At 43.8% G+C, this 107,720-nt stretch overlaps 7 protein-coding genes across 7 annotated transcripts; 2 read left to right on the top strand and 5 right to left on the bottom strand.

Annotated features, from left to right (window-relative positions):
* Positions 1-26,947: 26,947 nt before the first annotated feature.
* On the bottom strand, positions 26,948-27,868 carry LOC128719389 (antigen 5 like allergen Cul n 1-like). Its single transcript, XM_053813014.1, has 3 exons — positions 27,575-27,868; positions 27,264-27,508; positions 26,948-27,191 (listed from the first exon to the last, which is right to left on the bottom strand). The coding sequence occupies exons 1-3, from the start codon at positions 27,866-27,868 to the stop codon at positions 26,948-26,950; spliced, it is 783 nt and encodes a 260-aa protein (XP_053668989.1).
* A 1,781-nt stretch (positions 27,869-29,649) lies between these two features.
* Positions 29,650-30,596, bottom strand: LOC128709956 (antigen 5 like allergen Cul n 1-like). The gene is made up of 3 exons (XM_053804991.1): positions 30,303-30,596; positions 29,971-30,215; positions 29,650-29,893 (listed from the first exon to the last, which is right to left on the bottom strand). The coding sequence occupies exons 1-3, from the start codon at positions 30,594-30,596 to the stop codon at positions 29,650-29,652; spliced, it is 783 nt and encodes a 260-aa protein (XP_053660966.1).
* A 3,870-nt stretch (positions 30,597-34,466) lies between these two features.
* LOC128708807 (uncharacterized) lies at positions 34,467-34,920 on the top strand. Its single transcript, XM_053803787.1, has 2 exons — positions 34,467-34,669; positions 34,737-34,920. Exons 1-2 carry the CDS (start codon positions 34,467-34,469, stop codon positions 34,918-34,920), a joined length of 387 nt encoding a protein of 128 aa, XP_053659762.1.
* Positions 34,921-37,448: 2,528 nt separating this feature from the next.
* Positions 37,449-63,075, top strand: LOC128710268 (band 7 protein AGAP004871-like). Its single transcript, XM_053805313.1, has 3 exons — positions 37,449-37,704; positions 62,085-62,601; positions 62,688-63,075. The coding sequence occupies exons 1-3, from the start codon at positions 37,449-37,451 to the stop codon at positions 63,073-63,075; spliced, it is 1,161 nt and encodes a 386-aa protein (XP_053661288.1).
* Positions 63,076-64,778: 1,703 nt separating this feature from the next.
* On the bottom strand, positions 64,779-66,863 carry LOC128708656 (uncharacterized). Its single transcript, XM_053803635.1, has one exon. The coding sequence runs from the start codon at positions 66,861-66,863 to the stop codon at positions 64,779-64,781; it is 2,085 nt and encodes a 694-aa protein (XP_053659610.1).
* A 1,540-nt stretch (positions 66,864-68,403) lies between these two features.
* Positions 68,404-71,223, bottom strand: LOC128710061 (phosphoenolpyruvate carboxykinase [GTP]). The gene is made up of 3 exons (XM_053805100.1): positions 71,195-71,223; positions 69,815-70,418; positions 68,404-69,723 (listed from the first exon to the last, which is right to left on the bottom strand). Exons 1-3 carry the CDS (start codon positions 71,221-71,223, stop codon positions 68,404-68,406), a joined length of 1,953 nt encoding a protein of 650 aa, XP_053661075.1.
* A 10,936-nt stretch (positions 71,224-82,159) lies between these two features.
* Positions 82,160-83,460, bottom strand: LOC128710045 (protein scribble homolog). The gene is made up of 2 exons (XM_053805085.1): positions 83,432-83,460; positions 82,160-83,369 (listed from the first exon to the last, which is right to left on the bottom strand). The coding sequence occupies exons 1-2, from the start codon at positions 83,458-83,460 to the stop codon at positions 82,160-82,162; spliced, it is 1,239 nt and encodes a 412-aa protein (XP_053661060.1).
* Between the last annotated feature and the right edge of the window lie 24,260 nt (positions 83,461-107,720).

The raw sequence follows: 107,720 nt of genomic DNA, 5'->3' as shown, positions 1-107,720 counted from the left end.
TTCCGAAATAGGAAAAATGCCGCCTTCCAAGATAACCTTTCTTGCACTCATCCATGGAAAACAGTAACTGCTTTCCATAGGCGCACGGATAAGCAGCAGAGTGTACAAATGGTGAAGGTTGTATCAAAACTTGCCTCATAACACTAAGCTGCTCGCAGTAGAAGTTTGCCGGAAACAGGAAACATGCCAAGGCATGTTGGGCTTTTGCCGGGACAAAAGTCCAAAAGTTTGCATTACATTAATATGAAACTAGCGATGGGATTTAATTTATCAGTTAATATTAGAAAGCACCCCATTATTAGGTTTCTATCTAATGCGGTTTTTGGATATGAGCCTATTCGACGTTTTAGAGAATTGAAGTGTTGGATGGTAACGTATAATTTGGCAGAGAGTTTCAGGTTGAAACTCAAGATAATAGTGTTTCATATCACTGGAGAAAATGTAAAAAAATTATAATCTAGTTAGAAAATAGATTAAAATTCCTTGCAATGGTTTGTTAATAGAAATTTTATAAATTTAGATAACTCTTAAACTAAAGAAACAAACTAGAACATCAAGCATTTTGATACCCAGCGGGAATTCCCTGTAAACTTCCCCAAATAACATTTTTAACCGCACCGCCAGCTGTTAAATTTCCAACACTTTGACATGCCCGACACAACTCAAGGTAATAATGTTTACATTTCAAACAATTTTATCCCAACATTTGTTCGAAGCTGCCCACTGTGCCAGGCGGGCAATTCATTTTGGTGGGACGACCAATTTTTGAATCTACCGAATTGAACGAAAATGCCATGCTCCATGGAAATGCAATTCGTTCGATTGGGTTGTTTGTGTGGATGATTAAATCACAATCTACCACCCGGTTGGATGAATCCAAATTTGCAATGTTGGTTCTTTTCTTTCACATCCAAAAGGTCAAAATCTTTGAATACCCGCACACGTCGTGTAAAGTGTACTTTAAAAATGATGTATGTTTCTCACTCTCCACTATCTGTATCATGGTATCAAATCACAGCAAAGTCAAAATCGATCACTGCCACCCATAAAATCACAGCATAACGTTTATCGCCCACACTATCGTGCTGGTTGTTCCACCTGCTTGTAGAAATAATTTACTCCCGAACACCGAAGAAATCAGTCCGAAAGCCCCCGCAGGGCACAAAGGATACCATGCAGGGGACTCATGTCTTATAAATATTGCTTACCGTAGTTAGTACGCCTACCGACCTTCACCGACCTTACCGACCGGGCGTCGGTTCCGGTTTCCTTGGCAGTGTGCCGCGGGCGTAAAATAGGACCAGACGACGCCTACCTAATTTTCACATCCTTAAGATCGGTGGCAGTTTGGCACCTACTTACATTTTCACGCCGCTACCCTTCGTAATGGGGTGTTGAGAAAATATGCGAAAAACTTGCCCCTTCCTAGGGCAACGTCCCGAGAGGGACCGTACACGCACCAGCACCTGCTGCAGCAGGGAGCATTGGTTGGTTACTGAAAGTCTCGCCCGCGTTATATACGTTCTTTTTTCTTATTTGCCTTTCTACATTTCTCGCTTTTCCTGCTGCTGCTGCTCGGAACACATCAAGCGCGTTACACCGGTGGACGAGCGTGGGGAATGTTTCGCCAGTGAGTGGCAGTTTTTTGCCGTCGTACAAATGTGTCACTATGCCGCTTTGCTTCAATGAACCGGAACAAGTTGGGAGCTACCGAGTCGCGTAGTACTTGAATGGTAAAAATATCCATGTTTTTCCCGTTTTCGTTAGCCTTCTTTTCTACGTTTTGGGGAAGGTTTTTAGGTAAACTTTCCACACGCTTGTTTGCTGAATTTCGCACCGCCGACGGTTTTGTCGGGAGTGTTTGAAGAGCCTTTTTTGCTGTGTGCCCGCGAATGCCACGAAAGGATTGGTTAACGTGCCACCTTCGGTTACACAGCTTGCATTGGAATTTCACGGAAGTATGTACCGTTTGTATATTTGCACGAAACCAGAGCACGATTCCTAGACCAATGTGCTATTTAAATTACTAAAACATGCCCACCAGACAGAATCATTTGGTGATGGAGCAAAAAGCAAGCAGCAAAATCACAAGCTCACACACAAATTCGGCACCAGATCGGTTTGCCAAACGGTTTTAATGCTCGCTATGCAGATCAGTTTGTTCTAGTAAAAAAAAACCCATTCCACTCTTTTCGCATTTATTTTTCGTTCTAGTCCCATTACTTCTGCTGAGATCATCCCCTGAGAATGTGTACTTGGGCTCGCTTCACCAATGATCTAATGGACCATGTTCACCGTACAGATGTTCGTGGCTAGCCTGTTTGGTAAGCTGGTGACCAAGCCATCGGACCAAGCTCCAATGGATGAAAGAGAGGTTGATAGCGTAAACAAAAAGCAGAAAACCATTCCCAAAGAGCTGGAACCGAGGCACGAAAACTGGCGGTGGAAATGGATTATTCATGTAAGGCATTACACGCTCGTAGCCGTAAGCCGCCATGTGAATAATTGCAACAGGATAAGCAGAGGCGAGGATAATTTATCGAACCACAGTCAACGTCAGTGTCTCACGATGTTTTAAAGTCAATTGCTCTGAAAAGTGCTACTGTAGGACCAGAGTGCCTGAAAAAGCTGATAACATAAACGCTTTAATTCGTGAATTGCTCAGAAGCTATTTATACTTGATTTACACTGGAGACGTGGTTTTAGTGTTTCGTGGAGAAAATCTAACAGTTGAGAAATGTATGAGTGGTTTTGGAGTTCAAACTGGAAAATAGGTACGCATAAATAACGATATGATTATTGATTAAAATATCAAGAAGTAATTTTCAAGTTGACCAGTGAAGTAAATTAAAAAAATATATATTTCCAAGACTCGGACAACAACCAACGTAAGTCTTGAAATATATCTGATGGAGCAAATCGTCTCACGACGACCATGTTGCCTGTGTTGGTGGTTTTCCAATGCTAACCACGTATCGTATGTACAACGATTCTATAAACCATCAACCAACTCAGTACCGATCGACAGTGACGATGTCCGTTAATCGACTGAATCATGTTTGGTACATAAGCAACCACAACATCGACCACCGGATGAACTCGACCCGCAATAAACCACCAACCGACAACGGTGCTTAGAATGTAGAATTACTCACGATTCATTCATTTTGCACAGTCCGTTGCGTTGTGTGAGAGGACTCTGATGGAAAGACGTCCTGTCCCGCCAGCACGCACCCATCCCATTCCACCCCGAAGATGTCTGATCGGTGGTTTGTGGTAATGCGTTTTATGATTTATGCGCGTTTAGCTTCCACGTAGGACGCATGATGACTGTTTTCTTCTTCTTTCTCACTTACCACCCCTCCAATGGGTGTGTAAAAGCGTGAGTAAACGCTATCGACTTGCAGCGTTAAACGGGGGAACTCTTTGCACGTGTGCCCAGAATGGCAATCCAGTTATCTTCGGTACGGCGCCACAACGACACCCTCTAATCACACACGCACACACACCTCTCGTACCCTTCGGGCGAACGACCTCGAAAAACAATTATTATCTTCTTGAGCAATAAATTGTACCACCCACAACAGCCCCGAGAGCCCTGCGCACCTATTGTCTTAGGGGTCGTTCAATCGTTTGGTTGCTCTCACTTTTCTTTTACGAGGCAATGGTGTGCCAGTTAGCCTAGACATTCACAGCACCTGCTTCCAGCAATCGTTTCTGCTCGATGACTCTCTGGCATTCTTACGTTCGGGGACAGTGCAAGGGGTTGGGAAATATGAAAAGAAAACGGAAATGAAAGATATCGAGACCATGTCCACCTGAAATCAATGAAGCTGTAGGAGCGGACGGAGAGTGTGTGCAGCCTGAATGATTTATCAAATATACAAATTCCATGTTGCTCGAATCGAATCATATGTATCGACAGTTCAGTTCATCCAGTGTAACATCCCCCACTAGCAATACTCGTTCGGCAAAACTACAATCAAAAGGTAAAGTTCTTCGATATGCTACTTCCATACATCACAGAGTCCGGTCTTGCCTTCTGCTTACCAAATAAAGCGAAGTGCCATAAAAATGATTCAAGGCAATACTAAAATTTAAACGATGATTATCAGACAATAAGCTACAACTTTCCTTCCCTTCAGCTTACGGGTCGAGTTGATCGTGTGGCTCACCGGTAAATACACGCAAAAGCCAACATTCGGAATGGCCCCCCGTAATGGTACTGCTTTCATTAATGTTTGATATCGCTTATGAGTAATGGTCCCGAAACCACGCATCGCCAGTTGAGAAAAAGGAATGGCGTATATGTTTCTCTTTTCTGTGAGGAAATTATTTTCACTCCGCATATAACATCATTTGCTTAGGTGCATCGGACGAACATTGAGCTCACCATTTTGCGATCGGTATAACGACTCGCTGCTGGCTCTGCATCATGTACCACGTAAGTACCAAGTCGGTTCGAGATAATGTAAATGGCGATAAATTCAAGTGTTCGTTTGAGTAGCTACAGGCAATTTGAAGAATTTATGCAACTCGTATACGACGAGCGGCTGGGCCATTTCGGTAAGAACGGCGAATGTAAAAAAAACAACATTCTTCATTTAACGCTTTAGTAGAATGATGCTTAATTTAGCTAAGTATGATTGTGAAATGGTTGAACAAATTGCCTCCGTCACGCTTAACCCAAAATGCGTAACCTACCTTTGAATAAGCCCCACGGTAGCAGCTCATTCATTAACATGTTCTCCGAATCTCCGAATGGCTAAGCACAGCACACGCGGGCACAAGTACTGTTGAAATATCCTGGTTACGTTTTTGAGCACGCCTTAGAGCCGTGGAAAATCATTTACCAGCAGACAAAGCCAACACACACACACACACACACACACACAACGACCATAAACATATTTCACGCGTTCCAAAACAATTGCCTATGCAAAGGGCGTCCAACAACGGGGCAAGCTACTAAGAGACACCGAAACCCATGCTCGTTAAGCATTTGCAAAGTGCTACTGCCATCGTAAGCACACCGTGGGCGGCTGATGGCAACGTGAAAAGCCTTCACACATTCTGAAAACCACCACCTTCAGCTTCCCAACACGCAACCCACCCATAAAGCACTACAAACGCATCGGAATTATGATGGCCACATTCCATTCCGAAGGATGTTTGTCATATTTCAAAACCCACCTGACCATTGCTTCCATCCATCGGTACGCCCAACCCTAGCTAACACACACGCTCTCGCATTCCTGCCCATCACCCGGTTTTGAGGTCGTGGCGAAGGCGTTCGTGGCACGGGAAGCCGAAAATGTGGCCCACTGCATCATGAATAACGTCACGTGAAAGTATGTGATTGCTTTCGTGTCGGCGATTATTTCTCGCCCAGCGCAAGATAAAGGTTCGCTGCCATACAACAATCGATCGCCATGATATCCGGTTTTATGAGCTTGTCTTGCGAAAGTAATTGCCGAGCGTTAGGAATTTTGCGTGACGGAGTGTTGAATTGCGACGTGAACAAACACATCGTAAAATCCTGGCCCACAACAAACACATTTCTTGGGGACCATGCAAGGGTTTTTTTTTTTTTGGTGATACTTGAAGAATTCAGGCCAGGCCATCATATTTTGCAAATGTGATGTAACTTTCAGCTTCGACCATCTTCAATCCACGTTGAGCTTTCTTACACTTACAAGTGTCTATGGAATCGGGAAGCAACGGTGAGATGTCCAATATCCATTCCATATCGTATTCAAAAGTGAGATGTCTTTCTTTTCGCTAACCCCCAGCCCATCATGATCTCAAAATCAAACAATCCTTCAGACGGTGTTTGGACGGTGGCAAAACGGTTGCTTCCTAATCGGTTCCGTTGTCAGTTGGATTGATTGATTACGAAACGGATTTTGGTCCGCTCAGGAAGCACAAAACGGCGCACGCTACACGACGATCGAACGGAGCAGTTCACGTTTTACGCACGGATAACTCGTCTATCGATTTCTTCCCGCCAGCCTTGCGCCCCGAATGGTGGTCTTTGATGCCTGCCACCGGGCGGTACGGTACGGTACGTTCGCTGGATAAATACTTTCCGATGAAAGGACACGTTTCGTCCAAACCATACCGCCCCCCACCGATGCCAAACACCTTGCGCAATGCCTGCAAACACTCTCTAAACAAAAAGCACACCACCCAATGGAAAAAAACACACATTTTATTACTCGTGCACAATGAAATTTCACGTGTGCGTGTGCATAGAGGGTGCCGTTGAAACGATGAAAATAACGCACACAAATCAACCCCTTCATGGTCACGTCGTACGTGGCCGTGTGCAACCGGGGATCACGGATCACGACCGTCACGTCAGTCACGGACCACTCGACAAATGTCAACCGATGCGTATAAATCATATTTTCAATCAATAAGCGTGATAAATTGGGTGTGTTTTATTGAATACTGCAATCGTGTCCATCGGTGCTTGATCAGAGTCGCGGCCACCTGGTGGCAAATGGAGAGGGCAAGGCGAGGCGCTGTACCCCCATTAACACCAAGATCATGTAATGGAATAAGTTTTGATGCATGATGTGTAGCTTGCCGTGCAACATACGACAGTAATCGGTACGTGAAGCGTTATGATGAGAAACAAGGACACGAACAACCAGCGAATATCGCAAATCAAAACATCATTCATATCATTTGATTTGCCAAACATTTTCTCTAAGTAATCCCACGTAATACTTCTCTTGCCCGCAACCCAATAGAGCAGGTTGAATAGAGTGATGATTTCCTAGTCGAGTGCGTTCAGAGAAATCTTTCATCCTTACGTTATTCGAAGCTGTTTCCCATCTTTTAGCAAAACAAATCAAAAACTGATACCTACATACCTTCCGGCACATAAATCTCCCTAAAAGCGTACACTACCACTACAAAGGACGGCATAGGCAAAGCTCGAAAAACAACAACCCCCCATCGCACGAATCGGTGGGTTTATTGAATAATTCCAGCTGGTAGGTCAGCAAGCAAGAAACGTTTGACCAGTTCAGCATTATTTTCCTGCCCTGTTTTCGATCCCAAACTAGGGTCTTGTCGGGGGGTCCTCTTTTTTTGCCTCTAGTTCCGACTGATCAAAAATTCACCCTCCAGAGAGAGAGTTCTGACGCCGCTACATAACATTGCCATATTTTATATGTATTCCCTTTTTTTTTTTTGCTTCTCGCTTCCCGCTTCTCGCAAAGTATGAATGATGGTGCGAACTGCGGTATGCTCCATCGCACTGTGTCGATGGAAATGTTGGGAGACAGCCACTGAGCTAAACCACATTTGACACGGAAATGAGATACATTCCCGGGATCGATATCTTTGACCCGGGAGATTGATGATATCTATTTGTTACATCGGTGGGATGCCGACCGGGGGTTGAGACCGGGTTTTGCAGTAATGAAATGAGCATAAATATTCCACCAAGTAGCATTATTTGTGTGTGTAACTAAACGAGTGAATGTGAGTTTTCATTTGTTTGTAAGCGTTATTAAACAAATGTATTAGTTTTATGCGAAAGAATCTTCCACTCTCCTTAGGGAAGTCCTTCATTCTCACAAACTAACTCCAGGTTAAATTATATTTCAGTAGACATTTTATGTACTCCATATAAATCCGTCACTCTGCGGTAGAATTTAATACATCTGTCCCAAACAGTAAATATTGTTATTATGATTGCTGAATTGTGGCGAAACTTCTCACACCCTTCCGGGAAGGCGTCGCAACATTCGGTGGACTTAAAATAACTTGTCTCTCCCCCCACCACATAAAAAAAAATGATAATCCAAGATGGAAACTCACCCCCAAAAGCTAATGACACGCAATCATCGGCGTAGAAAAACTTGTACCCCACCATAATCTTCATCTGACTTTAAGAGGAGGCGGTTTTGAGGGACCAAGAGACGACGGAGTGGACGGTTTTTTGCTATCATCTTCCTATGGGGAGCAAAAGTTTTCCCGCAAAAGAATAGCCATACTATTAACAATAGCCCTGTATCGCCTACATTACATCGCGTTCGTGTATTCCGCCCGGCCAATGTCTATCACTGTGGACGAAAGTTTGGCCACAAATTTATTTTTTTCCCGTTCCCGATCCCCTGAGGATATATAACGGTAGAGGAAAAAAAAACAGCATTTCCAACACTACCCGGGCAGGACTTTCTTCGTGCTGCAGAAGACGAAGACGAAAAAAGACAACAGCAAGCTAAATAAATAAAATCCTGTCACGCTAACCTTGACGTGTAGGGTCGCTTACGCTTATCCATTTTTTATGATTGGGCAATCGATCATAGCCCTTCAGCATCCATCTGTTTTAAAATATTTACATTCTCGCTCAAGGAAAACAAAACCATTTCTATTTGGAAATCGGTCTCTGCTGTTCAACGATAGGCGGAACATTCGAAAAGCAAAATGTAAAACCAATAATTTAAATTGCCATTAAACACTGCCCACGGTCGTAAGACGGTATGACTATCGCTTTAATACTGAATATCGGATGCCATCTGACTCATGTCAAACAAACGGCTGACAAACGTCAAGGTCGCCATTCATAAATTGCTGGATTCCCGAAGCTGTCAGACCGAAAGTAAACAGCAATACCTCCAACACTGCAGACATTCATAGCCCTGCATCACGGGACAGGAAAATGTCAAGTAAGGCCATAACCATACACAGCTTACCGTCTATTCACATCATGATTCATCATGAAATTATCAAACAACGTATTATCATCAAAGCTCTATTACCTCAATTGCTAAAATTCCAATGGAGAAAGAACATACAGAGCGCTCTTGAGGCCTTTTCCAATGGTGGAAAAGTGAAAATTATCCCGCTTCCTGTATTCAATTAAGAAATTATTACATCAAACATAGCTCCCATAACCTCCGTGCGGGTGTTTTCAAGAGGGACGATCTATCCCAGCGTCTCGTCGGTTATTTTGCTGTGATGAGCATAATGTTGCTTGCAGCATTCCACACAACGCACGGTTCATCTTCGTGCAGTAGTGCCACTGCCAGCAGGCACTTTCTTCTATTTCTGAAGAATGCCTTGAAAGATTAATCCAACAGGATACGCTTTCATCCACCGCAACCCCATTTGCTGTACACCTCGCCGCCACTTTTACGTGTAGCTGCCTGTTTCAACTTACACCATTTGAGGCGTTTCTTTTGGATAACTCTAACCTCCATAGCCCTCGCCCCAGCCATACCCGTGTTGTGAATTATGCCTTTCCCATTGACACACCTACACTTATGCAGTTTGTACGGTAATTAAAATCTCTTGAACTCTGACCTAAGCAATGTTCTGTCAGTACCGTAGCTCCGGTAACCGTAACGACCGGGTGATGAAAAGATGAAAGCGAAAAATGGCAACCAGACTGTGACTAATTGCAGCTACTGTGGGTAAGCAAGCGAAGATGCTGTCTGCTACAAGTTATGAGCTACATTTTCTGTGGCCCTTAAAAGCCTCCTCAGATACAACTAAGCGATAATTCGTTCCTTTATTTGGTATTTTAATTTAGGTAATTGATATTAAATGCTTTCGTACGCGCCGTCACCTTCACCTACCACTTGGTGAGCTAATAGCATCGAGACACAAATAGACCAAATGCTCGTTTTTTAAGCTACCTCTACCACTGAAGCAGTTGAAGAAAAGCCTCACTAACGGGTGCAATCAAATGATGTCAGGTAAATGAAGATGAGTAATTTATGCATTCTCTGCTAAAACAATTCAATTTCTCACTAACTGTCGCCCGTAAAATAAACTTCACCCAAGCCACCGAGCACTTCAATCCGCCACAATCGTGACTGAGCACCGCTACGGATGGCTGCCCTTCCACCAGCCGGATGGAGGGATCAAAACCGATTAAGACAACGGTAAGCGCTGTGTGGCACTCTAGCGCTGCAATTGCCCAAATGGGTCGGTATGCAAATGCATCGCGACCGATAACATTCGCCACAGCGCGTTATGTACCGGGTGGCACTCGGCACTTTCAGCCAGAATCGTCCCATTACTAGCGAATGCACTTGCGAAGAATTTACGCAACCGAACAATGAGACAGGGACCCATCCAGCGGACTAGAGTGACGCTCCAAATGCAATGAACGCGAAGGAAATTAATTGAAGTACTCACCGGAACCCATTGCTACCCATTAATTTCCTTTCCTGCATCCTATCGCCTCTGGCCGAGAACCGGCGTTTATCCAAACACACCGGAGCCTCAAGAAAAAGACGATGGCAAGTCTGAGATTTTCACCGCCCTCTCCAGACACACCTCACCGCGCGGAAACTTTCCGAGCGAAGGAAAAGATGGTGCAAAATAAATAACTCACTTCCACAAAACCAAAACAACAGACGCCCTGTACCGTGGTGTCTGGCGCCTTCCTTCGACCGGTTCCTCTACACCACACCTTGGACCGGTCGGTCTCCTCGGCCAAAGAATGACGATATTTGTCTGAAGTTTTGCTCGAAAGTTCTCCCGCTCTCTCTCTCCCTATCTCTGTCTCTCTCCCTCTCTCTCTCTCTCTCTCTCTTTGGTTTGCTTTTTTAACGACAGTTTCAGATTGAGTTAATCTTTCGCGGTGTCCCGGTGACCCTTTGGGTTTGAGGATCTCCCGGCAAGCCGGGAAGGCGCAGGACGAACCTCGCGTGGATGGATGGATAGCAATGTTTTGGATGATTTTATTATAATGTGTTCTGTTTAGTGCACGGGACGAACCGAAATGGGACACCCCTGCGTGGTAATAATAATGCCGGGACGGACGGTTGTGTGTGTGTGTGTGTGTGTGTGTGTGTCGTGTTGCAAACACAGTGCGTGCCGTTGACCGTAACGGAACGGTGTAAACTTGAATCAATTTGCGAGCAGCAAAACTTTTGCAGTTGGCGTTTTGTGTTGCTTTTTTGTGCGCGTGTTTTCTGCGAATCCAATTTTCAACGCAACCCGGTTTGGCGAAAGGCGGTGAGAAGTTTCCGCCACGATTTACTATTGCGATGGGGCTGGAGGGCTTCACGCTCTTCGCAGCGGGCGGTACACTTGGGTTAGCAATTTTGGATGAGATGAAAGTGTTTAAACTTTTCTTCTCTCCCCCCAGCGTGATTTAGTGGAACGATAGCAATAAAACTACAAAAATATGTTTCCTTCTTGGGTATTTTCGTTTTATTTGCCTTCTCATTGATGCTATTGCCACACGGAAAGTGACGGACGATATTTTAATTCGATGTCGATAACAATGCACTTGATACGGATGTTTTTTTTTTATAACTTACTTACAGGCAGTAAAATCAACATCAAATTTGTTTGCTTATTTGTCCCTGACTCCATAAATCTCTATTGCATCCATCCCTAAGTTCTACGGCTGTCTTACTGCCATCCATCGAGCAAACTTTTGCCTCACGACTATTATGTCAAGAATATTCATTTTCCCCGGGTAACGAGTTTGAAAATTAAAGTATTTTCAACACACTTACAGCGCTATACCAGGAACGCAAGGAACATTGGAAAAATTCTCTCAACTCCATCGGGGGAACAACTTCCAACCAGGTCAAAAGTACACACAAACTTATTTCCGACGAGATTGTTTTTCTTTCCTCCCGACGGATAACATTCGTCATCTACGTTATGCATCCGGGTGAAGATATTCCTCCACCGCATGTACTTCACGATAATCGAAACAAAATATTTGCCAACGCAAAACACACCCGAAAGTGGGTACGTGAAAATTATCGATGACTAACATTGCCCCAATCGTACTTTATCAGGAATTGAAACGATGCAAGATCTTGCACAGAATACACAAAATGCCAAAGGTATGCCACCGTTACGACGCAACAGTACGGTGCGCCAGATGACGGCGAAAAAAAAACGGCTGCAGGTTTGTCCAAAAGTTTTTAATTAACAAACTTCACCATTATAGTCGCAACCGCCACGGTGAGGACAATTCCACGCTCGCAGCTCGGTTAATGGCGGGAAAAACAAGGTAAATTTTCAATGCCAAACGTGCCCAATTTCGGGCGGTGCGGCGAATTTTCCCTTTTCGCACATCGGCACGTCAAGCACTGGCAGCGGCGGTACGATGGTACGTTTTTTTAATTAAGCGTTCCGGCGGAGCCAACGCACCCACGGTTCCCGGAGCACATTATCTTCCCCAAAAAAAAAAAAAAAACTGGCGAGGAAGACAGTAAGAATTCAACCCGCAATGTCTCACCGTTTTCCCGCACAACCCAACGCACAACGCAACCCAAAAAAGGGTTCGTTGCCAAGAAGTTTTGTACCGGCCGGCCGAAAGAGCACGGAAGGGTTCGATGCCGCAAGCAGTGTAGCGCAAATGGGGAGAGAAACTGTTCCAAATGGAGCACATTGAGTGTTCCAAATTTCACCGGGAGGCAAGGGCGACATCGCCTTCACAACGTCGTCGCCCACGAAAGGCACCAGCGGATGCTATTTCTTTGAAATCAATGTTTAACAATTAATTACAGCTTTCTAACTTTTGGCACCGTGGGAAATGGGCGAACGGCGTGAAGCACCGATCGATTCGCATGTAGTAATATCTTAAGTCTGTCCTATGAACTTCAAATTACCTGCTACTTTGCTAAATTGAACAGCGATTACGGGATGACATCCGACAAACATTGAAAGAGTAATGGGAATGGGGATGTGTTGTCGTCCTTTTGCTGGGCTGAAGATTTATCAGAGTGTCCACCATCAACAACGTATCACATGTTTGTGTAACATAGTTGTAAATTCTCTTCAATCTCGCTTCAAGGGCTGGTAAGGATAAAGTTTTCCTTCCCTCTACCCACTGCACCCAAGTTGGAAGAAGTCTTCAAAGTTTTTAATCTAATTGACCACCCCCCAAAATGTGTCATGCATTACCAAACGGGAGTCACCCGAGAGACGGTGAGCCGTAGTAAAAGTTGTCATCCGTAACCGTTCGATTCATTTGTTTTTTTCTTTTTTTAGTTACCAACAGACCCACCAAACTTTGTTACAAATCAAACCGAACAAATTCCAGCGATTGTGCAGCGATTCTCCACGTAGGAACTCTTTAGCCCAAGCCATGGGACTCCATCCAATCATGGGCTAGATTCAATTGTGCGATCGATGTAATGCTGGCGCATGGTAATGAATTCTTAATCGATGGCAACGTGCAGATGTATCCGGATACCCATCGGATGCTCACTGAACCGACGAGAAGGTTCATTGAAAATGTAATTTTGATAATTACACTGCCGCTAATCTAATGGATCCGCCGCGCACTGCTCGGAGGGTGTCAACAGATGGATCGACGGACGGCAAACCGTTCGAACGGGAGACCTGTTGGGATGTAATCAAATCATAGTATCCTAAAAATAAGACATTGTTCCAAGAGTTGGTTTCAGGGGGTGTCGTGTTGCACCTGTCTGGAAAGTATAATTGTATTTTCTTCCAAGAAAATATCTCGTAACGAGCGTACCACCTCCTGCCGGCAGATAAAAGTTAAGTAAGAAATTAAAACCATTTTTAATGGCGAAACTTTAAAACTTTCTTCCAAGCGTAAGATTATTTGCCTTCAAATGTTGTAGCTTGCTGTCTCTGCCACAGTCACATACACATCGCAACACGTATGCAAATTGCGCTCGTTAAACAGCGACATAAAAATCAATGAAGCACCAAACATGGCCCGCATGTTTGCTAAACGGTATTTTCTTTCCCCTTCCGTTGCATGGACGGGACCATTTTCCCCAAGCAACAATCAGATCCCATTATGTTCCATTATTCATACAACAAAATTACCCTTTTCCGAGCACCCGAAAAGATCACGCACGAAGGAAAAATCCTTCGCTTTCGTCCCATTCATCCGAAGCTGTTCAGCTGCAGCTCATCATGATTTTTCTTCTGCAAAGCATCCAAGCAAGCTGGGATTGTCGGTGTTCACTGCAGCCTGCTGCCAACACCTCAATCAGAGTACACTGTGTGACGGTCTCGAAAACGGCCCATTACATCATTACATTCATTCTAATGCTCCTGTCGCTTGGTCATATCAACCCGACTCAAACACCCCCTTCACTGGAACGGTGCCCCGATGCGCCACAGCTTTGCGGGGTAGCTCGTTAGGAGCGGACCAGCACCCACTGGCACCGCTCCGTAGGAAAACTGAATGCTGGCAGGCGCTTTATCTTATGAATGTTGCCGTCTCTAACTGTCTGCTTCTGGCCATTAACATTCATACAAGTGTCTTCCTTCTGCTCACTGATGCTGCGCGAAGTCTTCCAATGTCTTTGACCCCTTTCGCCCATTGTCAACGGGCTGCCCGTACGGTTCCAATCCACTGTGCTGGATATGAATAATGCAAATTTATCGGAATTCTTTTCAGGACGACAATCGGGATCTACGGACCAGTACGGATGCATGTGAATACGGGATATGATAGACTCGGGATGGAGAGTAAGGAGAAGACTTAAGAGATGAGAATGAGAATGAGACCAGGGGTTTGCTTTATTTCAAGGCGATGTGCAGAAGAACGCTGTAGAAAAAGTCATTGCAGAAGATTAAGCACAATTTCAATAAGAGCATTTTCCGAACAGTGCAAGTAATACCAATGGGATCGGGTTTCCATTATGTCTGAAGAAAAGTTGTCGTTTAATGGAATTGATTTTTAATTCGAAAAATAATCTGAGCATGAGCATGGATTAAATATTACCTTAAAAATAGCATCAGGTAAGCGCAAATATTCAAGAGGAGCTGTTTTTCTAGTATCCGTAAAGGTAAGATATTGTGCAGCTTGCTTCGCCTACAGTTCTGTTCAACACTATAAAGTCATCCCATTTTTCAAAGTTTTTCAAATTTTTTAAAAGGAACAGAATCATGCATCTTGAGTATACTATAAAATGGCCATTTTGTATATGTTTTAAATATAGAGCCCAAGACCCTTTACGGTACCAACGTATGTTAACGTGATGTCTATCCGCGGAAAATGTGCAATAAGTCGTCGATAATTAAGTGATTCAGTAATGCTATTCAAATTAAATATATATTCTTAAATGCAATGTCACATTATGATTTTAAGCATAATAATGTTACAATAGATTCAGAAAAAGAAGTCATATCAGAAGATCCTGAGCGCATTAAAAAGAATTGATCAATTTGTAATCGATCCTCTAGTGTGCAGCTCATACTAGATAAAAAATTAACAATAAAGCAGATACTACTAATACCATATTGAACATATTCTTATTCTTTCGTCGGGAAGAAAAATGGTTAACCATTCGATAAAGCAGCGGAGCAGAACGTTGTGATAAAAAACAGGTTATAAGCTACTCTGACACGTCATAAAACACTCACCATATCAGAATAACCCCCAAAAAAAAGCCTAGGTGGTCCTACAGTGCTGAAAACAACTGTAATTCTCACAAACTCATTTGGCCATTTTCGTTCTCTCCAACAGTACGTAAAAACAACATAAAACTCGACATGTGCTACAGTTCTCAGTCCGTGTCGCCTCTCGGTGATGACAAAGTTAGCCAAGTCGTTTCATTTTTTTTCGTTTTTTTTGCTTTCTTATGAACGATAGTAGCAAATGCAATGAATCTTCACCGAGCTTGATGAACTTTTCCCCGGAGAAGATGGTGATGATCATGATGATGTGAATAGTGCGGTTTCCTCCACTGTCGGCGATCAACGATCATCATCGAACAAGAGCATTCCGTTTCTCATCAGCTCCTGAGATCAGCTTTTACGTCCGCTTTACCAATATGGGTGCACGGGTGCGATTCGTTTTCTAATCAAGATTGTGCTTGAAATTTTCTCACACGCACTCGAAAACACCCCGGAGCGGTGAACAGAAATGAAAAACTAAAACGATGGTGGTTTTGCAAACAATAGCAAAGCGCGCGCACACACACACAATGCGATGGTGTGAACAAATGGATCTCGCCAATTCGGTCCGTAAGCGCACTGGCTGGTCGTCTTACCTTGGCATTAGTATTCCATTGCCGTACCGCACGTTGCATGAATGCGTTTTACGAATTCGATATGAAGCTTCCCGCAATCGCCCCGAACCCACACTGATGGAAATTGGTTAGTTTGAGATTTGTAGCTTTTGCATCAAGTAACATCCCGGCAGCAAGAGTTGATACTTTCGCTTGGAAGTAACAAATTATATTTCTTTGTGCACCATTTAAACGACCGGGTGTCAAACGAGAGAAATAAGATTTAATCCGTCCCAGACACCGTAAAGTGCGCTAAGTAAAGTTTCGATAAAATGCTCGACGAAAATACAATTTGTGCAAACGGATCCGTGCACGATGCGGTGCACAACGGTCCGTGGTGATCGTACGGTAATGTTGCAACGCAAAACGACAAAGAGTCTTCGGTGCCGATCTTACATAAATCATCCTTACACAGTGATTTAGTTTCGTGATATGCTGTGTGTTACGTCGTGTGCTTCATTCAATTTCGTCCGGTTTGATGCTTCGTCGTCGTGATTTTTCGTCGTCGTTGGTCGTTGGTGGCAGGCAGACAGACAGGCTGCAAACCTTGTGCACGTTTGGGTAGAAAGGAATTTTTCCAACCCCAACGTGTGATTGAAGGGTAGCTTCAGCTGTCGAAGCCCGTGGTTTGGAAGCAGGCAACCCCGGCAAAACGGGAACCTTCTCGCAACCGAGCGCAGAAAGATCGCTTAAGATGGGCACACTGTGTTGCCCATCCGGTTTAGCTCAGGACGCGCTTTTCTTGCGATACAAACGCTTTGTCGAAGGAAACCATTTATCATGCCATTCAGTGTCTGTACCCGTGTGTCGTCACTTCTACCGAAGAAACTTTCCCACATAAAGCCCACACAACATCGTTACGTTTTCTCCTTTTTTTTGCAGGGGATGGTTCTTTGTTGTGTTTTGTTCGCGTGAGCCGTATGTTCTTCGCGATCATCATCAACGCCGCGCCCCGTTGCTTACTTCCTTTTCCCCACTCGTGCTCCGTGCGTGTGTGTGTGTGTGTGTGTGGTCAAACTTTCAAGTCAAAGCTTTGCAAAAGTAAATTTCGTGACGCTAACCGTTCGGGCACGGTGATGAGCAGACGCCAAATGCCGGCCCCGGTGGTGGTAATTTATGGCTTCCACTATTTAGCAGCACGATGCTGGCGCTACAAGCACGTCAAGTGCCGACAATTTCCATGTAAACAGTGAAGCAGTTCGGGTCAAGTAGCTGCTTCCGGAAGGGAACCTTTCGCTGGACACGGCAACAACACAGAAGAAAGAAAGTCCGGTCCGGAACCTGGCAAAACAAAAGGCGTAAACTACCAGAAACTACCAACCGGGAGGGGTTTGATTCGTCCGTGGAGCCACAGGCAAACGCCAACCATGTTTTGATACGACGAAGTGATGCTGAAAAACGACCTGCAACTTTGGGTTTTTGTTGCTGTGCGTGGCATCATGAAAAGGTTACATCTTAAACGGTGGTTCGGTGCTTAAGCAAACCGTCTTGTTAACTTCACTGCTATCCTTTTGCGTGCTCTTGGCTGTAGTGTGTGCTTAGCTACGTATCAACTATATGTTTTGTAATTTATTTCGCTATTAACATTTTATTGCAAAAGTTTTGTTGAGAAATCTCATTTTTCATACGTTTTCTTTAAATAATAATTCTAAAATGTTTGTGGTTTTGTTTTCATAGTAAACTTGAGCAAAAACAAGGTCTCGCTCTAAGCTCTAAACTTCTGCACGTCTGCTCAACTCCTTGGGAAACAGTACGATAAACCTGACCCAAATAAAGACAAGTACAAGCGCGAAAACTTTACCAATTTCGTTATCAATCAATCTTAACTTTTGGCTCGAACATTCCCGCAACGGATGACCGATGATTCGGAAGCCAAAGATACTGTGTTCATTAAAACGAGCATGAATCACAGCGCACATCACCGTCCCCCCAAAACCTGGTCCGGGCAACTTCACGACAAAGTGCCGACCCAAAAAAAAAATGGATTGTGGAATTTTTGTTTTCTTTAATTAAGGGAACGAAGATTGGTTGCATCGCAACCGGAAGGAGTTTTTTTCCATCAACAATCAACTCCTTCTCACCGGTAAGTTATTAAACTTAAAACGTCTGTTGACAAGTGCCCGCAAAATTAATTTTATTCCCTTCCAATACACTGATGCATATCTTCACACTTTGTACCTTGCAGTTGCTGCTGGCATGATGGCGTTGCTCAAAACCGCGGTTAACGATCAAACTGTAAGCCTCGGACGTGCCTGGGCGAGCATATTTACTGCACGATCGTCCGAACCTCCACTACTTAACCAATCTTGACCCCATTATCCTTTAAAGGGTGTTACCTTCCCTTCTGTCGGCAAATGAAAGGGCAAACATTCCCCCTCGGGCTCGGCGATGTCGGGACACGCAAACATTTTGTAATGGAGGAGAGCGAGTGAAGGGTCCCCGGGATTGGAATTGCAATGAAATGCTTTTATCGAGCCCAACCGACTACCGGATATTCAAACCGAAAACCCACCGCAAAACCTAACGGACAATCGCCCCCGTTTCCACGTACGGTAACCACCACCCAGCGCCGGAGTTTCGGTGCTCCGTGGCATTTGGCATTTGCATTTTATGCTACGGCTTTTTCGGAAAAGGTTCACCACCGGCTTCCTTCTGTTCGTTCTTCTAGGTGGCGCACTCGGTGTATGTGTGTGTGTGATGTTTCAGGTGTGGTTGATATTTTATAGAAATTTATCTACGGCCCAGTGACAACTGTGCAATTCAATCCCTTCTCGTTTCTCGTGGCTTTTCCACCCAAAGCCCACACATAAAATCGATAAACTAAATGCTCGTTAGAGTTTGGTGAGTGCTTTGGGAGGGGAAGTCCTTGTTGGAACTGTATGTTTGAATGTGTATGCGTTTTCCATTAGATGCCATTAGATTGTCATTATAGGTTATCATTCGGTAAATAGTCGTCGCACCGCTTTGTACCTCACAGTAAAGCCCCATACGGAAGGTTGACTGAGCTTTTCTTTGCATAGAAAACATTTCCCTCCCAAGATCTTTACATAGACCTTTCACAGTAATTGTCACGACAACGTGTTGCGTGTGTCGTTATGTCGAATGGAATGCAATTGAAGGCCTGGTCCGCTAAGACGAAATCACACATTTATTGCGGTCTGGTGATTTAAACCGATATTTTAAGATTTATGCCTACGTATTTTACTACGTTTGCTGAGATTTGAGTGAGAAATGTTGAATTTATATACTTTAAGCCCGAATAGCCATACAGCAAAGGAAATCGATTACTGTTCCACTGGTTAATTTTGGGGTGCACGATGAAATAAATCTTACGTGAACTTACAAAATGCCCTTAAAAGTGCCGGTTCTCTTTAAAGTGCTTTGCTGGTAAATCAATACCATTTTGCGCATAATTATTTGTTCTGCTCGAATGAAAACTTGCTCAAAGGCCACAAAACCCTCCGGTCGGACTGGCTCAGGCACCTACACACACACATACATTTCACTTATTATTATCGTCCTCCCCCACACTCTTTGCACACTTACCGAGCCTTCAATCAAGGTCCTGGCGATGCCACTTCCTCCGGCGCCTCGTTACCTCGAGTGGTTCCAATTGACCTTAAATTCCTTTCCAGCTCAAAAGCCGGCGGTAAACAAGGTCCTCCAAACAATCTCACGCATTCCGGCCACGTCGAGCAGAGACGTCCCTCGGTATGTGTGGTCATGGCATACTGGTACACCACTTACTGCCGCACCGTTCTCCTGCAGCCTCCGCGCATCCAGCAATTTGAGATACTTTACGGCGTTGGCCGTCCGGGGGCACCCCCGAACCGTAGCGTACAAATTTATCTCGAGTGTTTTTCACCGTTCCGCACCGCACCGAAATGGTTGTTTTTGAAAATAGTCCCCCAGTCCCTTCCCGGGGGGCAAACTAAATCGTGGGAAGCTAAAAAAAAAATATGTCTAAGCGAGGTGGAAAATGTACAACTCAGTCGCCAACACCAGGGAGAGATTTTTTCTTCCACTTGGCTTGTTTCGAAGTTTGGACAGCGGGAACAAAACGGTTTCGGGTGTGCAATCGTCGTTGTAAGTGGTCGCTTACGTGTTTTATGATACATCAATTTTGACTTCGTCTGATATTGGACATGGGGGGTTTATAATATTTGAAGGTGAAAAGTGTGCCGTTTTACAGGGAAGATGAAAATTAGCGTGCTCTAAAAGAAGGACATAGCAATGATGTAAAGATCTAAATGCTTCTGTCATAAATGCAGCGTAGACATAAAAAATCGCTAGCTAGAACACGTGAAATTCGTCATTAAACAAGATGACCTATGTATACAGGCAAATCAATCAGACTCGACATTATATCGAACCAAACTCGCAGAATGTTGTTTAGGAAACACTAGACATTCTTCAATGTATAAGAAATTCAAAACTAAGCTGGTTGAATATAGCAGGCTTAGAAAGTTGTCTGTCCAGTTCAGTCATGTCTATAACAATACCTTTATGTTCTCGTTGATGTCTACCTTTGAATTCGACTACTCCTCAAATTATGTCCAGGAAATGAAACAAGAGATGCTGTAATAATATTCATGAATCGTGCTACTTTGCAACCCACTACCAGAGTCTATTTGGGACAGAACTTCACCTCAGGGTATATTTGTGTAGTATCTTTAGATAATAACCACATAATATGTTCTAAACATCAGATATTGATGGGTCATATCTTGTGCAACAAATGAAACTCATCCTTCGATCTTCAACAAATTTGCTTAGCATACCTCCGAACTGACGTTAACGCCACGTGATTGGCACTTACTACGATCTTCTTCTTCTAGTAACTACTAATTGTGCCTTTCCTACCATCACTGGCATTCTACGGTCAATATTACCACGAATCTTTATGATTCGAGAAAGATAATTCCTTTCACTTCAGTCATAAGAATGAGTAAGCGCTGGGAGCTATCAACATTGTAAATCGTGTTTTGTTACCATACATAAAAAAGCGCATCAAAGATAATGTTGAATGACTGGTTCGAGCCGATCCTGTTGGTTTTACAGTAGGTATGAAATTGAGCCACTGTTACCACTAACAGGACCACCCTCCAGCGCTTATGAAAATGGCAATCGATACGCACATTTTGCCCAATCAGACAGTTAACCAAATCGCTACCAAAAAGGACACCCGGGAACTGCAATTCAATCTCGTGTGCGAAAGCAAATGTTTGGCCGAAATTAATATCAAACCAGGTGAATAAAACATGAGCTTGTTTGTTTGAAATGTACGCAATGTTTCGTTGACTTTCAATCTCACCAGCCACTTTCCTGCCACTCCCACCAGAACGCTCACAACTGTAGGTAGACAAATTTCGCTTTACGAAGCGTATATCAGCAGCCACGAGCGGCAACAATCAAACACTGGCGCAAAAGATGAAACACAGCGCGCGGTTTGTTTAGAGAAATTATGCGTTTGGCAGCCATTTTCATGTTTACATTCTAGCGAAATGTTTCCACCGGGATGCTTCCCGGTTCGCTTGCCGCTGGCCGTTCGTTGCTTAGATCTTTCACTTCATTTGCTACAGCGCGCGATACGTACACCCAATTCCGTCAACACGGCAGCCGCCAACGGGGAGACTTCTCGGTACAGATAAAATCGCTCGCTTCCGCCAGAGAGAGAGAGAGAGAGAGAAAAAAAACCTTGAAAAGACCAAAATACGGTGAAATGATTTCAAAAATGACGCAACTCTTTAGATTCACAAGCAAAGCACGTGTAAAGTAATAATATTTGAAGCTCACCGATTACAGCCCACTTGTTGTAACATAATGAAGTAACTGACGCTACCCGTCTTTTTGGCCAGGAAGCCTAATTCCAAGAAGAGCAAGTAAATATTTTCATCGAAAACGGCTTCCGGAGCATCCTAAGCGAATATTTACAAGCAAGGATTTGAGGAACACTGGTTTCAAAGGTTACTACACTTGAAGTCATTGCCGTACCTCCTACATTCTATTTCAATTCAAAAGAGAAGATGAACCGGATTGCAAACGGCATTAAGTTCTGTAAAAAAAGAAAAAAAGACAGTACGGTGTACTCCACAAAAGTAAACAGTTCCTACATAAAATATACGCAACTGAAAGGAAATTAATCAAATAATTCCTGCATCAGTTAGCTGTACATGCGTATAATCTGGTTTGAAAAAAAAGGAACCTCACGCAGTATTGATTATCTTAGAGAAAGAAAGAAAGTCCACTACCAGGTCCGTTCACTGTACCTTCACTTACACAGTGCACTCAATATCAGTTTGGAGCGATGGCCCCAAATGGGTACGACCATAACTTTTACATCCCAACGTTCAATCCTCTTTTGTTTAAGGTTTTGAAAACGAAAATAATATTTTGTTATCGTACACGCAGGCTCGGGATTTTTGTTTTGTTTCCTTACCACTCGTAGCGTAGACTGGTGAAAACCTTCCGAATATCGAATAACATAACCAGCACCAGGCAAGTAAACACCGCCATCCTACTTCCGATGCATTTGAACATTGCCGGATATTCAGGGAAATTGTTGGAAAACAAACCGTCAAAAACCCTGCTTTGGGCTAGTGTTGTGGGGCCGGTTCCGGTGGTTCCATTCGGAATCGTGCCCTCGGTAACACAAAGTGGGAAGCCAAGGGAATACACTCACAACAGAGCAACAACAAAAAAAAACCTGCCCAAAGATGGAAGAGATTATGAAAGATATCAGAGCGTCTGGGACGGTTGTTTTGTTTCCTGTCGAGCAAACTCGTGGGCATCAGGGTAGGCTACGATTTAATTTTTTCTTCACACAAAAGTTGAAGCTTTTCATCGTGACATAGCCGTTAAGCTTCAGACGCCGGCGGAGTATTGATGGAAGACGTGCGACTACGGCTTGCCTTTTACTGTATTGTAGGCTTAGGGAGTTAAATTAGAATGAGGAATTCGTGAGAACCTTTTCCGGATAAGGTTTAGTTTGCTTTTGTACTAACTGTGCCGTTATTGATATTAGGAAGCATTCGTACAGCACATTCGCAGACATTCTAAAGAAAAACGTCCTGGTAGCCAGGAAGAGAAGTTCGGAATGTTAAATATAATTTGGAGTTTGACAGTTTGAAAAGCAGTCAGTGTCATCCAACTTTAAATTATAGTAACATCGAATATCCCAACGGTTACTCAATCAAAACGTATCGAAATATATCCATTCAGCACTAACAATTGAGTTGCATGTTACGCATTCTTTTTTTATTTTACAAAACACCAGAAAGAACAGTGAGTTCACTTTAATTGGGAAAAAAGATATTGTTTTAAATTGGAAAATGGTTATTGTTTATTTTCGTTGGAACAAATCCAACGATCCGAAACAGCACCTCATTCATCGAAAAAAAATTGAACAATGAAATGTAAATTTCCCTTGCCAAACACTTTTTTGTTGAGTGACATTTAACCTACCTTCCGCGGTAGTCTTTGAAAATGGTCCATAAAAGCATGGAACGAATACAATCAATGTACGAAGTATCATAAAACAACGGAACGTTCATTGTAAAGGAACCAACAACTGCACAGGTGAGTGAGTGAGTTTCTGAAAATAAAACATTTATTTTGTTAAGAGTGGAATGTCTGTAATTAAATGAAACTTTCACCGTATCAACGTTTATACACACACGCATTCAGTTGGGCCGAATTTATAATGAAATTGTTACCAATCTGCAGTACAATACCTCCATAACGTTCCATTATTGCATGTTCGATGAGTGCGCTTCGTTCCTGTTTTTTTTTTTTTTTACTTGCGCAGTTCCAACTCGTTGCTGAACTGTGAAACACCATCTCGTTAAATTTTTGTCCGACTGCGACATATAGGACAACATGGTACACCGACATCCTCTGTGGTCACCGATAGAGCCCGATCCCAATCGGTTGACCGGAAGCTGTTTAAGCATAAACATGCCCCCATGTGCGAATAACTTTTCCCGTGTTTCTCCAGCGATTCGCCACCCAAAGCACTCCGCTAGGACGAAACAACCCACAACACCGAACCAGGGATTATGGATTTAATTTAACAGATCACCGATTTGTGCACCACTACGGTGTTGGGTTGGACCGGTTGGGCTGGACGAACCATCACCGAAATTTGCAATCTGTTTCTTATCGGCAAACATCTTGTCATGGTTGCCAGTGCAAAGAGAGAGTGAGAGAGAGAGAGCCGAACGCACGGCTAAGGTTTGCCGAAAGATTAAGGAAAACTTTACTCTAACTTCCCTCCACATGCTGATGGAATAGGGGACAAACGTACGCTGCGTCTGACAAGGGAAACTAGTAGAAGAATTTAATTAACAGTGTATCAGACGATGCCCGTACGGGTGCGCAGGAGGCGTTTGCTTAAACGGGGCAAAGTTTTGCTACCAATGGACTAAAGCGGTTTCAACAAGGAACGAAACTCCAACCAAGAGCCGGGGTGGAGAGCGAAGGATGGTTCTTTTTTTTATCATGCGTTGTTTCCGTTCCATCTTATCGGGCGGAAATATTCGATGCACTCGTAAATGTTAACGATAGCGCTCTGCAATTTCGATTGCCATCCTAAATTGCCCCTCAGCTTGATCGTCGATTTTATTAAGTCATTCGGTGCCACGAGTGAATGAGCCCTCGGTAAACATGGAAGTGTTAATTTGTAATCGCTAATCAAAAAGTATTTGCCAACCACTTCACATCATTTGGGTTCTCGTTACTGTTTTAGTACGCCAGTAATATCTCCTGTTGCATAGCATTAACGGCCAACACATAATGTTCGCCAATGCGATATAATTTCATTCCTGTTACATAACCTTTTGCTTTGTGAAGAAAAGTTCCCCAAAGAAAGAACGATACCACCGATAAGATAAAACTTGCCAATTGCCCCATTATCTATTCACACCGGAAGTGCATCGTCGTGTACTAAACTTTTATGCTTACCGTATCGTATCCGAGGGAAACAGTTTCACAAACGCAACGAAACCCCACGGCACTGCAGCACTTGCATTTCCAGCAGCAGTCTCGGTTTTCGTTAGAACTTTCTCACATTCCGGATGCTTCTATCATTAGCCTCGGAGGAATCCGGCAGCGAAGATTTTCTTCCCCGTCCTTCCGTTTCCGGCACTCGTTAAGGTGCCAGCACTGCTGTCCAACAACATACTCCGCCAAGTGTCGTTGTGCGCAGGCAAGCACACCCGTCCTGTCCGTGGTACCCACATGATCCTTGGAGAGCGTATCCCATCACTTACCTTCGAATGCGAGGTGCGTTCGCGATGTGTTCGCTCGCTAAGTTCATATGCCCGTGGTTTGTCTCGTGAATCGCCAACGGGGAGTATCACACCCGGGTTTGCATCTGCACGTCAAAGCTGTCCTGCGTCAATCGCACAGTAAGGCAGGTGTAATGTGCAGTAACACTTTTGCCGGGGGGTGGAAGCTGTACAGGGATTCGGTGTCACTGATTTCTTTTCCTTTGTGGGATCTTTCGAATATGTTCCGTGTTGCGGGAACTTTTTACTGGTTATCATTTATTTTTAGTTTCGTTCTTTCCGACGTCTATCGTTTTCTACCCTCCCGAGATGCCATTAGCGGTGGAGAGAAACCGTAAAGAGTTTTTTTCTGCTTTTCTAACTGAATTGTGCTTCCTTTACAATACTGACAGTGTGTGTATGTGTATTTCTTTTTTTTGTCAAAGAAAGACACGTTCTGCAGAAATATTCTTCGTACCCTTTTTTTGCACATACCTGAGTAAACTTTAGTCCTGTTGAAGAATGGTTTAAAATGGTAGTTTAATTTGTCTCCATTTTAAACAGCTGCTGAAAACTCTTCGTAAAATGAGCATAACACCCTTCAAAATGAGCATTGCACAGCAATTTACTCTTTATAGCCCATTGTCAACTCCATAAACGGAAAGTTGCATAAACTTTGCATAGAAGATCTTAAACCAACTGTCTGTATACCAAGCCTATTTCATCTAAAGTCGAATTCTTAACCTGAATGAGAATGCAATGATGTGCGAAACTAGCAAACCTCACACATCGAACATCACTGCGTCCAACAACGCAAATACCACAGTGTTTTAAATGATGGCTGTTTATCACAGACAAATACACAGCAAACTGCATTTCATGCTCCAATATCCCGCCCTGTCCCAATCAAAAACGCACCCCAGCACTATCAGCTGATGAAAAAGCACCGGCTACACACCATTGTTCTAATTAAATTTTACTCACCGGTGGTTTTGTGCGTGCTGTGCAGGGAACGAAAATAAAAAAAACGGCACTACAATAGGGCCACACTGCAAGCCGGGGGGTTGAAAATTAATTTAACAATTACCAATGGCAAACGTAAACTTTGGCTCGTAAATTTACCCTCAACCAACATGCTTTGGATGATGAGGTGGCAATGGCACTGCTGAGGTTACACTTTACACTCACAATCATCTGCCAAATGGTAAAATAAACATATCGTTGACTGTACCGGGTGGTGGACACTGGGGCGCAATGGAGGAACCATGGAGGACAGAGGTGTTCTAATTAAACGTTCAATAATTCAATTGCTTCCAGACCTAACCTACCGGTTTCGGGTAAATCCGCTTATAACTAAAGCGGCCAGTAATTTGGAAGCCTTATAGAAATCCTAGTTGATTGCCTCAACTTTCAAACAGTTAGCAAGTAATTAGCGGAAATAGAACGCTGAGAATAGCTTCTGAAAAGTCCTTATTTATAACTCAGCAAATGTAATGTTTCGTTTCATAGTTGAAATGATGTTAAGGTTTTGTTTCTTGCTACATGGTGTTTTTTTATTCGTGCACTGTTCGCGCACTACAGAACTTGAATTGAAGAACTACTCTCGAGAAATGACATCATAGAAGAAAATCTTTGTTCTAAGCAAAATCTGACTCTTTCATCACACAATTCGTCGAATCGTTATTAGAACGGCACAGACACCGGCTCATCCGGATTACACAGACCCTCGTAAGCGGTATTGCAACCGGTCGTACAGCCGGTACACGGATCTCCGGCAGCATACATCGGCAGACCGACGAAATCGGTGAAGGAATAGTTGCACACCAGGTACAGGAACGGGTCACCATTGTCGGACCACTGTGACATGGCGCACCCGATCTTGTTCGATTTGTCCGCCGCCATTACAGCGAAGTGGAAGATCATGGTGCTTTGAAAAAAAAGCGTGAAAGTAACATAAATAACGTGTGGCGTAACGTGAATGCATACGATTGACACTTACTGTTTGCCCGGATCGTACATGCTGTTGACCATGCGCGAGTTCACATCGAGACGCTCGTCCCACCAGGACGAGATGAGATCCTTGATCACCTGCGGGATGTTGTCGATCGATGGAGCCGTCGTTTTGATGTGGTTCAAATTCTGACCCGAGTAACGGATGCTGGCAGTGTTGTGACAGGCATCGTGCTTCTGCACACACCGGTTGGCATTCAACTGTGCCATCTTTGCCAACTCATCATCCCATGTCTAGAAGAAACCGCATTGTTGTAACTAATAACCAATGTTAAACGGCACAAACAACCAATAACTCACCATCGTAGTCATCTGCTTGGCCTTCGGAAGCCATTTTACTCCACCAGTTGCAATAGTGCTGCGATACTTGTTGTGCTCGTCCAGCATGATCTTCTTATACTCCTCAGTAACTTCAATCACCTGAGCACCTTCCGGACAGTTGCTGGTGAAGCCTCCCGGGTTGTTACACCCAATATGAGCGTCTCCGGGATCACACAGCTCCGGATCGCAATAATCCTGAGCCACAGTCGTCTTCAGCGCAGCTGCAACAAGCACTGCCAGCAGCAACACCATCTTGCCCTTTCCACACGACATCCTGAGAAATGTCTGCTCTCGTTTAGCACTGAACACAAATTGACGGCTCGAGCTTGCTTGCTACTCTCCTCAACGGACACTGACATTAAACAATTCGTTGGCAAGGAAATTTATACTAAAGCCTGCGCTAAGATACATTTTTTAACCCATCTAATAGCAGTTTGTTGCAGCCTTCGGTGATAATTTCTTACCTCATCATAGCGCTCAGATAAGCTTAATATATTTCTCTTCCACGAATGAGAGCAGCTGTTTCGAGATCTCCTTCAATAGATAAATCGCCTCGTTCAGATCGATCTAATCAAGCTATCTGAGTGGAACGCTCCCACGAGGTTGCTATTGCACTTTTGTTTTATGTTTATGACATGTTAATGAATCAAGAATTAAACTTTTGGCACCACAAGATATTGGAATAACTTCAAGGGAATTTGAACAGTATGAAAAGATCATCAAATTCTAGCAAAATAATCAACTGTATTTGCATCCTACATTGTGATGCTGAACAAGCTAGCCTTTTCCGCTCATATACAAAGCAAATGTCGTTCCCTATGAATAAAAAACGAAACCACATCAAGGTGATAATTGCTTCACGTATGATCTATGACGTCAATGGCAATCCGTATTGCATCGAGCGCTTTTGCTTATCCCACGGAACTCATCAGACATCAACGAATCGAGTTTTGTATTACACGTGATTGTTTTTAACGAGCGTAGCACTTCATCGTAAACTACTTCCATTGAATTGTTAATTTGATCTGATTATTATTTATAATTCCGATAGCAAAGGATCATACATAATTATTTTGATAATAAAATTTTGCAAGCTTTCAATATTATCTTTACTAGTCAAGGTTATTTCTTCAAATTACATTGGAACTGTGAAGACCTTATAACGAATCATGATAATTCTTGCAATTTAATAGGTTCATTTCATTTAATTACTTACTCACTTGTTTTCTTCCATCGAACGAAGTTATAGTGAATGTTTGAAGAATTGTTGATCAATAACCTTTGAAGGAGATAATTGTAACTTACATTTTCAAGTTTATATTACTCTAGTTAAACGATAATCCGAAAAAATATTTTGTGAGATAAAATTTAAATTCATGCGAAACTGCTTTCCAAACGGAACGGACCATTTATTAAAAAATAACATAACGATCCAGATTACATACTTTACAAAAAACCTAAGGATCCGATTTATCAAAGTTAGTTTAAAGAGATTCACACCGATTTGATTCGACCGAGTGCGATTTGATTAAATCAGTCGTTGCTGGCATACAAAACAGTTGCAATCAGCCAGACTCAGTAGCATGAAGGAAACAGTCGATAAAGCACAAGAACAATTTGCTATAATATATTTAGTTAGCCATTATTTCAAAACTTAGCCAATGGGTTTAGCGTGAACTTTATTGGTAATGCAACAGCGAAATAGTCTTCAGAAAGATCAGATTCAAACGTTGTCCTCATTGTAAGAGCCACCTAACTTATTCAGTAGACATGATATTGCAAGTAATTTCTCTCTCTAGTAAGGACGCCAAATATATTTCATTTACAGATAAACTCCTAAAAAGAATTAAAAATTGATGATTGAAAACAAATCATCATTTTCTACCTTATTACCATAACGAAAATTGTTAAACAAATCAAATAATGCTGATGAAAACTTTTGTTTTTATTGAACTGCGTCAAAAACATAATGCGGACACCGGATCGATTGTCCCCTAGGACACTCGTATCCCAATCCTCAAAAGTGGTCCTTTATCATGTACGAAGAAATTCACTTAATATGGAACGGAAACGGGTTCGTCGGGATTGCAGAGACCTTCGTAAGCGGAGTTACAACCCTTCGTACATCCAGAGCACGGCTCACCCTGGGCATACATTGGCAGACCAACAATGTCCGTGAAAGAATAGTTGCACACCAGATACATGTAGGGGTTTCCATTTTCTGGCCACTGGCTGATGGCGCACCCGATCTTGTTTGCCTTATCCGCAGCCATTACAGCGAAGTGGAAGATCATGGTGCTAGAAAAACATTAGTAGATCGTTAGAATGATGCACGTACTCGTCTCTGAATATTCATTGAGAAGCTAAACACTTACTGTCTGCCCGGATCGTACATCGCCTTAACCATGCGCGAGTTCACATCGAGACGCTCGTCCCACCAGGACGAGATGAGATCCTTGATCACCTGCGGGATGTTGTCGATCGATGGAGCCGTCGTCATGATGTGGTTCAAATTCTGACCCGAGTAACGATGTTTGGCAGTGTTGTGGCAATCGTCGTGCTTCTGCACACACCGGTTAGCATTCAGCTTGGCCAGCTTAGCCAGCTCATCATCCCAAGTCTGGAATTCAATGGGAAAACCTTGTATTGTTTGTCTCCAAAACCCCTTTGCAGCAATTCAACGCCAGCAATGTACACCGAATCTTACCATCGTAGTCATCTGCTTGGCCTTCGGAAGCCATTTAAGACCTCCAGTGGCTACGGTGCTACGGTACTTGTTGTGCTCGTCCAGGATGATCTTCTTCAGCTCGTCAGTCATCTTAACCACCTTGGCGCCGGCCGGACAGTTGCTGGTGAAGCCTCCCGGGTTGTTACACCCAATGTGATCATTGCCGGGATCACACAAATCCGGTTTACAATAATCCTGAGCCACAGTTGTCTTGAGAGCAGCTGCAACAAAGACTGCCAGCAGCAGCACCATCTTGCCCTTTCCACTCGACATCTCTTCAATACCCTTTGACACCGCGAATGAAGTATCCGATCGACTTCTAGCACCGTTCAGTGCCTTCTAAACACTGCTATGTTTGAGGGAAACTCCAAGAAAATTTATACTCTATTCGTTTTCCCATATAGATTACCGACACAATTTTATCAAAACAGAAGCATCAGATTCGATAGAATACCCTTCCACCGTTCTCTCACAGATGTTTTGCTGGGCGTAAAAAAACGATCGAGCTCAACAAATCACTAGCAAGATTCAAGCAACACGATAACCACCAGTGCAGTTGCACAATTAGGGCTTCGTAATAGATTAAAACCGATTAGCTTACCGATTATCTCAACGCGTATGGCATATCGTAAATTGCAAAAATGCAAATGTAATATTTTACACACAGATTACATTCGCTGATAAGATTTGAAAGACATTATGTAATTGTGCTGATAACAACCAGGTGTAGAAAAAATATCATATAGCGCCAATTAAATTGCAATCATGCAGCTGATGTCGGTTGATAGAAGCTTAGCTTCACGTGTGCACAATGGATTCAATTCGCACAGTGACGTAAATTAAACGCACCTTCGCACGTGTCCCTGGAACAAACGCATCGTTCTTCGTTTTGTTTTGATTTTGCATATCCCGCGTAGAAAAAAAATGTTTCAACTTTCAATAGCTTTTAAGTGAGCAGAGTTTACTAATATAAGCAATGATCTATAGATTAAGAGATCTGATCTTCTCGCGTGAGGTACCTTTACTTCAAACAGTTTTAAATCTATTTTATCAATAATATGCCTTCCAATATAATATCTTTGTCTAACGATGATTTTAAATTAAGTTTTCCTAAAGTTTTTTTCAGTCTATGTCCTTGCGTTTACTTCTAAACCCTTAAACTAACTTAAGAGTACGAACACTTAACTGACTGCATGAAGCAAGTGTACTCGGATAACAAAAGAGAAAATAAAATTAACAAATAGAAAGTAACAAAAGAAATTAGAAATCATTTGAAGGTTTTACGGAACCTTCACAGAATAATGTGGAGATTAACTCGTTGGACAAGTGATTCCAAAATTTACATCATGTCCAAAATGACACTAAATGTACTTTGGTCCCTTACGTTGGATTTTTATCCCTCTCAAAGCAGCATTAATTAATATGATGAAACCAAGTCCGCTTGACATTTTTACTCCTAATCACACTGTGATAAGCTCTCAACAATTCGTTACCATCGATTTTGTATTGATTGCTGTACAGAAGAGTTGCTCTCTGGAGGAGTGATGCGTCCTTTCAAAGATGTGTGAAAATATTTTCTTCAAATTTGATATTCTATGTATGTCGTATGTATGATAGAACGAAGTCCATCGAGTTCATCAGCGATACTTAACGCTCGAGTAAACAATGAAAATAAAAAAAAAACATAAAATGCACTTAGATGACGATTAAATTTTCCATAAAATTCGATTAAGTGCACTATTCCATGTGATTGCATACATTCAAGCGCTCAATGATTTGAATTATTCCCGGGAAGAGAAACACGCTGCTGGAGAAGAATAATATAAAAAAAAACCTTTGAAACATTTAGCGTGGTAAATAGTTCACATCCATCATCTATCAACTCCCGATGGATACGAATACTTTCCACACACACATCGGTAAAAGCGCATTCGTGCTGATTGATCGAAGCCGAAGGGTTTAGAGGTAGAAGTTATTCCACCGCACATCAGCTTTGCTAATTAAATCCATTTTCCATGCCCGATTAGCATCGCACCTCGTGGCTCTCCCGTTGATACTTAATCCACCACGCACACATACAATTCGCATCGCACTGGAAGGAAGCCAGAAAGGTGGTGAAATTGATTAACGTCAGCTCGGTGCGAATATGATTGAGTTGAATGATGGCACTGAAAGATCGGCATTATTACCGATGTTGATTGGTTTCCTATTACCTAGCACAAAACTATAGCTCTGAGGCGTACAGTGACCTCGGTTGACCCTGTTGGTGGAGAGTCCCTTGTACTTGTTGATCTGAAATAAAAACTCATAATAATTTTCAATCTATTGCTCCGGTTATGGTGCATTCAATGGGACATGTTCGACCTAATCACTTAAATCGGTATATTCTCCTTTGAAAATTGATCCGAGGATCAGGCATCAGCAATAGAGAATGATGATTGTTTTAAATTCGTTCCGCCACCGTGTTGGATATTAATTATTTCATTCGCTTTAATCTGGCCCGTGGTAAGCCCGAGCACATAAATTTAATTTAACCGACGCTGTTACTCACATTCTTCTCAGGACCTCTCGATCGACACATCACACTCTAGTATCACTTGCGTATGTTTGAGTATCACTTGGTGGGAGGAACTGTTTTGTTACTGCATTTTTTTCCAATTTTTTTTTCATCGCATTCCTACTCGACACACATGTTGCTCCTGGTAATGAAATGTTATGGGTGCGCATGCTACTGGGTTGAGCGACACCTTCATTACGGATAATCAATTTCAATGTGGTTATTAATTATTTCTCCTCAACGAACCATGGTGTCTGCCATGCTGGTGGTGGTGCATCAGCTGCGTTGCGTGTTTTTACCACAAACATTATCAATTCACTGCTGTTAAAGATTATTTTCATAATTTAAATCGCATCATGGCACAGAATAGAGGACACAGGATGAATAAAATGCAACTTAACTTCATTGCGCAACCAATTGGCAGAAGGTTAAATAATTGATGAATGAGCATTTTTTCCATCGTTTTTTGATGATTTTTTCATTGCGACACTCACGTGATATAGTTACATTCTTTCAACGTATCTGAACATTGGGTATGTAAATTCGTGTAGCGGTTGTTTTTTCTGACGCTGCAACTGCTGTGAGTTTTGTCTGTAGTTGCAGCATAACTGGCAATATGGAAATCTTCAATCGTATCGTAATATTACCAAAATAATTTATTAAGTTCTGCTTTGTCTTTTACTCTGTTTGAACTGGATAGTACAAGTAGAGGAAAACCTGTCGAAGGTTGGATGATGGATTGGTCTTCAGACGGGGGCGAAGACAAGTAGCATTGGACCGACTTTTATGGAAACGGGCTGTTTACCTGGCCACGTTAGTAAGACATGAGTTCATTTGTAACTAGATCAGAAAACAAGAAAAGACACTGACTCTTTTCGAAATAATAAATAAAACATTAGCAAATTCCGGTTAGTGGACATCTTAATTTCTTCTTCTAACGTTTGTTTTCAAATAATAAACTGTACATTTCACATCTAGATGGCGCTTTGCAGTATGCCTTGTGGAAACGGCGATAGCTGCGTTCGTACACTGCGCGAAATCGATTTCATAAGGGCAAGTTTTGATCAAATATTAAATTGTGCATAACTCCCGGCATAACTGAAAACGGAAGAAAAACTAAAACAGTAAAGTTACAAAAATTTAATAAATTTTGATGTTAAGCCTAATGTATCCTTTTCTAAGACAATACGCTCTGGGACGAATTAGGTAGGAACTAACAAAAAGTTAATAAAATCAACTTTTCCATGGATTTCGTGTCTGACAATAACCCCAAAACGTATTAAAAAGGACTGTAGTAATACATCAGACAATTTCATATTTTTCAAATTAACCACTTAAATCAATACGCACCTCACAGCATCTATGCATCATTCTTCATGAATGTTTCAACATTTTTACTTTATAACCACCCTATACTCCCAACATGTGAAAATGTTGAATAATTATGACAGCTACAACGTCCATAGTGCGTTTTTGACAGCTACAATTTTGGTAAACAAACAGTATACCAATAACAACAACTCTGCCGCTAATCGAACGAAAAACACAAAATAACAGCATAGATTCTAAATTCGGTCAATTTCACCATGTCCGAGGACGATAACTGGTCGGTAAATTGTTTCGATGCAAGCGACTGGATGCCATCGCCGGAAGAACTGGAAACGGCGTACTGTGCTCTGGAAAAGGGAACTTACACACTGGAACTGAACTGGAAAAACCCTGGACGCCGAGCACCTTCTCCGGCGAAAAAGGATGAACCAAAGGTTACCGAAATAGTTGATAAAGAAGCGTAAGTACCATTGCTTCTCCAAAAAAAAAACCATGTGCTTATACTTTTATCATCCGTTTCGTTCTAGTGCGGCTAAAAACAAAGAGTTCGATTTCATGGATGACGTCGCACTGCCACAAATGCGCGTCCGCGTCCAAACTTCCGGCCCGAAAGGATCCGCCAAAAAGAAGACAACCAACTTTGCCGGTGTGCTGGATCACATGAAGAAGCACGGCCGGTTAACACAGTCCAAGGATAGTTCGGGCACGTAACCGGGTGGGGTTGTGAACCGGAGGGGGTTGTGTTAATGTTTTACACTCTCGCCCCGCTGAACCTGCCCTGCCATACCCTGGTGTTTGGTGTTGGTCGGGCTGATATTTTTAAGTAACGTGCAGCGAGTTAACGCGGCAAATGGGAAATATTCGCGACCATGTGGTCACAACCCGTTGAACCACGTCAATCATGTAGCCGATGCCAGCGTAGTGAAAGGTGGCCGGTCAATGCGCGGTGTGGAGAAGGTCAGCAAAGGGACAAATTAATAGATCGATCGACCGTTAAACGACAGTAAACAGTTTATAAATAAAATTTACGATGAAGGTTTTACGCTTTGCTGCCAAACGTTGGTGGCAGGAAGAGCGAACAGACCCATAGCTGCTCTCGTCGTATATAGCAGGTGTTGCAATAATTCATCCAACACTATAGTATTTTTAATAAGCACATAATTTAATATATTTCATGTACGAGGAAGCATAATAATATTAATCCTTTTATTTTCATGCGATGCCGTGACTATACGCGGTTGACAAAAACGATCCGAAACATTGTAAATAATATTCTCAGGTCGTAAAGAGCACAGTAACGAAACACCTATTGCAAGGTATCATCTCACCGTAGCGTAAAGGCAATGTTTGTGTATGCGGCACCTTGGACACAGGGTCCACAGGGTGAATCTGTTATATGCAGGTCCGACTGGCAAAGGTCCAACAATCATTAGGCGAAATTCCTTTCGAATCGTTGCGCGTCATGTTTTCTGGTCAGGAAATGTGTTTCAAAGTTTTCGCGCACCGGATCAATGGTGACATTTTTATAACTCGGTTCTGCATTCGATTCGGGTCACGAACTCCCTTTTTATGTTCCCAACTTTGTACCCACAAGAAACCTGAAGATGATGCCCAAATTACTAGCATTTCAAGAACTCTTGCAATAATTCCAACCTTCCCCATAGTCCATCGGTACGGCCGAGCCATATGTGGTTTGTTCGGTGGCAACTGAGCAACGGTGCGGAACACTCGTGCCGTTTTCTTCAACAAATCCCCAACAATATTTCACATTCCCGGCGCGGTACAATGGATTAACCTGCCGTAATGCAGCAGTGAGTGGGCACGGCGGTCGGTGGTGTTGTGTGGAAGCTGCACAAATTCAAACCGCTAAACGCATCAAAAATGTAAACATTCTACCGACGGTACACGCCATTGCCCGGCCGGACTCGGACCGATTGAAAACCGATCGACCACCGGGTTAAAAGTAAACTGACTTTTCCTAAGGTGTTAAGGAAATCTAGACGCTAGACGCTACGATGTGTTTCCCTTTATCCACAATCGGGGTGGTATTTTTTTCCCCCGCATGAGTGTAGTTCATTTGTTAAACTAGTGAGTTACAAGAATAGAATTCAATGAAAATGGATGGAATTTCCAAATCAAATCAATTCCCGGACGGAACCCAATCAACGTGTGGAAGACAATCGAGCACAGAATTTTCCACGAAAAAAGCCCCCCCTCAGACTATTGTGGTGCGTTCAATGTATACTCGATGTACGTCCAAATCAACCGCGACTGGCCGCGACCAACTAAAAGTTCCGGCGTGAGAGTGAGGAAAATTATTATACCAATATTTACACTTACTAAAACTGGACCATTTTATGTACACAACCGGCTTGACCGGTGGAGCTGATTTCACTTTCAAGTAGACGGTAAAGGTAGTACGAAAGCGGAGAAACTCGCACTCGCCGTCCTGTTTCCACCATTCCAGTCCATCCGGTGGATAGGAAGATTGAAATCTGTAAGATCTTGCCCCACGGTGTTTGAATAAACAGTGTCCAGTCCAGTGAATCGCAGCTGTTTTGGGACCACAGAATCCAACCCCCGTATCATTTCCAGGTGGGACTCCCACTAGACACTGCTGTGATCTTTACAACGCGCAGTGACCGGGCCGCAAGCTGCTACGTATCTTCGTGGCGTGTAATCTCCGGACCAAACAGGATCACAGTGAAAGTATGCTTCAAAGCGCACATGTTTGAGTCATCTGTTCGAGACCCGCGCCGCTTTTGGAAGGGTTCGTTCTGCGTAGGGGAGTCCCCCGGTAGTCCCGCCGGACCGGATTTAGCAGGAAGGAAACACAGTGTCGGTGACGCGTCGTGCGCCGTGCTTCGCCTCCGTCCGCCTTGCTCCGTTTTGGTTTTCTGGTGCGTTCGTGCCAGCTGCGCCACCGTTTCGCGCATCAGTACATCATAACGCTTCGGTACGGGTGGACTGTTCGCTGTTCGCGATTAAACCGTCCGTCGGTTCGGGTGGGCGCGTATTCCGTACTCTCGTGCTGGTGCGTGCATAAAGTGTGCTATCAGGTAACGGTGCGCTCGCATCCAATATCTTCACTGTGGATCAAATGCACTGCGAATAAGAGATTAAAGTGTGCTCAGCATCAGAAAGAATGATGCGGTAGAACTGTCAACACCTGACGCTGATAACGAACTGACAGTTGTGCCGATTGTGAAGCGAGTGTACTGATAACTTAGCGCAACAAGATGGATTGGGGTGAAAGAACGATCGTGGAAGATCAGCAAAGTGTTGATGGATTGCGGGCGGATACGCGACATGAGCCACCGGCACATCAGCAGCAGCATCTGCTCCAGCAGCCACTGCAACAGCCGCTGCTCCAACCGGTCCAGCAGATCCATACGTATATGCCGCAATCTACAACGCCTTCCCTTCAGCCTCCACCTCATCATAGTCCACTATCACTGGCAATTCCGATTTCTGACGCACTGCGACATCGCACTGGTAAGCACCAACTACAGTTTGTTACAACGGTTTTTTTTTCACAAAGCACAAATATGTACCCTAAAAACTGTCTAAATAGATGTGTCCCTATCGTATACTTCAAAAACCCAACTCCCAGTAAATCAACCCTGTGCAAGAGTTAAGCAAAAAGAGCTCAAAATCCTTAAAGGAAGTTAGGCAATAAAGCAATGCCTAGCATTATCTAGCAAGTAAGTTTAGCCGAAGGTCAACCAATACCTCCAATCCCCAGTTTGCTATCGATACTCGCAGATACCATTAGCCGGTCCGCAGTCCGTTTCCGATCGGTACGGGGTTTGGGTATGGTTTATTTTTATTTTGTTAACCGATCGATTAATGTAAAAATAAACACAAATCGCAAAAAAAAACTCACACACACACGCCCAGAACTCCTTCTGACCCCAAAACGTATTAACCGCCGTGTGCGTGTAGTACATGGGTCGCAAGCACGTGCCAACGATGCGGGAAGTGTGTCCGTGCTGAGGTGTTGATTATTATGATTTTTCTTCCTGTACACTTCGACCAGCCAGAAGGAATGTTTTCTTGTTTTACTTTCTTTTCTTTTTTTGCACTCCTTTTGGCCGATGGTGAGTAGGATGTGAATGTTCACTCTTGTTGGTTGGGAGTGTCGGATCGGTGCGGATCCATTACGAACTGCCCATCCATTCGGAACACGGCACCGGTACGTTTAAGTGATATTTGTTTTAAATAGTAAGCGGCAGATTTTTGGTCTAAAATAGAGCAAAAGACATTAATTTCGTAATTTAAAGTTGCAATACGTTTTTGACGTTCTTGATAATTCGCTTTGATTACATAAAAACGGGACAGGAACTTGAAACCAAATAAAATAAAGAACATAAGCAATCAAATGTTAATGAAATCTAATAGCGAAACGATGTTACTAAATCATGTTTTCCAATTTGCATCTGACACTAGACACGCGGTTAGATGCTTTACCGAAAGCCAAAGCGATAGGAAGTGTTCGTTACGGCACGCATTCCGATCGTGCTCGTGGTAGTCAAAATAAAATCTGGACATCAACATGCTATTCCCAATTCCACACAACCGCTTCTGCCGCCGCTTGGCGACCGTGCACGCATGTTATTCTTGCACAGGGAAGTTTAAACCGATCGTGACGTGACAACGCACGTTTGCGCATAACAGGATGTCCTGCTGGGTGTGCTCATAAATCAAGCAACCACGGCAAGGAACGATTCACAGCCACCGATAGTTTATTTTTGTTTTCTTCGGGCCGGCCGGCTGACCAACAAAAGCACAGCGGCACATTGTTGGTACCGCTCCGAATGTCGAATCAATTTGGAGGCAAAATAAAAATATTTATGTTTGTGCTCTTTCGTGGTGCGAAAGGGGTTTTGATGAGGTGAGTTCGATCGGACCAATGTTTGCATTACGATCGGAAAAACATGCTCGCAATTGAGCTTCTCCGTGTATGAATGGGGTGATCGTGTTTGTGATCTGTCGAAATTCGTAATAACTCGATGTTTTTAAAATTTATACAGTTCTCAAACTTCACGATGGATCACCTTCCGAGTGGCGTTTATTTGGTGGATCCAAGCGTTTAATGGTGTGTTCATCTCATTCATTATCCGAGCTCACGCCCACCCCAGGGGCTGAGAATGTATTTACTACCCTATCAACTTACACGACATCCCCGAGTCCCCGGTGTGACAATCGACCCGCCAACAGTTTTCCACCGTCCGTTTGGGTTCTGTTTCCCTCCACCCCTCGCCTCCCGTGCGTGTCCGGGCAATGGAATCATTCACAGATAATTTATAGGCACGCACGCACGTGAAGAATTATAAGGCAAATATTTTTAGATTTTACCGCCTCACACACTCGCTCTCTCCCTCTTTTTCTCTCGAGGCACTTTCTTCCATCATGGCGCGAACGCTTGGAGTTGGAAAATCCACTACTGTAACACGTGGTTACAACAGCTAATCACTGCACACCGGCACACGGGGAATTATGTTCCCGCTTTGGCAACACTTAGGACATGCTGACGCTGCCGGGAGATGGTGCTTGGATGGTGCTTCAACGGTGGAAGGCTCAAGAGATCAAGTGGCTATTTACCATCTTGAAGGCAGCAAAAACACTTGAGAGCTCCTTCTGTCCCTGTCCTGCTCACTCTCACTCCCACCTCCGTGTTTGTGTGCGTTGCACTACTAAAAATCCATAAATTAAGTCGACTAATTAGCCGACGGTAAGGAAACTGGCCTGGAAATACAAGCAAAACACAGCCATTCCCCCCCTATCGCACACACACACAGGGGTGGATAAGTTTGCACGTTTTGTTCAGATAGATAATAAACATAAACGTTTGGCAATAAATACTTCACTTGCGCTAACCATGCCAGACATTAGCACGCTCCGAAGGTGAGCTAAAGAAAACAATTACCCAAAAGCCGGAAAGAAGAGCCGTACAGACTTGCTCCAGACTTCCATGTCCCTCTCCGATCCGCATCCCCCGGGTCCATGAACTTTATTCATGAAAATAACTGGGTCCCGACTCTGACTCATCCACAACACCGCAAGGGGTTGCGCATAGCAAACATTCACCCGAAACCCGGCACCGCGTGAAAACTGGAAAATCTCACTCATTAACTGGAACTCCTGGTGGAAAGTTTTCCTTTTTTCTATTGTATGCACAACGATAAGCTAAAAGGTACTGGGCGTCTCCATTCATTGCGAAATGCATCTCACTCTACCCGAATTAATATATCCTTTTCTCACACTTTCTCACTTTCTTCTCATTTGCTTCTTTATTTGCCGTCTCATTGTTTGCATCATTTTTCTTGCTTCTTTGTGTGTGTGTGTTTGTGTATGAAATGCGATGAAAGGAATGGTTTATTCTTCTGCTCCAGAAATCACGGACAGTTTTTCCGGTGTGGTTTTTGCTTTCATTTTGCTCTCTCCTTCTCGCTCGCAGTCCCGACGGAAATGATTGTCCAAACCCTGACCTCTCGATCTGCCCGAATTGGGTGTTCTTTCTTCGGGTCCCCTCCAGGGGCCGGACGTTTGTTTCGCACCGCTTGTTTTCTCACTTACTTGGCGTGAAAGAAAAGCGAAAAAAAAATGGCACACCACCGTTGGACGACAAGAATCCCAATAATTGATAGCCGTTCGAAGCGGCCCCCGGTAATCGAACTGATGGGAGTGAAGATCAGCGAATTTCCGGTACCTTATCCTTGTCGTCTGGTCGAAGCGTGTGATGGGAGTTTTCTCCTTGCGTCTTCTAGCTGATTCAAAGCGAAGAAAGCGAACCGGGCGAAGCGTGGAACGATAAACGTCCAGCGTACAGTGTGTCTGGCGGCACTTTGTCTGGAATGCCGGATGGTGTTCAATTTGCTTTCCTGATCTTTTACCCCGAGGAGGTGGACTGCGTTTGGTAGACTCAAAACGGTCCAAACGATATGACATTGTTTCATTTTCACTTCAGCGTGATTTTTCGATCTACTTCGCCCGCCATTTAACGGGCTCATTTGCCGTGAATGAAAGCCCAGCCCAATGCCCCCGACACAAACGATTGGTGACGAACAAAAGTGAATGTTGGCGGTGGCCATTGGAGCGTTCAACCATCAACCGAAGGAAGAAAAACTGGGAGGAAATAGTTTCAGTTCCTGGCGGGTGGCGTCGGATCAACTTCCGACATTGTTTATGCCTTTGCTGGCAGTACTTTACTGCCGCTGCTAGCATGTCGGTGCATAAAACAGGGTTTAATCTTCCAATGCTTTCCATTCGCACGCCTCTATTCGCCAAAGTAAGCCTCCACAATCGAACTGTTTGTGGAGATGTTTTCTTTTCTCGCGCTCGATAGATAGAACCGTTTCCACTACTTTCCCCAAACCAAATAGATTGAATTCGATCTGAAGGAGGGCATTTTCGATTTCATTCACCCTGGCAGTGTGGCACAAGCTTACAGCAAAAAAAAACACACACACACACACATACATTCTTGCTGTGCACAAATAATCCACCCCGGAACTGATAGGAAAATTATGCATGCAAATGGTTCCCTTTTTCATGTTTTATCCAATCGTCGAGGACAAACAAGCTCGTAATGTTCGTTCCGGAGTGCACAAACAGTCATTGAGTACGGCTGGAAAAATAGTCCTCCGATATTGTTTTGACTCAATCGAATCGTTTTTAATTAATCCAACAGTAGTACAGTTCGGTAGTGGGACAGAACTTTTTTTTCGGAACAGAACGGTAGTGGGACAGAACAATTGTTTTTTCATGCGTTTGGGGTGTATATTACATAATAGAAAAAAGCTTCATTTATTGTGTTTAAATGATTCATTTCGCTTTTCATTTCAATAATACCATTTTTCCTAAAGAATTTTTGCCCAAATAGTGTAACCCATCGAACACACTGTCTACGGCTAGTGTTTTGTCGCTCTTTTTTGCAGCGTAAGCTTTCCACAGCATAATTTAGCACCGGATATGCTAAGTGAACAAGCGTGAAGGATAATATAATATACATAAACTCCTTCGGAAAAATACCACACACTGATTTGTCCCTTACAATGCAACCGAGCAGGGCAACGGCATCACCGTGCGCCATACGGCGGGGTTAAGCGCTCCTAGTGCCGTTGGCCAACTTTTGCGCGCTGTGATACTAATCGAAGAGAACAATGGAGGAAGAAGTGCATCTAACGACTACGGCATAAGCAGGGTGTTTGGGGAGGATTATTTGGAAACTGTTTCTTTGCCTGTTGGTCGATTCTGTTTTGCTTTGCAGCAAATGTAGCGACTTGGCGTTGGTTAATGCTTAATACTAATTTAGTCGTTATCTGCCATGATTCAACTGGTCTAGCCTTTTAACCCGATGGGACTTTAAAGGCCTTTCTCCACAACATAACTCCAGAATTTGCAGAGTAATCTCTTTTTTTGTTTCCTTATTATTGATTTATTACTCTTTATTTAGTTTATTTCAGTTGAAAAGCTTTTATTCTTTCTTAACCTTCAATAAAACATAAACATTATGTTTGCCAAAGAAATAAGTTTATCTTAAAAGTTAAGTTATCTGCAAAAATAATTGCAATTTCATCTAACGCCAGCGAAACATGTGTTTGTGTGTGTGTGTGTGTGCTCGCGAAAGAGTACGACTTAATTATCCCTTGGCTGTAATTTGCTGCTCTCCACAAAAAGCGTCATTATACACGAGCATCAAAACTGCAAGTGCTGTTTCGGTTTTCCTTCTTTTCCGCATTTCTTTATGCTCACAATGAGTGCACTCGAAAAAGAAAAGCCAATATCCCCACAGGAGAAAAAAAACCCTCGCCGCAGATGAAACTGGGTGGAAAATATCCGTTATGACGTGACAAGATGTGTCTCACAGTGCTGAAAGCAAACGACACCAACGATTTTCCGTTCTCGTCTCTATTTTTTGTTTTTTTGCTTTCGTTACTGCTGCATCCATTCATTCTCTTTTCGGACGCACCGGTCGCCGGTTGGATGCGTCGTTACATCGATGCGGCTCATTGGATAGCGACGGTGGCAGGTTCAGGTTTTTTTTTTGCTTTGTGTTTGGCTCTCGCTCTCTGTCTGCTCGAGAATGTTTTGACTGTGGAAAATCCATTCGAATGCTGATTTAATGGAAATGTGTGTCGACGACTTCGGATGGACATCTTAGACATCATTGGGATTGTGCTGATGTTCAACAGAGGACGCGCTCGACTATTCGATTTGGGAATGTTTTTACAAAAAAAAAACAACTGTTATTATGGTTTTCCTACACTCCCCTCCCTTCGCCATTGATGTGGCAACCGTTTAATGGGAGCTTTGATCTGAACTTCCCTTTAATGTGGTATGAGTTGTAGCTGGCTTAACTGGCCAATAAAATTTCTACAGCGAATGGCATTCAAGTACTCTCTCATACGATGGTTTAATCAAATAAACAGACACTGAGACAGTCGCGTTTGTGAGTGCAAGAGATTTCGTTCCAACTAATCCGTTGTAGTAAAAATGGCTACAAAGATTATTAAATATTAACGTTTACTGTGTATTTTATGCGACACAAGATTAAACACAGGACTAAGTCAATTAATCTAATGTCAAACTTGAATTCTTCACTGTCGATTTCAATGTTCGCTTCCTAAAGTCTTAATTCTTGTTCATGTGCTGTGTCCACCGAGAAAGGTTTACGCTAGACCCATTTCGGAGCATTACTTTATAAATTCTTAAACAACCATGTAAATCTATATAAATCTGTCCCTAACCCTACTTACAATTTACAGGGGTTATACCAAATATCGAACAAAAAAAAACACAAGGACTACGGACGTTACGTGACCCCAAAACCCAATGCGTGCCCAATTGAAAAAGCCGCACGATCGAACCGAAGGGAAGAAGCCGTTAAAATGAAGGTGTGCCATAAGTTACCCAAAAGTCACCAAATGTTGGCCGCACGGTTGACACAATACGGTGCCAGAAGCGAATGCTGCAAACAATCGTACACCGTATCGTCAGAGGGCACCGAATCTTCGAAGTCTATCGAATGTTATGGTTTAACATAAATCTGTCGAGGGAAAATCGAGGGAAAAAAAACATTTGTTTTATTTGTCACTCTGGTGGTTAAACGGGAAATTCGTGAGTATGTGAAGCACTGTGAATTTTTTTCATTGCATTCCGTTCGATAACGATTTGCATCGCACATTGTTTGGACACATGTTTGACCACTTGTTTCGAAACAGTTGTCAGTGAGATATTCTTTTTTATGTGTTTTTTTTTCTAACACACCACAGAGTGTGTCTATAAACAACAAATCGGAGTGTGCAAGTGACAAACCACATAAAACGATCCCTTCTCTCGCTTTATCGCTCAATTTGCTCCGAACCATTCGCATCGTTTGCCCGATCGCAGTACAATGAAATGAATCAATATTTGTAATGGTCAGGATGTATAGAAAAAAAAACAAGCCCTACACTCACGCATGTAGCGTCCATTTATCATTCCATATTGCTCGTTTGCATCCAATCCGAAACGATTGCATCACAATCGCTTCTCCATTCTTTCTTCACTCCCCGGTCAATGTTTGTTCTTGGAGACAACGGAATTCTATTTCTATGTGTCGGCTAAGTATACTGTTTCTCCTGTAAGAGGCTGACTCATCTGCCACAGCTGTCAGACACAATGGTGGTGTGTATGGCCAACGCAATATATGTTCCCTTCACCCACAACATGGACAAAAAGTGATCTAATATGTAATTCATGGGTCAACTAGGATGCTCTAGGGAGACTTTGCATTTTACAGTGATGAATAAAATGGTCGATCGGGTGGAAAGTATCAAATCTTCAGCTTGTAACGATTCCTTAAAGTGGAAGCAGTTATAACAAGAGAGAAAACAAGAATAGACTGCAAACAATCTATAAGATTAATAAGGAGGACTTCTGTCTCATGCGAAGAGCGCTAAGTGATTGAAGCATCAGATAAGTAAATGAAGTGTGAAAAAGGGTTTTTTAGTTATTTTTTAGAAATTTAGAAAACAGATTCAAGTTATTATTCTGAAATATTTGTCTTAGTTCCCAACATAATATTTTTTTAAATCAAATTCCAACGATCATAAATATTTACATCTACATCATGAATGTTCTATTCTGAGTTATAGATTTATAATTTTTGTTTTATCTTTGCAAACTTCCAACACTTTTGTGCGTTCGTCACTGTAAAGTTTGTCCATTGGGAAGAATGCGCGTATATGTTTCAGGTATATGATTGGGAGTTTTGTCTCTTCGCACAGTCTCCCGACAGTGCACACACAATGTTTGCTTGATACTGTCCACCGACGGGAGCTTCCCCTCAAGGTCTGTCAGACGCGCGAGACCTCACGCCCGAACCGGTTGGAGTATCAGCGAGTGAGCTGAAACGTACTCTGTTCCTGCACCACCCAGGACAGGGGAATTCCTAAAAAAACCTTCCAAAAATAAAGAAGAAAAAACAGCAGTCAAGTGTTGGCTGCTAGTAGGGTGGGCGCCCCGAATACGAAACACAAAAGAATCTCGCACACGAAAATGTATCAGACAAACGAGCGCATCGTGAAAGTGATGCCACCCACCAACCCCCAGTGCACGAACGTACGAGAGAGTCACGCGTGCTCTCAGGATTGTTGCCCGGCTGTTGACGATGAAATACCGCCGAAGCTGATTCGGCCGTATCCCGACTCCGACGGGAACACTCCACGTACAGTGCTGGTCTTGGGAGAATGTGTGCCAATTGGAAGGATCTCTTACGATGGAGGGAATTTCCTAAACGATTGTTATAATCGCCAAATAAATCTCCTATCCAGCTCATTTAGTTTAAGACTTACCCTTCCACAAATCATGCTCACAGTTCACACGTGAATTCGCCCACCCATTGCTGCAGGTCGTAATCATATAGCCACCACTGTGTGAGTGCCGTAATGCCCGTGGTTTGATGCTGGCAGATTTCTCGAGAGTTTTCTTCCTTGAGAGTCTTCTCGAACATCTCGAGACACCGGGACAACGAATGCGCGATGGCGCGAAACCGATGACAATGCGAAGCGCCGCGTTTTTGGCTGCCGACCATGGTTCTCGTGCGTAACGTGGCCTATCAGACAGTCCTGTCAACGAAGTCACCGGTGAAAGATAACGAAACGTGCACGCTACGAAACGGCACGCGTGAATTGATCGTTCGTGCTTAAGATTTCCTACAGTCGTGTGTTTGATATTGTTGTTTCCTTGATAGCTTGCACAGTACACATCCATACTTGTGTGTCACACGGGGTGGTTGGTAGAGAAAGAGAAATATAAAGTGAACCAAGAATTTAAAAAAAAACCACACACGCACATTGCCCGTAAGTTATTACCATCATGATCGTTTGGTGCAATTTTCAAAAGTGATCTTCATGCAAAACAAGACTTTGTCTATTAATATTTGCTAACGAGGGTGTTTCCGAATGGTTAATAGACTTTAGATCACTGCTGAACGAATGTGTTTCAAAACGCCCTACATATGTGAATGATCGCGTCGACTTACTTTTCGATCCACTTCCGGCCCACATGTCGTGTGATAAATTAAGTGTTCCAAATCTCTTCTGAAACTTGCGAGAATAATTAAACATTCCTCCGAAAACTTAAAACAGATAGCGAAGAGTACGGAAAGCTACGACCCAAACTATGTACCACGCGCAACATTTGCAAACACAGCAACTGCAACCGCCAAACCAGCAGCACACCCAGCAGCAACAGCAAGATCAAGTGCGGTGGAAAGTTAAAAGTACGTTGCGCCCATCATTAAGTTATTATTCCTTTACATTTTACGCAATTAATCAACTTTCTCTGAGTTATGCTAATGCATGGTTAAATACTAACACTAAACTACTACAAGACGTAGTGGCCGTAAAACGTTTCTACATCACAGACACTATCGTTAGTTTTTTGCTGCGTGGGTACCAACCTTTGGAAGTGGCAACCTGTTCCTATTCATATTGCCGTTAATGTTCAACGCCCCACCCAGCCGTCGATGTATATACGTACACAAACTGTCCCACCGGTGTGCTTTGCTCACGCATCATCCCTTCGATGAGCCGAGATGACCATTGTTTATTTCTTCCCATACGCGCCATCGCCATCTCCACACGGCCCTGAAGAAAACTCATAAAGCAATACAAAAAACTCGAACCAGCCAGCGCTTGGATGAATTTCGGTTGAGAATTCGACTCGTTTAATGAGAGTTCTGCCTCTGATGGGGCCACCAACGCAACGGCAACCGATCTGTGCGCCAGCTCACACACGATCGAGCGGGGCATGCTTTACCACCCATCCGATCATGGTAGGCAGGGCAACGGCAAAACCAATGCGTTTATGTTTACGCGAGCAGCATTCTGCTTTGCATTGGTTTGGATTTTATAAATAATCTGCAAACAGGTTTGCCTACTGTTACTCTTGCTCTTGCTTCTATTTTGTGCGTCACTTCGGTGGTTCTCGGTGGTTGCACTTTCTGGTTACTCTATTTTCGTTAGGTACGTGACACACGTTAGGTACGTTCGTATCGTGACAATCAACAAAAACTGAGCTTAATTTGCGAAAGAAACCCACCAAAAAGAGAATGGAGAGGATGTTTTCTATCTCATAAAAGCGAAACAAAACAAATCGTTATCCTCATTCGCGTGCGGTGATTTATTGTTAACTCTTCTTCGCCAAGACACCAAGATAAATTGTGGGACAAGCGAGCAATTGTCATCATCGCCTACTATGCCCTAACTTTGCAGCGACGTGAGTGCATGATAAAGGAAGTTTACATAGTTTTGTGATGACATAATTTTTAAAACCTAACCGCTGGTTGTATGTTTTTGCCATAATTAATTACTACTAAGTGCATTTGAACTGGCTGCAGTTGGTTCCGCAATGGAAAGAACCAGCTGCCAATGCTGCACAGTTTTTAATCATCTTAATGTAGCTGTACCATCGCTACCGGTATTAATTTCGCACCATCAAGCAACAGAGCTGTTTGCTCCCCTAACTCACTAACCGTTTTTTTTTTGCAATGGTGAAAAAAGCAGAAGAAAAGCACCATCTGCAAAAAAAAAAGGAACAGGAAGGCATATCAATTGTTTTGCACATTGCACCGTGTGGCTTACCGAAATGCGCCCAATGCCTCACATTGAATGTAACGTAATACGCTGATACTAATGCAGCACACGAACCGTTCGCAGCTCCGATGCACTCTCCGCAAAGTACTTCCGAAGCGTCACGCAAGCAACCCTATCCGCGGCCACAATACTACGGTAAGTTGTTGTCTGTCTAGTGTGTCTGTGTGTTTGTGTCTTGCCAACGAGAAGCCAACGCGCATGTAAACAAGCAATGCAAGTGTTGATGCACACGCTTTTGGTGTTGTTTCACTGACGATAGTAAACCGGCCCTGATAGCGTCATCCACTTGAGTTGCGGGCTACGAAACGTTACCACGAAGTTGTGTCACGCGGGACTGATGATTCATGAATGAACTATCTCCATTCAAGCAGGAAACTGATTGTGATTAGTTAGGTTGGCAAGTTTCAGTGTTTATTTTTTAAACTCACACTAGTTAGCGCACGATGTAAATATATGCTTATCACGCATGCATGGTTCCGTGTCATTGTTTTTTGGGTGCGCAAGCAAGTTTCCAGCGTTTTTTCTTCAATATATTCGACACTTTTGTGAACAATTGTTACATAGTTTTTATACCAAAGATTTTCTATCAGAGACTTTACATTTTTTATGTTCATTCATGGATTTTACACCAAAAAATAAGGTTTCGTATTTCGGTTTCAGCACGAATTGCGCTAATTTGTGATTCCCTTAATTAAAAACATCGCTCTACATCGATCGAAGCAAATGTTTTCTTAGAGTACTTGAAGTTTTGCTGGAAGAGTAAGAATCTTATATCCTCTATCCTCCAAACAGTCGACCTCTAACCGAAGCTTTTGACTCGAGACTAACAGATTAAGTTATGTTCGATACATTACTGCATTGATGTTTTGACAACGCAGAAAGCAGTCCGGAATGATCCCATTCTGAGCCCACCATAGTTAGAACAAGGTTTTCCGTAAGTGAACTATTCTATTTGTTATTGATTGAGCATGATCTGCATGAATTCTGACAATACATTTCCTGGAATAAAAGACAGATCTTAAATGAGATTTTCTTTGTAATATAGAATAGAATTAACACATACAGCAGTTGTCGTTTTTAAGCTGACTACTTTAAATTGTTTCTCCAAAAAGTATAGCCCAAGTATATTACTAACCGATGTCCAACGAATAAGCATCAAACGATCTGCGATCTGAACATTCCTGCCCAAAATGTACGGATGGCACCAACTTTTGTAATACGATGGAAACTTTCTTGTAGACCCAATAACTGAGTGAATAGATTGATGTCAGTTTGCATTTTTCAAGTTTCTCAAGATCATTGTAAATATATTATTAATATGTTATTTTAATCGACTATTTGTTTAAAATTCAATCACAAATATACTGCAGCAGCAGGTAGATTGATTACATTAAAACCGCAAAATCTTGTCCGACATTCCGATCCGTTCGGTGTCTGCAGCATTATTACCTCACGCATGTATCAACAAAACCCAGAGCGGACCGAAAAATTCCATCACTACCATGTTTTCTATCCCGTGCCGTAATTAATTATGTTCGGGAAGGGAGAAAATATTTACGACCCAACCGTCAGGGTTAATACAGCAAGACAAGAAGCACAATAGTAACGAAGGAAAAAATAAACCTCATCCTTCCCACTATAAATAGAGTTCCGATCGGATTGTTTTACGATCCTGTATGATAGTAAAACGAAGAGATTTGTATTCTATCTCTCTCTCTCTCTCCTTCTAGCTCTACTACGTTACGAGAAGACATTTTAGACGTAACTCTTTTTTTGTTATTGTGTGCTTTACAAGTCGTCTCCACCGTGCACAATATCGCACAATTGGACATATTTATGCGAATGTATGGATTACGGTGGCGTGCTTTATTTGTGCTGGATTAAGGAACAATAGTGCGTAAAAATTAATCCTCAAATTATTTTATTGAGATTCCCGCTACTGCTTAACGTTACAGTGTGTGTTACGTCGTCAAAACGATGGACGGTCTTATCGCACCGCGAAGCCGACAGCGTAACTAGTCTCGGGAACGTTTACTGTTTGCGACTGTTGTGTTTGTACACTTTTTGCCGGCCATGGTTGTGATCGCCTGTTTGTCATTAGCCAGAGACTTCGATAAACGGAAAGCCGGTCATACACGGTAACGTTAGTATTCGTTGACGATTCCATCGAACCGGATCGTTCGGCACGTTCGTCTCCGTATTGTTTACGATCGTACGGGGCGGGTGTTGCAGCCCGTGTTTTAGTTGTTTCGGTGTGTTGGTGAACGAGAAACCAGTTTACCTGTTTGGGGGTGTGTAGTGCACTGAGGGCGCATTGAATATGACCGGTGTAACGAGGGAAGCAACACCGTCGACATCAACGCAAGCGGTGTTGATAAACGACGAACAACGGCGCACTAGTGGTGAGTTTGTCTATTGATAACGTTCACATTTGTCGAACGGAAATGCAGATTGAAATTACGATATTTCGAAACAACAAAAGATAGGAGATTATGTGTAACAAACAACAGCATTCTTATCGCCCGATTGCTTCACCGATGATGCGTTCATCTTCGAAAATCTTCCACTAGAAAGGGGTAGATTTTATACCTTTATAAAAAAAACAAGTGCAAATGTTTATATTACATTCAAATGCAACCCTTAAGCGTACTCCAATCACGTAGATATTAAGCTAGATGGATCATCAAAACATAATCACTGGGATGAAGATATCCGTCATCGAAACGTTGTTTATTAACCTCTCTGAGTGTGGCGATTACCTAAGGGCTTAAGACCTAAGAAATCGCGATCATTCTTCTCTGTTCCCTTTCCCGGCTGAACTGCCTGCAATAATAAATAAACGAACCGTTCCAAAGCAGCATGCAGAGTAGCATGTGAACCATGTGAGTTGCCTTCGAATGGAAAACACATCCCATCCGGCATTCAATATTATTCTGTTTCGTGTTTCATGTCCAACCGTTAAAAGATCCCACTTCCGCTGTTGATCTTCGGCGATCAGCAATATTTTGATCGGTTTTGCCATAAACATGTGGGAGTCGTATTAGAGGTTAACGTCTTTTGTTATAACTTATATTATTTGCTTTCCATCGATACCACCGATAGTTTGTATTATGTCGCGAGTTCCTTTACTTGCCAAGGACGTCACACTCATCAAACCTGCTATATATTCTACTAGCTATTAGCTCATGGAAATTGCTCACCAATCAATCATCAACATCACATATAATGATGTAAGGGTAGTACATGATAATGCGTATTCATTGCGGCCGCATTCCGACCTTGCTGAGCTGTCGGGGCGCTTTTGCTGATGATGAGGCAAATTGTTTATTCTTGCAAGATTTCCACGTAATCTCGTAACTCGTTTGTTTCGTGTTGCTTGAGCGGAGTGCTCAGATGTAGTACGATTTGCCACTGTCCGGATTGGGCACCCCCCTCCCCACCCCTACATAAATGGCAATAAATGTAAGACTCACATATGGTTCGTCATCTTTTGCTGGTACGTTTTTCCTCGTTTCGCGTACTTCACCGCATGGTTTTTACCCAAAGTTCTCCTCTAATGGTGTCTTTCATTCCACCTCGCCCTTCGAAGCACGCACACTCTAAAGCCATGGTGCATTAATCATCGAAGCGAGTGTGTCCAATGAGCGGGTGGAGTCCATTTGCATATTTCCGCCATTCGATGATTACGCCTCATCCCCGCGTACGTGTGTGGCTGCCACGCACGTTTCGTAGTCATCCGCTTAAACCCGGTACAGATTGCCGCAATCAATGCTAGAGACTTACAACGAGAACAACTACACAGCACAAGAAAAAAGTGTAGTGTAATCCTGAAGTAACCCTTCGGTAGGCGCACCCTTTCAGCTGGGCCGAATGTTCCATCCCGTTGGTGCAACTGACGTGGATGAAAGCGCTTCACTCAAGCATCTGTTACCCTTGTAACCCTCCACCGCCACCGACCCACCGCCCATTGGATGGGAGGCCATTTTTTCTCTCCTCCATTTGCGAACAAAAACGAATAGCCCTTGATAGCCAGTCACATTCCATTACGCGAAATCCTGCACTCACTCCTGCGAACGGTACGGTGGGGCAGACTGTCCAGCCAAAAATTGTGCGCCATTTTTTTGTGCTGATTTTCCCACACACACACACACACACTGCGCGTCCGATTGCGTACAGCTGTATCATTTTGGGTTGCACAGGTTGAAACAATATTCTACGAAACTACCCCCAAACTGCCCAACGCTGAAGGAGCTGGAACCGGAACCTAGGACGACCCCATTCGGCTAATGGGCCCTCGGTGGAAAACTAATTTGGAAAATGTGCTGCGTTTGGAGAAACAACAAAAAAGCACGGCGATCGGCACAGTGAAATGGAAAACCCTTTTATTCCACCCGGGGCCCCAACCTTTAATTCCAGTTCGCTCCACACGCGTATCGACGCACTGGGCGGAAGTGAATTTATTTTATTTGCTCCCTCCCCCCCCCCCCCCCTCCCAAAAAGGATGCCGCAGCCGAAAAGATGTTCCGTAAGTCATTAGGCTTAAGGGGTGAAGTCGGAGTTCACAGAACCCCCCACCGTGATGCTACCCACACCATCATTGATTGAGTGGTGGCCGGTGACAAATGGAACCTTCATAAATCTTGATTTAAATTGCCCACTTTATTCAAGTGTGGAGAATAAAACGGTTACAGCAGTGAACACTTAAATGAATGGGAAATGTCTTCCGATCTACGCAGGAGGGGTCACCATTGTGCGACCGTTTGCAGTCCGTTATTAGCGCATAAGACAAATTGTTCGACATGGAAGAAAGCGATGAATTTTCACACATTTTAAACTATCTGCCTTAACCCTACCACCATCGTTCATCATCGGTCCATGCGATGCGTGGCGACATGGAGGCGCCCAGTACGGCTTCCTTTTCTTGCACCTTCGACCACCGACCATGCTCATTTATCATCCCATTAATGACCCACTGCCACCACCGGGACAGGGTGACGATGAACGTGAAAATCGTCATTCCCTTACCACTTGTTGAGCATGGACAGGGCAAAAGATTCAAGCATACACACACACACACACGACCCCCCTTTTTCACACAAAGTTTTCACGGCTCAATCGCGTCATTAACCTGGCGGGGCAGAAGAAAAGCCACGAGCTGTCTTGCGTTCCGTTGAACGATAAGTAATTCTTCAAAGAAATTGTAACACCCAGAAAAAAAACTTACGCGATCGAACGTGACCTCGGGGTAGCTAACGGATTCATTCTTCGCACCTCGCAACGGTTCCTTTTTGGGCGAGATAGTTCATTTTCCGGATCGTTTTTAAACCCGTTCAATCGTTTCGAACGTGTCCAAACCCTCGTTTTGACGATGATGTACAGCTGTCCCACCCGGCATGGCGTGGGAGAGCATGTTTCGTCTCATAAATTGTTTGCATTTTGATGGCCGGGCGGGATTTTATGTTTGCCGGCCGAATGTTCACACTCGAATCTACCCCTCCCGGCCGCCGCACACAGCGTTCGGCTTTGACAGTTGATGTTTCAGGTCACGTTCCGTTAATCTCATCAAAAATTCTTTCAGTAGTTTGGGTTGTGGTGTTTTTCTGTTTTCAAACCCGTCCCACCAAACACAGCCGACAGAACTCGTGTCCGTAGAACATCGGTTCGAGTTTGATCCCTTTCGATTTCTCGCTATCTTTTTATCACTGTGCTAGCAACAGGGCGAAAGTATTATCTTATGCATGAGCATTTGGAAAACTATTAGGCAAATGGAAATGGACAGAAATTCATTGTTTATTTAAATCCGCTTCGATCGCGTTTATTGCGTCGTTTAGCGTTGTTGATTTATTTTCTTTTTCTTTGCGATCCCCAAGTCTACACGCTTTCGAAACGATCATTTGTTTAAAATCTAAACAAGCCTGTTGGTCGTTTGATTGATTGTAAATTATTTATTATCTTTTGACCCGAAGATGGCAGGAAGGTCAACTCATGCGTAAATCGATTGTTTACAGGTTCTTCATTCAAATCAGGCCACATAAATTGGTATTCAGTCATTAAATAGTAAACAATGTCGTGTGTGATTGGGTCAACAAGCAATAGGAACGACTGAATCTTTCAACAAAATTGGAATAGACTTGCGAATATACTTTGCGAAAAAATAGACAGAAAAATGTGCCTAAATTTTCAAGAGTTTTATCTCTATCTTCTATTAAGCCACTCAATACAAAACTCAGAGCTCGATCTGTACAACTTATTTCCCGATGAGGCGGTCTTTCGTAACAGAACTGCTGTTGAATGTCTTCAATATCTGTCGACCCACAATATATTTGTACGCTTATTATACTTTGTATGAAATTACACAGCCATTGAAGGTTTTTATATACTTTTTTGAGAGTATTTTGCCAAAAATAAGCACCAAATATGATGTCCAAAGTATCGCAAAATCCTATCCACAAGACAAGAGAACTTCTTGCGAAAACTGCGTGTTGGGATGTATTCTGGTCGGCTAATAAATTCATTGGTAAGATAACGCTTAATTCAATCAATTAAGGTTACTCATTGATCATCATTGAACTCATTGAATAGTGGCTCATTGATGCCTCATTGTGATTCTCTTTAATTTCAATCTTTTTGCCTTCTTATTTATGATCAATTTTAAATTCTTGTTCATTTTCGGATAAATACTTTTCGGCCCGCCAAACTTTGCAAAAACAAAGTCATCCTATTGTAAAATTTAGAATTTTTGTTTAAGTATGGTCTTCAAAGATGTGGTAGAATTTAAGGCCAAATTATCTGCAAAAAAAAACCCGGCTTGTGTACTTTCACATTGTTTTTAGTAAATTTTGCATGTTTGTAAAAAGGCCCCTCGTTCTTTCTCTTGTTTACTTCAAACAACCAGAATTTACAATAAAAAAACACCTTCGCAGCCAGCATAGAGATGTAAAAAAGTGAAGGAGATACTATACAAATTTACGAAGGGGCTATAAATAGTGATGGGAGTGTATTATGGCCTTAATTCAACAATGTTCTACTACTTATTGCTACATTTTCCCGATCATGAATCCCTACTAATCTCGCCCAATTTCATCCTCACACTAAGACAAGATTAGTTGTCTATGCGATACATTCCGAATGGCTTAGCAAAAGCCTGTTCCATGTCAACTTGTAACCGATAGGATCAATGTAATAAAGCAGGCTACCACCACTAATCGGACTCAAGATCAAATTCTCGAATATAGAGAGCTCTTCCTCCCTCTCGCTTTCCCGCCATTAAACCCTTTGGATCTGTCCGGTCGAGCTGGTGCATTTCAACGCCCGCGTTCAATATTTGGACAACAGCAAACGGCCCTACGGTCAGAGCGCCGCCTTGCCATCGTTGTCGACCACCACCACCACTGGCCCATTTAGTCGACGATTTATAAATATAATTAACACCCTTCTTTAACCCGCTTCCTGTCGATCTCCGTTGGACGACTTATTGGACGGATGATCATGTTGTTGCATTTTAAAAAAACACATACACACACACACACACGTGTGGTAAAATTGACTTTTTGACATTTCCCGCGCTTTAGACGTGAAACGATTGAAAAAGAAATTCCGTCGAGTTTAGTCAGACTTTTAGCAAACTAGCGGTAAACGGGCCCGGCCACGCCACTGTGAAAAGAGTGTCGTCAGCAAACGCGTGACAGCGGGTAGACAGCAGGAGCGGTCAACCCATTTCAGTCGTCGCCGGCAGTCGCGGCTAGTTTGGGTCATCAAAGTGTAATCTTCCCGGTTGCATCTGCCGCCCCGAAACCGTCTGCTTAAGCTCATCAGACTGTTGGGACACATTTTCGTCGTCGGGTTTTTGCTATCTGCGATCGTTCTTCCGCATATTTTCCGACTGGCGTTTCAGTGGAACAGTGTGCGGTAGTCGAACCGTAACATTAAACGGACATCGAAGAAAAACCCCAAGAAGTCCAAAACGCACCCATCCGAGCGACTGTCCGAACTTAATTTGGCAAATAAACAGGGCTTATCTGTGACTTGGTATGAAAATAAATCGAGTCTTTTGTGCGCTCTTGCTTGTCTACGTCTCGAAATGTTTGGCAGCAGAACAGAGATGAAGTTGTGGCAGAGATCCGAAGGAGGAAAAAATTATAGTTTTGTAGCAACTTTCGCTTTCCCTTTTTGGGCCGCTGGTTAAGTGACACGTTCATTACCAATAAAAGGCAAAAAAAGGTTGTCAAAACATCACCAGAGAGCCCATTTTCAAAGACTTGTCATAGGGGATATGTTTACAATCAATTAAGACAATCCAAGGCTCACGTTCCCAACGAACTTCAGCTGTAAATTAGCAACACTCCGCTAATCTGACATAGTTCGTCTAGGATTTATATCCTTCGATAAGACCTTCATGTTTTTCCACGAACGTTTTTCAAACCGATTTAAGCCCAACATTTGTCTCAACCTCCGAGAACCCATTAAATTCGTATTGTGTCAATCTGTTGGTGCTCTTTAATTTCTACTACAATTTCCCTCACCGGCCGGGTTTTGCTTATTCATTCGCCCAACAGCCAATGCACACGTACGGTCGCAGCATGATCGTTTAATTTTATTACCATTGCTTGTATCGCCCATCAACGGCCAGATTTTTGATTCCTCTTTCCCAACCAAGCAATCAGAATCGGGGGAGTGAAATGGGATACGGCATCACAGTGGATGCCGGCACGATGTGTTGCACGGCGTTATTGCGGTCTCATTGTGAGGTTTTAATCTACACATTTTATCTCCTCCCGTCCCACGTTGGGCGAGCAATCGATGTGAAAGAATGTCAAAACGAAAGACGAGAAGTGATAAACGGAGACACTGCAATTTAAAGGAAAAAACGGCACAACATCCCCAAGAAACATGTCACGAGAATGTGTCCCATGACTGCTTCCGTGCGGAGATGGATTGTTCTCAATAGACGGGCGGGATTCTTGGCAGAATAGATTTAGAACACCATACATGCTCACTAGTGAGGAATTCTCACCATCCTCACTGTAAGGAAGCGAGATTTAACTGATTCGTTTTATTGCTTTCAGCTTGTTTATACACTGTCAAACGATTTTTCCCTTTATAGCTCTCAGATAAATCACAACATGATCTTATTTCCAAAATTGTCTACTTTTAATGAGCGTAATCTGACCCCATGCATCTGCTAACGTGTAAACGTGATTAATCACATCAAATGTTTGCTATACCTCTTTGGGTTAGTGCATCGGAGATCGTCGATCCTATCTCATGGGGAATTGCACTAACTCGTATCTGATGACGGAGTTAAAGAAAAAAAGGTCTAGCAACCCAATATATAACAGAAATTATCAAGTTCGAGAGAAAAAAAACCTTCCAAATACAGTTCTTCAAAAGATAAGATAACCGACAACGAAAACAATGCGTTAATCAATAGGACTGATTACACAAGTCGACAATCTTTTTGCCCCTATTGTGCTGTGTTACAGATTGTTTATTTATTGCCTTTACTGGACTACTTGGAGGAACGATTGCATTCAACACTAGATTGACCGGACCAGTCATTTTGACTGGTACGTTTCATTTTCATTAAATCAATTTTAGGATTAAATATGTCTTCCGCTGGTGATGTGTCATTTACATTTCTATACTACAGTACAAACTCCTAAAAATATTTAGACAAACTCCACGTCTTTAAAATTGTTCACAAAGAAAGAATCCTTGAAAAACGCTTGGTCGTTCTAGTGTAGAAAGCGGAAAATGTACAAAAATTATTGAAAAGCCTTGTAAAAAAAGTATTGATTTGACTGAGTAAGAATAACTAAAAGTAATTACGTAAGTAATGATAACAAACATAAAAAAAAACAGATAAATGCTCAATTCTGTTTAATAGAATAAATAATAATTACCGAAGACTTTGTAATATAAGGATCACAAAATTCATAAACGAATAAGAATGAACATAAAAACAAACGAAAACAAAAGAGTCTACACACCGACAACCGTAGGAACTGAACGTTCCGTTGGAAAACATCGTTCAATGTAATCTTCAGGTTAGTTAATGTCGTGTCAAAAGGTTCCTTCTCATCAACACCCAAAACATTCCAAAACTCCGACAAAATCGTTGCACCGCTCTTCACTGTACTAGCGACATTCATTGGTGAACATGAAGCACTGGAAATAGAGGAGTGCCAGAAGTGGCCACGATTTACCGAATTCGAATTCGATTTACGCTCACGGTCATCGTGTTACGAATTGGATGTCGTTTCTCTTCCCGCTGACCGCAGCGTAATGTAAAGAGCAGATTTCCGTGTTTTTCTTACCGAGAATCATCATTACCGACACCATCCCCCGTTGCCATCTGCTTTCGGTTTCCTTCCCTCTCACTCTCACGAATTTCTTCATGTTGGAATTGCGTGCCAAGATGTTGGGAGTATGTGTGCGCTTTTTTTTTCTTCCTAAATTTTATAGCTTCAAATTTAAACTCACGAAGATTTGCACGAAAAGAGCACTCGGCATGCTGTATGTATGTTTTTTGTTTCGAGGAGGTAATTCTAGGTGGGGTGAAGATGGAGATTCCACCACACTATTGGACTATTGGTTTTGCGGTGAGTCTAACAGTTCGAATTCGATTTACTTCGGGTGCCTTCGTGGGTGTGAGCGCGCTGCTGGGAGCATCACTACCTTGTCGGTCGCTCACTCGCCAGGTCACCATCGCACCGGCCTGTGGGTGGTTGACCGCCCCAAACACACCAACGGTGTGAAAAGTGTCACTTTGTACAACACGAACGCGCGCGTTAAGAAAAAAACAGTCGCATCGATCAACTACACAGTCGTCTGGTTGGTTTGTCCCTCGTGTACAGTTGTCGGACACATCGGAGGCGGAAGGTGCAGAAGCGGAGAGATAAATTATGTTTTCGGACCTTCGCGCCATGGAACGACCTCTTGGACGACGGCTTGTCCACACGACCGTCACCGATGCGTGAAAACCAAGCCGCACCGTCCGTCCTGCGTCCGCGCGTCATGGACACCGATTGTCTCAGCACCGAGTCCGGCGGTTGCGAGTGTTACGTTGACGTCCGTAGGTATCTTTTGTGCGGATCAGAAACCAATGTCGCCCCTGTGTCCTCTGAGAGCTCGCTAGGGCAAGTCTTTCGTCTACTGTTCGCTTGGCTAAGCAGGTGTAGCAATGGAGCCGCCTGGTGGCGCGATCGAGTGTCAAACGTTTCAGCTCTCGTGACCGTGTATCGGCCGGCATCAACATCTTCGTACGGTCGTGTGGTCGTTGGTTCGTGTTTGCCATCGCACCGATGATCCTCTCGGGCGATGCGAGTTAGTCTGCAGCTGCTCGCCGTAAGTGGCAGAGCTATCAGCGTGTGGCCACACATTTCAAACTCTCCTCACACGAACGCGGAAGTGTAACCGGACGAATTATCCTCCTGTAAAAAAGAGAAAAAAAAACGCTATTCAGTGAAAAAAGCAAGTTAGTTTAGTTACAAGTGCATTTGTTATAAACTCCGGTTATGCTCCAAACGCCAAGTTCGAATGAAAGCGCGTTTTACATTAAGCAAGTAATCACATTTAATACACATTTGACGTTTGGATCTGCTTTTTGTTTCGCCTGCTACTTGGCAAACCCATCCAGATCGACCCGGGTGATCAGTGCTTCGGCAAACGGCAATCGCTACCGTTCGATTAATTAATATCCAATTTCCAATTCGACGATCGGCTTCCGACGGTTAAAAATGGTCCCATTAATTATGCTTCATCTGGTAGCGGATTGAGTCAAGCCACTTCTTCCCCGGGAGGATGCAATGAGAGCAGCTGAGATTGAACAGAGCGCAAATTGTGTGCGCCCGACGAGCCCCTTCGGGAATCGCATATCGCCATAAACAAGATAATTTATAACGCTCGATTTGAGATAAATGCGTGAACGACGAAAGAAAGATAAAAAAAAACAACGTTAAACGCGTCGGATACTTAAATCTTCACCGCTACCAGCCAACAGGATAAAGAGCGATATTTATATATAAATTGCTCTTCGTTAGGCACCGCACGCTACGCACGGGAACTCATCTCCATTTGGTTCCATTATTCAGCGTTAAACCGCAGTTGAAAATACTTCACGGCAAGGAGCATCTTCTTAATGGATTAAAAAAACACGCTTACCCACACACACACACTCAGCCACCAGTGTTTGTGCCCTTAGGCGCGTTCACGATCGTGAGATGCACGCGTGACTGGAGGAAGAAAACTCGAGGTCAGACATGGAACGCGCCTAGCAAGTGTTCGACCAAATGCGAGCACACACACACACACACTCGTGAGGTGGTTAACGAACATAAACAAACCATTTCCCACATAGGAGGAAAACAACTCCAGCGCCAGCACAAAAACCACCCACCATAAAGAGAAAAAAAAACCGTTCGAGTATATCCTGCGCCGCGTGTCTTGCCGTCGATGTAAATGGGTGTTTCTGCAGCTTCTTGGTTGCGTGTGTCTGCTGCTTTTGCATTTTCCCGAAACGATTTGTACTAATTGGTCTCTCCAACCACCCACTCGGTGTGTACTCGGTTTCGCAGCGGCCATTGAGGGCGAAGCAACACCACGAGAAGATCCAAACAAAACGGGAACTATACTGTGCTCTGGGTGTGTGTGTCTGTTTGCGTATGTCTATAGCGAGTTCTAAAGCCCATCGATCAAAACACGATCGACATATCTTGGAAGTGTAGTGTCGATGCATAGCGCACGCACTTTATTATTCCATCGCCACCCATTCCGGGTTTCGCCCGTCCGCTACTAATCCGTCCCACACCGTCCGATGAGTGAGTGAGTGAATGAAGGTGGTTTGGAAAACATCCGGCGGCAATATACTGCAAGTTAAGTTGCATTCTTTCACCATGTGCCAGTGAAGCGTGTGCATTTGTTTGTTAGTTCTCTGCAGCGCTGTGCGCGATAACTGTCAGTCGGGGCCGAACGCCGATGGTCTGTGATGTTAAAGTGTGAGGATTTATGCGCGTCGAGGAACATACAAGTGTTTAAAAGTTTGCACATCGCAAGGAACAATGAACAACCGCGTCATAATTGAAACCACATCTCTGTCAACGAGCACAAAGCCACATTCAGCTGCAGATAAACTCCCTTTTGATTTCCCAGAAATAACAGGGAACAGAGGCGAGGGACGCCTTTTTGTTCTTTGATGAGTTACACACTTGGTTTAGCAGGCGTGTCAATCAATTCGCGTGTGCATCACAACACAAAAAAAAGCCATTTCGTTCAACGAACCAAGCAGTCCTGTGTGGTTGCTAAACCACGCGCACGAATTCGACTCATCCGGGAGGGTTTTCATTAGTTGCCTGAGTTCAGCTGTGGCGTAGTGAGTCCTTTCATCCTTGCACCTCCATTGTTAGAAAGCTTTGTGCGATACGAAGACTATTGCACTTGCAGCTAAACAATTTGCGAACCTGTGAACACCACCGGTGAAGGGCCAATATTAGGTGCCGTTTCGTTCACATTGCATGAAGTTGGTTGATTAGTTTTGAGTTGCTGAAGTCCTTTCATCTCTTCAACGGCAAGTTGAAGTCTGACTTATTCCATGTGAGCCAAAGGAATTCCACCAAACTGTGTTGAATGTGGTCTTTAAGTTGCACTAGTATCCGCACTCATTAGACAATGCTTTTAACCTTCAAAGACAGCTGTGTTAATTATTGTCTACGTGCTTCCTTTTTCCACCAACAGCCGAAGCCGATTCGATAGGATGCGTGGAAGTGCTGGCCACCGTGTGCTCGATCGTGCTGATGGTCCTGACCCTGCCGATCTCGCTGTTTCTCTGCTTCAAGGTAGTGCAGGAGTACGAGCGTGCCGTCATCTTTCGACTCGGTCGATTACGTTCCGGTGGGGCGCGCGGTCCGGGCGTCTTCTTCGTCCTGCCCTGTATCGACAACTACTGCAAGGTTGATCTACGTACCGTGTCGTTCGATGTCCCACCGCAGGAGGTACTGACGCGCGACTCCGTCACCGTGTCCGTCGATGCCGTCGTGTACTATCGCATTCGGGATCCGCTTAATGCCGTAGTGCAGGTAGCCAACTACAGCCATTCGACGCGGCTACTGGCGGCCACAACGCTTCGGAACGTGCTCGGTACGAGGAATCTTTCCGAGTTGCTGACGGAAAGAGAAGCCATCTCGCACTCGATGCAGGTCACGCTGGACGAGGCTACCGATCCGTGGGGTGTTCAGGTAGAACGTGTTGAGATGTAAGTTAGACACAAATGTCTGCAAAATATAAACATTTCGATTAGTGATTGTTCATGTTTCCTCTATCGCTACACTTACCTTACAGTAAGGACGTTTCACTGCCGGATTCGCTGCAACGCTCGATGGCAGCAGAGGCGGAAGCGGCACGCGAAGCCCGTGCCAAGGTGATCGCCGCCGAAGGTGAGATGAAATCGTCCCGCGCACTGAAGGAAGCATCCGACATCATGTGCGAAAGTCCGGCCGCACTACAGCTGCGCTACCTGCAAACGCTCAGCAGCATTGCCGGCGAGAAGAACTCCACGATCGTGTTTCCGCTGCCGATCGAACTGATCGGACCGCTGATGAACTTTACGTCCTCGCTGGGGGTGCAGCGCACCACGGCACCGATGCCGGCACCGTGTGGACCGTCCACGACGACCAGCACATCGTCACCGTTGGACGGCCATCCCGGGCATCAACCGCCACTCGAGTAGCAGCAACTTCCGCGCGTACACTTGCAACGACGCCACCATCACCAGCATCGGCGGCATCATCACCAGCAGCGGCCAGGCCACCGACACCGCGAACCGGGTCCATCCGGTGACCGTAAGATCGTCGGACCGAGCGTCATTGGATCCGCTTCATCTTACTCCCTATCCTCGGCGGAAGATTCGGCCCTCTGTTCTCCCACCAACCGTTTGGCACGATTTATTCTAGATCTGTAGGGCGTGGGAAGATCTCGTGCGGCACTATTTTGTGGTCAACTCGAACCACACAAACGGAACGGTTGGAGAGCAAAGAGGGAATGAACTAATAGCATAAACAACATGAAAAGCGAAACAATACATAATATTGACCGTGCGCCATCCACGGTCGAACGAGCCACACAATCAAACGATATACTAGTTGTTGATGTTTAACAGTGTTATCATTTGTCATTATTCTCTTTTGAATGTGTTTTAACGTAACGAACATGATTGTAAATAAAGCCGTATTCGTACTAAACAAAATTGCTTGCATGAGACTATTAATTCTGGCTTTACAGCAGATGATACGGAACCAGGCGGACAAACCAAAAGAACGATTCTTCTAGGAGAGTTTAAAAAAAGCTGCTTAAGCAGCTCAATCATTGTCCAATATCCAAGATATAGATCCTTTCCCAATGTGTCCCAAAATAGAGACATGAGAACCTGCATTATCCACTGAATTGCCATCGGCAGCAAATTTATACACACGAACAGAAAAGGATATACAAATACCCTTTAAGAACGCGCACCCGTAACAAATGTACCTGTCGCCAGACAAAAAAGATTAAACCCTGAACCAATCCGCTTAATACACCCTTTTCGCCATCCTTTTGCAGAGCCCTGGCATTGGTGTGGCTGTTGCGTACCTAGATGTCTTCAATGTCGTTCCGCTACCGTTTTGATACTTACAGCGCAACTACATTACATACATCAACCGTATTACATCGCAATTCAATTGGCCACGTTCTAGCCGAAAATGGCACACATCATCAATCTAATACAGTTCCTCTTCCGCTTCGCAGGTTTGTCGCTTATCACGCCATTCAATGATCTCCCCGCCGAACGAATTCACACAACACACAAAAGTTGACAATGAGTAATGGAATGAACCAATTTGCATACAAAATGTACCATAACTACAAGAAAGAAAATCAATTTAAAACCAACAGTGTGATATGTCTCTTCCTTTTACACGTATAACTCGAGATGGAATAGCTTTGTTTTACATGCTTTATATAAGTAACATTGTTTTGAGTAATAATAAAACAAGGATTACAATTAAGAAAAGTGCCATAAAAGGAGCAAACGCCAAACGTGTCGCAAAAAAAAACACCACCCTTACCCTAGGCAATACTATAAATTACAATAATTTAAGTAAAAAAAAAACATATTTTGGTGCAGTTGAATGGTATGATTATGAGTGACAAAAATAGGAACAAACCGCATTCCGACATGTGGTGGAAATTTGTTTGAATTTTAATGGGAAAACCCGTTGAGATACAACAAAATTACTTGTAAACTCTTTCCATTACAAGCCTAACTCTCTACTTTGGTTTTACAGTGTCCAAAAGAGACACTGAACTGAAATTCGAACTGGGTCTAACAGTGCAATTGTGATAAAATGGTACGATCTTCTCCTATAAGCCTCTTCCTCTCAGTCTTTCAGCGTTTTAAATCAAAGCACCAACATGCTGGCCGTGGTGATGGTCACCGTCCAAATCGCCAGACTGCTTACGAAACACCGACTTCATCATCTGCTTCCGGATGTCTTTCGTTGAACGACGCAGACTGCTGCGGAGCGTTCCACCAGCGCCACCACCGGTTCCGGTGGCAGCAGCAATCGGTTTGTACTGCTCCAGCGACGGTTGACGGAATACCGCACGTGGTTGCTCAGCAATAATGGACATTTCCAATGGCGATTGTTGTTCCTCCGCTTCCGTCCCGTTGGTATCTTGCTCGCCCGGTTTAGCCCGATTCGTCTGACGTCGTCTTAAGCTGTGCCGAATGGTAGAGATCAATCCATGCCCTTCTACACCACCAGTGCCGTGTTGGGATTGCTTCTCTTCCACAGGCCCTTTCGGGTCGTTCGAGCCCGTCTGACTGCGGGGAATCAATCTACGGAAGCTACGACGAATTACGTCACGTACTTTGTGCGATTTTATCGGTGCATTTGTGCGTGAATCCACCGCCATCTTTGATGCACCGGTCAATGGACGTTTGAACTCGTCCGATTCAATCTCTTCCGCGAGTTTTTCCGTGAGCGGTTCTTTCTTGCGGTACGCCCGCTGAAACGGTGCCGGATTGTTCAGCAGCTCCACGTCCTGTTCTTCATCTTCGAAATCTTCCACCTCCTCGAACTGGACGTCCGGGTTGGAGACGTCGATGCGGATCTCTTCCCGCACCGTCGTTTCTTTGGTGATGGTAAACGTCATTTGGTTGCAGTGTGCTGGTTGTGCGACCTCACTGTTGTTGACCGTCTTTTCGCCATACTCTGTTTCATTTCCATCCTTCTTAGCGGTCGTCCCCTCTAAGGCCAGTGTTGGCTGTTTGTTTTCTTTGTCCTCTTCCTCACTATCCGGGACCTTCTCGTCGTCTTCCAGCTTGGTAAAGTCGTTCTCCTCGTCTTCAAGCTCATGCAGTCGCTGGGAAAGATTGCTAATGTGTTTCATGTCGATCAAGCTGCGTCTTACCGATCTACGACGATGGCCTGTTCCGCTAAATGTAAACGGAGTCGTTTCACCATTGCCCGTCCGTTGCTTTCTTGCCTTCGCCTCATTGATGCTGTTTTCCAGTTCCAGCTGGTAGCAGTCCAGCTTTTCGCCGATGTCCGATTCTTCGCTGATAACCGAAAGGGAACGTCTTTTGCCCAGCGTCACAGTCGCATTCTTGGACTGTAATTCAGCGCCACTGCCACCAGCCAACCCCGTAGCCATCTTCGCTGGGTCCGGGCTACAAACCACCATGTTGGCCAACATCTGACACGGTGTCAAAGCGTTCGGAGCGATCTCTTGGAAGTTGATACGATGCTTCAGAGACGGAGTAAACGGTACGGCAATTGCGTACGTTGGCATTTCAAGAGCAGGATTCTCAATACCAGCCAGTTCCGGCACAGGCAATCCACGGCTCGACGATTCTGAGGCTGATCCCTCCTTAGGGCGCACAATTTCGAAAGGATTGAATCGTTCGGTACTTTCTGCTCCACGGATGTTTAAAGCATTGTTCACAAAGCAGCGACTCAGATCTTCCGCTTCTTGGCGTTTGCATTCGTCTCCATCGCGCGGAACCTCGAATGGGTTTACCGGTTGCTTATCGGCCGCTGCCAGATTCAAGCCCGGGTTCTCAAAGCAACTCTCTTCCAGCGAAACCGAACCACCAGCACCCGAATGCATCTGTTTCTTCTTTTTCTTCGGTGGTTTGCGTACCACTTCAAATGGGTTGGCATCGCACGCCATGCCCTTCGGACGCTTCGATGCCCCACCAGCAAGATCCGCAATTGATTTCACCTCCATGCAGGAGTCAGAGAACAGGTTGTAGTTTTCCTTGTTAGAAACCCGGAACGAAGGATTCTCAAACGCACTGCCATCGATCTGTCGATTATGGATCGGAGTGGATGAAGGAATGCTGAACGTTTGATCGGTAAAGTTTAGGAACGGATTCGTTTCCGCGTTTCTTTTGCGCTTTTTCCCCGGTGTTTCCATCATTGGTTGGTCAAAGAAGCCACTTTCCAAACCAGCGGAAGCAGCAGCAAGGGGCATCGTGGGAATTTTCTTTCACTGGACCCGCAGATGTTTTCCACCGACGGCTGACCTTGGGCAGATGGACGCAAGCACGTAGAATAATTTCACACCGGCGCCCGTATACTGCTGTTTTCTTCAGAATAACTAATTCACGGTCAAAAATAACTCAACATGTAACAAATATTCCTTAACAACTAAAACTGCTACTCGTGAAACACATAACTACGTCCGCCACATGCGAGACGTTTGTTGTCGATTTCGAATCAATTTTGTTTTTAACCGCTTTTTAACGGCGTCTCCATAGCACAGCTGTCATCTCGCAGGACATATCGCATGACATTTGGGAGAAAGAATTGAGGAAATATGGCTTCTCGTTTGACATTGCTGAATATTACCCGGACGCAAAAATGCGATTCTTTTATTGTTTCAGGTGTATTTAAAAAGAATTTAATGTAATTTGGATGCAATAATCGATATATCTGGTGTAAATAGCAATTGTAAATTAAAATCGTCTAGAACTCAACAGCATCGATATAAACCAGCGTTTTCCATTGACCCAACCTGCAAACCCAACAGGCAGAATTTGTTCGAGCTCGAAAAGCAGCTCGAATCATGGCCCAAGGATGTTATTTCTTCTTTTTCTGCTATATTCTTATCACAATTTACTCTAAAATAATGGTTTGTAACTGTAGAAAAACAACTCTCCATAGATTTCCTTTTTTCTAATCATGTGTAGATTCATTTGAAGATCAATTATTATCTAGCAAGACGGCCTGAACGTTTTGCTTGTGCAAAAAAGGCTTATCTGAATTGGAGTCTCAAGATGTGTTACGAATGAGTTCAGATTTCCGTTTGTTCATGTGAAAATACACGCAGTTCATGCTAGGTATACTAAAAAAATCTAGTGTCTTAGTAAGAATAGCCATGGAACACACCCTGTTGAACAATAGAAATTATAAAAAACGCTACCTTTGAAACTACCTCATGGAATAGTTTGGCCCTTTCTCCTTGACACAATTCAATTCTTTATTATCTAGAGGCTGTTGATTATTTAGTCGAAGCGCGCCATTGACCGTGGGACTGATGGTAAACAACAACAGGAATTAATAATCAGCCACATAAGCAATGCTGGATGTTTTGCAGCGAATACCGTTTCCTATAAGCACAGCTCATGTAAGTGAGAAGAAGAAAAAACGTTGTGTTTTATAAATTATTGTTATTTTTTTATTGTTGAATCTCATAGTTTTCGTACATTATTGTTTTGCTCCAGGTTAGCAGATTGGCGGGCCAGTGTTTTCGTAAAACCATGCCCGCTCCAGTTTCTCTTCTTACTCCGTCTATCACAATACTTACTATAGGGGTAGTTACAATATTGCCTTACATTGTTTAATACAAAATATCTACACTTAAAGACTCTTGACTTGCTGCTCGGTCCCTGTCGTACTGCTTGCACGGCCGCGGTCAATAAACCCGGCCAGCGCAGCAGTCTGCCGTAATCTCGTTGTTTCGCTTAAATAGTAGTGGTTGTCTTGGCTTTGTCATTTCATCAGTGCATGGTTTACATCTTCTCAATGCGACTCTTCAGCTGCTCCAGCTCGGTGGCGATCTCCGCCGGTAGGTCCTGAGGTAGCTGGTTGTCGTAGTACTGCTTAACCTCTTCGACTTCCTTCAGCCAGAAGTCCTTCGGAATGGAGAACAGTTCCCGCTCGTTGATCGGACTGCCGAGTCCATCCAGGTTGAGCGAGCCTTCCGTCGGCACACGACCGATCGGTGTATCCCGATAGCAGTCGGCATCGTCAATACGGTGAAGGATCCATTCGAGCACACGGCTGTTCTCGCCGAATCCGGGCCACAGGAACTTGCCGTTGGCATCCTTGCGGAACCAGTTGACGTGGAAAATCTTTGGTGCATGACCTCCGGCAGCGCTGGCACGCTTCTCCATGCTCAGCCAATGTTTCAGGTAGTCTCCAAAGTTGTAGCCGAAGAATGGGCGCATCGCGAACGGATCGTTCATGATGACCTTGGCCTTGTGTTCAGCGGCCGCCGTGCTTTCGCTGCGCATAGACGAGCCGACGAAGACACCGTGCGCCCACGAGTTGGCCTCATACACCAGCGGAACTCCCTGCGGGCGACGTCCACCGAAAAGGATGGCCGAGATCGGGACACCCTCCGAATCTTCCCATGCCGGATCGATGATCGGACACTGGCCGGCAGGAGCACAGAAGCGGGAGTTGGGATGCGCGGCCGGGGTTTTCGATTCACCCAGCTTCCAGGGATTGCCCAACCAGTCGGTGATCTCGACGTCCGGTGACACTTCCTTCTCCATACCTTCCCAGAAGACGCCACCATCGGACGTGGAAGCGACATTCGTGAAGATTGTGTTCTTGTAGATCGTGTCCATGGCGTTGGGGTTCGTTTCGTTCGAGGTACCGGGGGCAACGCCGAAGAATCCGTTCTCCGGATTGATTGCCCGCAGCTGACCCTTGGAGTCAAACTTCATCCAGGCGATGTCATCACCGACGCACTCGATTTTATAGCCGGGCAGGGTCGGGTTCATCATGGCGAGATTCGTTTTGCCACAGGCGGACGGGAACGCGGCCGCAATGTATTTCTTCACACCGTTCGGATCGGTGATGCCAAGGATCAGCATATGCTCCGCCAGCCATCCTTCCCGCTGGGCGATGGTGCTACCGATGCGAAGAGCGAAGCACTTCTTGCCGAGCAGCGAGTTGCCACCGTAACCGGAACCGTACGAGACGATCTCGTTGTTGGCGGGTTTGTGCAGAATGATGGTACGTTCGGGATCGCACGGCCACGATGGCACTGCGGTCTTACCGCTGGCGGGCGTACCAACCGAATGCAAACACCGGATGAAATCCTGGAGTGAGAAAAAGTGGAACGAAAGCCACCGTAAGTACGCTGGAAGATGCCACACTCAGGTGTATAGAGACTGGGAACGCGAAACTTACCGAGTTGTCAGACAGCTTGTCCAGCACCTCCGAACCCATGCGGGTCATGATGCGCATCGAGCAAACGACGTACGCCGAATCGGTGATTTCGATTCCAATCTTGGACAGCGGTGACGAGATCGGACCCATCGAGAAGGGCACCACGAACATCGTGCGTCCCTTCATGCAGCCCGGGAAACGGTTCATGACCGCACGCTCGTAGTCAGCGGGCGAGATCCAGTTGCCCAGACTACCGTTGACGCCCTGTTTCGGCGTTGGGATCGCCTGCTCCTGGCGCTCCGTACAGATGAACGTCTTCGATTCGACACGGGCCACATCGGCCGGGTTGGTCCGGGCCAGCCAGCAGTTGTCGTACTTCGGCAGCGGCTTGATCGTGCCCTGGCTGTGCAGGGTCTTCAGCAGCGTGCTGCATTCACTCTCACTGCCATCCACGATGTGGATCCGTTCCGGCTGGCACATGGCGGCCGATTCCTCCACGAAACGGCGCACCTTGTCCGAGAGCAGCGACACCTCACCATTGACGACCGGGAAGCCACGCAGGTGGTTGTACAGGTTCTTCGGCAGCGTCTTCAGCTTCGGGCTGCATCCCAGGGTGGTCGGGAGCCTGAGCAGGGCGAATAGTTTAACCATCGCGAGGTAGCAAAGTTAAAGCACAGGGGGCAAACGAAAAAAAAAACAACGCGTTAGCGCACACTGTTGCGAGACGTTGGGTAATGTTTCCAGCAGAACAATGCACTGGAACACACTATGCTCATTGGAAGATGCGAGTTGAGGTAGCGGATTTACTGAGAGAGTGCACAGCACTGATGTGATCGAGTAGAAAAGGGCTCGGCTCACAGCTGTAAACGGTTACTGAGCCAGTGCTGGCATCGTGCACCGCTTATATACATATGCTTTCCAGCAGTTATCAGCAGCAGTTGGTACCCTGCCAGCTTACGTAGGCAGAAAAGCAACATCTCACCCTGACGTAGATCGTTAACGGAGCCGATTATCAGCCAGATGAGCGCTGCGTCAAGGATCCTGCGACGGTGACAGAAACAAATGCCGATGGATGTGGAATGTCAAAGTGCAAAGGTTTTTTTTCCTTCCTTCCTTCCTTCCAGATCTAAAGGGCTCGGTCGTATCGCAATACGTTCGATAAGATCGTTCAGCACCCAGAGTACGGAGTTCACAGTCTGAACACTGATAGCTTTATCAGCCGTCTTCCGAGGGCACACCCCCAAACCGTCCAAACAGGCAAGGGATGCAACGGATTCTCGTAAATCCCTTCGGCTCGGGATGACGCTTTTAATTTCGGGGAATGGTTCCACTGAGCATACGAATGTGTTCCAGGGCTGCGTTAGCTAGCGATAGGAAGGCAATCAGTTGGTGGATACTTACGGCGTGTACTGTTCGATGAGCTGAGGCATTTTGTTGATAATTTAGATGTGAAGGTTAACTTCGGGAATGACGATTTTAAAAATTAGGGCTTTAACACACACACACACACAAACACTGGTCAATTGCACACAATTCGATGTTGACTGGCCTGGTTTCAGGGGTAGTACAACGCGTCGGAGTCGTGTGAAAAGGTGCGAAGTAGCTTCGTTTAAACTGGGATTTAGTTGGAAGACCGCACGAAAATGTTGCTTTCGCTTAGTGAAGCGTTGGATTTTAGAAGAATTTTTGTTATTTTTTTTGTTTAAAGATGCACTTCGGCAACTAGAGTGTAAGCACGAGAGTTGGAAAACTAGCTTGTTTTCATCTTCTGTATTGGATTGGTTCTGGTGAACTGATGCTGCTACCTATGGAACCGGACCTTTTTATATTCGCACCATCCGCACAGTCGCTGCCGGTCGGGGTTCGGTCGGAGACGCAACCGGGTAATTTCGGTGGAGGGGTAGATAGCAATCCCACGCGCGCGGGAAAGAGATGCCGGTGAGCGAAAATAGAACCTGCTGCCCCCGGCACCACCTGCCACCTTCCTCGCTGTGCACGGTCTGCACGGCACCCGGCACTTCTCAAGACCTGCGATAAGGGTGCCACGACGCGACGGCACAGTTGTTGGGCCCAAAACTTACCCACCGCATCGGTACGGGTGTGAGCGAGAGCGACCGAGATTGGCTGCAGCTGATTGGCAGAGGGTGGGCCCATACCATGTTCCGTGCACACATACACACACACACCGATGGGTAGGTTGAGCCGAGGATGACGTATGCTGCGCCTGTCCAACCGACCACCCCAACGCCCAGTTCCGGGGCTGATCGACCTGTTGCGCTTGTTTTGATGGGTGACGTCACACACACGCACACACACACACATACGCGCTCTTTTGGGCGAGTGGGGTGGTTATGCTGTCGCCGACTGTCCGCAGCAGGCGGTTGCGTGACACCGTGCTTCGCTTCCCGCGGAAAGTTGCGTTGCGATCTTTCTCCTCTCGAAGCTTCTGCTCTTTGGCCTGCTTGGACTCGTTGCTTCCGCGATGGCGATGGCCTTATCGACTCCAGAACACTCCTCGAGCACGCTGTTTCCATCTGATTGAATCGATGCCTAATGCCGGGTGGGTGAAAGTATCGCATCCGTTGGCGTTTGTCTACAGTTGGCTTCCGAAGAGCCTTCCCAGTCCCGCCGGTATGCCGGCACCGAATGAAAACGTTTTATTGCCTCGTTCAAGGGCAAAGGAAGCGGCATTCGGCAAAAGGGCCAGAATGGAAGGGTCGGACGAAAGAGACCCAGTCCTTGCCCTTCCTTCGATGGAAACCAGCACAATCTTATCCGTAGGAGCGATTGTTGTTGTTTTTCCGTTTCACACGTCTCCCTATTCACTCTAGACACAGTTAGTTTCGCATCACATCCATCCCCTGGAACCGTTTCACAGTGCGATATTTTGGGTGGCGTTGTGAATCAAGTGCCGTTTTGTGGCTGGGTTTAACCGGTTCAATCCACTCCAGAAGGGTGTGTATTCCTATGCTACACTGCCCGTTGACTTCGACGACGGTTCCTCACCGGCTTCTACACTTGATCCTCCAATCGCACTTGGCAATCAAATAACCGGAGGTCTAAAGTCCCGCTAGGGTGTACTGCGTTTTGGCCGGACCGGATTGCTGACAGGCGCACATTTTCCGGCCATACAGTGCGCCTTCTTGGCCTTCCGAGGAGTTCAGGGCTGGAGCCGATTGTTTGGTCTATCGGATGAGTGTTGGTGCTGGGGATTTGCTGTGGAGCGTTCCGTGGGCGTATATTATGATGCAATTCGCGACCAGACGATTTGTTATTGATTTTGAATGTTATGGAACATAGTTTAAGGTGCTTTACTTCACCGATCTGTGGGGAAGCACTTCGCCAACGGGTTGGAGAAAAGGTAATCACGATTCCGTATTAAATAATCATGCAGTTCCATAATCGCATGCATTGTTGTCTGTGGAACGTTGGAAAGGAATATCTCCTTCTTATACTTTGATTCTCGACTTCCAGTGTCGATATTTGTGTGGGTTGTCTGGGACTGGCTGGGATGACTCGTGGGAATATCTGCGATTAGAATTACCAATAGCTGAAGGATCCATTTTATGTATGGGAGGAACAGTTTATCGCAGATTTCTCTAAGTATTTCAGCCTTATGAACTGTATCAGAACATGCTTTAACAATCTTAATGATTACCTCTGCGTGTTCGTAAAATATTAAGTCATTCCTTTGCTTTAAATTGTCATTACAGATGTTTACCCCAAGGTAAAATACCCATAGAAATAGCACAGGTACGGTTTTAACCCGGTTTTAAGTTCCAGCAGTGCGTACCTAAACTCGAACTTAACAAGTCTGATTTCGGTAGCCATTACGCACGGGCACAGTACTTTTCCATTTCTAATGCTATTTAAGAGACCTGCGGTTGGCTGCGACATTTCTAGGCCATCCTCAACAGTGCTACAACTGACACTGATTTTACCGCCATTTCTGAGATGCCACCGGAATGAACAAAGCACAGAACAGGATGGCACGAGACCAAAGGCAACTGTGCAGTACACTCTACGGGTAGGGACAGAAAAAGATGCAGCAATGGACCATGCCGAAGAGTGGAAATTTCCATCCATCATTCTCCTAGATGGCTCGTTCCAGAGGAATAGTTCTTGATGAACGCTGATGTTGTACCTCAATGAAGGTTTAAATGGCTAAAGCATCACGGCTCTACCGCAATCGTGCCGTACTAGTAATGGCTAGTTCGAACCTCTTTTCGGGAGCTCGCTGCCGTTTGTCCATGAAGATTGGTTGAACCTAGTACTGCACCCTTGAAGGAGGTAGTATTATTCAGATGAAACATCATCCAGTGTTGCCTTGATATCAAAATAGATCTATCGCTAAGGTATTTTATATAGCTAATTGAAAAGTAGGTCATTGCTTCCAACGTAGTTTGATTGGAATATTCCGTATAATATACGTATGACAGCTACTCATTAAACAGTTGTAGAGAATTGAAGATCCGTACGATCGTTGTTACCATGTTACCAGTTATATCATGCAATTTTGATTGGATTCTACAACCGTCTTTTCCCGAAAAAAAAGTCTTCCACCATAAACTGAAGCAACCATATTCCATAGCAACACCGATCTACAGACCGAACCAAAACAAAGCTTACCCCCATTGCCCCCGTCGATCGACGGCTAATCGGCGGCTCAACCTCTCGCAGTGGCCCCGAGAAGCGTTGTTGATATCAACAACGGTTTTTGCCGTGCGGTTATCAACCGCCCCGCTACAGGGAAGTTCTGCGCTGGTACGGCGAAGAACTAGGTCTCTCAAAGCAAGGTCTAATTGGGGTTCCCGGTCACCGGCAGGCAGGTTCTTCTTTTCCTGCAACGCGCTTACCCTTCAGCTGGCGGCAGCAGTTTTGGGGAAAAGGAGCAAGTCATTTTGGCGGCTGACCGACTTGACGATAAGGCACCTACGGGATGCGAGAGAAGGTTAGGAACAGTACGGTTCAATCAAAACAAACCCCGCCGACTCCGGCCCAACTTCTTCAACGCACCCCGTACTGATAATAACACCGAGTTCAACAGACCTTTTTGCCGGAACCTTCGGATTTACTGTCCATCCGAAAGAGCTCCCAATTACATTACACCGGGGAGACCCCGGACGAGCCCTCGCGTGGAATGATTTCGCTGTCAGATAGTACGCTTATCGTAAGCCGGACCGTTTCACCATTGCCTGGAACAGGACCTCGGAAACACAAACAACGCTGTGCGTTGGCCTTACTGGGGTTGGAGCAGTGCGATAGTATTTGCAAAAAATAAGACACCGAAGAGGCGCTGTCTTTCGGTTCGGTTAGCAACAGAGTCAAAACAGTCCGGTGCGTTGTTTTGGTTTTTGCTCGCCAACGGACGAACGGCTTCAAAACAAAAATGACATTGACCAGGGAAATGAAACAGGTTCCGGAACTTGTTCTTCGCTGCAGGTTTTTTTGTTTTGTTTTGCGAACGCATCGCCAAGCAGAAGAGTGGTTTCGTCCACAATATTTTGGGAAGAAATTTTTAACGTATCGTGTGCGGCGTAGAGTGAATCACGCCACTCGCCGATTGGTCCATTTGGAACGGAAGATATTTGACGCATTGCGTATTTTTAGGACGAGTTTGTTATGCTATCTGAAGAACCCAATTTTAAGATTCCAATGATCACAATGCGCTTTGGTCAATATTACGATCGATACCACCATCGATCTTGATCGTACTACACGCACCTTGTTCTTCAAGTACTGCACTCTATTAAAACTTGATCCATTTAAAAACCCTTTTTCGTCGCTGTTGTGGTACGGCATAGCAATCATCGTAACTCGTTTTTCGAGTTGCAGTAAACACGGCCAAGCCCAACCTGGCGAACTTCAACATCAACCCACAGTTTGTGGATGTTGGGGGAGAAACAGACCTTGAATATTGGTACCCACCATTGGCATTTGTTACGAATGTTTAAGCAACGATATGTGTCAGAAATAAGGCATCTCAATTACATCGGAAATTGCACACAACTCTAAGCTATGTACCGATCGTCAGTGATCGACTTTCGCTCTTGCGCTCGTTCCGATTTTCATTTTCTTCAAACAAGAGCAACACTGCACAGCTGGTCAATGAAAGGAATAGTGTTGCCGCGTTGTAGAATCGATGGTCCCTATTTGTACCAGATTCTAGCAGTACCGGTTGGACGGGAATCTGTTCCGGATCTAACTGGTTGTAGGCGAACAGGCAAACCCAGCGAGCGAGCGGAACACGGTGTCGATCTGAACTAGGCTTCCCCGAAGCGAACCAACGCTAGCAACTCCGAAGTCGAACTTTGATCCGTCACGGTTACTCTCCATGAAAGAGCGAACGCATTCATAATACGGCCAGCTAGAGCTGGTCTGCCGTGGTGCTGCAACAGTGTGTTAGCAGTGGTTGGATGAAATCTTCCAAGGCCTTGACTTGATCGACAACTCTGGTCAGCGCCGTCCCGTCGTAGCCTCAGATAGATGCAAGTCACAAGCCGTCAACAATGTGTTTACCCCAATCCATTGGAAAGATCGTTCGGGAGGAAGTTGTGGAAGAAGCGACAAAGAACTCCGCACGAACACGGTGGGAAGGAAGGCAGCGTTCGCTTATCATGCACACACCGAGTAATAACAGAGAAGCGTGTCAAGTGCCGAACAACTGTCAGCCGGGGACAGGCCCCTCGTGAAAACCGCGCCCCGTTGCACGATCGGCAGCTGCCAACAGATCACACGACGACCTGCTTAGTCGGGGTGGCGCGTTGTGTACGCACACCAGGCCCGTCAGCTCGCGTTGTTGGCGATGAGGGAGCGCTAGGTGATAAGGGAAGCGCTGATGCTCAGCGACGGTGAAGCAAAACAACGGATCGATTCGCTCACTGTTGCCAGGCGCGCTAAATTGATGCTCGAAATCGCAAAAGGCCAGGCGCGACGATTGTGCGAGTCGTTCGTACGGTTGTCGGTGTGCCGGTGGTTGATTGGTTCGCGAACCAGCTGATAGGGGTTCGCGCAAGTATGTGGCAGCGTTAAAGGGGTGGAAGTCTGGTGGGGACATGGGTTGGAGGAGGACTTGAAAAACATAAAATACTGAACGTTCTGTGCGCTTGGCGTTGGAGGCTTGTCTCGCTGGCAACGACACGTGATTGGTCCATTTGGTCAGGGTCGAATCTTTCCCTTGGCTGACGCAAGCTACCGGTTGTGTTCGTCAGCTTCCAAATGTGGTCCGCTCTTCGTCGAGACCACCCCCCCTCCACCCTTGCAAAACCCCCTGTTCGATGGGGCCACTCCGTTCGCTGACAAAAATACGAACGCTTTAAGCGTTTGCGTTCGTCGATCTTTCCGCCGTACCGGCGGCAAAACAGACAAGGCAGGGTGTTGTTGAACGGAATGCCGGTTTGTTATTGTTTTGGTACAATTTTGCTTAATGATGAGAAATGAATGGGACCGAGCCAATGGGAAGGAGAAAATAAAAACACATAGAATCTTCTATCAAGCCGTGTTGCGTGTTGTAGATTGGATCGGAATCACATGACAACTGTGGTATGGTTAGCTCATTTGTACGACAACATGTTGACTATGTGCGAATGTTGTTGTTCGTGCGTTTCCTCGGTTTATTAGTGCGTTCGAGCTGAAGATACGGACGTCAACGGTTGAGCCTGGGCTGCATATGATGCTTACATTACGCGATACTTTTGTTACGCGCGGTAAACTTTAAGAAACAAAAACATTTCCTATTGTTTCTATGATTTCTGAGCAGGAAAAAAGAGTACGGATTTTATTGATATTGTGATCGAGACCAAGAAGTATCCGTATTATGGTGATTGAGACCAAGAAGTATCCCTAGTATTGATGATTTCTCACCAATCATACTTGAAGGGAAATGGCAATTTCTAGCATTAATTCCATATTTTTTAGTTCGTATTGCGTTCAGCAAGTCAAATTGAGAAAAACAAAAATGAAATAACCTGTTTACCTCGACTTGTGTCATCGAGGAGTTCCCACAAACCCAAGGCACAGAAACCCTGCCAACTGCAAGTTGTTGTCGCGTGCGAAACGAAAACATTGCTGCCCCCAACGCTTCCACAACCAACGGGTAAAATGGGTTTTGTTTGAAAAAAAGGGGGATCGCCGATTATTTCGAAAGCAGATCACCCGGCAGCAGTAAACAACGTACGTCTAGATCGTGCAACTATCGGGTTATCGACAACAGTTTGTTTACCAGCAGTTAGCCAGGCCGGAGTGCCTCCATTAGTGTGTTGTTTTCCGATCATTTAATGATGTTATCATTCTTCAATTTTGTTTTTGAAGCAAAAAAGAAGATGCCCCCCCCCACTTGCATACCGTTTGGCTTCTCGTTTCACAATTACAGTTCCTTCGAGTTAGTTCCAATGTGATCCCTGCACTTGATCCCGGAATTTACCCTCCGGCGTATAGTAGGACAGGGTGGGGCCTGCGATGAGTTTGTTTACTGCAATCGGCCCTTTATCGGTAGGCATGGAATGCATAATACAGCGCGTGGAAGCACCAGTTGTGTATTTAAAGGTTTAACTTAGGCTAGAAACTGTGCACACTTCAGACACGCTCGGAGGAAACCCCTTCAACAAATATACGGGCAAGGGTACGTCAACGACTTAAGTAGCAATTGAACCTGTTGTATTACGAATCGATTTACCGGCATGATAATATGTAACACTTCAAAGGTAATTCGTGATGCTAACGGAAGATCCGGGCAGGTCATCTGGAGTGTGTGCACATTGAGTCACACGATTTATATTTACTATATTCTTACAAACAGCTGTTGGCACTTACACCGCAAGCTTGAGAGAGCAGGACACTCCTTTGCGTGGAATGCAATATGGAATGGAATGATCCAAACTAGACTAGAAATAACAATTGTGATTCAAATCAAGATGATGGAACAGATTAAATGTTGGAGTCCAGAAATACGAGTACGGAGTACGAGCATTGTAAGGAGCTCAGTGCTACATTGAGATCGTGTGAAAGATAAGAGTTGTTTCGCTTTTAAAAAATGACTAATTCTATAGTGTTTAAGCTTATTATCCTTATAATTTCAGTATTGCCGTAACCAACAAAATACTTAGATACTTAAATTACGGATCTTTTAAACGCTCGGCTCCAAAATAGCTATAATGAGCTTTTATTAGTTATAATTATATTATTAGTTATATTAGTACCCATTGAGAAATATATTTAAGCTACATTAATTTTTATTTTATCTCATATTTTTACTTATTTTTTTAATATCAACTATAAAAGCTATACTCTATCCTTTGGATTTGGAAGGAGGCAGTAGGATTGAACGCGTCGTTGAGACCGTCCAGATGGGAATTAAACGCAGGAAGGGCTCATTATTAAGTCATACGTTATGGTTTTACTACGGCATCGCGGCTCCTAGATGGCAATCTATGAGCATCTATATTTAGAAACAAAATACAATCAATAATCAATACCCGATCGTCGGATTTTCCGTACCACTTGATCCAGCCTCTGAAAACCGTTCAGAAGCATGTGTTTGCTTCAATCGCACACTGGTGGTACGGTAACAAGTACAGCCTAGTGAAGCTGCTACGGTTTGCGTCATAAACGATGGAGGATTCGCCTTCCGGTTACTTTCCCTTTCGCATGGAAACGATTGATCAAGAAAAAAAATGAATGCTGTCCAGCAACATCGTACCATCGACGTCATTTGGTGCAGTCAACGCCGTCACCGCAAACTAAATGCTAGATTATGTCCCCTGACGTATGAAGCATTGCGCATTTGTAATGATAAAGAAGGTTGATTGTAAAAATACAAGTGTTTAGCTGTACGCAAATTATGCTCGTATCAGCACAATGACGTTCGTCAAGTATGCTTCGCTAGGCCCTCATGGCCTGCTGGGTTCATGGACTTTGGGCAAAAACCAAATAAAAGTTGAAGACAAAACACCGAATGAATAGGAGCTTGGTATTGTTATTTTTACCAAAAATTTACGTGTGCAAATCATTAATTCCGTAGTGTTGTAGAGCAAGAGTCGTCATAGCAAGAGTCGTTGGTTCTATCAATAGCCCGGAAGCGATGGTACTGATGAGACTACGACTAACCCAAAGTCCAAAAATAAAACTTTGATCCTTATACCACTTGACCAGTTTACAGCCTCTAGTCGAACACCCCACAACAACAAATTCATTGAATAGGTACAATCGAGCCTGTGTATTTATGAGGAACTTCGTACATGCGCGTATAGTAAAGCAATAGATAAATACAAAGTGTACCATTGGCTAAGATCTGCTTCGTGTGCCTGCTTATCGCGATTACTGGAGCAAATTGTTTTCCGGCCGGCAATAAGGCTTATCGTTTTTTTTATCACCATTCAATTGCATTCTTGTTTTGCTTCGGCTTGCAATTTACCTGTTTTTTCCACCATCGCGATTGTGCGGTTGGCAGGATGCGATAGTGTCACCCAGAGCAGAGTGGGTGTGTGCTAGGCAAGCGTATACGGACGTCCATCACGAAAAGAAATCGAAGATGTCGTCATCCATGATCGGTAGGGCCGATAGGAGGGTGATATTGGTGAAGATATTTCGCAATGCCTGTCTTTTGATAGCGACACGGGCAACTTTTACAACACGACGAAATGCAGGAAACAAGTTGATAAGTAATTTCGGTCACAATTGTTTACGTTCATGTTAGATTGAATTACTTTCGGAAAAATAAAATTAAAAAAACAAATGTGTTTCCTTTCTAAAAGAACGGCAAATTTAATAACTTCATTCTTTCCAATATTCTGCAATCCCTTGCAAAACATCCACGCGAAGAGTGGGTAGCAATAAATGGACAGGATTTCATACCGTTCAAAACAATTTCCACCAGGCCCGGCATGCATGCTGATTGATTAGTTTCGTTCCACTTGAATAGGTGTCCTTGCGCCCACGCCACCCTGGGGCAAAACCGTTGGCCATTTGTTTTGTTTCTATCACGTGAAATGTGGAACGCCGTTTTTACTCGCAGATAAAATCGCCACACCACGGTTCCACCGCGATCGGCGAACCATCCGATCGATAACTGCACCGTTCATGACATTTTTGTGAAGCTGTACAAAATCGATAAAAAAGCGGGATGTGTATGTGTGGTATCGGTGACAAAGATTAAAAATCGCTGCTTTCCACCGAACCAACCGAGTTCGAAACAATGGTGGTGCTTGGGTGTATTTATTTTCCTTTTCTTCCCACAGCTATTTGCCGGTCATCACCCATCCGAAGGGGAACAAGTCGCATTGCAATGGACCGCATTGGTGTGTCCGTTTCGAGGACAACGGTGCTCGTTAGCGGACAATCTAGGGCCGGGGACGTACCGTACCGTGCAGGAGATGGATGGATTGTCAAATGACGTGGCGCTTATATCGTGGAAAACCATTAAACCTTAATGATACTCGCTACCGCAGCTGGGCTCGTGCTTACGAGGTTAAGAGTAGTTGCAGATGATTGGTGAACTTTATTGAAAAGCATCCGCGGTTACCAGTTTTTGACCCAATCGAAAATGAATATCATATTTTGTGTGATACTTTCCACACGTTCGTGTGCGCCGAGCAAGATGAACTTCGTTCCGTCGGTGGCAATATTTTACTCTGCTGGCCGATTGTGTGCCAATTGACCTGTATATCATGGATGATAATTTGCCCATTGCTGATAGGAGATGCTTCAAACTGCACTGGCCACAATTAGAAGGCAATTAAGGAGCGAACAACGGTCAGGAAGGAACGGGCGGTTTTTGAGATTCAGAAAAATTTCATTTGTTTATGTATTTTTTTATATTAACTTTTCCTATGGTTTTAGATGGAACGAGAAAAGATGGAACGTAATTGAAATTTGATTTGAGCTGAAAACAGACGTATCACAATGTGAGAGCATTTTTATATTTTTCTTCTTGTGTTGTGCTTTCTACTGACTGTGAATTAGGCACTGTGACAACCGTGCCTATTATTAGGCAAACTTCTCTTTATTGCTATCATTACAAAATATCATTTTTTGAATAATTTGATACTAATGAAATGGGCTACTATGTTTTGAAATGCTCGCTCATCGTTAGACGTACAACTGCATATCAAATTAGATATTCACACCGATTACTAAAAGTTTACCGATACAAAGAGCGATCAAATGATCACGAGAAATTAACAACGGAATCGTTAACCAACGATATTCTTCAATAATTAGACACAAGGTAACATTAGTAACATAAAATGAAAAGTAAAACAAATAAATGTAGAAGCACGTGTTTTCTTTTCGTGTTTACAGTCAATGAAATCCAGAAATAACATGCCTAGATCTCTTGGGGTTGTTGTGCCGCTAAAGAAGAAATTGTTTTCACGTGCTTTGGTAGTAACATTTACTGCTCATTCGTTCTGCCGGGTAGTCCCACGAGCAATCCATTGGATTACCTAGCATGATAAGCTTCTTGATGTGCTTTGAAGTGGCAGTTATGTTAAAGCTAGAAATGAAATTATATGCTGCATTCACTTCTAACGCTTCTACCGGAACAAACAGCAAATTCAGCGCTGTAATGTTGTTGCGATCAACATATATTTTCTTTAGCTTCATCGGAAAGTCGGAGCTGTTGAGCGTGATGGAACGAATTGTGTTGTGGGTTAGCAAAATTAGCTCCAAGTTGTCCATCCAAACCAAATCACGAAATTCGATCGACGAGATACGATTTTTTTCCATATCCAGCTTCTTAAGGCTTTTCAGATTGTCCAAACACGCGGGTAACGCTGTAAGTTGGTTTAAATTTAGCAAAAGCACGGTAAGGAACGGAATTCTCCATTGACACAGAGAGAAAGCTTTCAGCTTGTTATCGGAGACGTCTAACTCTTGCAGCATGTCGGAAGCAAACGTTCCTGTTAGCAATCGAATTAAGTTATCATTTAATCGCAACTCACCGAGCTGCACAAATGGTCGAAAATGGTTCATGCTTACTGTTTTTAATAGATTGTTTGACAAAATCAACTTTTTCAGCGAATCATACACTTTACACACTCGTCGACAGCTGTTCACCACGCCGCGTATTTTGTTCGCATTGAAATCCAAAACTTTCAACAGCGGTATATCACAAAACAATGCCAAATCGAGCTTTCGAATCGCAGAATTGGAAATTTCAAAAGTGCTCAAGCCAATCCCTCTGTGTACGGTTGGCGGTATGGTCACGATTTTGCTGTACGAAACGGACAACAAACGCAGGTGATGGTTTGTCTCAAAATGGATACTCTTTAAAGACGTCGATTTTGCATAAAACGTTACTACCGTGGACTCAGCAGAAATGCATAGTCGTGCAAGCGTCTCTGATTGTTGTATGATAACATTTCGACCACTATCTCCCACACGATTTAGCAGCGCTGTGTCGAGATGCTCCATCTGCACTCGTTCAAACACAACAAAGTAAATGTTTTTCGCGACATATTGAAGTACGAACAAGTCGTCGACAGTTTTCACATCGCTGATGATACACTTTAGGGTGTTTAAACACAGCAAGTGAGTTGCACTGAATAGGGCTGCTGCGTTTATTAGAAGAAATAGTAAGCTGTAAGGAATTTATCAAAAAATTTAATTTTACTTCAATGAAGATATTGCAGTGATACTTACCGTACACTGATAAGAACCAACAGATCCATAGAGAAGTTGCAGTGTAGCTTTTAGCACTAAAAGTCTATGATCAAAGCCTTTTAATGGTAGGTAATAAACTAAACTCCTATCGACTTTATCGAGCAGTCCGTTGGGGTTCGTGCAACTTATTGTTAGTTCGGTGAGGTTTTATTTAATGGACATTTGATGCCCATAACTGCTTACTACAATGGCGATTTGTTACAATAACTAATCATCTCTTGGTACCATCAGCCTCTATTCGTATCACATTTGGTTTGTGTTGGGTGTAGCTTAATCGTAGCACATGCTAGTTATTCACTAATACTTTTGGTTCTGACTAAAGTTGGTATCATCGTACGAAACGATCATGTTTTGATAAATATTCATGGAAAATTGTTATTCTAGCGACTCTCACGCCAAGCTCACTGCGTCACTCAACCAAAGTGGGGTGAAAATTAATTACTTGCGATAAGTATGTTTCAACTTCGTTTGTTTTGGTTGCACTTCAAGTTGTTACTGTTTTGGACGTTTTGCCTTGCCTTATTGCCATAGATGCACTGTACAGCGGACGGGCTCATCTTTAGGAAGATGCTCCATGCTTAAAAAAGTAAGATTTTCGAGTAAAGCCCTCTACTTTATCCGTTGTTGATGCTTCAATTTTGCGCCACTCCCATCAACTGCATTGTATGGCGGGTGAGCTGTTCTTGGGAATAGCGGGAAACTTGAAAGTGTACTTTGCGTTCCTTTGCGATAGAGTATTCTTTCTCGAATTTCACTTTGTACCGCCTTTGCCTCAATTTATCATGACTTTAAATGCTTGTGAGGTTTATTATATTACAATTTATCAGAAATACAACTCTAAGCATAATTAGGTTTCAGAGGTCTTTAAAAAACCCTACTAACCCCGATAACCAAACATTCCAATGCGGTATTGATTTGAACGAAAATAAAAGCAAATTCCTTGAAAACCACCAAATCTGTTGTCATCACATATCTGGGTGGTTGCTGACACTGCCAGGGTAAAACGTTGCATTCCATGGAAACGAAACACACTTTACGGTGAGAAACTTTGGAGAAGAGTGAAAATCCCCACGTTTTGGATAGGTGCCAACATGATGAGGAAGAGATTTTTTTCGCAACAAAAAACCACTCCCGGAAGTGAATAAGAATTCCTTCAGTCAGTTAGGGTGGGTTTCGTTTTAAGAAAACTTTTCAACTCTTCTGGCAGAGTTTTCTCTAGCGTGAAGTTGCTGTTCGTCTTGGGATCGTGTGCGGGTGCGGTTTTAGCCCACATTTCGCTAAAGTAGTTGAATAGCTATCGAGGACAAGGATGTATCATGCGTGTACGTGTGTATGTTTGTTTGAGTTCAATGGGAAGGGAACTATAAAAAGAGATTGCCAAAGACCGTCCAAATACGGTTATGGTAAGAAAATCGAATACTCGTAACAACAAACCAAAAGTTTGATGTACGAAAGCAAAGCACGGTTACTACACTTGACATGCAAATGTAACGATAAATTATGCACCCCTGGAAATGCGTATTACAAGATCGTTGCACTTTTTCTCCCTTGGAACCGCCGATGTACTTTGGGAGTACCAGCAGATGCTTGCAGCCGAAAGTAGCACCAGACGTCCATCTTGGTGCTTCCTCGAATCTCGATGGCGCCCTGTAGGGGTTTAAACTCGAAAGTCTACGTCATTATTTATGGGACACAGCGCGCACAACCTCTTTGTAACGGGGACGAATTTTTGGGTGGGTTGAGCAGGAATTTTGAAGCTTTGCTTTCATCCCGTCTTTGTCCGTTTGGTCCCGCAAGAGCTTTCATGTTGTTTTGTGATTTTGATCTAGTTCGGTGCTTTTTCCTCTTTGCCATGTACGGTATAAATCTTGCCACTATATCCGCATGCATGTACGTTTCATCTCTTCGGCACTGCGAAGAAGTACTGCAAGTATCTGTAGTTCTCCAGCACGAGGATCGTTTGTATCAGTTTTGTTTCTTTTCTAACGATTTATTAGCGAGCTACGCGCTTATGCTCGTTCGTTATGAAGCAGAGAATCATAAATATGTCCTGAATGTTATATACACTAGATTTTCAATACCCTGCGCATTCAGACAGATACAACCCGGCGAAATATTAAGCAGCATTTATCAACCGATGCGAGAGAGACAGGATCGTTTTTATTCCGCTTTCCGGTACAGGCTGCTTTGCAAGAGCTTCGTTGCCATGGACACGCAGAAAGGAAAATAATGTCATTTATGCTTTGTGAGTAGATTTTATTTGAAGATCCGCCTGAATTTAGTCCATACCCATTACAAGTCAGTTAAGTTTAGAGTGGAGTATGGAATTAATAATCAATTTATATTCTCTTTAAAACCATTAAGCAATTGATAATTTTTTCAGGGTTTTTGTTAACAAATTGTGACGATGAGATGACCATGCTCAGCAACCCAAGCGAGCCTAATGCAATTAATCATCGGCGATTTAGAAGCGGTCCAACATGTCAATTAGTAAAATTTAAAGCTTGAAAATGAAGGATGTCGACTGTGCATCCATCGTAATAAAGTTTCAATAATTAAAGATTGATTACTTACATAATCGCAACCCTTTGTATAGCAAAATAGGTGAGTAAAAAGATTGATATCTGTTTTGTACCTTTTGACTTCCGTTTGATTGACATTTTAGGTAGCTCGATTTGGCGGTGTAATATGATATGATTTTGAGGGCAGTTTTTCGGAATCGTTTTTGATATGATACTTCCATCCTCATTCGCACATATCTTAAAATTTTACGTTACTTTACAGCATGGTATAATCAAATACCGTTAAAACATTACTTAACTTTCAAACATATCGCAAACAACTTGAATGTCCCACTTCAAAAACTCCCGAGGTATTCTGAAGTTAAAGTAATAGTTTGGTGGTAGAATTGTTGGCGTTTAACGAGTGTTTTTCATTGTTCCCGGGAAACAACTTACAGCGAATCAGTAGAACGCAAAGGGCAACAGGATGTTTAGCTTTTGTTGCCGAACGCTCAGCACAAAGGCACGTGAGTGTTTGGTTTGCGCCAAACTCAACTACTCACTTGTTCATACATACGTGGCCATTGATACGAACTCTGCCCCACACAGTGGTGTATCTGTGGGTGCGGTGAGATAGCGTGGAAGTTTTTGATAGTTTTTTGCGCTGGTTTTGTTTTGCTTACTGTTTTGCAAAACGTGCTTTTGGGTAATTCTGTCGGCACATGCATTTTTGCCCACTTTCACGCTGAATTAGGTTGGTGCAATGCCAGAATCTCGCGGCAGTATCGAAACATAAACAGGACACGGCACGAACAAATAATGGAACAAAAATAATAAAATTGCATCTGTCACTCCGTTTCGATCGGGTGCAGTTGTTGCTCGTACGAATTGCTCGCTAAGCACACACACACACACATACACAAACTGTCGTTAGATTTAGCTCCGAGCCAAAATACACAGCACCACACACGCCTGCCGGAAATCGTCTCTTTTTTCGATACACTTCCCAACTTCGGACGGGTTTCGGCCGAAGTCCAACTGGCGAGGACATAAATTTGATAATGTTCCCTTTTTCGTGCCGACCTTAGCCAATTCAGAACATGAAGCGATGGTGTCATTTTATGGCGGAAACAATTATACCTTAGGCAAAGCAGATCAGTTACCCGACAGGAAGTAAATTAAGTTTTACAAATTACACATATTTATGGACGTCCTGCATTGGGCGAATCTCGACCCAGTACCCACCATGCTTTCGTGTGTTCTTTCGTCTTGTCCTTCACGTCCATTGCCACCCTAAATTGAAATATGCGAAAGAAAACTTTCTCAATGACAGAGGGTGTCACAAATGTCCGACTGTAATTTGCATGTACATGGAGTACACGCGCTAAATTCACACACGCATTCCACCCATCGAGCTTCATCAGCACGCCGGTTTGAAAACTTTTGCAGCTCCATGCCCATTAGGAGCTCTCTGAGCTTTGATTCAATTGGGCAAACTTTTGGCACGAGTTGTGTGTATGTGTCTCTTAATTTGCACTTGCACCTGTATGTTGCCAAGGCTTGTGGAGATGATCGTAAATTTTGATCTCACCGTTGCTGGTTGCCGGAACGGTGGAACGAAGCCCACATTGTACAGCTGACTTGTGGCAGGTTTAACCGCGCTAAATAATGATGCTAAAAAGTTTTACCTGTTCCATTACTTATGCTACGGCCCATAATTTACATTTCTTTGATATAGCACACGGGGATGTACAGTCGACTTGTTCGCATGTTAACTGCGGTTGTGTTGTGAAGAACTTGCATAATTGTATTATTTTTTATAAAAATGTAAGATCTTACTCTTACTTCTAAAAGTTTGGTTTGGCGTTATCTCTCATTAGCTAAGCGTGGGTTTGAATAATATTATCCCATCGTCAACACTGATCCCTTCGTTCTGAGCAATATTTCACCTTTCTTGAAGCAATTCGGACTCCTCTGAATGCACCTCTCCAGCATTCCATTCCATCACCGCCATCATCCGTGTACACGAAATTATCCGAACTGGTTTAAATTTCAAATTTCAACCACACGAATGCACGGTTCCGTTCGTTAGCAAAAAGGCTGGCGGGAAATGTTGAACTGTGTCTCGGCTAAATTCACCACTGCTGTGGTGAGTCGCCGCAATTTCTCCGGCGAGCGTCGGGCGTTTCGGAATACCCCGATTGGTGAGTTTGGCGTTCGCATTTTCCGTACCGTTCAGTACTGTGCCAAATTCCATGCCGTTAAGTAACCCGGACCCGTACGCTGGAGCATACCCGGTGTCCGATCAACCGGGACGGGGATCAATCAGCTTGTGGGCTTCCACTTGCTGCAACCATTACGTGTAGGCGGTGTGTACGTGTGTTTGATGGTGTGTCGCTCCAGTCGGTGGGTGGGTGTGTGAGTGTTGTAACTTTGTAAGATCTTTCCGCGGATGTTACAATGCTTGAAAGAAAAAGGAAAGGATTGTGGTAGGTGTTACACGTAAGGGATGTCTAATCTAATGAAAAAATGAAAAAAGATCAAGGAAGCAAGTAGAATGGAGTGATACCAAGCACAGGTACGTGGTGTGAGAAAAATCGATCGGTGGTGAAAGACGCCAATGAAAGTGTGTGAAACAAAGCGCATGTTTAAAAAGTGATCTTCCGATAGTTAGTAGTGAGTATCTGAAGGTAAAATAGTCTAATTATGTTGAATAATGCAGCAACGTGCGAGTATTGTGTGTGCCCGTGTCATAACTAACGTTTCTTTTGCAAAGTTTAAACAGATAATTTTTTTTAGTATTATTTTTATATAATGTTTGCTTTATTTCATAATTTGAAAACTGTGTAAAATTATGTTGGAGATCGTGCTCGTCAATGAAATGGTTTCGTTTGTGTGATCGTTTCCTCGGTTCAAGATCGGTCATTGATCAACGGTTCGATAATGACGGTGTCGGGGGTTTGGATGTAGACGTAATTGAGGTAGACTGCTATCGAATTTCAAGTACTTCCTGTGCTACGATCGTTCGAGAAGATGAGTTTCCAACATTGCTAAAGTCTTCATGTAAATGCTATCGATGTGTCCTTGTGCCTGTGTCTGGTAGTATAATGGTGCTGGTGGATTTTTTTTCTCCCTTCAGTTCTTAATAAAAATAGCACTCGAAAATCTAGTGTTCGTGTGTGGCTGTGCGCGTGATGGCGTTCATAAATTAAATTAGTGACAATTATTTCAGCAAGGTTGAAACTCTTTTGTGCCGTCACTCGTCCACCGGGCATGTTGCATGTCATTTCCAGCTTATGGATGGTGACATTTTGCTTCCAAGCCATCGATTGCATCGGAATCCGGGTTTTCCACGACTCGGCAAGTTTGAAATTTATGCGGAAAGTTCCGATGAAAGAAATATTCAAACGGTAACGATGTGCACAGAGCATACAATACGAATGGTAGTTTGTTACAATTGCGCCAGGTTATGTGCCAGCGCTTATTGGCCTCCTGTATGCCCGACGACAGTTACCGATCATTGCGCAAGTGTGCGTGAAAAAAGTGTCGCTACCAAACACTAGAACAGCGATAGTTATATAAAAATATGTGCTTACTGTAAATTATAATGAAAATTGATGTTCTTCATGTAAAACATCTCGATCATGTGTGTTGTGCCAAGAGTTTTTGTTTTAATAAAGTAGAGTGACACATATTACGTAAACGTAAAGATGCGTCCAGTGAGCGATGGGAAATATGCCTTCAAACATCATTTTCCTGGAGCACTCTGGCGATGTACGCACAAACAGCTGTAATGAGCAGTCCAACACAAGGAAGTGATCAATGTCGCACGAAAGCCATACCGTCCCGCAGTGCATTCCATTTGGCATAAAACGTGGTTGACATTGGTGACATTCTGACGGTTCTGTGTCGGGTCGTTGTCACTTCCTAGTCTGTGGACGTGTGCAGTAACTGGATAAGATGGGAGACGTTCCTCCAGGTGACCGAACAGGGCCAATTCCTGCATGTTCGCAGAAGAAAGATAAATTGGATTAGTAGGAAAATGCTTGCCGGTGGTGTGAGAGTGTACCGTGAAGCAGACGGTTTGGAGGGCTGTTTTATTACCATCGGTTCCGCCAAATGATTCGTGGATAGAGTTACCTTTCAAATTTCCCGGCAAAACTCTAGGGAGGGTCAGTTTACACCGATCGATAGCAGGTTGATTTGAATTTGGTGAATGTTTTCATAAAAGGACATTATTATTTCCCTTGGGAATACAGGTCGATTTTTAATTTGACAATGGGAAAATGGAACAATGTCCTAAAAAGCCTCCACGCCACATACTACTTAAAGTTTGAATGCCTTTAGACACGCTTATTGTAAATTGATTATAACAATCATAATACTGAAGACAAACAGAGATAGTGTCTTGGCGTATGGTCCAAAGAAATCGATAAGTAATTGAATCGAACGACTACCAATGCCGTAGTATCTGTTACTAACTTACCATGCAATCAATCGTAAGGATTGAATATGATCAACAGTTAAACGTTAGCAATTGCAGTCTAGCACACCTGAAGGACGCCGCCGTATGAATTTTACATGCCGCAGTCGGTAGTTTTCCCGCCAGCAGCCAATCGATTGGCCTTATTAGAACGATTGTAAGCATTTTAAGCACACATTTTAGCATGAAATAATACGATTTGTTGTAGAGACAGAGTATTTTAAAAGAGATTTTTATCATATTATAAAACTAAAACGAATTATGACTTGTTTTAGAATTTATAAATTCAGGTCATATTGCCTTTCATCTTTGGGTTAGTTGTTGAGTCGGCTATACTTTAGTGTGTGTGTGTGTTTTTTTGTTGTAAAAGTATGAAATCAAAGTATGATGTATGTAAACACATATATCTCGCATGTAGCAAACAACACTCCACCGGCAAGAAAGGGCCCAGTCGAATATTTGTTTGTCTAGCAAGTTTGCTTTGCTGCTCGATTAGCGTATCTGGTTTTGTATTTCCCAAAAACCACAACCCAAAGCTCCCCCCGGGTGGGTGAGAACCGAGTGTGGTAGGGTGTGAAAGGTGTGAGAGATAGCGCCGTAAATCATCAACCTGATCTCGACCGTGTGGCCATCGCACACCGGTGGTGTGCTGTTGCCCGAGTGCGAAGTAATCCAGACCATTGCCGGGAGTTTGTTGTTTCCTTTGAGATTTGCACGACTTTGCGCTGGATGGAGAACTATTAAACATCGCTCACTGATTAATCCGGAGATGGGCCAGGAAATGTAACCAAGATATTGAAATGAACCGTAAAGTATGATTTAGAAATGAGTGGATGAAGAGTAAAAAAAAAAGATGAAGGAAGTCCCAAACACACACAAAATCTACTAAAGCGCCTGTAAGAACGGTCAGAAGAACGGTTATCCACCCGTCGGTGAATCGTGCGTTCGGTGGGTTCACAAATTAAGTCGCCGCTATTTCTGTGCAATTATGTTAATCGCATTAATCACTTTGAGACATCCATTTCAATTACGTTGGCTCGTTCCGACCACCGTTTTCGTTTTCCAGCCATGTACCGAACGCGCTGGTGTAGGTCATGTAGATAAGCCTCCGTATAGCACGTTTTCCAGTAAGGAGGTAGTAATGAAGACACTGGGTAAAAAGGAACCAACGAGGATAAATCGTGCCGCAGCAGCAGGATCGCGTTATCTGCACGAGCACGAACCACAAGCTCGTTGGAATGTGTTTAGTGAGTGTAAAGGAAGCCTTTATCATTTTAATATAATTAAATAAAAAACCCTCCCAATACAGTGCAACACTAGCGCTTTGCCTACAATTCCGCACGGTCGAGATGTGATACTGCACACTATTTCCAACGTTTTGCCATTGAAGTTGGTGGAATTGTTTACATTAGAACTGTCGGGTTCGGGACGATACAAGCATAGCGTGGTTGTTCGAGGCAAAGCAAACAACCGAATTGAAGACGGCTTGTATGGAGCGATCGTTTACAAAATCGCCGACTAGACGCTGTCACAATATTCGGTTCGTTGCTGCAGCGTTTGCATTCTGGTATTCTGGTGCAGTTGGTGCAGGATGAAAGTAAAGCCATTGCTGCAAGCAAATAAAATGCACATAAATAATGAACACTTTTGCCCAATCGCACCGTACAACTAACACCCACAACCGTTTGCAGGGAATCTCAGTGCGCGAGGCCTTCGCGTAAGTCAAATATCGTCTACGCCTGTCGTTCCCTTACTGCCCCATCCGGCAGATCGTCCGCATCAGGCCCGATTGTGGTATGTTTTTCTTCGATCCGCGGTTGATTATATTATAATATTTCCGTTCCGTTTTCCAACGGGGGAAACATTATCTTGAGCGCGGTAGCTAACGCGGTTCCGGGTTCGCGATATGTAACACATACTCTCCCACTAGCGCTGGAACGTTTCACGTGATGGAGACACGTGATGGGGAACGGGGAGCAGGAATCGGCAGGAATAAGCATCGATGGTACGGTTGCCTCGGATATTGCCAGCAAATCTGCCGCACATCGGAAGATGTAATAAAATCAATAACGTAATGATTATGGAAAACCCTGCGCTACTTCCGACTGATATTGCTACCAGCTTTCCTTTCTGGTACCATCATTATCTGGCTTCCTTTACCTCGGCGAAAGATTAAGCGAAGCAATCGATAGCCCTTGGGATGGTGAAGCCCAATACAACTGTTGCCAGGGGAAGATTGTGTCTTGGGGTTATTTTTTGTTGGAAGTTTTGGTACGCTCCTTGGTGGTTAATATCATTACAATTTCAGCTGTGGGTCTCTTCTTCCAAGAACGATGAAAGAATTCTTGGAAGGGAGGGGAATCGATTGTTTGCAAACGTTATCAAATGCTAATCTGTTCGTGATGTGAAAACATTGGCAGGATTGTGTGCTTCTAGATACATTGATGTCACACACCCATACAATTGTTTGCTCATTTGGATATGAAATGGATATGGAGAAAGAATTCGTTGTTACCGAACATCGATCGATCGTTCCGTTTTGATATATAAAAAATGTTGAGGTTTGATTTGAAGCCAGCATTGCTCATTTTAGCCTGAAATTAGTCACTTTATCGGTAAGGACATCATACCACACATTTGCATAAAGGCAGACTTGGTTCAATTACTACCAAGCCCAGAAGGATAGGTTGCTGTGTTTTTATAACGAAATGGGGTTTTCTGTAATTTCATTAGACATTCATAGAACTGTGTGCGTTTTGTGGATCTTCACCAACCCATCGACCCATTCGCAGAACCATCTTCATTGGATATTCATTGAATGTGGTCAGAATTTTTTTGTTTGCTTCTTTGTGTGTGTAAACGGTACAAGATGCAAAAAGCCAAGGCAAATGAGTTTGAACCAACCTATTTGCATTTGGAACCAGTTTATGCTATTTAGGCTTTTCACTCCAAAAACGCTTCTAATTGTTTGGAGAATCGGTTCACCATTCACCGAAGTGCGATATCCAAACATCCTCTCAAGCTCTGCAATAGGTCGAGCTTATCTTTGGTGTCTGGCGGCTATGAATCCAATATCTTTTTATCCTATTATTTCATTCCATACTTCTCATATTTTTCCATCCTTCCCAAACCCAAACCAATTTGTTTAAAGCTCCTTTATGCTTCCATTCTACATTACGAGGTAAAAATAAGTCGATGCGATCTGCTCGTTCTGACAAAAAAAAAATACATTGATATCATACAACTATTGGCCAGCACAAGAAAAAGGAATACATTTGAAAATATTACACTAGCGCGAGCTATCATCCATCTTTTTGGCAGGGATTTTGTCTTCCCCAATAAAGCTGACAAACGGAAGGCACGGCTTTTTTTTCTGGGTGAAGCTAACCCTCAAGGGATGAGGTTGATGTAGCCGTTAAAAGTGAGTACCGTGGGCTAACACGGTTGGCACGAATGAAGAAAAAATAAAATCCATCCCACCTGCGACCGAGCAAAAACTTTCGAGACGGGGGCCCAAAATATTATCTCGCTCGTCAGGCATCGTTAGGATGGAACGCTCCGGAGGCAACAACCAAACCGAAGAAGTCGAAGCAGTAGGAGCGAACAAATTTTCTTGCCAGGGGAAATGAGCCTTGGCAAATGTGGCTCAACACCGTTTATGCGCGGCAACATTGATTTGGGATTTTAAAAGTACGGATATGGCGCTATAATAGCATTGATTTAATGGTGGTAGCACTTAAGCAGTAATGATATTAGTTTTGACTGCGTGAGATAAAGATTTTAGCGTTGGGAAATTGAATTTACAGCAGCGTGTAGCGGGGTCAACATTATGTGACATGTTAAACGTGCTGTAAAAATAAATTTCAAGCAATTGTACCATATTTGAATCAACATTTTTGGTGGTGTAAAATTGCTTTCAGATATAAATATGCACTATCCTCATAGGTCTCGCTCCTTGTTCGCTTGAAGTTCCCGGTAAAAGTCCACTAGATTCCAATAATAAAACGTGAAGTAATAATTATCTTGTTCACACGACGCACCATGCATGGCCGCTAGAACTAGCTACCGGCAATCATGAACATGCTCGTGCCACTCATTAAATCGCATCGAACGACGTCAATTGCATGCGACGGTTTCACGGACGATTTGTAGTCCGCCCAGCTCGTACAACAAGGTGCGATCATTATCGGCATGTTATCCGTCTGACTGGGTTTGATAAATTCGTACCCATACCCACAGCGCCTGGTGGCCAATCGAAATTGTTTCGCTGCATCTGTTGTCGCTCTGCTGGCTAGCGAGAGCTAGTTTTTCCTTCCCTTCCTATACATACAGAAAATAAAAGTCCAGGTGTGAATAAAAACAGAATGGCGTGTGGCGACGTCCTTATTTTCCACCCCATAGCAGATTGTCACGTTTGCGGTTTTGTTACTGTAGATGCTTTTATGGACCATTTGATCGCCGTGCTGGATGGAAAAGCATTCAGATGAAATCCTTGTGTGGGATTTTCGCACGAATCATCGCATCCATTTGCTCTGTCTACAGTCCTACAATCATACATCACCGCCATCGTCGGAGGTGTACGTGTGGAAAACGATTGCTCATTTGATCATATTTTTCTCCGTCGCCTGTATGCACAACAGCACACCGGATGGATATTAGCACCCGTCTGCATAGGTAAAACTCGGCGTGCCCATCGTCAGTTCACTTTACCTCAATAAAATGGCCATGAACTGGCCGACCGGCGATGGTTTTTCATCCTGATTGATGATGCTTACCGTTCACTTCACGTGATAGGGATTTGTTTTCCAACTGACCCGTTGCTGTGGAGCTTTTCGGGGTCTGGGTACCTTTCCGATGGGTTGCTACCGTGTCGTTTGATATTTTATTTGGCCTTTTCCTCACGTTAACCACAACATAATTTGGATAAACAACCCTCCCTGAAGGTCGTGCTTAGACTCTCGCAGGTAAAAAGTTTGTTGAGGTTATACCGTTGGGAAATTCGCACCCGAGATTTGAGGTGCGGTACACGAATCGCACTCGGATCAACAACACCTGCCCAACCACGGTTTTTTTCTTCTTGTGAAACGACTGCAGAGTCAAATATTGGCGGAATCTGCCGAAGTGGTGAGGGGTATAAGTATATTAATTCATCATATTCCATGTACTGATATTTCTATACGAGCTTTTGTTAATATCCTTGGAGAAAAACCTTCATCGATTTTGCAAGCTTTTCCCATATTCGATCAATGGGACTTTCCTATACAAAAAAAAAACATAATTTTGCTCAAACTTTCCTCAATGAATATTACAAAAGTAGCGTTAAACAAAAGGCAAAATATTGTTTAAATAAGTTCGACTTTACTAAGCTACAGAGTACGTTGCGCAAAAGTTTTTTTCTACTCTTTGCAAGCAGGTGATGATGTATAATCGTTTAACTGCGCCCAACGGCTAACAATTGCATGCATCATAATGATCACACTCTCACACTGCACCGGTAGTACGTCAATTGGTAGCACAACTTTTGGCATTCTGCACGGCGCAGTCTAATGTTTCCTACCCGTCAATGCCCACAGGTGATTTTCACATGTCACAAATGACGTTCCTTATACCTTCAACTTCACCCATTTGTCGCCGAAGTTACGGTAGTTAATTAAAAACTTTCCTTTTTGCCGAGATTGTCCGTGCCTTTGCGATGGCATTTGAAGCAGGGCGAGAAAAGGAGAAAACGAAACACAAAAGCCCACAAACTGCTGGGCCCAATAGGAAATGGGGAAGGACAAACTTTGTTCCCCAACGCCACGATCGCCTCGTTTGTGTCATATAAGTTGATGAAATATTCAGAAGCAAAAGCTGTTGATGCTGATCGCTTGATGAGGAACTGCCCCCTAAGGGAACACCCCTAAGAGGGTACGATGCTCGAGAGCGTATTTTACGTGGGTGGAATTTTCACGTGACCGGTACGCAAAGGTATAATAAGTTAAATTAAAATTCCCCTCCAGCTGGAGCGGATCGATTGATTAGTAATGTGACCTCGGGGCTGTTGGGCATTACATATGCCATGGGAAGGAAAATTATAGAGGGTTGCATTTTTTTTCTCAACTTCCACACTATCAATCCCACCCCTGTTTAGACGAGTGTAGTGTTGTCCAGTCGCGTTCTTAGTATCGATCGATTAATGAGAGCCAGGGCCAGTACGTTAACGAAGGTTAACTCAAGGTAAAATTAAACAGGCCTTCCTCGTTCCAGAAGAAGAACCGTTTGGTTTGTATTTTATACTCCCGCACTCGGCTATCGAAATTGAACTTGATACGGCTTAATCTCTGGCCAGAAATTCGGGAAGCGTTGGTGTTCGTTTGCTGCCTCCGCTGTTCTCTGCTTGCCTCCTCGTGGCTTCATCGATATTCCGACACTATTGAAAGTCAAATCAAAGTCAGCAAAAGGACATGTATTTTTTATGATAGCCACCACCACCAAACTCCTCACAGTCACGAAAAAGATGCGGCCTCCTTGGGGAGGTCTGCTAGCCCACGAAAGGTATCAGACGGTTCTTGTATAACCTTTCATTTCTCTCCAAATAATTAGGTTAGGTAACGGTTGGGCGCACCGGTGAAAATATTTGAACCTTTCGCTATTACATTTCACTGCTCAGGTTACCTTTTCCGGTTTGCCAAAACTGGTAGCGGGCGTTGGCATTGCAGGAGGATGATGGTCAAACGCCAGCCGTACTGCACTTAAACGGAGATTATTTTTATCTTTTAATCAATAAACCTATTAAGCGGAGAGGGCATTTTTTCTGTCAGATGAATAATTCATCCAATGTGGCCGATATTTGCTTACTGTACGCGAAGGAATATGATGTTGCTTCAAAGCTAAAAAGAAACGAGTGACACTGTTAAAGAAAAGGATAAGATGATAAGATGAACTAGACGACAAAACGAGAAAAAGTTTGATCAAATTTGACTAGGTGAAAATAGCACTTCCAAGAAGGTGCGAAACAAAGATGAACTTATTTCACGGAACTCGACCAGACCCTTCATTAGTTGGCAAACAACGCGAAAGAAATGTTGAGAGCAAATGGGAGCTTTCACTAAAAAGGCCAATGTTACGAGATAGCAGGAGTATCTACCGAAGCGATGGAGTGCATAATAAGGTTTCGGATATAAAAAAGCAGCCAACGAAAAAAAAAATCATGATAATTGAAGGTACATTACGTGCGGAGAGGTAATTTTTGGGATTTTTTTACTTTCGTACACATCAAATGCCGCCCCGTTGGCAGTTTAAGTAGCTGGTAGGAAAATGACAGCAGATAATAGGCACCATGTTCGAGGAGTTTCTGGTTTTTCCTGCGATAAACAAAACACAGAAACGCTACATCAGACCGCTGGCTCGGATCAGAGCCAACACGAACGTTGATCCTGATTTGTTACAGTCTGCAGAAGTTTTTCCCTTTTTTCGATTTGATTGCTTTTTTCTATCATTCCTTTTTCACTTAACCGCTACCGAGGAGAGAAAGAGGAAAAATGCCAAAGATTCCCAAAGAACGATTAGCGCCATTCATACCAGTTCAAGGCGAAAGTACCTTCGAGCGTTGAAGTGCTGGAATTTGTTGCAAAATGAAATAACTTTGAAGTGAAGTCCTCCTGAAGACAGGACGGAAGGTTTGTCCAAATTTGACAGCTGTCAGTAAGGTGATTTTCTATCTTGCCATTTCCGGTCGCTTTTCCACATCTCCCGGGGGCTTGTTTCGGAAAAAATGGGTGCTTTAGCTTTAAACCATCAGCATTTTATGGCTCATGTTCAACAGTCTACTAACCAGCATGAGGTTGGCCAGAACAAGTGAGCTTTCAGTTTGTGTTAGACATTGGAGTGTTGTTGAAAGTGATATAAATATTAAATTCGACGTTAATTAGTTGTAATGCACTTATCCTTACACAGCCCCTTTCAAATGCCTTTAAATTCTAATTACGTATAACCTGTACACATTTTCCCTTTTAATGACTCAAACTAGGCTCTACTCAACATTCATTCATAATAGATCATTAATACATTTGTCTAACTCTTTAATTGCAGCCCACCACGCCTATGGCATATGATTCTTGACGTATAAAAAGGGTAAGTCGTTTCCTTCATGCTCGTCGGGTATTTTGTACTTCACGTGCAGCATCATAATGTATTCTAAACAACACTGCAAAAGCTTAGCATAGCGGAAATTCGTGAAATCTGCTGTTAATCTCAGCACGGCAGATGTGCTGACTGCTGATCGGGATGTGCGTCTGCATTTTGAAACACGCTTACCTTCTTTTCACCCACGTTTGCCGGTGTTCGGTGATGCTGCTAAATCTCTTTCGGAAACCTTTTCTCGAGAAAGGGTAATTAATTTTGGTATATTTATAAGAATCCTTCAAAATGATGACAGCGCACTCAATAGAATGCCCAAAAAAAAAATCCCAACTGGACTCAATTGTGAGGAAGTAAAAGAAGCTGTAGGGTTCACGATTTACGAAAAGCGGAAAATGCTTGTTTGTTGAAACTGCCACCGGTAGGGACAACTGCAAAAACTGGGCATTGTTTAATGCCATAGCATGGTAAATTAATTTGGTGATTGTTTTTGTGCTCAAGGAAAATGGAACGAAATGTTCTGTTTTGATTTGTTCCTTCGGTAACGGATTTTTCATACACTCTCGCATTTTTGAGCAGTTTTACTTTTTCGGTAAAAACATCGCCTATTTCTCCCTATTGTGAAATGGAAAATATTTTTAATTTAAAAAATAGTGTCTTAACATAATCAAGCAAGAATCGTTCGTTAAGCAATTCATGCATTAACCAATCAGTTAATCAGTTCCCAAAGAAGCGCTTTATTAGCCTATTCTCAAAATGATCCTGCAGATCCTGTACATGTTGCTAAAAAATGTAGCAAGAGACATAAGATTTTTGTAATTATTTTCGTTGTTTGTCTTTTTGAAAAGTTAATCAAAGATCAGCATACGAATAGAATTGTGTTCTGGCATTTTAAAAATGGAAGGAATCCAAAGGTCATCTTGATATCTACAACCATTCCACAACCTCGCGAGGGCGTCGACCAATTTGTGATGGAATGTTGCTACAGGCTATTGAAAGTTCACTCAATTTCACCAACAAAACAACGTTTCATTAAACGATTTGTAAACACAAATGATTGGAAAGTGCTTCAATTCGGTCACATTTATCGGAAGGTACTTTAACCAACTGAGCATTGACACGAACGAACACCAACCGGCGGTGGTTGCTATGATTGATGATCCAAACCGCAGTACACAAACGGCGGCTACAATGGAAAAACGTTAATAATTTATTCTCAACGAGAGTGCAATCAAAACCCCAACCAACGAAAAGTTGACTGTAGCCGCACATACACACACACTTCAAACTGCAATCAGGTGCAGGAGCCCGTACTGCGTGAATGGTAGGTGATGAACTGATATTAATTGAATTTTAATTAGGGTTTCAATTTACTGCAACACTACCAAACTGGAAGGGGTGCAGCTGAGTTCGGTTGTAGAATCGGAGGGTAGGACACAAAAACCAGTAAAGAAAAAAACGCTTAACATGAACCAGACTACTGGGTTTCGATTGTATTGATTGCATATTTACTAGTAGTGGGTTGCCACTCATTTATCGGGAGTATATCCTTTGTGTATCCATGTGAAAAGTGGATAACCAGACGTTAATTCCTATCATTCATAAATAGCCACCGTGGTGGCGAATCAGTTTAAATTAAATCCTTTAAACGGAAGCACTAAAAACCATGTGTCACACAAATTGGTATGGCAATCAATGAGAAGAATTATTGTATTAGCTTCATTTTCTATTCATTATGCAACATATTGATCATCGTTGTAATGCGCATAGTTCATCGTTCAGGCCGTTCCATTGCTGCTGTGTTCCGCATGTGTCGAGCACGGGCAATGTTGAGCCTGCTAATGTGCCAGTGTGTTTTGTCCAAGCAACCGATGTTTATTCGCACTTTGCTGTGCGAAATGGATGAAGTTCCTCTCGTGGATGCGTTGAAGGTACATGGAAGCCCATCTCAGTCCGAAGAAATATAATCTTGCGCAAACTGTTTTCACAACTTCCTCGATTCGGTGTCGGAGGTGTCTAGTAGTTTCGGGGAACCCCGGGCCTACACGTGTTTGTCTAGCCTTTGCACACAAATAAACAGCCATTGCATTGTTGCGGGCGCACAGGGTATAGTTTCATGCTGGCTTCCACCTATTGTGCGCTGAGTGCGGCGACAACGGCTATGAGGAAGATAAACAGTTTGCTGATGGGTTGGTGAAGGCCCGCGAAAATTTCATCACGCTCACGGGATGCTGTAGCGGTTTTTGAGACAACCTCTCCTTAAGGAAACATTGTTCTCGCACGTCTCGTTCCCGAGGAACGAAAGCGAACGGCAGCTGTGTCAATGATGGAGCGTGTGAATGGAACGCGCCGCAGTAGCTGTTGGGTGAATTTCTTTCATTCGACATAATTATGACACCGATGTTTATGCCCAGTGTTTATGGCTGTTACGGCCACGAAACGCGATAGATACAACGACCCAGAACGAACAACAACTATCAGGCTGACTATACAGTTTTCGGGCGACAGAGAAAAGCGGCACTGTTATTTCATTTGCAAAAACCACATCCGTTCACGGCGCGTAGGCTGGAAAACTGTGCTAAAAAAAATATTGTTCCCACCGAGGTCACCATATTGATTGACTAGGTACAGTTTGTACCAGCGCAAAGCACCAACCGACGATGGCAAATAGTGTTTGTTTTGAGTTCTAAGGCAAGTGACTGGCCCGGGGGAAGATACATACTTGCACACGCGTTGAATCGTAAAACTGCACTAAAGTCGAGTGGATCGTTGGCGTATGTGGGAGCAAAACATTTTTCATATGGCACGAACGAACGATCCACGGGTGTGGTGTTTTTCTTTTCTGCAGCATACGTTTTCGGTCGGGATTTTGACTCAAATCTGGGCGCTCTTCAGGCACGATAAACCAAACTATTTCATTAGAATGTTTATATTTTCTTTAAGCGTCCGTAAATAGGTACCAAAAATTAGACACTAATTTGAAAGATTAGTATGGTGGAAATGTAAGATGGAAAATGTTTTCGATTTCACTGCTTTATTGTTTAATTTGCTTTTATTATATTAGATATCGGGGTTTACAGTTTCAATTGACCAGCAAGCTTAATCATGAAATGTAGCATCCGAAGTGACCGCTTCCAGCGAACAATGGATTGACCGCAAACTGACCACGAAGCAAATGTTGGCCTGGTAAACCGATTGGTATGATTTATTCGCCGTACGTGTCCAGTCATGCACAAAGCGCAAAAGGGCGAACATGTAAGTGACATACATGCCGCTTAGTTCGGACTCGGTACAAAAACAAGGCACAAGCTTACAGCTGGCGTGCGGTGGCCACCATCATACGTTTATGAAATGGATTTGGGAGCTTAAGACTTACGGTTGGAAAATAATTAAACCCAAACCACCGCTCAATACCAAACCACACCAGGCAAGCTTGGGTCTGTACATGTGTGTATGGGTGTGTGTGTGTGTGTTTTTTTTACCCGAATTAATTAAATAATAAGCCAGCGCTTATTTTTCATTCAAATCTAGAACACAACCGTCTCGATTTGCTTTTGTCGCCTGCAGGGCCTTTTTCCACCGCAGTCGAGTCAACCAGTAACCGGAATCTGAGTGAACGCATGGGTGGAAAATATTGAAACAAATGCGGACCCTTTTGACACGGCACGGCGCTACCCAGTTGGATGAAATTGTCTGCCGGCGGCCGAAAACTGGTTGGCTTAAGTGTACGAATCGTATCGAATGGAGGCGCACGGTAGCGCCTTCGGCAACCGTAGTTTGACTGTCCTCGTGCCGGAGCAATGGGGGTAGGTGAATGGAAGGCGCAAAGTTTGAACCACACGAGTGCCATCAAGCGGGCAACACTTTACGCTCTTCGGTTAGCAATACCGAGCGTCGTACCATTAGTGAAAGTGGCCTAGACTTCAAGCCCAGAAGCGCCTGATGATGAAGTTGATACAGGCGGTGGCAAAATTTTACCAGCGAGAGCAAGGAAGACGCGTGGATTTCCTCAAACGCGCTCACCACTCACTCATGTCCGGATGGTGAAACTGCGCCGCGTTCTGACTTCCACCGGGAGCCAATCGACCTTCCCCCAGACTCGGGCTTTGCATTTCGCCCGAGGCCCGGCGACGACAAAAGGATGAAGTTTTAATTGAATATGGGATTATGATGGGTTGCCTGTGTTGTGAGTCAAGCGTAAGCGGTCTACCAACATGTCCGTTCGACTTTTGTGCTAACTCGGAGCAACAACAGCTCCACCGTTGGTAGCAGACACCTCGGCGGGAAAAAAAGGGCAACGGACTTACGCTACGGTACAACAGTTGGTCCCGGGGTCACTGTTGCCACCGTGCGGTGGCACGCTGTGAGTACACACTGATGGCCATCCCCAGCCCAGTGAGTGATGTGCTAAAGTTTGCGAAGCCAGCTTGATCTATTGTTTGTGGCCCAAAAGTATGGATTTCAAATACCATAGCAACAGCTACTTATTTTGGCAAACAAAGACACAGAAATATCATCACTCGTGTTGGCCAGATTTGGAAGGTATGCTTCATGCTTTTGACAGGTTTTGTACTGGGTTTTGTAGCAGAGGTGATTAAGCTTTAAATGCCGGTGGATTAGGCTTAGGATCGGATATGATTACCGTGATGAATTTTCGCTCCGGAAGTATTGTGTTCAGCTTTTATCTGCAAATCTAATGTACGAACATCTGAGCACTTGTTCCAAAGGGTAATTAATTTTCCATATTTTTACAATAACGAAAACATCCATTCGTACTACTACCGAATACCATACCGAAAGGACCATAATCGTATCAAACATAATACCATGATTTTCAGCAGTAAATAATAGCAATATGAGCTTCAAATAAGAGCACCACATCACAAAAGGTAGACAAAGTATATCCAAATTAGCGCCACACGAAACTATAATCAACTGCTTCATCCTGCAAATATGGCAGCGTGTAGCAATAAATCTATTAGCACGAAATAGGAAATCGGAGCGCTCTAACCACTTTCCAATGCCTGCCCCACACTGCCCGTAGTTCACCAGGGGGGATAGAAGTTTGCAGTTCGATGCTAATTGATTCTTAAAAACTAATGGCAAATCCCATCAAATCTGGCCATAAACATCACCGACCCGGGCCGGCCTCGGTGTTGAAGTGGAAGCACACACTGCATGTATTCAGTCGGTCACGAACCGGTCACAGAAAGGTTGGTCGGCTGGATGGCCGAAATAGGTTTGCTAATTTTAGCATCCAAAATCTGCGTTCCTTTAAATCCTACATGCATTTTCAACTTGCTTGTTACGCTCGCAAAATGGTAATCATTCTGCTCGGCTCAACTGTCGGTGTTGCCGCTGGTTACAGTGCAATCGATCGCTAGCTCTAGGACAACTTGCATTGTTTCGGATTATTTATCCATCTACATTCGTTTGCTCGCCTGCATAGTGTGAGGTTTGAAAGTGGAATTTGATGGATATGCAATGAGCTCTCTGTAATACCCTGACTCTACGACGATACGCTGACTGAGCTACGTGAGTTCCGCAATTGGAGTAAAAACTAATTAAACGTTTTTAACTTTTGTGTTGGAACAGTAAACTTTACTACTTTGAGTAGATCTAGTAAGTTTGTAATTATGTTATATATCTGTAGTATTTATTACATGGATTACATGAAGAATTGTTCTTTCTTTTTGGGGATAAATTTCAATCATATCTACCTCTCGTCCGGGATTTTTAATACAGAAGAAAGGAACAAATGCCAACTGGTAATCAAAAGCAGTTCTCACAAAAACCCCCAGCCAACTTGCATTCAAATTTGCCTCTGGAATATAGTGCAAACACAAAACTTCTGGTTAAAAATATTTGCAGTCTTCGCATGGTGTCCCATGCCAATTAAATTATTGCCCGACACCGGAGAGCACTTAGTCGCGCTACGGTCAGCAGGAAATAAATATAATGCATCTTTATTTATAGCTGTTGAGCGAAATGTATCGAATCAAAGATCACCCGGCAGCAAGTGCGATGTGAGCCGGGCGTGAAGTTCAGTTTGGTTTGTGTGAAAACGATCCGATTTCATGCAACGGTCTAGGCATCACTCATTTTCATGATCACCTGCGAAGGTCATGGGGTACGATTTTTATAAAAAATGGTATCGGAAAGGGAGAGGAAGAAAAAGGTTCGATACCGAATCCAACTTCAGCAGCTTTAACTATCTTTGCGCGCATCAATCTATGCACCGAAAGCGGGTTGATAAGACATTCTATTTGACATTGAGCATTATTGAATCTTAATCAAATATATACATTTCATCGCGACGTGGGTAAACACATTTCGAACGTCCGTTATTCAATCCGATTCCATCTGTAGTGTACGTATTACCGCACAGAAGGCAGCAGAGAAAATTGCAATTTTCTTTCCAACTGGGCATAGATCTCTCCCAGCGACAGCCAAACTTTGAACGAGGTTTCCTTCCAGGCAGCTGCAACTTACTTTGTATCCACGATATCTCCCTCTGCCACTATCATCAACGTGCTGATAGAATTGTGAAGGAAATAAAATCACGCTCTGCCATGATGTTGACGTCGGCACGGGAAAACGTTACAATTTCCTGAGAGAAATTTGTCCACGTCCTCGTCCTGCCACGTTACTTCCTTTGCGAAACCTTTGTAAATGCTAGGGTGTGTCTTCCGCGATGGATGGATCGCGCTTTGACGGCTAGATCGGTGCAACTGCGTCGCGTTGACTAAGCGCTGTGGACAAAAATATAGATGAAGATCCCGCGAACTGCATAACCGACAACCGAACCGTCGACAGGAATCCATTAGTAACGAACATATATTTTACATTTGCCTTCCAAATAACCCCCTTTCCTCTCTCGGTAGACACGGGGGTTTTTTGCAATGCCAACCCGGTTGGTAATAGGGAACCCGCGTCCCGTACATGCGGCCACCAGCGTGCCGACGGTTAAACGGGCGCGTTGGTAAAGGGCAAACAGTAACACGTATCGGAACCACGTTCGACCACGGACGGACGGAAATGGGATGAAATTTCGGCAGCTCGTGTAGCACGGGCCCATGTTTGCATGCAATTAGCGCCGGGGCGACAACATAGTTGATGGACAGCTGGAATTTGATGTGAAATTTGCGTTCCTTGTGCACCGGTGAGTAAGCGCTCCATGCAAGATCTGTGCAAGGGCGCCGAACAGCGCCGAACTGGTGTGGAAATTATGAATATTAAATTGTTTAAACACGCATCAGATTTTCCTGGTGGGAAATGCTGGGTGCTGTTGATGGTGTTCGTTTGATTTTCCATCTGTCAACAACTGCAAAAGGTGAAAATTAAGTGATCATGTACCTTCCACTGTTATTAGTAATTGGTTAACGATGAAGTACGTGAGAACTTTCACCTTTGCTGGCAAGTTTGCATTAAATAGTGAGCGTATTACATGGAACAAATTATAAAAGCATTTACTAGACGTTTAAATTTTTTTGTAGAATAAAAATAAAGGTTGAAATAATATTTCAGTAACATTTTAATTAAAACCCAATTTTAACGTGCTCAACTTTGGAATAAAACAATAAGCATTTAATGAAAGTCCCTTTTTAGCCATACTAATGCTGCAATAAATAAGCTCAACGCCCATTTTATTCCATTAATTGCATTGAGAGTAAAGTTTAGCCGAAGCGATCTGTGGAACTAAAACCATTGCCATAAAGTTGCTTGACAAATGGGAACAAGTTAATGGCCCAAATGAGCCTTCGTAATTCGTGATTTTATGAAAATTTTCGCTCAATATTAACGGTTGAGTCTTTCACCGTCTCGAAACATTACGATCCCAACCCGTTGCCGGAATATTTCCGAAGGACTCCAAATCCTTGACGGTAATCGATGGAGCCGACAAAAGTGTTCAGATAATCGGAACAGATTGTAGCTGAGTGTGCAACCGCTGTTCTCTTATCCTAGTGGTTGAGTTTTTTCTTGAGAAGCGTGGGATCGGTTACTGCTGGTGAAGTTTCTTTCCGTTGGTGTATTCTCCAGTGAAAAAGAAAAGCTTTCGTTCGGTACTTTTTTGTCTCCTTCTCAAGTTCTTTTACTGCTGTGGCAGCTGTGTTTTTCTTCGTCTATCGGAATCTCTATTGATCGATCTTGTGGTGCACAAAACAATAAGGACTTCAATCATGAATAAGACATTTCTTGAACTTGCTATAAGAGGACAAATTCCAGGCAGCTAACAATGTACATGACTTCTGAAGCACTGAAGGTGAATATTGGATTTAAATTTAATGGATAGTGTAACATTTTTGAATTTATGTAATTCATAAAGAAAAAAACATATCAATAAAACGTGAAAAGTATTAACACCGAATTTATTTGAAATATTTTCATACAGGTCGAGTACTCACTAAATGATCCATTTTGTCCACAAATGAGTTTAATCAAGAACATTTCTTTCGTCTTTCGTCGTTTACGTCATCGTCGCTCGGTGTCTACCCTGCCCGAAACGAAACCCACCGAACACGAGTGCATCAACTTCATTTCGCACTCGAATCCTTCCGTTCGTCCCACGAATGCTGATCGCCTGTTCGCGAGACCATTATCTACGACTACGACTACGGCTCCAGCGTGGTTGTCATTAACCTCAAATTGGCGGAATGAAATAACGGAAGAATGCAAAGTATTTCGTCCTCGGCTCTGGCTTTTCCACCGCGTTTGCTTTATCCACTTAATTTGCTTTATCCACCGTTCTGGCGCAGCGAACAGTGGCTGGTGCTATTGGCAGAAGGTGCTATCCTCAATTTGGTGAGCTCACAAAGCGGACTGCCATCGGTGGGTGGGAGGTGCGAAAAATTGTTGAGTGATGAGCGTTGATAAATTGTTCTGCACGATATCTTTCGCACTGTTCCTTACCTCGTCACACCACGAGAGGCACATTTTCATTTGATTTGAAAGTCACAAAAGAGTATTTTATTTATTTTTTGGGTACAACTTCATAAAGAGGTGGTAAATTATGTTTATCTTCTGAATGCATTTGTACAAGCGACAAATTCCAACTCCACTACATCACGTCACTAATGTATAGCTTTGCACGCGTTCCGTTTCCGTAAAAACTACGTGATGGGAAAATAAAGAACACAGCATTTTAAAATATGCGGCGGTGAATTTC

The sequence above is a fragment of the Anopheles marshallii genome, chromosome 2 (genome assembly GCF_943734725.1).
Source record: "Anopheles marshallii chromosome 2, idAnoMarsDA_429_01, whole genome shotgun sequence".
Lineage (NCBI taxonomy): Eukaryota > Metazoa > Arthropoda > Insecta > Diptera > Culicidae > Anopheles > Anopheles marshallii.
Note: the sequence above shows the minus strand (reverse complement) of the source record. Positions and strands in the feature narration are given on the sequence as shown.

Bases quoted from the DNA above. Each gene is read 5' to 3' on its own strand.
- LOC128709956 (XM_053804991.1), bottom strand. From the start codon at position 30,596: ATGTCGAGTGGAAAGGGCAAGATGGTGCTGCTGCTGGCAGTCTTTGTT. The intron at 30,216-30,302 runs GTAAGATTCGGT...ATTGAATTCCAG, and splicing joins CCAAGCAGATGACTACGATG to ACTTGGGATGATGAGCTGGC. The intron at 29,894-29,970 runs GTAAGTGTTTAG...ATGTTTTTCTAG, and splicing joins ATGTACGATCCGGGCAGACA to CACCATGATCTTCCACTTCG.
- LOC128710061 (XM_053805100.1), bottom strand. From the start codon at position 71,223: ATGCCTCAGCTCATCGAACAGTACACGCC. The intron at 70,419-71,194 runs GTAAGTATCCAC...CGCCCTGCTCAG, and splicing joins CTCATCGAACAGTACACGCC to GCTCCCGACCACCCTGGGAT. The intron at 69,724-69,814 runs GTAAGTTTCGCG...TTCTCACTCCAG, and splicing joins ACAAGCTGTCTGACAACTCG to GATTTCATCCGGTGTTTGCA.
- LOC128708807 (XM_053803787.1), top strand. From the start codon at position 34,467: ATGTCCGAGGACGATAACTGGTCGGTAAATTGTTTCGATGCAAGCGAC. The intron at 34,670-34,736 runs GTAAGTACCATT...GTTTCGTTCTAG, and splicing joins GAAATAGTTGATAAAGAAGC to TGCGGCTAAAAACAAAGAGT.
- LOC128710268 (XM_053805313.1), top strand. From the start codon at position 37,449: ATGGATTGGGGTGAAAGAACGATCGTGGAAGATCAGCAAAGTGTTGAT. The intron at 37,705-62,084 runs GTAAGCACCAAC...TTCCACCAACAG, and splicing joins CGCACTGCGACATCGCACTG to CCGAAGCCGATTCGATAGGA. The intron at 62,602-62,687 runs GTAAGTTAGACA...CTTACCTTACAG, and splicing joins CAGGTAGAACGTGTTGAGAT to TAAGGACGTTTCACTGCCGG.
- LOC128719389 (XM_053813014.1), bottom strand. From the start codon at position 27,868: ATGTCGTGTGGAAAGGGCAAGATGGTGTTGCTGCTGGCAGTGCTTGTT. The intron at 27,509-27,574 runs GTGAGTTATTGG...GGTTTCTTCTAG, and splicing joins CCAAGCAGATGACTACGATG to ACATGGGATGATGAGTTGGC. The intron at 27,192-27,263 runs GTAAGTGTCAAT...TTTTTTTCAAAG, and splicing joins ATGTACGATCCGGGCAAACA to CACCATGATCTTCCACTTCG.
- LOC128710045 (XM_053805085.1), bottom strand. From the start codon at position 83,460: ATGGATCTGTTGGTTCTTATCAGTGTACG. The intron at 83,370-83,431 runs GTAAGTATCACT...AATTCCTTACAG, and splicing joins TTGGTTCTTATCAGTGTACG to CTTACTATTTCTTCTAATAA.
- LOC128708656 (XM_053803635.1), bottom strand. From the start codon at position 66,863: ATGCCCCTTGCTGCTGCTTCCGCTGGTTTGGAAAGTGGCTTCTTTGAC.